The 144,179-nt window shown below is 42.5% G+C and overlaps 3 protein-coding genes and 1 long non-coding RNA gene across 4 annotated transcripts in view; 2 read left to right on the plus strand and 2 right to left on the minus strand.

Annotated features, from left to right (window-relative positions):
• Nucleotides 1-6,163: 6,163 nt before the first annotated feature.
• On the minus strand, nucleotides 6,164-8,329 carry LOC310948952. Its single transcript, XR_014593268.1, has 7 exons — nucleotides 8,217-8,329; nucleotides 7,626-7,717; nucleotides 7,456-7,518; nucleotides 7,263-7,340; nucleotides 7,123-7,157; nucleotides 6,968-7,045; nucleotides 6,164-6,851 (listed from the first exon to the last, which is right to left on the minus strand). It is a non-coding gene; the product is annotated as an uncharacterized lncRNA (long non-coding RNA).
• A 152-nt stretch (nucleotides 8,330-8,481) lies between these two features.
• Nucleotides 8,482-53,404, plus strand: cry2 (cryptochrome circadian regulator 2). The gene is made up of 13 exons (XM_083916500.1): nucleotides 8,482-8,751; nucleotides 25,486-25,594; nucleotides 32,695-32,837; nucleotides 41,013-41,197; nucleotides 41,520-41,608; nucleotides 43,465-43,605; nucleotides 43,765-43,890; nucleotides 45,662-45,847; nucleotides 46,022-46,173; nucleotides 46,266-46,468; nucleotides 46,874-46,954; nucleotides 47,040-47,635; nucleotides 49,227-53,404. The coding sequence occupies exons 1-12, from the start codon at nucleotides 8,594-8,596 to the stop codon at nucleotides 47,627-47,629; spliced, it is 2,163 nt and encodes a 720-aa protein (XP_083772626.1). The 5' UTR covers nucleotides 8,482-8,593; the 3' UTR covers nucleotides 47,630-47,635; nucleotides 49,227-53,404.
• An 8,460-nt stretch (nucleotides 53,405-61,864) lies between these two features.
• Nucleotides 61,865-112,654, plus strand: LOC310949597 (C-Jun-amino-terminal kinase-interacting protein 1-like; the record flags this gene model as incomplete). Its single annotated transcript, XM_083917089.1, has 12 exons — nucleotides 61,865-62,010; nucleotides 79,618-79,693; nucleotides 81,925-82,485; nucleotides 85,032-85,616; nucleotides 87,903-88,160; nucleotides 89,089-89,164; nucleotides 89,249-89,415; nucleotides 89,697-89,800; nucleotides 110,428-110,538; nucleotides 110,790-110,860; nucleotides 111,047-111,145; nucleotides 112,582-112,654. The coding sequence occupies exons 1-12, from the start codon at nucleotides 61,939-61,941 to the stop codon at nucleotides 112,652-112,654; spliced, it is 2,253 nt and encodes a 750-aa protein (XP_083773215.1). The 5' UTR covers nucleotides 61,865-61,938.
• A 9,735-nt stretch (nucleotides 112,655-122,389) lies between these two features.
• The window catches only part of cstpp1 (centriolar satellite-associated tubulin polyglutamylase complex regulator 1), a 30,411-nt gene continuing 8,621 nt past the window's right edge, over nucleotides 122,390-144,179 (minus strand). Inside the window, exons 6-9 of the mRNA XM_083917144.1 lie at nucleotides 137,846-138,050; nucleotides 132,621-132,730; nucleotides 124,196-124,259; nucleotides 122,390-123,946 (exon numbers count right to left, since the gene is read on the minus strand). Of these exons, the coding sequence (XP_083773270.1) occupies nucleotides 123,778-123,946; nucleotides 124,196-124,259; nucleotides 132,621-132,730; nucleotides 137,846-138,050 (548 nt within the window). The 3' untranslated portion in view covers nucleotides 122,390-123,777. The remainder of the gene's footprint in view (nucleotides 123,947-124,195; nucleotides 124,260-132,620; nucleotides 132,731-137,845; nucleotides 138,051-144,179) is intronic.

A 144,179-nucleotide genomic window follows, 5' to 3' on the forward strand; every position in this document is an offset into this window, starting at 1 on the left:
CAGTAAGAAAATAGTAACAGAATAAGTCCGGTGTGAACATAATAACAGAATAAATAAATAAGTGGCGTAGTGCAACAGACCAGTAACATTATAAACCGAGTAAATAAGTGGAGTAGTGCAACAGACCAGTAACATTATAAACCGAGTGAACAGAATAAGTGGAATTGTGCATCAAACCAGTAGTTCACAGCTTTGAGGACTGGAGTGGAGGTAGATAGCCAGTTCACGTGTCCGGTAAGTGTCCAGGGGGGGGGTTGGTGGTGTCCAGGGGGTGAAGGTGTCCAGGGAAGGTGTCAGGGGTGGGAAGGGGGGGTGATGGTGATGGTGTCCAGGGAGGGTGTCTGGAGAGGGGAGGAGGAGGGGTGAAGGGAAGGGTGTCCGGTGGGGAGAGGTGTCCAGGGAGGGTGTCTGGAGTGGGGGGGGGAGTGTCCAGGGGAGGGTGTCAAGAGTGGGGAGGGGGATGGTCAGAAGGGTCAGGAGTTGAGGAGCTGGACAGCCCTGGGGATGAAGGTTGCTCTTCTCCTCTGTGTCCTGCAGCAGGGACAGCGAAGACGGCGTCCTGAGGGGAGCCACTCAAACGCTGAGAAGAGAGCGTGAGAGGGGTCCTGCATGATCCGTCTTTGGCTGTCGGGGTGTATGGGGATGCTGAAGAAAGCGTTGGCCAAATCTATAACTTTCAGGTGGAACTTATTGGCCTGCGGACGGTGTCGTCACAGGGGACGATGATGCCTGCCCTGAGGAGGGCCTCAAATACCAATTTGAGGCCCTCCACAGCCTATATCCGTAATGTATACTGTCGCTGGCAGGGCCTGTAGGAAGATGTTGGGGTGATTACAACAGGTTTGGATTTTTTTTAGCAAACCTACATCGTGCCGATGTTGCGCCCACTCGTTTCAGTTCTGGTATGTCAGTGACATTATTAATCATTATCTTTCCGTGTGGTGCAGTGAAGTATGATGTAGAGGATACCTCTGGGTTTTGAAGTTTAATCTCGACCGTTCTCAGAGCAGTTACTGCCTTTTGGATTGTTACTCGTTGCACCTTTAAACCTTCATGATACTCAGTTGTGGGGTCGGCTGTTTGATTCCATCCAGTCGCCTTGATGCATTTTGTCAACCAAGGTTCAAGATTTTGCGGCTCCTCTGTTTAGATCAAGGAAACATACGGGAACTGCGGCACTTGGAAAGAAACATTAGGCAGGCACACAGCGTGTGTTATCCCAATACAGGCATTGCAGTTCTAAACTGTCACACAGAGTACTTTGTTTAAACCATGTTTGTTCAAATAGCATATCTTTCCTTAAGCAGATTTGTGCAGCACAATGCAAGTAAGTGTGACACAAGATACCAGGGTGTTTGTGTGTGGCTGGGTGAATGTGTGTGTCAGCAGTGAGGCTCGAGTGGGAGAGGTGCCATAGTGTTTATGTCTAACACACACACAAGATTTCTAACACATCTCCCGCTCATTTTGGGTCATTCATTCATTCATTCATTCATCTTCAACCGCTTATCCCGGGGTCGGGTCGCGGGGGTGCTGGAGCCAATCCCAGCTGACATCGGGCGTGAGGTGGGGTACACCCTGGACAGGACGCCAGTCTATCACAGGGCACATAGAGACGTACAGAGACAGACAACCATTCACACCTACGGGCAATTTTAGACTCAACAATTAACCTAGCACGTGCATGTCTTTGGACTGTGGGAGGAAACCGGAGTACCCGGAGGAAACCCACGCCGACACGGGGAGAACACGCAAACTCCGCACAGAAAGGCCGAGGCCGGGATGCGAACCTGTGACCTTCTTGCTGTGAGGCGACAGTGCGTGTTGTTTTGAAATCTGTGTGTTGTATAACAGATTCTGTCGCTTCGGAATTTACTGGGAATGTGAGGGGTACGTCTGCAACAGCGAGTGTTAGTGTGGGTAGATTCTTATAGGCAGCAGAGTTTAGTGAAGCATACATTCCTGCAAGTTTTTGTGATGTGTGTGTTTTCTAAGCATTCAATAGCCTGCAGTACGGAATTTATACTGTGTCGTGGAGAGAGTATGGATGTGTTGGTGTGCTCACGTGTTCCGTTCGGATGGCCTTTGATCAGTCCAGATGCGCCCGTCACTCTCCCCAGCCCTCCGCCCAGTCGATTGCCCCCGTGTCGGAATCCCTGGCGGTTGGTCTGCCATTGTTCACACTCTGGTCGTTTCACCAGTGGCCAATGCATCGCAGATGAAACAGCTGTCGTCTCGCCCTCTTTGGCCTTGTCACGCCCTCTGCCTTTTTCGCGACCTCCGTGTCAATTGTCTCTTCGTGGTAGGTCGGAAATATTGGCAAAAAGCCAGGAGCTCCGCTGCAAATTTTTGTCCTCATCCTTGACCTTGGGGAACAGGGCGGCAGCCTCTTTCATGTCTGTCACGCAGTTCGGGTTTCTGCTCCTGGTGTAGTGGGAACCAGCTCGTGCACGTAGGCGGGGGGTTGTGTAGATGATCGCGATCGCCGGGGGTCGAGTCCTCTGCCTTTTCACCTGGATCTGCCTGTCGTGGTAGTCGGCTGGCCATTTTTTTTCTCAATGCTAATTAGCTTAGCATTAGCTATGCTAGTTATGCTTAGCTAGGCTATGATAATAGCCAAAATGTAATTTGATATGCTAGTTTTTAGCTCAATGCTAATTAGCTTAGCATTAGCTATGCTAGTTATGCTAAACTAGTCTATGGTAATATCCAAAGTCTAATTTGATATGCTAGTATTTTAGCTCAATTCTAATTAGCTTAGCCTTAAATGTGCTAATTATGCTAAACTAGTTTATGGTTATATCCAAAGTCTAATTTCCTATGCTAGTTTTGTTAGCTCAATGCTAATTAGCATAGCCTTTCTGGTAGCTATGCTACTTGGGCCTATAGCTAACCGCTAGGTCCTCTCAGCTGGTGCTATCTGTTGCACTCCCCTCCTGTCTGGCGGTCTGCCAAATCACTCCTGGCAAAAATGACGTCTACCAAGAATTTAAACTGCAAAACGTTTGATTCAAAATGGCGATTGATAGAACAACCACACCTGTTTCCGATTTACCCAACTTTTGAATTTCAATCATCAGAATGACAACGCCCGCAAAACTTAATTTGTTTGATTCGCAGCATGTATTTACACAATTGTGTTGAACTGTTTTTTCTCTCAATTTGGCAGTTTGCCAAGGCACATACAGTATCTCAATTGGTCCCCCAGTCAGTCAAAACATGTCTCACACACACGCATACACACACACAGGCCTGCAACATTCAACCTCTACAAACATCCTTGTTAAAGGTTTGTCAGTCAGTGGTTCAACCCGTTCAGTCAAAGATTTTCTAGAATCCAGTTTATGGATCTACATATATGTTTATAGGTTATAGATAGATTTTTACAGATCTATATATTTACTTATTTTTCGACGGTAACTTTACCTTATTAATTGGTGCTTTACATATCGTACATGCAGTGGTTAAAGTGTGTGAGTTTTTTTTGTGGCAGTTTTCACAAGCGTTTTTTTCACCCTACTGACCGAATTACTTTATTTTGTTTCTAGTTATTTATTGCTGTTAAAAACAATCGCTCCCTATGCTATCTTATGCTCCCTCTTCCCTCAGCGCGAAGGAAAGGGAGGACAGTACTGTTGATGTGACCTTGAGCTAAAACAAAGCCTTTACACACACTCCTCTTTCCGCAGCTGTCGAACATGCACACACACACACACAGATAAAAAAGAGACGCACATGGGAACAAGGCACACATAGACTAGCAACTAGAATAGCAAACTCCCTAGCATACTGTCCGGAATCATCTCTTACTTTGCTCATGAGCTAACCAGAAACGTTGCTGTAATTCACCTCAAACAGACTCGAACTGTGAGACAACGTTTTCACAAACTATTACTACTAATCAGACTCAAAACTGAAAAAGAGCAGCTGATCAAACTGCTGGCCGGCCCTTGCACAGACTCTCACTGTACGTCAAAAAAACAGAAAGACTCGAACTTTCTGCAGAGGAAGGTCCCGCACCCTCGTCTTCTAGGGCCCTAGTGTACGTCAACAAACAAACAAATGGACTGGCACCCTCGTCCTCTAGACGTTACCAACAACCAAAAGAAACTCACCGGAGATTATTGAAGAGATCCTCCACCGAGTTCAGTAGGCACCAGCAGTGAGAGGACACGCCTGCTGTTGGACGTTAGGCCCCCACTTCTCAGCTGAATTTGTGGCGAGGTTGAGGAAGGAGATTCACTCCACTGTGCACAGGTTTCACCGTCAGTCCTGTCCAGCCCGTGCCTCTCCCTCCGGGTGCCCACCCAAGGATGCCAAACTGTTGTGGAAATGGATTCTTCAATAAAGATCAACAAACAGGATCAGCTTTTTCTCCATGGTTTATTTTGCCAAAACATTTTCTTCTGCAGATAAAAATACGTTAATCCCTGCCTCCTCACAAAGCCTAGAGTCTAGCAGAAATGACACAGATCCAAATTGTGCCCAGTCTTTTAGATGAAGGGACAGGATGCGCTAAGCCTTGGTTGGGTGACGTCTTTAGACCAAACAAAAACATGCCTCAGACATTACAATTCTGGACATTCTGAACCTCTCTCATCACAAGGTCTCTAACACAGAGTGCCGATGCACAAATATGCCATTATACCATCAAGAGTTAGTTATTTGCGTTATCCATTAAGAAGGTTAAACAGAGGAGACACTGAACTGTGTCTGACCTGACAAAACTATGATTATGAATTACAAATATCCCAAATTCCCGCAACACTACCTAATCTATATGATCGCGTTCTCTATCCGTGTTGCACTGTTCTTTGTTAATCGTTTCTTTGTTTCTTTTGTTATAGTTTCCCGAGTTCCTGTTTTTCACCACCCGTTCATGTTTTGTCTCCTGATCCCCGCGTTGGTTTCCCCTCGTCTTCACCTGGATCCTGTACCTGTTTTCCCTGTTCCCTGGTTTATGTTTGTTCTCGATTTTCATTAAATATTTGTTTAAATCTTTCTCGTGTTCGTGTCTGCATTTGGGTCCCGCTCCTCGGAGTTATTCCCCGCACTGTTCATGACAGAATCCAGACACACAGATCTGTTAATTAAAATAAGATCTGTAGTTCCTCTCAACACAAAATGATGAAATGCAGACACTTGATTAGGTCAGGATACCCTGTTAATCTGCCACTGCAAATGAAATAGTTAGTCTCTAGTCTTTCTTTTGTCATCTGCTTTCCAACATTATGTGTACTGAATTTTAAATAATTAATACTGTCAATCCTCTCCGGGAACCATCACCTTATCGTGGTGGAGAGGTTTGTGTGTCTCTGTGAACCTGAGGGCTGTGTTGTCTGGAGGGTCTCCCATGGCAGAGTGGTCTCAGGGGAGGGGCCGGACTAAGAATGGTTCACAAAGACAACATGAAAACCGAGGAAGAGGAAGAGAGATCCTGCCTGGAGGAAGCCTGGGACCACGTCTGGAGCCAGGCCCAGATGGAAGGCTCGCAGGCGAGCGCCTGGTGGCAGGGTTTGCCACGGAGCCCAGCCAGGCACAACCCGAAAAAGTGACATGGCACCTCCCTCCTCTCCATCCTGTGGTCCCACCACTCACAGGAGGAACCGCTGAGGTCGGGTGCGCTGCTGCACGGGTGGCAGTGAATGTGAGGGGCCTCAACGGACCAGACACGGGCAGAAGAGGCTGGCTCTGGGGACGTGGAATGTCACCTCTCTGTGGCTCATTGTGGTGCAAGAATTGTGCTAAAAACCATTTTCAATCATTTAGAAGCTTTAAGGCTTAAATGCAGACCATGACCGTGCAGACTACTGTGCTGAAATATGCAGCACCTTGTCCACAGTGAAATATTACCACTCTGGCCTGACTCAGATGCGACATGATGCTCTCAGTCCCAATAGTATCTCCAATAGTATTCAGTTGCAGACCCGGAGCACAAGCCCCTCACTCGACAAAGCCCCTTGCTTGACGAAGTGAAAATGTAGTGTTTTTTACTTTATGCAAAGTCACACAATAGTTTTTTTTGATAGGTTATTTCAACTTTTTTGAAAAAGTACAAAACATAGCAAGTTAAAGGAAATCGTTTCGTTTTTTTTTAACTTTATTGAAAAATAAGTTTCCGTTTTTTTGAAAAAGAACATACAATTCCCCTCAGTCAGGTCTCAGTCCTTTATACACAGTCAGTGTATCTTACAGTTAATTTAGTCCTGAATATTGTGACATTATCAAATATTGGATGTTTTAGTGAAGATAATCATCTGCAAAGTTTTAATGGAAACTAAAATTAAATGCAACTTTAATAAACAAAAATTTAAAAGCCCTTTATAACAGGGTGACATGAAATTTCAAAATAAAAGTAGTGGGCTGTAGGAAAGGACAATACTTAGTCAGTCCACGAGCACAACAGTCCTGTGACTGCCAATAAATATAAATAAAATTGAAAAATATGTAAATTTATATTAATAAATGACTATATGCGGGGGGGTTTTTAGTTCTTGAATTCAAAGAAGAGAGCTGCTCCTTCTGGTAACTTCTCCACATGCCACAGGGGTGTCCTGCACTGGGTTCACATCTACACCGTTCAAATCTTTAACACCAATAGTCATGTATGGTAAGGCAATATACCAGTTTCTACCAATCTGGATCTGAAGGATGAACACTGACACTTTACCTCAGGCAAAAGCACGTTAAAGACAAAGGCAACTAAATCTATGGGTTGTCTCGCTCCTGGTGTGTCTTTAAGGATTCCAAAAAGAAAAGAGAACTTCATCAAGCTGCGTGTCATCAAAGCAGATGGTGGCCGTTTGCCTTTTTCCTTCCCACAGCGAATGCAGATAGCCGGTGGTGATGGCCTGTAAATAAACATCACTTTAAAATGACATGGCATTGATCATCTTCTGATAAATGCTTTAAGATGGACATCCAGTGAATGCCATAACTGCTAATGAATTTAGTGCCATATAGAAACCTCAAGGTGTTGTCTTAGGTCTTCCCTGTTATGAAGTCAATCAGTACTCAACACTGCCGTTTCCGCTTCTACCATTTCCTGTAGTTTCACAGAGCAAATATTAAAATTATACTAAGCGCAGTTAATTCCACATACTTGGATGGCTTTTTACTGACCTCTAGTCTTTTCATGCTCCCTTAGATCCATTGTCCTAAAAGTAAACATTTTAAAATGGAATTATGTTTAGTAAATGCTTGATATAAATTAGGGAGACAAGATAGCATGCTTGATACTAATAACTAAATCACATACTAACCAACTCAGCCAGGTTGATTGTGCATGGTCTCTTTAAGTCACTGTGCTCCCTGATGACGTGATCATCCTGTGTTGGCTCCTGTTGGCCACATTTATAATATAATGAACTTTTAGCAATGTCAAGAAAATTTACATTACTACCACTATTTAAAATAGTAAAAAACACAGTTTCTTAAACAAATAATGTCTCAAACCTTTCCATTTTTGTCCTCCGCTTGGCTTGTCATCTCCTCCTGGACATTAAAATCAGCTGTGTCCTTTTGAGGAAAGTATTTATTTTTTTAACCATGTCAAACTGTTAGAAATCAATCAGTTATGGTGATTAACATACATAGACTTTTATAATATTAGACACTTAATTCACCTCTCTTTCGCTTTATTCTAAAGACTAGTGGAAGAAGACCATTCAGCATGCTTTCTGCCTCCTTGGAAAAATGGGCAAACCTTCTGCCATGTCTGTAGAACAAACAAATAGTCAAAATATGACAAAAACAGACACAGACCCCTCCAGGTGCAGGTTTTCCACTAGCACTGCACACCACCATCTCCGCAGAGCTGCCATGTCATCCTAAAGGAAGAACATTGCCACAAATATACAAAGTGCATCCATATACGGGTTAAAGAGAAACATGCCGAGGCTGGCTTGTCTTTTCATCATTGTGGTGCTCATGGTTTTCATTAGCACTGGCAATTTAATGAGCCTTTAGCGGCCGACACAACAATCTCAGCGCAGGCAATTCCCTTACACATCTCACAGGTTACAAAAAAACTTTATCAGAAATGTATTTGCCACAGAGTGACAGCACTATCCTCAAATTCGCATAAAATATTGCTAGTTAGCTCTAATTAGCTACATTATCAACATAGCAAAGCTTACGTTGTTTTTAAACGTCTCCATTTTTCTTCATCATGTTCAGCCTTGATAGTGAGTTCGCTAAAATTCCTGCTTACTTACTGATTCACTTCCGTCAAGCAAGGGGCTTTGTAAAAGTGAGGGGCTTGTGCTCCGGGTCTGCAGCTGGATGCTACTCCTCAGTCGTGGTGTTTGAAACGTGACACAGCTCATTCCCACATCTCTCTGCCGTCAACCAATCAAAGCTCTCCAGTTTTATAATTCACGATGACGTTTTACCGCCTGGCCAATCAGCGCACAGATACAGGGATAATAACAGCAGCATTCGCGCGGTGCCTTGTCCACGCCCCTCAGTGTTGGCTCTCCACTGACAGCGACACAAGTTTCTACAAATCTGGGACGCTTTGAAACCGGGCCGTTTGGCATCATTTCGACCGACCCCTCTGGATTCTTCTGTAATGATGGAATAAGAAGGAACCATGACAGTGAATTCAGTGCACTGGTTTCGTAAAGGTCTGCGGTTGCACGATAATCCCGTGTTGCAGGAAGCCCTCAATGGAGCGGACACGGTTCGCTGTGTTTATATCCTGGACCCGTGGTTCGCTGGCGCTGCCAACGTGGGAATCAACCGCTGGAGGTTTGTTATTTAATCGTATCTGTGGCACCTTAAGGGTCCATTAGACGTTAGTTGTGCTTAAAGTATCATGGGAACGCAGTGTGTCAGGTCGCCATTTGTGTGAATCCTTAAATAAATGTGCAGCGGTTCAGTTGAGGCTCAGGCCTTTGCTACACGTCACTTAGCCCCACTAGCTCACGGTGGAGAGAATACCCTGGGAAACACCACAGAAGAACAACAACTGAATTGACTCCCCAGCTACAAGACGTTTTTTCCACCGACTCACTTAGTGCCCACTGATATGTTCGGCACAACGTCCGTGTGAACTGCTAACAAGCATGGTCAGAAATCCGCTTCTAGCTTGATGGCGTAGCAGCAGCAGCGTTGTGTTGTGTTGTGTTGAGTTGTGTTGACTGTGCCCAGTGTCTCCCACTGATGTTTGGTGGAGGAAACTGAAAGCAAGCACGTAGACTAATAACAACATTTAATTTTCAGAGAATCACTGTTTTTGAATTATGTAAGGATACAGTTGGATTTTTATAAAGTAGCCTATATGTCAGGTGTTTGTGTGCTACGCTTTGTTTACTTGTGCCACTGACAAGCAAAGTAACCCAGATAAAATATGAAGAGTTCCATGTGATGTGAAAGCTGGTGTATAATCTATACATTATAAACTAAGCTATATGTATTAGAGGTTGACTGATAGTAGATTTTAAGTAATAATAACGATAGTTTGGAGCAGGAAAAAGCCGATAGCGGCCGATATGGATGTGAATTAATGTAAATTAATTCAATATAGCTAATGGATAAAAAATAGATTAACAGATTTTTAAAAGCTATATATTATCATATGTGATTGATATACATTAATATTATATAAAACCCTCACCTATGGTCATGAAAGCTGGGTCAGGACCGAAAGAACGAGGTCGCGGGTACAAGTGTCTGAAATGTATTTTCTCAGGAGGGGGGCTGGAGTCTCCCTTAGAGATAGGGTGAGAAGTTCAGCCATCCGTGAGGAACTCTGAGTAGAGCCGCTGCTCCTTTGCGTTGAAAGGAGCCAGTTGAGGTGTTTCAGGATCATCCGGTAAGGATGCCCTCGGAGAAGACCCAGGACTAGGTGGAGAGATTATGGGCGCACTCACACTGTCCGCCCGTACCGTGCCCCAGGCTTTAGGGTACTTGTTCCCCCTCCCTCTCCCCCCACTGGCCAGCCCGTTTGTACTCACACTGCCTGGGCCTCGCGCAAATGCTTCTTGCCTGTCCATACGTCATCACGCCGTAACACATCACGCATTGATTGACGTCATCGTGATGCGTCGCTTTGTTTCCAAATCTTTCCATAGAACTCAACGTTTTTGTGCGTCTTGTCTGACTGTTTTTGAATATTTTCATTGACCAAATCTGCAGTAAACACTCCGTCTCCGCATCACAACAACGTGAACCTTCGTCGCCATTGTTTTAAATGTCCGCACATGGTCCGTCTTTTGTTTTCTTTTTTTATATATATATGTCTGAACAGGCGCACATAAAATGACGTCATTGCGATGCGTCGCTTTGTTTACAAATCTTTCCAGAGTTTTTGTGCGTCTTGTCCGACTGTTTTTAAATACTTTCATCCGACCAAATCTGCAGTAAACACTCCACCTCTGCATCACACCAACGGGAACCTTTCGCCATCATTGTTGTTGTTGTTAAATGTCCGCGCATGGTCCGTCTTTTTTTTTTTCTTTCATATGTCCGAACAGGCGCACATAAAATGACGTCAGAGCCGCCATAGGCCTCGTGCTCGTGCTCGTACATGTGCAAAACCCCATTGAGCTGTTGTGGGAGCAGCTTGACCGTATGGTAAGCAAGAAGTGCCCATCCAGCCAATCCAACTTGTGGGAGGGGCTTCTAGAAGCATGGGGTGAAATTTCTCCTGATTACCTCAACAAATTAACAGCTAGAATGCCAAGGTCTGCAATGCTGGAATTGCTGCAAATGGAGGATTCTTTGACGAAAGCAAAGTTTGAAGGAAAAAAATATTATTTCAAATAAAAATCATGCATGTATAGATGATGTGTCTATAACACTGCGGCACTTGCATGCATGTATATATGCAGTGTTATAGATACAAAAAATAACAGTATTTCAGAATACATTTGTTGAAAGATACATCTTGCTGATGCGATTGGATCGATCATCAGTGATGTAACCTGGGGTCACTGGGTGTTTCGGGTCTTTCAACATCAGACACCCTCGCCCAGGCGACCCGACCGGAGTTTATTAGACTCCGGCCTGTATCCCAGCAGCGTTCTTCCACGGATCAGCCCTCTTGATCCAAAGCCATCTTGTTGCTCTTTCTGCAGCTTCAGTTGCAGATCTGATGGCCTTCCTTTTTGCCTCACCGGTGTGGGCCAGCTTGATGAGGACTTTGCAGAGGGACCACCCTGCAAATCCTCAGCATCCCACCTCCAGGGGTGCACAGTAAGTCCTCCAGCCTTGGCTCCTACACTCCTCCACCAGCTCCTGGTACTTGTCACGCTTCTGCTCATTAGCCTCCTCCATGCGTTCTTCCAAGAGCACTGTCAGTTCCAGAATGATCAATTGTTTGGTGGAATCAGAAACAATGATCATATCTGGTCGGAGCCGTGTTGTTGTTATTCTTGCTGGGATCTTCAGCTGTTTGCCCAGGCCCACTTCTAGCTGCCAGTCTCTGGCGGTAGTTAGGAGACCTGACCCGGCCCTCGCTTGGATAGTGGGCTTCTCTCCAGCTCTGTGGAATCTGATTGGCTGAGGCTTGCTGTGGCCCTTGGTGGTGTTAATGGCCTTGGCTATACTCTCAGCAACCGCCTTCAGCACCTGGTCGTCGCGCCAGCGATAGCGCCCCTCTCCAAGGGCTTCTACAGCTAATGAGGAGGTGTTCCAGGGATCCCCTTCCTGGACACTGGGGGCAGGATGGTGTCTCTGATTTGCCCCAGACATGGAGGTTGGATGGACTGGGTAGGACATCATAAACAGCTTGGACTGGGAACCTGATGTTAAGGGAGTCTGCTCTCCAGATGTTGGGCCAGGTGATCTTCCGTTGCAGAACATTCTCCCATTTAGTCCAAGCTCCCTGTTGTCCCATACCCACCATCCTGCTGGCTCGTTCTTCCTCCACGCCTGCCCGCACTTCCTGCTGGATGAGGTGTTGCCGCTGTTTTCCCTGGGCTTTGTCCACCCTGGGTGATGGGAAATAGCAATACCTGCGCATCCTGAGGCTATGGACCCAACCAGTACCTTCTGCCTCAGTTGCGACTCTGCCACTTCCAGAGCCTCATCTGCCCCTCCATTTCCGGCCTGTTCGCACCTGGATGCCAGCCGATGCCACCTTTCATCCCTGAATTCCCTGTACTGCCGGGCTTCTCGAGTTCTAGTCACCATGAACTCTTCAGTGAGTCCACTGAATGGAAGCTTCAAGGTGTTGCTACTGCCGTACAGGGCAGCACTGCTCAGACTTCGGGATAGGCCGAGCCATCTTCGCAAGTAGCTGCTGATCTTTCTCTCCATGGCCTCTGCTAGTATACGCAGTACCCATTACAACTGTAGAGGCCACCGGATGCGGGGCAGGATGGAATGCTGGTAAATCCAGGCCTTGAATTCCCCTGGCAAGCCAGATCTGTCGACGCATCTCAACCAGCCCTCAAGCTCCTTGCTGGTTCTCTGGATGGATGACGAGTCTTTGAGGCTGCAATCAAAGAGCTTTCCAAGACTCTTGACTGGCTGTTTGGTAATGGACGGGATGGTGGCTCCAGCCAGAGAGAAGCGGTACCTATCTGTCACCTTTCCCTTCTTGAGCACCAGAGATCTTGATTTTACTGGCTTAAAGCTCATCCTTGCCCATGTGATGAGCTTCTCTACCCCTTGCAGAATCGATCTGCAGCCCGGGACAGATGTGGTGGTGACAGTCGTCCATGAACGCTCTTATAGGGGGCTGGCGTACTTCAGATTTTGTCAGGGTCCCCTGCACTCCACCTCTGCTGACTTGACGATCACGTTCATGGCGAGTGCGAACAGGATGACTGAGATTGTGCAGCCTGTTATTATGCCCTTCTCAAGTCGATGCCAGTCCGATGTGCCCGATCCGGCGGTGACTCTTAGCCTGAAGTTGCTGTAATAATCCAGCATAAGGTCTATGACTTTTTTGGAACGTGATGTTGCAGCAGGGCAACTTCAACCAGCTTGTGAGGTACGGAGCCATATGCATTGGCTAGGTCCAGCCACAGTACGGTCAAGTCTGGTCAAGTCTCCTTTCCCTTCACGAGCCTCTCTGATGAGTTGCGTTACCACTCCTGTATGTTCCAGGCATCCAGGCACTACAGGAATCCCACCCATCTGAACAGCGGTGTCAATATAACTGCTCTTAAGGAGGAACTCAGTTAGTCGTCGTGACAAGACGCTGAAGAAAATCTTGCCTTCGACGCTTGGCAGCGAGATCGTCCTAAACTGACTGATGTCCTTTGAGTCCTCTTCTTTCGGGATCCACACACCTTCTGCACATCTCCACTGGCCTGCCACTGTCCCCTGCGGCCAAATCACCCTCAACAGCTTCCACAGATGTCGCAGTAGTAAGTATAAGTATGAATACTTTATTCTCATCTCCCGTGTATGTGGGCAGAGCTTCATCTTCATCTTTGCATCAAGTGTAGCTTTGTCACTTCTCCTAATCAAGAATAGTTGTATTAGAGTTATAGAGAGGGATGTAAATTGCACCTCTCTCTCTCTCTCTTCTTTCTCTCTCTCTCTCTCTCTCTCTCTCTCTCTCTCTCTCTCTCTCTCCTCTCTCTCTCTCTCTCTCTCTCTCTCTCTCTCTCTCTCTCTCTCTCTCTCTCCTCTCTCTCTCTCCTCTCTCTCTCCTCTCTCTCTCTCTCTCTCTCTCTCTCTTCTCTCTCTCTCTCTCTCTCTCTCTCTCTCCTCTCTCTCTCTCTCTCTCTCTCTCTCTCTCTCTCTCTGTGTGTGTGTGTGGCCCCTCAGTTATCAGAGAGCAGGGGGAAGAAGCTGTTTATGGTGCTGTGGAAAAAAAACTGCAGCCATCTGCACTATCGGAGCAAGATCCGCCAATTCCGATGTTTTTTATTAATTAATTATTGATTCATTATTGATTAGTTAATCGGTCGATAAATATTTATGTCAATCACCCTTAAAGTGCTCATATCCAACAGTAGTATGTTAAAGCACAAAGGCAATCAATGTCTGGGTCCAAAATCACTTTCATTCACTATATAGGGAGTTATATTGAAATGACTAACGCTATAACTCACTCTCACTCACTACTCAACTATTCTTGATTAGGAGAAGTGACAAAGCCACACTTGATGCAAAGATGAAGATGATGCTCTGTTCATATACACTGGAGATTAGAATATGGTATTAATACTTGATTTATTCTGAAATACTGTAATTTTTTTGAATATCCACTGTGTTATACACCAGTGTATAACCACAGTGGACCATGACTTAAGCACATCTGCGCCCACAGGACATCACTAGTTTCTAACACTGCTCTGGATTGATCTTGGTCCATTCTGACTCAGTCTCTTCCGTAGTTTAGTAACTGTAGTGGTTTCTTAGACTTTACTTTGTTGATAAGAATTTTCCAGAGATTCTCTATCGGTTTAGATCTGGACTCTGGGCTGGCCATTTCATTGTTTCAGTATTTTTAGCTTCAAGGAACTGCTTCACCTTTTTTGCAGTGGGACAGGGGGCATTGTGTTGCATGAAAATTGCAGCTGATTGGGAGACAGTTGCAGTGGAGGTATTTCATGTTGCTGAAGGAGGTTCACATAAACATTTGCATTCACCCTGCCATGTAGCTTTACAAGAGGCCTAACTCCTGCTGCAGAAAACATCCCAAACCATGACACACCCTCCTCCAAATGGAACTGAATTCTTCACACACTTTGGGGTTCAGTCTCTCCCCAGTCCTACGCCCAACATAATGTTTCCATCAGACCCAAATAAAGTGAACGTCTTCTCATCACTGAAGTCACTCTGGACCATTTCTCCTCTGTCCACACAACATGCTCCTCAGCAAAGGCAAGTCTAGCCTTTTTATTCTTTCTGATGATGAGAGGTTTGGTCACTGCAGAGTGGGCTTTCAAAACTCTTACATTTTCAGCACTGAACTGGAGACCAACTCCAGCTGCAGTGTTGAACTGATTCACCATTGAGAGTCTTCTCATAATCCTTTCCTCTCGTGGACTTGTTTTACGTGTACAACCGGCCTTTTTGTCGCAAATGAAAGTGACAACAGGTGCAATGGAGAGGAAAAAACAAGACAACCCCCCCCCCCCCCAAAAAAAAACTGATGCCTTTGGTTTCCATTGACTGTTGTCTTTATAATTTTGTTCTAACCACATTAAACAATGAACATCAGTAAAGTTTATCAACTTGAATCATTCGTTCATCAAGAGCTGTGATTAAGTGTTCCCTCAGTAGCACTGCCGTATAAGTAAAAGTAGCAATACCACAATGTAGAAATACTACCTTTCTGTTATAAGTCAAAGTATATTCAAATATTTACTTCGGTACAATTATTGGCATCAAAATATGCAAAATATACTTAGTGTACCAAAAGTAGAAGTACTCATTATGCAGCAATGGCCCATTTCAGAATAATGTATTACTACAGTATATTGTTGTTATAATTATTGAAAACTTTTTCTTCGGTCACTTATTGGGTCATGGGTGTTGGTGGCAGTAGCAATGCGGACAATCTCGGTGAACAGCTGGTGGAGGGGAGAGGGGGTGATTAAGTCCTACTGCCGAATTGTTTTGAAAACCCTTCAGTAGTTGTTTGAATCATAGTTTCATAGTTAGAATGTCTTGGATGCCACAACTTGCCACGTCTTTTTTCTTGGAAAAATAAACTATAAGACTAATTCAGGTATGTGTGAGTTACTGGCAGCCAGTGCATCGGGCAAAAATCCCCCATTCAGCCTTTTTTATCTATTTTTTCTTTTTTCAACATTTTGGATAGTTGCCTACCATTACTAATGCAATAATGCAAAGTTTAACTATTTTCTGAACTCTAGCTTGTGAATTTCCCCTGGGGGTCAATACAAATCTCATTTTATCTTAATCTATTATAATACATCAAAATTAATTAGGGATGCACCAATTTTGGCTGATACCGATAACAGATATTGCTGCTGGCCTTTAACAGATATTAACAGATGTTGATATGATTCAATACCGTTTTATTTACAAATGTATGATGGTTTATATACAAATCATAACAAAAATGATCTCAAGACACTTTACATACAGAGTAGGTCTAGACAACACTGACTTACTCATGATTTATATAATAAATAATTGTAAAGAATAGTAATAATAATATTACTATTTACAGTATTTATCCAGCATCTTGTGCACACAGTGCCAACGTAAACCTTCCTTTTTAACAGACCGGAACGTCGAACAGAGCTAGCTCTATTACAGACGGCCATCTGTCTCGACCAGTTGAGTGAGTGAGTGAGTGAATGAGAGGCACAAATACAGACAGACCCAGGGATGCAAGCAACCACAGAATTAACATTATCTGTAATACAATCTATAGTAATTGTATGAATAAGTCTAATAAGTAATGGCAGTTCATTTATTAGACTGACATTGTTTAAAAAGTAATGGCAGTTAAGGTGATAGAGATATGAATAATAATTATGGCGGTGAATAAGAAAAATTATATGAAAAGTAGCAATATATAGCTGTAATACTACTTAAAATATGATAAGTAGTATTATGTCAGTTTATGTTAGACCTAAGGGTAAAGATAATATATAGTAGTATTAGGGGGTGTCCCCGACTCGACCTATAGTCGACTGATCGTAGGATCCCTTCTTTTTTTTTTGCTCATGAAAAACCCTCTGATCCGGAGTGGCGAGCCATGGGCATGAAGCAGACAGGGGCAGGTGCACGTGAGTCCAGCGCCGCTCAGTCACACTTGTCAGAAAGAGGGTTGCTGAGAGATGTGATTTCTGAAAGGAGCATCTTATTAAAAGTGTTTGTTCTAACATCAATGTGTTTTGTTTAGGGCTGCAACTAACGACTATTTTAATAGTCGACTAGTCACCGACTATTGAAACGATTAGTCGACTAATCGGATAATTATTAATTTTTTCTTAAATTTAGCATGAGTTTGCTATTATGTGGCAAATGATAATAAACCCAAGAAAGGTGGGTACTTCAATGAAAAATGCATATTTTATTCAACTTTGCTGCTGATAGGCCATAAATCCATAAATAAATAAACCTCTGTCCAAGGACAGGCAAATGTGTTTTATAAAAAATAAATAATAAATTAAAATCAAGTAAACATTTCTTTCCTGTAAACCAAGGGCACATTAGCAGCAGTAAAACAATAAATAAAAAAAATATGAAGTGCATTTTGTGAAGTGCATTCAGTTGTAAAATAAATTTACAATTCTCAACAGTCTGAAATCTAATGGTTTTAACAACTGACATTTGTAGATACACAGCTGAAAAAGCATTCAGAGTTGTCCAAATTCAAGTTGAAAACATGGACTGTGTGATACAATCTGGACACAAACCTGTCATGGTGGACAGACCAGGTTTAAAATCAACATGAGGCTCAGGCTATGTCGTTCAGTTTATTCATACTTAAGAAAAGTCAGCATATCCACATGGTCTCGTGTGAGGCTTGCTCTCTTCTGGGAGCAGATATTTCCTGCTGCTGAGAAGATTCGCTCTGCCGGGGTGGATGTTGCAGGAATGCACAGAAGAGATCTTGCTAGGTTTGACAGTGTGGGAAAACGCCCCTCATTTTCTCTCCACCAGCTGAGAGGGTCATTGTTTTTGGCTAGATTACTTGCAAGGTCTGCTTTGCAAACCTTGCAAGTAATCTTTTTATCCGCCGTATCCAGGCTAAAATGCTCCCAAACTTTGGAAGTTTTCGTGCGCGCAGCTGCTGTGCTGGACACCGCCATTTCTGTGTGCGTTACCGCTCGTCAGAGATGCTATTGCGCATGTGCGACTCGGCAGAGATTGTAATGAAGTGAGATGCCTCACTCCGTTGGAAAAACACGTCTAGCGACGAATGTCGACAATGGAATTCATTGTCGACAATTTCTATTATCGATTTTTGTCGACAACGCCGACGAATCGTTGCAGCCCTAGTTTTGTTTGTATCTTTCCTTGACAATAGCTGACGGTATATTTAGAACTATAGTTTCACTTTCATGGCACTGAATTAGTAACATGCATTAATGAGACATGAATGATACAGGAGAGAAGTTCAGAGTATCAGGAATGTATTATCCCCCGGCAGACTAGGCCTATAACAGCATAGCTAAGTGCTAGTAAGCCCTAACTATGAGCTTTATCAAAGAGGAAAGTTTTAAGTTTTGAATATGGGGATGGTGTCTGCCTCCCAAATAACACTTGGGAGTTGGTTCCACAGGAGAGGAGCTTGGTAGCTGAAGGCTCTGCCTCCCATTCTACTTTTGGAGACTCTAGGAACGACAAGTAGCCCTGCATTCTTAGAGCGCAGCCATCTAGTCGGATAATACGGTACTATGAGCTCTTTAAGATACGACGGAGCCTGACCAATAAGAGCTTTGTATGTAAGGAGAAGGATTTTAAATTCTATTCTAGATTTTACAGGTAGCCAGTGCAAAGAAGCAAATACAGGAGAGGTATCTTTCTGAGACACAATGTTCACAATATTACACAGGTGAAAATATGCAGTCCTTGTTCGTTTTATGTGAGAACCGAAGGACATCTCATGATCAAAGATAACGTAGAGAGATGATCTGTAAAATAGTTTCTGTAATAATCACATTCTGTCCTTTAGAATGTGTACACACTGTGAATTTGAAAAAGAAATGTCTTATATTTTCAAAATATTTGGATAAGCCCATTAATCATAGTTCTGCAGCACTGTATCCTCAAAAAGTTCCAGGGCTACAATGAAAAAACACAAGTAACTTAGTTTTCTACCACTTTTACAACCTGTAGCAAGAGTCTAATTTAATGAAAGTCCAGTTTACATCATTGTTGCTCCTAAATTTATAATAAAGGATCATGAAACTAAATATATTGACATGGTTTTGTGACTAATTAAAGCCGCAAGCGGCGATGAACGGGCCCTCGCTCTCCTACGCAACTGTGGGGCCTGAGGCATGTCAGGGATGCCTCAGCTTGTATCTTAATTTTCATGATGATACGAGTTTATTAAAGACATTTAAAAGTCAAATGTATTTTCTTGGTGAGGAATTGTGTTGCCACACGGACGCCATCACTCGTAGCTTTACAGCATTAAAAATGTAGCTACACCAACTTGTTCTGCATGTCTTCGAAGTGGAATGAAATTTTTTTCCACTGGGGGGGCGGTATGAGTAAAGTGGGATATTAATAAATCGGGCAAATCAGGGCGGAGCCTTCACCATGTCCAGCAAATTTGAAGTTGATTGGACCAAGTATGTGGGCGTGAGGCACATTCGGATGTAGATGGCGAGCAACAAAAGTTTGTTGAGCCCTAGCAGCCACGCCCTTTGACCTACTGACTTACAGAGCACAACTTAAGCTCAGCTCAGTCTGTAGATAACCCTGTAGCAAGTTTGAAGTTGAGCGGGGGGAAATCTGTGTGAGGAGTTTGTTTTGATCTGAATAAATTAAAAACTAAATGGCTGACTTCCTGCGTTGAGGTCATGATGGCAAGAGACTTCTTTCCCATACTGGGTATGATACATATGTGTACTGATTTTCATGTGTGTGGGGCAGAGATTTTGCGTCGACCATGTGCAACCACCCAAAAAATAGAATTTTGGATCCGACCGAAGGGACATGCAAAGTTAGAAAACTTTTCCAATTTGGGAAAGGGGTAAAATTGGGGAATGAAACATTGAAAATCACTGTAAATGGCTCGATGACATGTGATTCAGGCGGAGGCAGTGCGAGTGGAGCCAATAAGACAAGACTATTTAAGACTATTCTGCCGGAAATCCAGAAGAAGAAGAAAGCCGTCAGTGAAGAGTGAAGCTGAGGAGGAGACTGGGCAGCACCTGTACGGCTTCAGAGATTGAATCACTGACGGCCTGATCTCACTACAACGGCTCTTTTAAGAGCCACACACTTCATCTGAGAGCTCATTTCAATTCAATTCAATTTTATTTATAGTGCCAAATCATAACCAAAGTTATCTCAGGACACTTTACAGAGTAGGCATAGACCCAGCAATTCCCCCATAGAGTACGGTGGCAACGAAAACCTTCCCTATAACAGGCAGGAACGTTGGACAGACCCAGCTCTGTGGAGGACGGCCATCTGTCTTGACCGGTTGGGGAGGAAGAAAAGGAGAGAGAAAGAGAGAAACTCAAAGATAAACAAAAGACAGAGCGACTGACACACTTCCAAAGATGCAAGCAGCCAGCGAGTAACAGTAACTATAACAATATCTATAGTAATGTGAACATGACCCACATGTTATGGCAGTCTGCATAGCAGAACAGCAGGAACACGCACATCCAAGGTGACAGAACATGAAAATGAAAATAATTATGACAAAATGATGAGTAGGGGCAATAGCAGCTACGATACAGCAAGACATACCACTGATGGTGTTTTTATGGATACAAATTTTATAATTTATAAGTTATAATTTATAAAACTAGTGACAGAATAAATGACTAATAGTTATTGAAGTAGCAGGAAGCGTCATGCAGGGCCACGGCAGCAGGCACCACCACGATCAGCAGAGACCTGCACACAGGACCAGGGCAGCAGGCACCACCACCATCAACAGGGACCAGCACACAGGACCACGGCAGCAAGCACCACCACGATCAGCAGAGACATACACTCAGGTCCACAGCAGCAGGCATCAACACCATCAGCCGAGACGTGCGCGCAGGACCAGGGCAGCAGGCACCACCACCATCAGCAGGGACCTGATACACAGGACCAAGGCAGCAGACACTACCACCGTCAGCAGAGACCTACACACAGGACCAGGGCAGCAGGCACCACCAGCACCAGCAGAGACTAGCACACAGGACTACGGCAGCGGGCACCACCACCATCAGCAGGGACCTGATACACAGGACCAAGGCAGCAGGCACTACCACCATCAGCAGTGATCCACAGGACTATGGCAGTAGGCACCACCACGATCAGCAGAGACCTGCGAGATGAGAAAGCACTAACAACTCCGGGGAAGAAGTTGAATTAATAACATGCATTGATGAGACATGAATGACATAGAGAGGAGAGAATCTCAGAGTATTAGGAAAGGTAATATTTCCACTTGCAGACTAGGCTTATAGCAGCATCATTAAACTGAACGGACGCAGCTTTAAGAATAACAACAGCAACATAGCTGAGAGCTCGTAAACCCTAGCTGTAAGCTTTATCAAAAAGGAAAGTTTTAAGTTTACTCTTAAATATGGGGACAGTGTCTGCCTCCCGAATAACACTTGGGAGTTGGTTCCACAAGAGAGAAGCTTGGTAGCTGAAGGCTCTGCCTCCCCTTCTATTTTTGGAGACTCTAGGAACGACAAGTAGCCCTGCATTTTCTGAGCGCAGTGATCTAGTTGGGTGATACGGTACTATGAGCTCTTTAAGATACGACGGGGCCAGACCAATAAGAGCTTTATAGGTAAGGAGAAGGATTTTAAATTCTATTCTAGATTTTACAGGTAGCCAGTGCAAAGAAGCTTATACAGGAGAAATATGTTCTCTTCGATTTGTTTTAGTTTGTACACGAGCTGCAGCATTTTGGACCAACTGGAGACTTATTGGAGCAGCCTGATAATAAGGAGTTGCAGTCGTCCAGCCTAGAAGTAACAAATGCATGGACTAATTTTTCTGCATCTTTCTGAGACATAATGTTCCTAGTTTTCACAATATTACGCAGGTGAAAATATGCATTCCTTGTTGTTAATTTTATGTGAGAATCGAAGGACATATCCTGATCAAAAATAACACCCAGATTTCGTACTGTGGTGCTTGAGGACAACACAACATCACCCAGAGTAACAATATTTTTAGTTATTGAGTTTCAGAGGCCTTCGGGGCAAAGCACAATGACTTCAGTTTTATCTGAGTTTAACATCAGAAAGTTTCAGGTCATCCAGCTTTTTATTTCCTTAATGCACATTTGAAGTTTATCTAACTGATGGGTTTCATCTGGTTTGATCGATAAATAGAATTGTGTATCATCAGCATAACAATGAAAATTTATGGAGTGCTTCCTTATAATATTTCCTAAGGGAAGCATATATAAGGAGAATAGAATCGGTCCAAGGACAGAGCCCTGTGGGACTCCGTGACTGACTTTAGTGTGCATGGAGGATTTGTCGTTAACATATACAAACTGAGATCTATCTGATAAATATGACTTAAACCAGCTCAGTGCGGTTCCTTTAATGCCGATCAGATGCTCTAGTCTCTGTAGCAGGATGTGATGGTCAATAGTGTCGAAGGCAGCACTAAGATCTAGTAAGACAAGCAAAGAGACAAGTCCTTTGTCTGAAGCTACTAGAAGGTCGTTAGTAATTTTTACCAGTGCTGTCTCAGTGCTATGATTCGCTCTAAATCCTGACTGGAAGTCCTCAAGTAACTCATTATTATGTAAAAAGTCGCACAGCTGATTGGCAACTAATTTCTCGAGGATCTTAGAGAGAAAGGGAAGGTTAGATATAGGTCTATAGTTGGCTAGTACCTCTGGATCAAGACTGGGCTTTTTAAGGAGAGGTTTAATTACAGCTACTTTAAAAGACTGTGGTACATAACCTGCTAATAAAGACATGTTAATCATATCTAATACAGGAGTGTCAACTAAAGGTAGCACTTCTTTGAGTAACCTAGTTGGAATAGAGTCTAGGAGACAAGTAGAAGGCTTTGATGCTGAAATAGTAGAGTTTAATTTGTTATGGTCAACTGTAGAAAAGCTGTCCAAGAAAATATCAGGTCATACAGTTTCTAAGGTTCCTGGGTTTGATGAAAAATTGGTGCCAAGCGACTTGATTTTGTCTCGAATAGTTATAATTTTGTCATTAAAGAAGGTCATGAAGTCGTTACTACTGAGGGTTATAGGAATACATGGCTCAATAGAGCTGTGGCTCTAGGATTGTTCTTATTCTCCTCTACTAAAGATGAGTAATAGGCAGCTCTGGCATTACGGAGGGCCTTCCTATATGTCTTTAGACTTTCATGCCAAGCTAAGCGAGATTCCTCCAATTTAGTAGAGCGCCATTTACTTTCTAATTTTTGCGATATTTGTTTTAGTTCACGGGTTTGTGAGTTATACCATGGAGCTAACTTCCTCTGTTTTATTTTCTTCTTTTTTAACGGAGCAACAGAGTCGAGTGTTTTTCTTAGTGAGCAAGCAACACTGTCAACAAAATGATCAATTTCAGAGAAACTAACGTTAGTGCAGGAATCTTGAATATTAGGATAAGGCAATAAAGTAAATGTAGATGGATTTGCTTCCTTAAATTTAGTTACAGCACAATCAGATAAACATCTAGTGCAGAAACTTTTGCCCAGAGGTGAGTGGTCCGGTAATATGAAATCAAAAGTTATTAAATAATGGTCTGATAAAATAGGATTCTGTGAAAAGACTATTAAGTCATTGATTTCCACACCATAATCCAAAACAAGGTTGAAACAGTGAGTAGGTTTATGTACACACTGACTAAAACCAATCGAATCTAATAGAGAGATAAACGCGGTACTAAGGCTATTATTAACAACATCCACATGAATATTAAAATCTCCTACAATGATTACTTTATTATTAGTTTTAAGGACTAAATTTGACAGAAACTCTGAGAATTCAGATAGAAATTCAGAGTTGGGTACACTATAACAAGTATAATCGGCTGCACAGTTTTCCAGGTTAAATAGCTGCAACGCCTCCTCCTCGACCACTGCCTCGAGGAATATGAGTATTAATATGACTGGGAGGAATGGATTCATTTAGGCCAACATATTCTCCGGGATGCAGCCAGGTTTCAGTCAGACAGAGAACATCAATATGGTTATCTGATATCAGATCATTTATTAATACAGCTTTAGATGACAGAGATCTGATGTTTAAAAGTCCACATTTTATTCTCTGATTTTGTTGCATTATTGCAGATTTGGTGTTGATTTGTATCAAGTTTTTCTGTATAGCTCTTCTTCTGTTCATTTTTGATTTAATTAATGTAGATGATCGTGGGGCACACAGCGTTTGTATAGGATACTGAGCTGTAAAGTGATCCACAGAGCGCGCGGAGAGTTGTGTAAGACTGCAGCTATGCTTGCTGTGTGCTTGCGGTAAGGGCAGCGCAGAGAGGTGAATTAAACTCTGACTCTGCATCCTGATCCCAACACTGGGTTTTTGTCAGGAGGTGGTGGAGGTGCAGGACTCGATAGTCAGGTCAATGTTTGCAGACAAAAGTCTTGACCCTTCCAGGTTAGGGTGCAGGCCATCACGTTCTGTTCTTTTAGAAGCATTCAGATCCCTGTTACACTAGCATAACTTCACATTTAGCACAACAGCAGAGTAGGCTGAGCCGAGGGTTAACTTCAGTTAGTTAGCCGCTTCGGCTGCTACCTGTGATAGACGCAAATGAAGCAATGATAAAAATTGTGACAAAACTGAGCAAGCGACGCTATACAAGCGTCTGATGTGATTGTATTCACGCCATTCGCGTTTGGTGTGCACACAACATTACGGTAAGGGAGGGAGCAACTCGCTCTTCCTGATAATATCTATCGTTAATTAATTTTCTAAATTAATCTATTTGTCTTTGAAACCTGTGAAACACGTGTGTCGGGTAGAATTTTATGCACTACTTTGAATTGTTTAAATAGTAAACTTATTATTGCCTTCAACACACACACACATTTTAAAAAGCATGCAGTGATATAGCCTCATTGGATATTCTGTCAAATTCTGAACAATATAAGATTAACAGTATTTTTTATTTGTTTTTCTAATTTTGATCTTTTGTGTATATCGTTATCGGGATATGAAATGACCTATATCTTGATATGAGATGTTGGTCATATAGCTCAGCCCTAGTGCAACCCTATAATTAAGGTTTTGGAAATATATTGTATTACTATGCAAAGAAACCAGTAAATAAAGTTATGAAATAAATGTAGTTGAGTAAAAAGTACAATATTTGGCTCTGAAGTGTAATGTACAAGAATAAAGTAACAGAAAAAGTAAAGTATCCCAAAATTAAACTTAAGTGCAGTACTAAATGTAGCTTACTTATCCCCAAAGCAATTTCAGTCAAAAGCAACTGGACTTGGTTATTTGTCTAGGAAGACGTTTCACCTCTCATCCAAGAGGCTTCATCAGTTCATGTATGCAATTGACCAGCCTGGGACTGGTCCAAATAACTGGTGTGGAGATCCAGGTATTTAACCTCTCACAAGGCCGATTATTTCACTGGAACCCTTTGTGCTCCAAGTGCCAACGACCGTCGTTGGAGTGACAGTCGTTTGGTGGGATGTTGGTTTCGACTTCGTTAGTGCTCTATTGAGTCTTTACGACAGTCGTTGGAGTCACAGGAGGCCATTTGTGAACAGTTGTTCTTTGAGGTTAGATTGTTGAATCTCCTGAAGGGATGAAAGGGCAGCATTGTAAATTGGAGATAGCTTACTTAATTACTTTGCACCACTGCTGAAATGGTGTGCTATCCAGTTTTTCCTTTCAGATTTTTTTCGAATGACTTTTAATGAATTATATTCTCCTTGTGTGTCTTTGTGCAGGTTCCTGCTGGAGGCTCTGGGGGACCTGGACATCAGTCTGAAGAAGCTCAATTCCAGATTGTTTGTAGTCAGAGGGCAGCCTACTGATGTTTTTCCAAGGCTTTTTAAGGTCTGTATTCCTGCCCCCCCACCCGTCCACTCTGTGTCTTTCAGAGACCAAAACTAAGACCATGCAAACACCAAAGGGTCCTGAATCACACAATATATTTATTTTTCCTGGTCTGCAGAAACACTGTCTTTTAAAAAATATATATTTTTAGTAATATTTTTATTCATTAGTAAGGCAAAAGTACATACAATGAAAAACAAGGACTGCTTTTTAAATACCCTTTTCCAAAAACAACCACAACTTATTCCCTCCCAATCCTACATAATTTCCTATAGATCCGCAATAACACACATCCCTCCTCTCACCGCAAACAGACAAGCAAATAAAAAAGTACATAGAGAAATTAAAAGAGAGAGAAAAAAACAAATATATACATACCCTTGGGTTTGAGGCAGAGCTCCCCAGTCCAGAGAGTCATTGGAACATGTCTAAAAGAAGAGGGATTTATCAGCAATTTTTTGGATAAACTCTATAGGGTAGCCGTCTGGGCCAGGGGCCTTGCCACTTTGCATTACTTTGATTAAGTCTGCTATTTCACTAAATTCTAAGGGTCGATCCATTCCGCTCTACTGAGTAGAGGATATGGGCGGAAAATTTAGGTTATCCAGGAAACTCATCATGTTTGTTTTGTCGGTTGGGAATTGTGAAGTATATAGTTCAGAGTAAAATGTTTTAAAGGGTTAATTTATGACAGATTACCTTAGGCATTATCGTTAATTTGTTGGGATATTGATCAGCTTTTAATTTGGCGCGACAGATGGCCTCCTGCCTTCTTACCGTGCTCGTAAAGAAATCCACGTGATCGTAAGAGTCATTTTTCAGTTTCTATTGTCGACAGCAAGTTATAGTCCATTTGAAGTTTTGTCTCTCCTTGTCCAATTCAGAAGATGGACAAGTTGACAGTTTTCTGTCCAATTCTGCTATGCTTTCCATGAGTTGTTCCTGTTTTTGTTTTTTAAGTTTATTTAGTTTTGCAGAGTAAGATATAATCTCTCCTTGGACTACCACCTCAAATGTCTCCCACAGAAGAGATGGGGATATGAGATTAGACTTGTTGGTAATAAAAAAGTCGTCATCGTTAAGCAATGTGCAATTCAGCCTCCACGGAGGAAGTGTCTTTTGTAAAAGTGTAAACGAAAGATCGAGTAGTATTGGAGCATGGTCGGATACCACTATGGTTGAATATTCAATGCTATTGACAGCAGGGAGAAAATAATTGTCAATGTAAAAGTAATTGATTCTCGAGAATGTTTTATGGATATGAGAGTTAAAAGAAAATTGTCTTTTATCAGGATAAAGAAAGTGCCATGGACCCACACCTCCTATTTGATCCATAAACATTGAAATTGCTTTAGCCATTTTAGAAGGAGAATCCTGTCGTGGGCAGGATTTGTCTAACAATTGAGGTTGCCCCCTAAAATTAAGTGGTGAGAAGTTAAGTCTGGTAGAAGTGAGATAACTTTCCTAATAAATGCCTCACCGTCCCAATTAGGTGCATAGAGATTAACAAGAACAAAAGGTACATTACCAAGGGAGCCTGGTACTATAACAAACCGGTCTTGGTGGTCAGCTATAACATTGGTTGGGCAAAACTGTATTTTCTTATGGATCAGAGCGCTGTGCCCCTTGCTTTGCTGCTAAAGCTGGAGTGGAAGCTTTGTCCCTGAAAACAGGGAACAAATAAACACACCGAAACCTCCCTAAGCTTGTTCTAAGAACAAGAACTAGCAGCGGGACTGACATTAATCTTTGACCTAAACACTTGCCGAGCAGATAGGGCTCCTGTATCTGCATATGTGTCTTCAATGTTCAATAGGCGTAAAATAAAAGGATATAGCTGGGGGGCGGCAGTACACCAATATTAGCAATCACACGTTCCAGGAGTACCGTGGCTTGGGACTGCAAGGTCTTGACAAAGGCTTCCATACCTGTGAGTAATGTGCGAGTCAGTCCTAGGAGAAGCACTGTTAAATTGGTAGACTAGAAAAATAAATGAAAAGTTTAGCTGGAGCTCCCCGCTCGCACGTCCGCTCTCTACCTCATTAAACAGGAAGTCAACACTGGGTCATTTTACAAACAAATGAAATGCTCCGTCTAAAGGCTGCTTGAAAGCAGTAGGAATAAAGACTTTGGTGATACTCTACACAATAATGTTGGTTATAAAGTGTTTTTGTATCTGATTGTGGGCTGGCAGGAGACATTCACCTATGAACTAAAAGTATGATAATTTTTTCAGCTAGCACCTCAGACCTGTTGTGGACTTGGTCACTACTGCTAGCTATCAAACCTAGATCCACCAGTGTGTTAGAATAAACTAAAATCATTCATCATCATTCATCATTTTTAATTGGTTAATCAGGGCTCCAGACTAACTTTCTTCACTAGGAGCACTGTGGCCCCCAACTGAAATTTACGACACACTGTAAATAAATATGCTAACCAAATATTCCCATTTCTACTCATTTTCACTGTATTACTAATAAATACTTTGAGAATAGATGCAGGAATTACAACGTGCTGTTTCAAATTCACAATTAATTTTTATTGTGTACTTTTGAAGATGCAACATAGAAGGTAAACAAACAGCACCATCGCTGTCATGACAGTACAATATAAAAACATATACCATACACTCAGAATTAGTGATTGGAGAGTGATTTAATTTTAATTAACTTTTAACATAATGTTAAGTAATTACTGTACAGTAAATATCCGTGGGCATTTTGGTCTAATATTCCACGGTGAAAAGTTCTGTAAGTTTTTGAAAAGATACCTGAGGTCATCTAGAATGCACCTGAAGTGAATTTAGTTGTTGGAAACATTGGCGTGTTCATGTAAAGCCAATACTTCATCTCCTCTCTGCAAGTTAGAGTTTTATACTGCAGAGTCAGACAGAATGGCAGTAAAGTGTTTACCTTCATGTCAGAGTTTTATACTGCAGTGAGACAGAATGACAGTAAAGTGTTTACCTTCATGTCAGAGTTTTATACTGCAGAGTGAGACAGAATGACAGTAAAGTGTTTACCTTCATGTCAGAGTTTTATACTGCAGAGTGAGACAGAATGACAGTAAAGTGTTTACCTTCATGTCAGTTTTATACTGCAGAGTGAGACAGAATGACAGTAAAGTGTTTACCTTCATGTCAGAGTTTTATACTGCAGAGTGAGACAGAATGACAGTAAAGTGTTTACCTTCATGTCAGAGTTTTATACTGCAGATTTATACTCTCAAATTTTAGTCGCAGTCTGGAGCCCTGTTGATCCATCAATTTTCTGCTGCTTATCTATATTGCATTTATTCTGTTTTTATTTATTTAATTAAATATTTACAAATATTGTTACTGATGAGAAGTAATGAAAAAATGTGATGTGCCAATAAATAATTTCTAGGTCATATTGTCCCTAACGGTTTACTATTATACTTTAGTACTTTGGCTTCTATGACAGCAAAACTAAATAAATTGTATTCTATGTGAAAAGGTCAGGAAAATTCTTATATTTAACTTAATTTAACTGGCTGCACAAACACTCTTTAAGTAGAGTGAATTTAGTAAAGATGGAGTAAAACAGATGCAGGTTTATTAAACCTAAAATAACAGATTATTTTGACACTTGGGGGCATCAGCAACAAGTTGTGAACACATCATTGACATATCACCTTTGGAAGTTTGTGGGTGAACTTGTCAGCAAACAGTTGCTTATATACACCTGCAGCAACATAATCCTTCCTTTGGAGAGTTTCTATCTGCCTTGTGGATGTAGTTCCAACGTTCACTCCCCTTTAAGCTCTGTGTTTGGACTCTATTAACGCCTTGGGGAAGTATCTGGTCCTTTTAGCTGCTAAATGCTCCACTGTCTGACAGCATCACAATGAGCATTGGTAAATAATTTTACATTGTCATTTAATACATTATTATGATAAAATAAATCCATTGTAGCTGCTTTAAGGGGGCCTATTACACTCTTTTTTTAGGTTCTTACATGTATTTTGTGTTTCTACTAGAATATGTTTACATGCTTTAAAGTAAAAAAACAACAACATTATTTTGTCATACTGCTCATGGCTGCTGCACCTGTATTCACCAAGGCCCCACCACAGAATCCTGATGATCCAATCAGGAAGTGCACAAAACTGCAGTTCTTTGAGTGTCCACTAGCAGGTTTTATAATAGAGCTGTTTCTCATTGACCCCCATGTTAAACAGGCTGTTTTCGCAGCATTATTAAACCTGTTTAAGGCCTGGGACAAAAGAACATTCTAGTCTGTATGTTTCGGTCATATCTCCATGACACTGGGTGGTGGGTCCGTGTATCTTTTGGTCATTGGATTTTCAATTCACAAACGGATATTAAAAAACGTACGTACATTTTTACGTAATTATGTAAATTTAATTACAAGGCGTTTTATTTGATTTTCGTTTTCTAGTTATGATAATAAAATCTAAAATCACTAGAAGAGAAAAACAAAAAAAACATTTCATATTCTCAGAACGTATGTTTCCATTTCCCCAGTAAAGCAGCTGTGAGGATGCTGCTGTGTCAGAGAGGGATTTCTGCTTCTTCTTTGATATTTGAACTTGTGACAACACCTGGTTAAGGTCCTGAGGGTTTGACTGTTGGGAGTTGGGACTAGTTTTGTTCAAAAGTCCCGTATCTATCTTTATGGCCTATTGTTGTTGAAACACTAGCTTGTTGTTGTTGCCATAGCTATGGTAAACATTCAGGAACCCCAAGTGACAGAGTACCATTATTATTATTATTATTATTGTTATTATTATTATTATTATTATTATATGGAAAAATACAGAACAACCACCTATAATAGTTTGATATACTAAGAGCTATAATTAACGTTAGATATAAGGCCACAGAAGCTGTATCGTTGTGTTAGCTAATATTAGCTTAGCTTTAATCTTCGAAACAACAATAAGCCATGAAATCCGGTATTTCTGAACAAAACCTACTACAATAGCGATAGTCAGACCTGCTAGAACTGTAACCGATGTGTTATGATAAGTTGATAAGAAATGTAAATTAGCCACCACGTCCTGATATTATTTTACCAGTGTGGGTAAATGTCACCTAAACATTACATTTGCTATTATAGTAGTGTGTCTTTATGGTTGTGGTCAGTTTATTTATTAACGTTAGATTGCTTGAGTATCTTAGAACAGCACTACGTAATGGATTTATGTCACCAGTCAGACAGTTTTTAAATTCTATCAAATCTTCTGTTTAACCTAGAAATATGAATGCTCGTGTAATGTTTTACATTTATGTAATTGCTTTAAACTAAAGTCTAACTTCTTACTTTTGTAACCATATATTGTTTTAACGGCCCGATTTAGCTTTGTGTTTACAGTAGACGTCAAAAAGACGCTAACATCGGTGAATTACCGTTAGCAGTGTGCTACCCTTGGCCCTACTGGGACGCTCCGATCTCCTCGCCGTAAACACTGGAGCAATTGTCAACACATTCAGGAACATACTTCAGTCCTTCATAATAAAATGATTATGAGAGCCGGTGTAATCTTAGCTAGAGACACAGGAAATTAAAAAATGACTCCCATTACCTGCCAGTCCCAGTAAAAAACCTCAACAATGACTTTCACTCCTGTTTATCTAGTAAGGTGTTCTGTAAGCCTAACTCCTGGGCGGTGGTGCTAATGTTGCTAATTCAGTATGCGTCACCCAGATGGACGTATCTCCCTTTCCCAACGTTGCATCATTGCCCTTTTTTGGTAAGAGGAAATAAGGCGGAGTCAAAGTCCGACATGATGGCAACTCCTATTGGCGAGTACAATTGGATCAAGTTGAGAAAACGGACCTCGACGGAGACACTCCGTCCATTTTTTATACATTCTATGGTATTCACCCTCTGTCAGTCTGAGACACTCTGTTGCAGCTCCTGTGTCTTTAAAAGCCCAATCTGTTTTGATTGGTCAGCACTTCCTGTTTTTTTACAGTCTACTAACTCAAAATTTGAATTTGGTGTATTCACACTTTCTTTGCCACCAACACACAAGAATTCACCTTTATAGATTTCACAACACAACAAAATAAAAGTATGACTTGTCCGTGCATAGGTGCGGTCTGTCTCAATTCCAGACTCCAATAGATCATCAATCCCTGTGTACTGTTCCAAATATTCTACTCTTCATTCAAGCTCTTCAATCTTCTTGTCTTTGACACAGATTGATCACAGCCTTTAGTTGACGCACCTCATCAAGTAAACACAGGAAATCTGTTGTTCTGCCACCTTACTTAGTTCCTGTGACATTAAGTTTAGATGACTTTTCCATCTCGTCCATATCTTCTTCCATCTTTAGTAGCCATTTTTTGGGTTAGGTAATGGGGATAAAAGTGTATTAGGACTCGTAAGAGTCCAATAGGACAGGGTCCAGAGATGTTAGGTTTAGGCACCTGGTCCAGTGATGGTTAGGGTTAGAGTTGTTATCAAGGCAAGGTTATATTTAACACCTATGGCTATGTTTTAGTGTTAGGGTTTGAGTTAGAAAATGACATTGATCCACTTCTACCAAAACATCAACATCAATTGGGAATATTGGTAAATGGTAAATGGACTTGTACTTATATAGCGCCTTTCTAGTCTTCTGACTACTAAAGGTGCTTTCACACTTGTCATATTCACCCATTCACACTGATGGCAGTGGACATCTACATACCATCTAAGCTAACCATTCACACCATATTTACACACCCATGCACAGCACGAGGAGCTATTCAGGGTTCAGTGTCTTGCCCAAGGACACTTCGACATGTGGACAGGGGGAGCTGGGGTTTGAACCGCCGATCTTTCGAATGGAGGTCGACCCACTCTACCTCCCATTATTGTGAAGGTCGGTTAAATTCCAACATGAAAATGGAGGGATTTTCAGTGTTCTACAGTAACTTCTCCAAATTATATGACAACTGTCATTGACATTTAATGGGATGTTTAACCATTGAAATTATGGTTGAAAGAATGTTGAAACCGTTTATCTTGTCTCTCTGCCTTGCTAATAATTATTTCTGTCTTTCCCTCATTCTTTCATTCTTTCTCTCGCTTTGATTCTGTTTTTCTTTCTCTGCCTCACTGCAGGAATGGAAAGTGACGAGGTTGACATTTGAATATGACTCAGAGCCATATGGGAAAGAGAGGGATGGGGCTATCATCAAGATGGCCCAAGAGTTTGGAGTGGAGACCATTGTCAGAAACTCACACACCCTCTACAACCTGGATAGGTCTGTAACGCACTCATTATTCACTTTATAATCTGTTCAATATCATGATGTTGGTCAACACTGACATTAGCCTCACTTGCTACAGAAAGTTGTTACCTTAAGCTGTTTTCACATATGAACTCAGAACAAGGTCTGGAGAATCTGGAGATTCTTTGTGTCAGATGTGTTTTCACTGACTGGAAATACTCTGAGGAAGGACATGAAATTTGAATTTGTCTGATGATTTGGCTGTCATTCCTTACCAACACAAGTTCCTCAATCTTGTCGTCTCTTCTGTTAGACATTACAGTTGTGTTTGTTTAAATCAAGCTGCTTCTTCTCTCTGTCCAAGGTTTGTTTTCTTCTGATGAGAAACAGCATCTAAATGCCTGCCTCTTGCTCTGACTACACCAGAGAATGAGCAGCTCTATTCACTCATGGGCTCACTCAGAGATTAAACAGACTTTGTACAGGAAAAGTCTGTTGGATGCCCGCTCTGACTGATTCAGACATTTGCATTCTCACATACATTCCAACCGGGGAATGTCTAGATAATTTCAGGTTTGAGATGCATGTGTGAAAAAGTCTTTAGAGACATTATTTACCTCTGTGTGAAATTCTGAGATTAGTTTTTAATGATTAATTTCACAACTCAAGCAAAATCGAACAGTTTGCTGATGATTGCTGGTATGAAAACCTGTAGTTTTAGTCACATTCCTGCATCATCATCATCATCGACTCACTTAAGTTCAGGGTTTAATAAGGTTCTAGAGCTTCAGCCCTGACATGCTGAAATAAATGACCCCAACAGCCCCTAAGTAGTTGTTCAAAATAAACTAAACTACTAACTAGTTACTAAGTAGTACATTTTCACCAGTTGTAGTTTTCAATATACAAAGAGAACTATGTCAGCTGTTTCCGAGGCTTTGGTTATTTGATGAAATCATCAATAGTTCATAACATCCAAGAAGATACTGAACAAAATGTGAACATGGTTTCTTGCCTTCTACATGGAGAGCACTAGGACTGCATTACAGCACTGTATTACATAATGCATGGAAATAGTACTGGCTTGTGTGCGTGCGTACGTGCGTGCGTACGTGTGTGTGTAAGAATAATGAGTGGCTGAGGCACGAGGAAGCTTAGCTGTGTGTGGGCGCTCAGTTGCAGGGTTTATATTGGTAGTTGCAGACATGTGCCCAGCTTACTGCTCTCATTCATGGTAGTCACACTGACCAATAGGAAGCAATCCCTGCTGCAAATCCACCAACCAAGGATCCAAAATGATCAGATTTTAACAGGTTGTATAAGGTAGAGACTATAAGTTTAAGGATGCTCCGGGAGTTATTGCTCTCCGGACATTGAACTTCTGGCTATAAAATGTAGACCGTTTTATATGCCCAGGGAGTTCACCACCATCATCATCACTGCTGTTTACATCCCCCCAAGTGCTAACACCAAGGAGGCTCTGAGTGTGCTCTACCGCTCCATCAGTGACTTGCAAACTACACATCCAGAGGGTGTCTTCATTGTTGCCGGGGACTTTTATCAGGCCAACATGAAGACAGTTCTCCCCCATTTCCATCAGCATGTGGACTTTGCAACCAGAGGCTCAAACACACTAGACAAAGCCTACACCAACATCAAGGCAGCATACAAGGCAGCCCCCCCCCCCCCCCCCCCCCACCTTGGCTCATCAGACCATCTCTCTGTTATTCTAATTCCTGCATACAGGCCCCTGCTCACCAGAGGACAACCCACTGTGAAGCAGGTGAGGGTCTGGCCTGAGGGATCTGTGTCAGCACTACAGGACTGTTTTGAGTGCACAGACTGGGAAATCTTTAAGACAGCTGCAACTGTAGACAACACCATCGATGTGGAGGAGTATGCTGAATCTGTGTCGGCTTACATCCAGAAATGCATGGAGGATGTCTCTGCCACTAAGACTGTCACCACACGGGCTAATCAGAAACCCTGGATGACCAATGATGTACGTGCTAAGCTGAGGGCACGGAATGTAGCGTTCAAGTCCGGGGACGGTGAGGCGCTCAGATCAGCCAGAGCCAACCTGAACCGTGCCATCAGAACAGCTAAACGTGCCTATGGTCAGAGAATCCAGGGATTCTTCCACGACCCGACAAACACCAGGCGCATGTGGAAAGGCATCCAGACCATCACCGACTACAAAGCTGCTCCTCTACCCTGCGACGACAACACAGACTTCCTCAACGAGCTCAACTTCTACTTTGGTCGGTTTGAAGCTTGTAACCACACTCCTGCGAGGAAATCCCCACCTCACCCCGATGAACAGGCACTCAGACTTGAGACAGCTGAGGTCCGGAGGACACTGAGTAGAGTCAACGCGCGGAAGGCAGCGGGCCCTGATAACATACCGGGTCGGGTGTTCAAAGACTGTGCTGACCAGCTGGCTCACGTCCTTACGGATCTATTCAACACCTCGCTGTCACTTGCTGTCGTCCCTTCCTGTTTTAAGACTGCCACCATCATACCTGTGCCCAAAAAACCCACAATCTCATCCCTCAATGATTACCGCCCTGTTGCACTGACTCCAATCATGATGAAGTGCTTCGAGAGGCTGGTGAAGGACCACATCATCTCCAAACTCCCCTCCTCTTTTGACCCGCTCCAGTTTGCTTACCGCTCCAATCGCTCCACAGAGGACGCCATCTCCTCTACACTCCACCTGAGCCTGGATCATCTGGAGAGGAATAACACCCATGTGCGTATGCTGTTTCTGGACTTCAGCTCAGCATTTAACACGATCATCCCCCAGCATCTGGTGAGCAAACTGGCCCCCCTTGGACTCAACACCCCCCTTTGTAACTGGCTGCTAGATTTCCTCACAGACAGGCCCCAGTCTATGCGGGTCGGCAGAAACACCTCCAGCATCATCTCCCTCAGCACAGGCTCCCCCCAGGGCTGTGTCCTGAGCCCACTGCTCTTCACCCTGATGACCCATGACTGCCGTGCCAGGTTCAGCACGAACCACATCATTAAGTATGCGGACGACACGACAGTGGTGGGCCTCATCAGGGACGACGACGAACTGGCCTACAGAGAGGAGGTGAAACATCTGGTGGACTGGTGTGACATGAACAATTTGATCCTGAATGTCAACAAAACAAAAGAGATCGTCGTTGACTTCAGGAAAAAACAGCCCAGTCACACCCCCCTCCTCATCAACAACGCCGCAGTGGAGCGGGTCAGTAGCACCAGATTCCTGGGGGTGCAGATCACCGACACTTTGACCTGGTCCCTTCACACCTCTGCTCTCGTGAAGAGAGCACAGCAGCGTCTGCACTTTCTGCGTCGGATGAGAAGAGCATTCCTTCCCCCTCCCATTGTCACCACCTTCTACAAAGGGACAATAGAGAGCATTTTAACCAGCTGCATCTCTGTCTGGTCTGGGGCCTGCAACGCCTCGGACTGGAAACGTGTAGAAAGAGTGGTGAGAACAGCGGAGGGTCTCATCTGTACAGCTCTTCCTGCTATCCACGAGACTGCACGCAGACGCTGCCTGACCCCTCTCACCCCCATCATGTTCTGTTCTCCCTGCTGCCCTCTGGTAAGAGGTTCAGCAGCTTCAAGAGCAGAACATCCAGACTCCACAACAGCTTCATCCCCCACGCAATAAGACTTTTAAACTCCAAATAACCCCCCCCCCCCCACACACACACACACACACACACTCGTCACTTTACTGGACACTGCGTCACTTTACTTGGACACTATGCACTACCTCATTCCATTCTGTTACTCTCTGTTTATATTCACTGTTCACTACACCGTTCACTGTTTATTTATTATTTATACTTAATATTCTGCTGCTAATACTCACTTCAAACAGCTGTCAACTCTGTCAACTTAGATGCTATATTATATTTTATTTTATTTTATATTTTATTTTATTTTATATTTTATTTTACATTTTATTTGTTGTAGATATGTCTATATCTTGCCTCCTTTTATATGTTATATTTACCTTTTATATTGTATATTTTTTGGTGGTTTCTGGAGCCTTGCAACGGAATTTCGTTTGTATACATGAAAATGTGTGTGAATGACAATAAAGTTTGTCTAAGTCTAAGTCTAAGTTTCTGGGGCTGATCGCCTATCCCTGGAAGCAGTATTAGCAGATCACAGGGTCTGTTTTAAGCCTTCTATTTATCATGTAGCATAGTTTATTTATTCAACTTTTCTTAACAAAATTGTATTAAAGTATTAAAATTAAGAGATGAGAAAGTATCATGAATTGACAACTGTTTATTTATTGACAGGCAACATGAAGTAAAACATATTCCACACACAGGCTGTGACACCAGTGTCCACACGCCACTGAAGGGACTGTCTATATACCGCTTCCTTGTGGGCCGAGTATTTAAGCGCTGAGCAGCAAAACTTTCTGTGCAATGCACAGTTTCCTAATTCTTTTGACAGTTAGATGAGAACCTCTCACTAAACAATGTTCCCCCCTCATTACGCTGAAGGCTGTTCAACCGGAAATCCAGACGCACCGCCAACAAAGTTCACTTTGCTCTGCGGCTGTCTCCCGGCACACACCGTTGGAGCTCATTAACAATCAGAAAATCCCAACTCACCAATCAAATCGTACTGTCTGTTATGGGTGGGCGTAACCGATGACGACGGTGCTGCGCCATCAAAGTTGTCAAGATACGTCACCTTTTTCATTTCTCTGATTGGTCCTAGTTGGTCATAGTGCTGTCTAGGGATGGGAATCTTTGGGTGGCTCACAATTTGATTCGATTCCGATTCTTGGTGTCACAATTCGATTCAACATGATTCTCTATTCAAAATCAATTTTTGGATTAGTACATGCTTCAGGAATTACTCCAACCCTAATTATGGCATGAACACATTAGATTATACTTTTTTGATAAAGGTATCAACTGTTTGCAATAATGTAAACACACAAAGGCAAATCTATGACCAAATGTAATTTAGTCATGCTAAACTTCCACAATTTTCATGTCAGAGTTTTAGACTGCAGAGTGAGACAGAATGACAGTAAAGTGTTTACCTTCATGTCAGAGTTTTATACTGCAGAGTGAGACAGAATGACAGTAAAGTGTTTACCTTCATGTCAGAGTTTTATACTGCAGTGAGACAGAATGACAGTAAAGTGTTTACCTTCATGTCAGAGTTTTATACTGCAGTGAGACAGAATGACAGTAAAGTTTTTACCTTCATGTCAGAGTTTTATACTGCAGAGTGAGACAGAATGACAGTAAAGTGTTTACCTTCATGTCAGTTTTATACTGCAGAGTGAGACAGAATGACAGTAAAGTGTTTACCCTCATGTCAGAGTTTTATACTGCAGAGTGAGACAGAATGACAGTAAAGTGTTTACCTTCATGTCAGAGTTTTATACTGCAGAGTGTGACATGAAGGTAAACACTTTACTGTCATTCTGTCTGAGTTTTATACTGCAGTGAGACAGAATGACAGTAAAGTGTTTACCTTCATGTTAGAGTTTTATACTGCAGAGTGAGACAGAATGACAGTAAAGTGTTTACCTTCATGTCAGTTTTATACTGCAGAGTGAGACAGAATGACAGTAAAGTGTTTACCTTCATGTCAGTTTTATACTGCAGAGTGAGACAGAATGACAGTAAAGTGTTTACCTTCATGTCAGCGTTTTATACTGCAGAGTGAGACAGAAAGACAGTAAACTGTTTACCTTCATGTCAGCTCCTCTAAACAGTTTAAATGAATTCACCATAACTGTCAGAATACAGATGCACTACAAATGTAGGGCTAGTAGGTTTGACTACACAGAAGTGAATGACAGCTCTCTTGACCACACTGGGCATTAATGTGTTGCCGAAGTACTTGACTTTCCTTTTGAAAACCTTGCATATTGAATGAGTCATATTCAGCTTCTCCTTCCCTGGAGGTTGTCAAATCCAAAGTGCTCCCAAACCCTAGCCAGTAGCTTCCTGCAACAGTGTACTACGGAAGCCGAGAAGTGCCCATCGTGAAACGGAAAAGAGTTTTTAAAAATTGATCTTTGGAAGTTATGAATCGATTAGGAATCTTAGAAGATAGGAATCGCGATTTTACATGAATCGTTTTTATGCCCACCCCTAGTGCTATCCAGTCACATGCAGTAGTGTTTTGAAATGCATGTGTTGGTGCCACCCTTTGAGTTGGGAAGGTCCATCCCTCATAGACCCTATGTCTTTCCAGATGTGAGTCTTGATTCCCAGGCTAATAGGCTCTGATAAAGTAGGGAGGAAAAAACTTTATTTGTATACCGCTTTCCAAAACACTTTACACATTAAGATTAGAATGACACAATACAGAATCAATAAAGAAACAACTCTGAAGGAGAAAATATGCCATACCTGTTGTGCCACCCTAATGACAAAATGTCATGTTGTAGAAGTTGCAGGAAAAATGGAGGTGGACAACTTCTGTCATCTAATCAAATCAAAATCTATCAAATCAAACTTTATTTATAGAGCACATTTTAGCGACCAATGGTCGACCAAAGTGCTGTACAGTTCAATAAACAATACAATACAAAACAATTAGAATAAAAAATACACATGGTGTCATGCTCAGCCTAAATTAAAAGCAATGGAGAACAGGTGGGTCTTCAATAAGGACTTAAAAACCTCTAGGGTATGGGCTGATCTAATATACCAGGGAAGGCTGTTCCAGAGCCGAGGGGCAGCCGCTGCAGAGGCTCGGTCCCCTCTGGTTTTCAGTCTGGTCCTGGTGACTTCCAGCAGCATTTGATCTGCCAACCTCACACTCTGGCTGGAGTGCGACAGTGTAAAAGTTCAGTTAAGTAGAGCGGTGCCAGTCCATTTAGAGCTTTAAAAAAAAAAAAAAAAAGAAGTTTAAAATCAATCCTGTAGCGCACAGGGAGCCAGTGGAGCAAGGCCAAGACTGTTGTAATGTGGCGGCTCTTTCTTTTACCAGTCAGGAGACGAGCGGCTGCGTTTTGCACTAGCTGCAGGCGACGAAGCAACGACTGATCGACACCAACATACAGAGAAGACTTGAACCAATAGTATCAAAAACTTATTTGAGAAAGCGAGAGGGAATGCTACAGAGGGGCAGTTCGTAGGCCGCAGACCCTTTACTATATCTGAAAGTGATGACAGCGATACAGGCTCAAACTGGTCGAAAACAGCAGGGCACACCGGTTTAACAACAAAATCGGGGGCAGCCAGGGTGTGTATCTCAGACCTGAGAGCAGAGATTTTTCCAATAAGAAATTTAACAAGGTCTTCACAAAGGGAAGCTGATGGCAGAATTGAAGGAACCTCACAGGGATTTACAAGAGAGTTAATAATGTTACAGAGAGTGAGGCTTGTGACTGTTTGTGAGGACGAGATTAGATAGATCCTTTGTTTTAGCCTCTTTAACAGCTGTCTAATAGTCGAATGAAGAGACCTTTAAGGCCTCTAAGGAGACATGGAGTTTGTCCTTCTTCCACTTTCTCTCATCACGCCGACATGAGCACGTGAGAGAGCGGCTGGAGTCATTCAACCAAGGCACAAAGTCCCTTAGTGCTTCTGGATCTAAGAGGAGCAACAGAATCCAAGATATTTTTACACATGCAGTTAAAACTCCCCAACACACAACCAGTGTGTCATTTATTTAAAACAGTAAAAACGGACAACAAAACGACGAAGAAACTTCCTACCTCAACCTCCTCCATTGCTAAGAGACACACTCAATTAAAATGCACATACCATTCTGCTTGTTGTTTAAACATTATGGTACTGTATGAGCTTAAATCCCGCCACAATGTCACATTTTACACCAGATATCTCCTTACATCTTAGGCAGAAAACCATGAAATCCACTGCACACTTTCATGTTCACGAGAAGTTAAGCCCTTTTTGTTTTAGTAATCATATTTCACTACCCTCAGGACTACCACACTGTTGTTTTGTCCATGCTATGAACACTTAAGATTCAAGGTTCTGTTTTGATGTAGTCTTTTTGGCTGAAAGCTGCTGATAATCGTTCAAATTGTATTGTATATTAAATATAGTAGTTAATGAAATTGCTCCACAACAATCATGTTGAGGGTTTAGTTTTGACCTTCTTATATAATAAAATGTGAAACCTTTTTATATGTTTGTATGTTCTGTTGGTTGTTGCTCTACTTTTCTGTCTTTTCTGTATGCGTCACAGGATAATAGAGGTGAACAACAACAGTCCTCCTCTGACCTTTAAGCGCTTTCAGACCATTGTGAGCAGACTGGAGTTGCCCAGGAGACCTCTGCCTCCCATCACCCAGCAGCAGATGGACAAATGTCGCACTAAAATAGCCGACAACCATGACCAGCTATACAGTATACCTTCACTGGAAGAGCTAGGTATACGTGATTGTTTTAATTACATTTCTACAATAGAGTCTGACAGCTGTAGGACTTGTAATGCTGATGAGTACTACCACATGGTCTCTGGGTATACTGAGGGACAACAGGATGGGCTTAGACTTCTCATTCACTGTTAGTCATACCTTGTTAGACGTACAGTTTTTAATTACATTAACATAAAAAAAACACATTATTAAACTGAGTTTAGCATGATATTTCCTCCATGCACTAGAGAACAGTTTGCACTAGGACAAGGTGTGCTTCATTCGATAGTAGCTGCTTTATATTCGACCTGGTCTCCATGTAAATCTGTGTGCAGGTTTCAGGACAGAAGGTTTACCTCCAGCTGTGTGGCGAGGAGGAGAGTCGGAGGCCTTGGACAGACTCAACAAACATCTAGACAAAAAGGTAAACCATTTCAAGTAGAGACACTAGACATGGGTTAATCTGAAAGTGTCATGTCGTGATTATGCTGGCCATAATAATTGTGATTCATGATAGTATCCAAATAATAAGTAAAATATGCTTAAAACTCTAACAGACACTTCAAATGATCGCAATCGAAATGAAATCAAATGAAATCAAATCTACTTGATTTGAACTGTAACTTGTGGGCTGTGGTCAAATGAATGTTACGGTTTGGGGCAAAACTGAAGAAACTTGAGTCAGTAGTGAAGTCACTCGTGAGGATCATCCCAAATATCCCAATAATGGAAATCCACCATGATTCACTTTATTGTAAATTTATCACAATCAGTGGAAAAATTAATCAATGTCTCATTCCTACAAACTTCCTTCTGCATACCAGCATACACAATGTTCATTTAAAAATGATCAGACATACGTTGTTCTTGAAATAAAGGTTGAATATGTAGAAACTTTATTAAAAGCTACATTTAAAAAAAATACACCATCTGGGCGTTTTGAGGGGTACAGAATGAAAATATATTTAGTCTGAATTAATATTAGATTTTCTTTTGACGGGTTTGACAATGACTTTCTGTTCCGTTTCCATGTTAGCAGCCAATAGCAGTGGGCGTTGCTGGTTGCCAGGGTTGTCTGTTGTTCGGCGCAGCTAAGTGGTTAATTGGTAATAAGTGGTGTATCTATATATATGTTTACCCATCTCTAAATACTTTCTCACCACACCACTGGTTGACAGCTGTCTTTGTGCAAACCTCAGTGTCTCTGCTGTGGAAGCTGCTGCTCTGCTCACGCCCATCAGGCTACAGAAGCAAGAATCATTTTGAGTTGAGAGCTAGCTAATCAGTTACACAGAACTCAAAGAAAGACTTCAGTTGAAGACTGGCTAACGTTAAATACTGTTGTAAATTTATTGATTGGTCCAAATTAGTGGTTCCCCTGAATGATTCATCACTGACATGGAGCAGGCTGATCACTGACACACTCGGCAACAAACCTGGCAACCCGACTGCTGGAATTATTTTGTTGTTGTTGCGACTACGATCTTGAGACACTAGATGGAGGTGTTCTGCTCATTCTCCATATTCAACCTTTGATATGCCACACAATCAGTTGGCCTCATGCAAGAACATTTTCATATTCTTATCTTAAGATGTCCTGTCAGATACAGCAAACACTCTTAACTTCAGATAACTGTAACTGACCTGCGTAAACATGATGAATGCCACCTGTGCATAAACCAGCGCAAGTTCATGAGAATTGTAAATCAGCTCATTTAACGCTCCAATATTATCATATAAGGCTCCACATTCTGCCTCATATGTCCTATTGAAGTCCTGCTTTCAGAGATCCATAAAGGAAAGTGTCAGCAGCAGAGTTAAGGGACCTGCTGAAGAGGGCTCCATATGAAAAATGGCTCCTTTTTTTGGTTACAACAAGATGACTGCCGCTACGTAGACAAAATGGTGGCGAATGAGAGTGTTGAGTGTTCATCGATCCACACTCGGTTTGGCCGTTTTTTGAGTGTGCGATACTGCATTTATCCGACTTGATGGAGGCTCTGAAAGAACTGGCTCACCTGCAGTTACATCTTACTGCCAAAGAAGAACGAGAAACAACGTACAAAGTACAACTTTAAGTCTGTAGAATATGATGTTGACACACATTTGGCCTTTTGAAAAATATTGTGCCTTGAAAATTATAGTAGGCCCTTTTGCAATTTTGATTCATTGTCCAGCCCTATGTCTGAGACAGAACATTAGACAAAATAGGTCTTTGTCCATGACAGTTTCTCAGATGATCACTTGTTTGCCCTTGTTGTGTCTGTGTGCATGCTGTAGGTGTGGGTGGCCAACTTTGAGCACCCTCGTGTCAACACATGCTCTCTCTATGCCAGTCCCACTGGTCTCAGCCCCTACTTGCGCTTTGGCTGCCTGTCCTGTAGGGTTTTGTACTACAACCTCAGAGAGCTCTACATGAAGGTACTGTGGACACCTGTCACTCAACTACAGAGGCATACACACTAGTGCCTGTGTACTCTGTCAATTCTGATAAGGATTTCTTCTCTCTGAACATCACATTTAGAAATGTTTTAATAGCAATTGTCTCTTTCTCCTGATGTTCATTCTGCTATCCCTCAGCTCCGGAAGCGTTGCAGTCCTCCTCTCTCCCTGTTCGGCCAGCTGTTATGGAGGGAGTTCTTCTACACGGCTGCCACCAACAACCCAAACTTTGACCGCATGGAGGGAAACCCCATCTGTGTCCAGGTGGGCCTTTGAATCAAGAAGAGGTTCACACTCAACTTGTAAACAACTCTTATTTCTGTTCTTGGCAACACTGGCCTGTGGAAATGATACCACCAACTCTTTTAGAAGAGTTTTCTAAAGGGCTGGGTAGAGTCAAGAACCTCACAATTCAATTAGATTTCAATTCAATATCAATCTAAATGCTTCAATATTGATTCAGTAATTATGTGTAGATGACAGAAATACACAAATAATTCATTATTGTACCTTATGATAATTGTTAAATAAGAATGTGCGCATTATTTGTAATGGTTTAGAACAAACTGAGCCCAACAGAGATTAAGGGCGCACTCACACTGTACATCCATACCTTGCCCCGTGCTTTAGGGTACTTGTCCCCCCCCCCTCCCCCCGGGCCAGGCCCGTTTGTACTCGCACTACCTGGGCTTCGGCGGAATACTCATTGCTGCCTATACGCCATCACGCCGTAACACGTCACACGCATTGATTGACGTCATCTCGATGCGTCGCTTGTTTACAAATCTTTCCGTAGACCTCAGAGTTTTTGTGTGTCTTGTGCGACTGTTTTTGAATATTTTCATCGACCAAATCTGCAGTAAACACTCCACCTCCGCATCACACCAACGCGAACCTTTCGCCGCCATGGTTTTAAATGTCTGCGCATGGTCATTTTTTCTATGTCGGAACAGGCGCACATAAAATGACGTCAGAACCGCCGCAGGCCTCGTGCTCATGCTCGTGCTCGTACATGTGCAAATGTGCTTTACAAAAGCCTGCCTCCCCCAAGCGGGCCATGGACGGCAAGCGTACCACGCCTAGGAGTGGTACGCACTCACACTGGTCAAGTAAAATACAATAAAGATGGTCTCATGAGGCTTAGCTTTAATGGTCAAGAATGTGTGAACACTTTCAACAAACCTGACTCCGGCTTTGAGTTGCTCTCAATATACATGCACAGAAATGTACCTACAGCTGAAACAAAGCTGAACTATTGTATAGTATCGACCTGTATTTATAATGGTTGTGCCCCCCCCCCACCCCCCCTTTCTAAAAAAGGAAATAAAAGCCTTAAAAAAATACAAAAATATCAGAGCAGATAAATCTGCCATGCTCATGTTTTAATTGCTCTGGTGGATGCGCCTGGCCCCATGTACCATTCAGACAGATTTCCAGCAGACTACAACCTCGGTGGGCCATCACAGAGGAGCATCCGGATTTGAAAAGTCACACGTTTAGCTATAACCTGTTCGTTGTAGGTCTATGCACTTGTGTCAGGTCTATAGGTCCATCCAACTCAATCCACCAGGCTAACGAAACTCTGATCAAATGGTGAAACTAGACAGTGCTGAACAAAGATGACTCAATATTCTGTTACTGTATTGTCTATTTTTCTCCTCAGATGTTTTCAGAAACATGTTTTGGTTTCTTTTTAGCTCTAATTTCAGAAAGTTTCTGACCTGGCCATCATTTTTTTCCTGCCCGAAACTGACAAAGCTTCGCCTCAAATTGCATGTGTCGCTCAGTCCTACCTTGTTTGGTTGTTGTAATTGGTTGGAGGTCACATTTCATTGCGCAGAATGCTTTGCAGGTCTATCACATCACATCCAGAGGAATTTTGGTCTTCCCCCTGGAAACAGAAAATGACCTGAGAATGATCGGCTGATTGTTTTCAAGTTACTAATTAGAGATAAAAATGATTGTTCTCCTCCTGTAGAGAGACAAACGAGTATGTAACTAATATCTCTCTCCTCTGTCATACATTTGTTTCAAGATCCCATGGGACCAGAACCCAGAGGCACTGGCCAAATGGGCTGAGGGTCAGACTGGCTTTCCCTGGATTGACGCCATAATGACCCAGCTTAGACAGGAAGGCTGGATCCATCACCTGGCCCGACATGCTGTGGCCTGTTTCCTAACCAGAGGAGACCTGTGGATCAGCTGGGAGAGTGGCATGAAGGTAGGACCCCAACGCTCTGATACTCTCAAACACAGTCCTGGTGTCTGACAGTGTAAAAGCAAACTAGGTTAACATGCTCTCCACCTGTCTAGTGTGGCAGCATCACTGTCTTCTTATGCCAGGTTCACTGTAGGACAGTATAAAGTGTGCGTGTGCGTGTGTGTGCGCGTGTAGGTATTTGAGGAGCTGCTGCTCGATGCAGACTGGAGTGTAAATGCTGGGAGCTGGATGTGGCTGTCCTGCAGTGCCTTCTTCCAGCAGTTCTTCCACTGCTACTGTCCTGTTGGCTTTGGAAGGAGAACCGACCCATCGGGAGACTACATCAGGTAGACTTCACACTGGTGCTCCTAGAGTATTTCCTACCATACCACATCATTTAACATATGATTAAGTAGGGTTTCTTTTTAAATTTCCTCAGGCATTACATCCCCATCTTGAAGGACTACCCGAACCGTTACATCTATGAGCCGTGGAACGCCCCTGAGTCTATCCAGAAGGCAGCCAACTGTGTGGTTGGAGTGGATTATCCCAAACCTATGATCAACCACGCAGAGGGCAGCAGGCTCAACATTGAGAGAATGAAACAAGTTTACCAGCAACTGTCTCATTACAGAGGACTCAGTAAGTCAACTATCAAGGCTGACCTGCAGTTAGGTTTTTTGTTCTATGCACGTGAAATCCATTTAGCACCGCTGTATAGATATGCTTGTCACTTAAGTGTGTGTGTGTGTGTGTGTGTGTGTGTGTGTGTGTGTGTGTGTGTGTGTGTGTGTGTGTGTGTGTGTGTGTGTGTGTGTGTGTGTGTGTGTGTGTGTGTGTGTGTGTGTGTGTGTGTGTGTGTGTGTGTGTGTGTGTGTGTGTGTGTGTGTGTGTGTGTGTGTGTGTGTGTGTGTGTGTGTGTGTGTGTGTGTGTGTGTGTGTGTGTGTGTGTGTGTGTGTGTGTGTGTGTGTGTGTGTGTGTGTGTGTGTGTGTGTGTGTGTGTGTGTGTGTGTGTGTGTGTGTGTGTGTGTGTGTGTGTGTGTCAGGTCTGCTAGCATCAGTACCAACAATCCAAGAAGAGGCAGAGCCACCAATGACTGATGAGTCCCAGAACAGCAGTGGTCCTGGTACGAGGAAACACAAAAGTGTGTCACAGTCAAACCGTACTCAATAATATGTGCTCATCATTATTATTTTCTCATGTTTTCCAAGACTCCCCTCCCAGAGCTCCTGCTGACAGTGAGGCAGCTGGTTGCTCTACAGCTCCTGATTCATCCACAGTCTGTGCGTCCTCCACCTATGCATCATATCCAGACCTGGAGGGGGCAGCAAACAGTCACCCATCCCAGAAACAGTGCAACTCCTCAGGCTCACACACACAGCTCTCTGCAGCCATAACATCTACATCTGCTAGCCATCCCCTGTCCACAGCAGCTCCTCCCTCCCCAGCCTTAACACCAACCCAGATTAGTCTGTCCAAGTCCAAACCCTCCTCTCCTTCCTCTTCATGTGTCACCATGTCCCCATCCCCCAGTTCCACCATGACCACGACCAAGGCCTCCTCTCTGGGGCAGAGGAGGAAAGGCCTTGCCCGCAAGGTGCGGCGCAGCCAGAGGCAGCGTGGGCGACAGAGCTGCATTCCAGCAGCCAGAGAGGGAGAGAACAGAGAAGAGGAGGAGGAGGAGGAGGAGGAGGAGGAGGAAGCAGCAGGAGAGGAGGAGAGGATGGAGGATGACGTTGAGCAGGATGCGGAGAGAATGGAGGAAGAGACTTCTGAAGACACAGCAGGACTTCAGCAGTGAAACAAGGTGAAATATACATTATCTTTATAAGGGATACTTTATGGATTTGAATCCAGCTCTGTGTCATGGCAGTGTGTGCAGGTGAATGTGGCTTGGCTTCCATCTGTGGTGGAGCCAAACATAGTTTATCTGCACACACTACCCACACTGCCATGAGACAGAGCTGGATACACAAAATATCTCTATTTTTAAACATGAGCATCTAGAACAAAAACATGTAAAAAGAGATTAAATGTAATTCATAATACATTTTCTAAAGGCCATGGTTGTTATACATGGCAATATCACCGTGGCGTTTGGATATAACTGCTAATGTCTATGTTACAGACAGTGGTGGAATCATGACATTGTTAGCTCCCTGAGAGCAGGTTCACACCTAAAGGTCCGTTTCCTCAAATGTTTCAGTTTTCCAACTGCTCTGGTTTGCGTTCACAAAGAAAACTCAAACGGTCCAGAAACTGTAAACAAAATGTGGTTGGAAATGATTATTGGTCAAAGATAAAAAGACAACAATCCTCTTGGAATTTCTGCCTGAGTGGTTCATCATGGAGCGCAGTCAGGTTCTGTTCATGTTGGTCATAATCTGGAGTGTCTGAATTGTTACTTATTATAAAAATAATTAATAATGATAAAGAATTGAATAGAACCGACACCGAAACAGTTCAAAAAGCTTGCTAACTTTGCTGCCTACTGTGATGGCCAGATCTAGAATAACCGGATAGCTCATCATCTACATGTATATGGCTCGGCAACTAGCCCCACTTCCAGAAGCACCCAAGGCTCTGTTCTCACTGCAGTTCCCATTGACATGCATCAGTTTTGTCCTCTCATATGTGCCCCATATGTGATTTTCTTTTGACAGTGTGAACAGCACTGAGTCCCATTGAATCATTTTCCAATCAGAATCAGGCCACTTTTAGACGAGCTACTGAATCAGATACATGTCGGATTTTTTTTTTTTTATGTGATTGCATTCTGAACAGCCAGGTGGCATTTAATGAGACTTTGATGTCATTCTGACCCCCGCTGCACTGTTTTGTAAATGAAAAAAAAAAAGTTTGCCACAGGCGGGAGCCAGGAACAGAATCCAAACAAACATGGAGGACTGCAGTGAAGCAGGCGGCCAGTGGAGGGAGAGGGCAGTTTAGACCTCATTAGTATTTGGGGGGAAACTTTGGTGCATGCTAGACTTACAATACCGGTTGCCGTTGCCATGTTAGCTCGTCTTCACTTCCGTAAACACTGTTGTGGCGTGATGTCATCAATGATCAACTGCTCATGTGGGTCACCTCAGGAGTGTGAGCTGTTCACACAGCAATCTGTAGACAGGCCACATTTAAAGATCAAAAAATTAGATTTGAGCAAAAAATCTGAATCGTGCATTAAGACCTGCAGTGGGAACGGAGCCTATGTAGAACAAATGTGCAAAATATTTTAGCTGTGCCTACAGCTCCTTACCTCAGTATTTCAATGAAGGAAGTCACATACTATAACAGACACATACATGTGAGCTCAGTGTGAGTCCTGGTGCACTGCCTGCAACATTAAATGCCACGTTCATCAAAATGACAGTACTTTCTCCTGGTTTCTCTTTCAGGTGGAGATCAAAAGAACAATCTTCAAACATCCATCCCAGACAACTGGACACCCAAAGACATACAAGGAAAAGTGCTGTGGATACAGGGACAACATAAATGTATATAAAAGCACGTATACAGTGTGGAAACAGTGCAAAATCATTTTATTCCCATTTCCTCCAGCCATAAAAATGGAAATACAGTAAATCATTCAAAAATATTGTCTTTTAGGGCTGTACGGTATAGACGGTATTACCATATAGACGGTAGGACGGTGGGATTATGGCTACAGTATGGATTTTGACTCTTAACGTGTAACTGGCAGAGCAGCTCTGGCATAACCAGTTAGGATCCGGCCCGCAAGGGAAAATTTCCTGTCCCTTTGAGTAGAAGCCTGTGTGAAAAAGTAATTTGTGGCCGATGTTTACTGCTGTCCTCTCTCGCATCTCAATGAAACTGTCTCAGTTCAACTGTCTCCCAGGGCTGGGAGACTTTCCCTTATATGGACTTTGTGTGCGTCTTCATTGCTCCTCTCCGCGCCTGTTGTTCTTGCAATCGCTTCAGTCTGGTTAAATCCGTGGTTAAATCACCACCAGTGTTTCTTTCTACTTTGAAAAAACCAAAGGTTGACACAGAAAACCGTCAATTCAACAGTGAATGGACAGAGAAGCATTTGTTAAAACTGTCACTGTGAAGCCTGTGTGTTTACTCTGCAACAAGTGTAAAGTAACTAGTAAATGAAGTTATCAGTTCAATGGAGTGGAGTAAAAAGTAGAAAAGTTCCACTGAGTTGTAGTGGAGTAGAAGAATGAAGTAGCATGAAAAGAAAACACTCGAGTAAAAAACCAGAGCCTCAAACTCGTAATTTAAGATAAATATACCATGATATAATACTGCTACCGTCTATGCTTGAAATTATACCGTGATAAAAGTTTTAGACCATACCGTACAGCCCTATTGTCTTTATTTGAGGAAATTCATAAAAAAAAAAGTCATAATCCATCAGAATTCAGATCTCTTTTTTCTAGCGGCCTCTGTGAGCCTGTTCTTTCAGAGCCTCCATCTTGTCACGTTCATGGTCACTATCTTTGTTGACTTTCTTTGTTTTTGCTCTTTTGTAAACTTTATTGAAACACATTCACCTCTCTACTTAAAGTCAGTCCCCCTATATGTTCCCCTCTTAAATACACACACACACACACACACACACACACACACACACACACACACACCTATTACGCTACAAGTGAACGCAGCATAACTCAGCAGAATCACTAACATGGCGACTTATTTACATCTAGAGAGGGAATGTCTTCACAGACACAAATAAGTGTTTTGATTAGTGGGTCATATAAGTGGTCACCATTGTTTTAACTCACTCTGTGATAGATAGGAACCTAAAAGACAATATAACTAGATGAAAATCTTACAAATTATAACTTTCAAGTGTGTAAAGAGTAATCCTTTGTACAGTTCAATTTCTGAGACATACGGTTAATAAGGAGCAATATGACTCTTACACCCCATTTCCACATTAAACCAATTGAACATAGTGTGGCCGTCAGCACAGCACCTCTCTGCTTGTTCTCTTGCTTCAATGAATGTCTTCACTTTAAAACAGGGGTGGAGAACCCATGCTCCTGGAGGGCCACTGACCTGCAGGTTTTAGGTTTCTCTCTGCTCTAACACACCTGAGTCTAATGCTCTTTATCAAGCAGCTGAAGCTTGTCAGGGGTTTAATAATCATTAGACTCGGGTGTGTTAGAGCCGAGAGAAACTTAAAACCTGCAGGACAGTGGCCCTCCAGGAGCAGGGTTCCCCACCCCTGCTTTAGAAACAATATAATATTTTGCAGTAACTGATTTACATAACTGTGGTGAGAGTTCTGAGATTTAGTAAGTTGTGAGTGACAACAGTCCCAGAGTGATGGTGGGAACCATTTAAGTCTGGGTCCTGGCTGCGCCAATTACACACTTCTTATTTAGAGGCATGCAGAAACACTGCTCAAGTGTCACACATTTACTAACCTTCAGTGAAATGTATTCAACTTTACTTTATGTTGTAGCTCAGCGTACAGTTGTGGCCATTTGGGGCCTGCTTTAGGAGGCACGCCTTTATATTCAGGTGGGGGAACTGTCTTTTTTAAGCCAATGGCCCCAGGGAAAATGAAGGTTTTTCTGTTCATGTGGTCTTTAATGATTTTCTTCAGAATGTTCTCCTGATTTTACAACGTAAAAACCAAAAGAAGCACTAATGAACATGATCGAAACTCTATGTTCATATGTAAATGCCCAATGTGAATGTTTTGGAAAATATCTGATAATTTTGCTAGCAGCAGTTACATTAATTAGTGAGAGGGAGCATAACATTTTTATAGTCCACCTCTCTAAATCATTAATTCCCCATCTATTTTGGAGGGTCCCACATCTATGATGGTGTAGCACATTGCTAATTGAAACAATATGAATTAGAGTCGAGCCCTTCTGTATGATCAGCTTTGGCAATTACAAATGCTGCTTGTGTGGAATGAATGTAGAGAAAAAAACGGTGTGTTCTCATATATTTATCAGAGTTTGTATATAAAATATATAAAACCATTACCTGTCTGCTTTAACAAAGGTCTGATTTAAGGGGGTTTCACAAAGGCTTGTACCTTGTTTCTGCCTGCACATTTCTTACCAAAAGTATCCACTAGAGCAGCCATCTCCAACCTGCTCCTGGATGGCCACTGTCCTGCAGGATTTAGGTTTCTCCCTGAGCCTACACACCTGACTCTAATGCTCGTTATCAAGAAGCTGAAGCTTGTCAGGGGTTTATTAATGGATAGACTCAGATGTTTTAGAGCAGGGAGAAAGAAACATGCAGGGCAGTGGTCCTCTAGGACCTTTAACTGGGCACCTCTGCACAAGAGGATAGTAGGTGCAGCACTCTGCACATGACCAGTCAACTGTTGAGATGAATTAGTTGTTGTTGTCTTTAAATGCCCTGTTTTGTCGATCCAACAGTTCAAAAACAAAGATACTCAGTTTACTGTCCTAGAGAAAGAGAGAAGCTGTTACTTGTCATCGTTGAAGAGCTAAAACCAACAGCATTCTTGGCATTTTTGTATTGAATCAATAAGATAAGATAGAACTTTATCTTTTTTTTTGTCAATCAACTAGTTGATTCATTGATAAATCAACACACAATTTACAAAGCCTACAATAATTTAGCTTTTTTTTGTAACATAGGCAAATGAGAGTTCTGTCAGAAAGGTGACAGTAGAATATATTGAATTTGTATTGTATAAAAAAAAGCTTTCCCTAGGTTGAATCAAACTAACCAGGTCACATTCTTTCTGGAGGAGCCACACAGGTGACAGTCAGTGTGGCCATGGTGGCAGTTTGACTTTGTGAAACCCCCTGAGTGTGGCCTGGATGGGTCGAAATCTCCCCAAAGAGGGATCAGAGATTGTTAATGACAGCAGTCACGGCCCTTTCAAATACTTGTTCTGTTGGTGTAACAGACAAGTGGGAACTGTGAAGTTTGATTCCTAGATCGTAAAAAGACCGATCAGCCAGTGGAGTTAAATGGGCCTAACCACAGGTCAGAATAACTCACAGTTCACACTTTCTTTGAACACAACACAAGCCCTGATCCAGTTCATTACAACTAACAACGGTATGATGCTCTGCAGGCCTGGGGCTCTGTCTGAAAACTGTGGACTGTGTGGATATTAATTTGTTTTGTATTGTACAAAAAGAGTTTATTTTCATTAAAATCGCTGAAGGAATTGTGATTGAAATGGGAGATTATGGTCTGTTCTGATTATGCTATGTTAGAAGTTCCCTCAGTAGCCAGGGAACCAATACTCAGTGTGCCCCGTTTCCTATGAGGTGGGGATTATGCTCCTCTGACCTTCCTCTGGTCTTGACCGTTTCACACTTAACCTTTTAACTGAGTGCAGCGTCCAGGTACTCTTAGTACACTGCACTGAGACGAGACCAGAGTTCTGTGTCGGGGGTTTCCTCTGAATTTTTTGGGGCATTTTCTTCTCTAAAGGGGCGGTGTTCTAGGGCCTGCAGTCCTCCCTCTTCATCATCTCATGTTTCAATAATTTGATTCCAATCATTTCCTATCAAATTACTAAAGTTTGCTACAAATGTGATACTCCCAGGTTTTTAAATACAGCACTTTCAACTTATGATCAATACCAAACTCCAGCAATTTCTTTCTCCTCTCTTCATCATAAATCTAAATTACACATAATGAATGGGATGGTATTTCCCCCAGAATTTGATTACACTTTCTGGGATTTGTTACTCATTTTTACTAGATATTATTAACTATTCTGTTAAGGGTTGCTTTCTAAAAGGTTTAAATGTATTAACTAAACCCGGCAAGGACAGCCCTCTGTGCAGTAGTTAGAGACCAATCTCCCTCCTCACTGCACAGATTAAAGCCCATGCTTGCGTATTCATAAGCTGCCTTTAGCCCTATATGACCAAAGGGAAGGTTTCCTTTGCCACTGTACTCAACTGGGAATTGTTGGGTCTCTGTAAATCATAACTAAGTCATAGTGTGGTCTTTACCTACTCTGTAAAGTTTCCTGAGATAACTTTTGTTATGATTTGGCACTATAAATAAAATTTAATTTAATTTAAATCTCAAGGTGGTCTTTCGGTCCTAAACTTTAAATGTTACTTTTGGTCTTTTGTTTAGAGGCCTCTCTCTATCAGGCTTAACCCAAATGCATTAGGATCTTGGAAATCAATTAAGGAAAATATTGCCCCTCCATGTAGATTAGATGGACATGAGGCAGACTTCAGACATCCGGGATGAATGAAAAAGCCTTGAACTAGTCTGCTCTGATCATCCTGCTTTAATTGGTTGCATGTATGCCAAACCAGGATGACAAGCGGCGTCTATATGAAGCCAGGTTTAAGTCATTCTTAAATGAGTGCGCCTTCAATGATTCCAAAGGAAGACCATGAGGTCCAGCACAGATTCACTGATGCAGACACGGAAAAGACGCGTACAGCATTCTTTGAATATATGGCATGAAAGTCTGAATATATGGAATTAATTTTGACTGACGTCATCAAGGCACTCTCACCATCTTGTATTTTGAACCATGCAGATGCGGTCAGCACGCGCTTTGGTCGCAGCTATTTTAAATAATGACGGGCTCATAAACACACTTTAGTGTGTGCTTATGCAGGCCAAAATCCCAGACCTGAAACCCGTGCACACTTCAATTCTCCAGGCGAAGAAATCTGGACACTTTTTAATGGGGGCAGAGCTGCTGAAACAGGGCAGGCAGCTGTTCATAATGCAAACTTTAGCATGGCTTCAAACACGGCCTGGTGTACAATCTCTGCATATAAGACACATAAGACAGGGCTCAAGACCGAGGAGGGAAGAACGGTCAGCTTAGATGATTTAATAAAGGTCTCCTGGGGGCAGCGCAAGTAGCTTTACACATCAGCTGCCGAGGAAAGTACAACAGTTGCATACTGCGTCAGAGCCTCTGCTTTAAAGTGAAAAAGAAAAAAACCCAACATGAATTCCACTATCCCTCCCAAAAACCCCATGTATGAAGTAGTCACAACAAAGAATTAGGTAATTAAATAACATAACTGTGCTGGCTCCCACATTGTGGAACAATCTGTCTCTGCACGTTAAACAGGCCTCTTCACTCTCTGTTATATCACCTCTTAAGACCCTTCTATTCTCCGTGGCCTTTGATACCCAGTAAGATGTCAACTTTATTTAATTTTCTTATCTTGACTGCTTTTATTGCATGGCTAGTCTTTTTACTTATATATTATGTATTTTTACTTGTTATTTTTATTTATGTTTTATGCCTTTTCATTTATTGTTGTATTTTATATGTAGCTTTTGTAATTTTTTATTCATGGTGTATTTATTCTTTTGTACAGCACTTTGATCAACATTGGTTGCTTTTAAAGTGCTTAACAAATAAAGCTGGATTGGATTGGCCTCTCCGGGAACCATCACCTTATTGTGGTGGAGAGGTTTGTGTGTCCCAGGCGAGGGGCCGGACTAAGAATGGTTCACAAAGACCGAGGATGAGGAAGAGAGACCCTGCCCAGAGGAAGCCCAGGGCCCCCGTCTGGAGCAAGGCCCAGATGGAGGGCTCGCCGGCGAGCACCTGGTGGCCGGGTTTGCTACGGAGCCCAGCCGGGCACAGCCCCGAAAAAGTGACATGGCACCTCCCCCCTCTCCATCCGGTGGGCCCACCACTCACAGGAGGAACAGCTGGGGTCCGGTGCGCTGCTGCACCAGACATGGGCAGCAGAGGCTGATTCTGGGGACATGGAATGTCACCTCTCTGTTGGGGGAAAGAACCGGAGCTTGTGCGGGAGGTGGAGCGCTACCAGTTAGATCTGTTTGGCCTCACCTCCACGCACAGTCTCGGTTCTGGAACCATACTCCTGGAAAGGGGTTGGACCCTATTCTTCTCTGGAGTAGCCTAGGGTGAGGCGCTGGGCGGGTGTGGGGATATTCTGCTTGGAGACATCAACGCCCACGTTAGCAATGATGGAGACATCTGGAGAAGCGTGATTGGGAGGAACGGCCTCCCAGATCAAAATCCGAGCGGCCGTGTGATATTAGACTTCTGTGCTAGTCACCCAATACAATACAGGCTAGGTTACAAAAGCTTAATATTTCTTACATTTAAAAAAGTCACATGATATTCTGACATAAACTAATCCAGTTTTTAAATACACTACATTTTTATCATTCATTGCAATGAATGTATAATTGCCTAAAGATAACAGTGTTACACAGAAAAGCACAGTTAAAATACAAGACAAAAACATAAATCTACACGTGGTAATGAACTTGACCCCTTAATCCCCAGAAAAATCTTTTTTTGGGGGGGGGTGGCAGTTTTTCAAGGCTTTTATTATATAGGACAGACAGGATATGGGGTGAGAGGGGGAGGCATGCAGCAAAGGGCCACAGGTCAGAGTTGAATCTGCGGCCGCTGCCTCAAGGACCTTCAGCCTCTTTACAAGGGACTCGAACCACTCTGCTCCGGCCGCCCCAGAAGACTCATTCAACTATGAAGTGGAAATCCAGCCTGACCCAGTACCAGTGCAATGTAGCACACCAGAACATCCTGTTTCAGCACAAATCCAGGAACTTCAACCACCAACATCACGACCAGCAAGTCCATGTAGAGCAGAGATAAAGAAGCTTAAGACTCAGTTAAGAAGGCAGAAAAACAGAAATAAGGTGCTAATAGAAAAGTTAATGAAGAACAACGGAAGGCTACAAAATATAGAAAACTGAGTCATTGGCGAAAGAAAATAATACGAACAGTAAGTGAGAAACACCACCTGCCCCCATGAAAAAAGTCTGGGAGGGCGCAGAGAAATCAAGTGGAGTTGTTTCTGCTGTCGGACGAGAACTGCATTTTTCTGCCATTCTTGGACTGCATTTTCTATCATTACAATGAAATTGTCTGTGGAATATCCAAACCCAAGCCATGCAGTTGGCTTGCCAAGCTCTTGACTTTCGACTGGTTAATGTTTAATGAGGTGTGAACATATGAGAATAAACGTATTCTAAAAGTATACAGTATAAATTAATGTTTTAAATTAATGTTTATGGAATCAAAATCTGCCTTGTCAGAGGCAAAGCAGTGCGTGTGGGAGAAGTTCGGAGAAGTCATGGAGAAGGACTTTCGAGCGGCACCAAGGTGCTTCTGGAAAACCATTCGACACCTCAGGAGGGGGAAACAGGGAACCGTCCAAACTGTTTACAGTAAGGACGGGACGCTAATGACCTCAGCTGAGGAGGTAATCGGGCAGTGGAAGGAGCACTTTGAGGAACTCCTTAATCCGACTAACATGCCCTCTGTTGTAGAGGCAGAGCTGGAGGCTGATGGGGAATCATTGTCTTGAAATGCTGAAAGTATTGGGTTGTGAGGGGCTGTCTTGGTTGACGCGTCTCTTCAACATTGCATTGAATTCTGGGAGAGTGGCAGACCGGGTTGGCGATTCCCCTGTTTAAAATGGGGGACCAGAGGGTGTGTGCCAATTACAGGGGTATCACACTACTCAGCCTCCCTGGTAAAGTCTACTCCAAGGTGCTGGAAAAGAGGGTTCGTCCTATAGTCGAACCTCGGATTGAAGAGCAACAATGCAGATTCCATTCTGGAAGTGGAACAAGGGACCAGATCTTCACTCTCGCAAGGATCCTGGAGGGGGCCTGGGAGTATGCCCATCCAGTCTCCATGTGCTTTGTTGATCTGGAGAAGGCATATGACCAGGTCCCCCGGGAGATACTGTGGGAGATGCTGCGGGAGTATGGGGTGAGGGAGTCACTTCTGTGGGCTATCCAATCTCTGTACACCCAAAGCAAGAGCTGTGTCTGCATCCTCGGCAGTAAGTCAGATTTGTACCTGGGGGGAGTTGGCCTCCGCCAGGGGTGCACTTTGTCACTAATCCCGTTGCCAGGATATTGAGGAGTAGTCGTGGTGGGGAGGGGTTGCAGTTCGGTGGGCTGAGGATCTTGTCTCTGTTTTTTGCAGATGATGTGGTCCTGATGGCATCATCGGTCAGTGACCTTCAGCACTCACTTGATCGGTTCGCAGCTGAGTGTGAAACGGCTGGGATTACGATCAGCACCTCTAAATCTGAGGCCATTGCTCTCAGTAGGAAACCGGTGGATTGTTACTCCAGGTAGGGAATGAATCCTTACCCCAAGTGAAGGAGTTCAAGAACCTTGGAATGGAGAGTGAGTTTGGCCGGAGAATCAGAGCAGCGGGGATGGTATTGCAGTCGCTCTACCGCACCGTTGTGACAAAAAGAGAGCTGAGCCGGAAGGCAGCTCTGGGTGATTATTCTGGTTTGGGTGATCATCCAAAGCAGAATAAAATAAAGCTGTGAAGAAAGTATATAATGACAAACTGAAATCCACATGTGGACGAGCTTCCACTACCTGGCACGAAGGCCGATTAAAGATAATCTGAATTCACATAATAGTGTAAGCAGGTACACAAAGAAAGATGAAAAAACGGGAATTAAAAAAAATATAACATGAAAATCAGAAAACACTGGATCTCAAGTGCGCATGTCCACAGTGTGTTAAAATGTCCATTTAGCGATTTCTGTTCAAAACTCTTTAACAGACAGAATATCAGCAGCCTGTCAGGACTTTAACTATTAACGCTGTGGTCTAAAAATAAACTCTGGCCAGTCTGGGGCTGGCTGGAGCACAGCTATACAGTTAGTACCACATCACCCAATGATAGTGACTGGCCATGCTCTCTACCCTGGCTTTGGCTTCTCGACTAGCGTGCAGTGAGTCGATTGGATCCTGGGTTGGACCCCAAGAGGGGTCCATGTGCCCGCCCACTTCCATCAGCAACCTGACGGATCTAAGCCTCTGCTGCTGCTTACAACATTAGCTTGGATAATTGGAGGTAAGCTGTACAGCTAACTCAATCTTCATTACTGAAGTACTAATAGGTTCGGTAATCATGAAAAACGTTAACCTTGTATTGTTATTGTAGCTGAAGTTACACTGTGTAAGCTGTAACAGTCGTTACTTGACGGTAGATAACGTGAATAATGGAACGATTATGGCATTATATTACATTGATAATGACATGCTGTTTGTTCAAGACTCAGGATATCAGCATATGTAAATGAGCTAATTTAACTAGTTTACTCCACAGAATACTGTCTGAGTACAGCTCAGCATTATGTCAGTGTGTTAAGAATTAATGTTTGTACACTATTTTTTTGTCCTCCCAACTGCTCTTCTAATATTGTTAATGAAATTAAAAATATTTAACTAAGAAGCCTTTGATATTAATCTTTTGTTTCAGGAATAAGAACAGCATGTGACAGTCACCATGGCATGTGCAACTACACTATGTAAGTATTTAGTTACTTTTCTGTTGCTATTTAATGTAAAACAGTACAGCCAGACATTTTATTTTATTGTATATAACTAAGGCTTTTCCTCTATAGTCTACATTATAATCCATTTCTCACCGTTACAATGTTTTCTGTCCATCCAGCCAGTGTGTGGATTATAGGAGACTACGTCCGGTGATGGGCTGACAGAGCTACAGAGAACAGGGGAACAGCCTTGGCATTGAGGGAGCTGACATACTGCTTATTTTATTATTACTGTATGTATTTTTACATAGATACACTTGCATGTAAATTTTGCACTGAATTAATTATTATTTATTACATTCTTCTGTACACATGTAAGTATTGTCTTTACAGTGTTTACATGCATAATATAATTGTTGAAATTAATTCAGATTTTAAATGTGCAATAAAAGTTCTTGTTGTCTTGTAAAGGTCTTGCCAAAAGTTTGTTGATGTTTTTTATGTTGCAGATCTGGTATGATTTTTAACATTAGCAACATGTACAGTATTGTAATCAGACAAAAACACATTGATAAAAGTTGTTGCCACAACTTGTAATCAGTTACAATGCTCTTTTAGAGTATGTTAGCTGTCATCAACATTATGGAAATGTGTGTTTTTATTACCCATGCAAGAGTATTCTGTAGTTCATGTTAATACACTCAGTACTGTAAAATCACAGGAGGAAAACAGAAAACTAAAATCATCATTTATTACATTTTTCAATTACAATAACTGTGGATATGAATAAAGGTATTGTGCACATTAAGGACAGAGAATAATAAATAAATTGCAAAAACTGCAGTGGGTGATTTAAAAAGCTCACAACATTAACAGAGCCTGGTGAGCATCAGTGATTGGGTGATGATCCTCCTTTACAATAAAAATGTTTTCTTGTGTAGCATAAATGAATACAACTTGCATTTCATTGTGCAACCCTGTGTCGTAGAATCACATATAAATCCATCCATTCATCATCACCACACATTTGAGAACTAAGAATGTTGTCCATGCAGTCGCCCTTCTTTACAACCAGATGAATGACACCGAAACCTGCCCCTCCACAGATGAGCTCTTCCTTCTGTTGGCACCGGTCACTCACTTTTCTCTGTGTGGAGACCCTTTACAGATGTAGCAAAAAGACAAATAACATCCAATCAATATATTATACCATATAAAATAAAAAGAAAACCTCAAACGTTACCAGACGTTAGTTTTTACATTCCCCACTAAGTATTGATCCATTTACTGTGTGATCAGTGCATCATAATGCATCTTTACCTTCTTGTCTAAGAAGAACTGATCCTCCTCAGAGTGTGTACTGCACAGACCTGACGTGTCTGATGGGTCCAGTTGTCTCCTCATGTTCACCAACCCCTGCATCAGCCTGCCACCATCACCTGAAGGAAATCTGTTTGTTTACAGACTAAATTATAGTATGCCGTGCATATTCACATTAACTTCACCTGAAACGTGAAATTGTCAAAACCGGAAGTCCCTCTCTGCATATTGTCTTAATAACTCAAGAACAAAAAACGTGTTTACTTTCCAAACTGTATTCTCTGTTTTCTTCTTCTCACAGACCCCTACACATTGAAAGGACATGGACCAATGACCTTGAACACCTGAGGGGGAATGACCCTTTGGACTGAGACAATATTTTGTGGATGGTCTTAAATGGCACTTCAACAAAAACTTTATTTTGTGAAAAAATAAACAGTGAGCTAAATTAGAGAACACTTTCAGATCCCTCCCAGTTATTGGCGTTTATCTGACAGGTTGTCCAGATGAAGGCCAAGGGATGAACCTCTCAGCCATCAGAGAGAGGTTGGGCGTCCCTAGTCCCAGAGATGCAAGCCTGGAGTAGGCACTGCCCTGGTGTATCAGAAAATTCGGAAGTCGGTGGCAGCAGTCAACAGCCCCGTGGAGCTGTCCAGCACGTTTGATGGATGGAGTGGAGCTGTTAGCGCTCAGACTGTGGTTCTTAACCGCTATTTGGACACCTTGGAAAGCTGTGAAACCTTGGGAACCATCTTGGAGCGAGCTGTCAGTGCATAGACAGAGGTTATTGAACACCAAATGGGAAAGATCCTGGAGAAGTTAACAGCTTTGCAGAGGCGTATGATCATATTGGTGACCAAGACAGACATTCAGAGTAGTAGTGTCTATTGAAATACGACTGCTCGCCCTAACCATAATAATCTTATCTGCTCCGGACCCTATCTCGGTAGCTGCCTTGGCCAAGGATGCCGCTGGAACAAACACACACAACACAAAACACCACAGGCAGAGGAGCTAATGATGTCATGCCTTGCTCTGATTGGTCGGCCCTGACTTCCTCCTCCCCCTCTCTCCCTCTCTGCATCTCTTTTTCTCCCTCCACCCTGCCTTATTTTCTCTTTCAAGCCTTACTGATCCCATCTCTATACACCACCACCACCCCCCCTCTCTTTCTCTCTCTCTCTCTATCTATCTATTTATCTATCTATCTACCTCTCCTTTCCGTTCCACTCTGCTCCGTCCAGGAAGATGATTGTGATGATGATGATGATGATGATGATGATGATGAAGATGTGACACTGTGGCCAGCCAATGATCTGCAAGGAGGGAGTGGAAGGGGTGTGTTCAGAGACTGAGCCTGAATCTGATCGATGCTGAGGGGACCGGGGAGGAAGAAGGGGAAGAGAGGAAAGTAGAAGAGGGTGGGGGAGGCCTTGTCCAAGCTGAGGAGCGCCAACACTGGCTTAATAAAAGAGGAGAAGAGGAGGAGGAAGAGGAGGAGGGAGGGAGGAAGCTGTCGCCTGTCAGAGAAGGATCAACCTGTTCTGTCATGGACAAATATCGACCAAAGAGACCAACCACCCTGGCTCTGTTTCCACAGCTGCCACAAGCTGGCACCCAGGTAGGAATGCTGGGAGGAACCTCTGTTTTAAAAATGAGCTAGGCAGATTGGTTACATTGTGTATGTGTGAGTGTGTTTAATCATGGATTGTCTTGTGTATAGAATGAGGCAGTGCAGGCATCAGGCTGAATAAATGGGTTACTGTGCGTGTGTGTTTGTTTCCTGGGAGGATCCTGTCTTCAGGATGAGACAGCATTGGCTATCTGTGTATCAGTGTGTGTGTGTGTGTGTGTGTGTGTGTGTGTGTGTGTGTGTGTGTGTGTGTGTGTGTGTGTGTGCGTGTGTGTGTGTGTGTGTGTGTGTGTGTGTGTGTGTGTGTGTGTGTGTGTGTGTGTGTGTGTGTGTGTGTGTGTGTGTGTGTGTGTGTGTGTGTGTGTGTAAGTGTGTTTTGGCAGTGGGTCAGTTCCGAAAATGGTTCAGCTGTATAATGCTGTACTTCGGGTTCCTGTTTTTGTGTCAGTGGAATATAGAATATGATTATTCATATGTAAAAATCATGTAACTGATTCGTTTTTTGGGCCACAGTAGGTGAGCAGCTAGGGGTTCAGTGCCTTGCTCAAGAACACTTTGACAGGGCATATTAGCTGTTGTGGGGATTGACCCTGACCCTGTAGAGCTATTCTGCCATCTTGTATCTTCTCGTCAGAGAACAGGAGGAAAGGATGATACAAAGCCAAGTCCAAAATAAAAACAAGTCTACATGATAGTGAAGTAGCCAGCCCTGGCTCCTCAGGCAGTGTTCAGAGTGGTCTCTAGAGGGACCAGCAGTAGTGAGTAGCACTTACTCAGCACTTACTAGTAGGCTTGTGTATTACTTTAAATGAGTTGCATCCTGTGTACTCTGTCAGTACAGATCAGAGCAGAGTCATTTCACCCTAACCTGGGTTTTTAGCTTTTTTGGCAAATACATTCATCGAGGGTGTAGGAGGACAAGAAACAGAGAGCGTCACTGGATGCAAAAGTCAGCAATTTATTGCTACACACACACACAGAAAATTAATTACAGTCAATGAAAAGGTTATTTACTAATCACTGGCTGCAAGGTGAACCAAAGGCCAAACTAATGAACAAAACCAACTACTATAAATTTTGTCTAATAATTAAACAAATAAGAGAAACATTTATATATAAAGCTATCAACAGATTAACACAATACCAAGGTTATCTAAGCTCATGTATCTTATTACACACTTATCAATAGAACCAAAACCATTTACACAGCGTTTGGAGGACGAAGAGAAATGAGACTGCTGCCAATATCGATCCTCTGCGTCAACTCCAGGCCTCCAGGAAGTGGACCGGGCCTTGGAGCCCATTGACTTACATGGTGAAAGAGTCTGTAGCCAGTTAATTTTTTCGACCACTCTGTTCTGCTGGGGACAGTTCGTGAGGAAACCCATGACCCATGCACAAAGGGAGGAGCTGAGACCAAAGGTGTACAGTTTGGAGACCAGCTTGTGGGGGATGACTGCAATAAATGCATAATAATCCACAAATAACATCCTTACATTGCTGTTCGGTGTCACCAGGTGTGTCCAGGTGTGTCAGAGCGGTGGAGGGCTGTTATGATGCCACCCTCTGTGGAGCGGATAGTCCTGTATGTAAATTGGTGCTGGTCCAGGTCAGGTGGGATAGCAGCCTTCAGGTGTGACGGCACAAAGCTTCATAATAACTGGTGTTAATGCTACAGGGCGGTAGTCGTTTAGGCACAGGAGATTTTTGGGGCACTGGGACCATCGTGGAGGTTTTGAGTTATGTGGAGACAGCAGCATGTTGTAGTGACAGGATGAATATGATTGTTAACACACCTGTAAGCTGGTTGGCACATGCTTTCATAACCCCGCCCGGGCACTCCATCTGGGCCAGCCGCCTTGCTCACATTGACTCCCCTCAGGACGCTCCTGACCTGATGTTGCTCAAGGGCCAGTGCTGGTTCCTCATCAGCCACGGTGAAGATTGGAGCCGCTTCCTTCCTCTGGGTGTCAAAGCGGGCAAATTATTCATATAGTAATACATATTCATGTATACTTCATATATCAAAATGTTATTTGAATCAGTTCATAAATAGCAAGTAGTACTGATCATGTCCTTGGTTCAGGTGTCATCAGACACATTGCATCTAATAATAAAACCGACTTGTATTTCCATTTACATTTGGCTGATGTGATCATGGATCATTGGCAAATGTGGGCTTGAGCTTCTCTATACACTGACACCTACCTTTTTACTCCTTTTTTTTTTATATGTGAAGCGATTTTTTTTTTTCCTATTGGACTCAAACCTGAATTGAATTAGATGCATATTTGGGATGCGTACTTTTCGTTTTTCAAGGGACGGTTGACAACCCTACCTGTATGAAACGAGTACTAGAAATTTATTTCTTTTCGATGCTGTTGTTGTTAGTTATAGTAAAAACAAAAATGTATTCCTGTACAAGAAGAGAGTGTAGTACACTTAACACCAGTGTCTCAACATGCTCTTGAGGGCAGTCCCCAGAGCCAAGTCATTTAAACATGCAGTTTTCAATGGTTGTCATGGTGATATGTTTAGAAAACATAGTAAGCTATCCTGGCTTTTCCCATAGCAATCGCAGACCCTCCTGCTGACTCCGCAACACACTGTGAGAAAAGGTCCCTGTTCTCACAGTGAAATACAAAACAATTAACACAGCCAGAGTTCTCACATATAACTTATAATAACATGTCAACTTTTTTTCCATTAGTTGTATAGCGGCATTTCTGAGGATTACCATCCTGTTTTCTGTACAAACGTGTGGATCTGTACTGTAAATCTCTTTGAGATGACAGACTATGATTTGGGGCTCTACAGAAACATGAACTTGAATTAGTTCATCAACCGTGAGCCTTTGGCTACAGTTTGCCAAACTTTCTCTCAGAATCTGACAATAAAAATGTTATTTACTGTCAATATCGACAAAGTGTTTCAGAGCTTAAGAGAAAATGTTGCTAATAGTTTAGCCTGCTAACCAGAAGCAGCAACTCCAGGTCTTCCACACAATGTTGAAGATGCACAGTTGGGGTATTATTTCTGTCTGCTGGACTAACGTTCCCTCTTACATGCGTTTCCTCATTTGGATGGCATCAGCAGGCGGTGCTGTAGCTTTGTCATTTGGTGCTCGTAGCAGGGTAATGCTGCCATCCAAACAGAGAGACTGAGGCGATTTTCAGTAATGTTACGCACCGGCCTAGGGGTCGCCTGAGCAGAACACAAAGTGACCTCCCTTTTTCCCTCCAACTCCCAGAGATGAAGATGACTAGAGTTACAGTCCAGCACAAATTTATTTTGAACACAAAGTAGTTTACTTCAGGTTGAGCAAGGCCAAAATAACAAACACAATATCTTTAAATTGAAACTAACATACCTATCAACCAAAAAATAATATAAAAGAAAATACAGGAATGTTACCTGCCGTAACACAAAACAGGAGATAAAATGTATTAACATAAAAACAAAATGGCTACTCACGCCTACCTTCCAGGATTGCACTAAATAAAAAGAAAACCACCTGCAGTACTCAAAGGGAGACACAACACAACAGGACAGCACCTCCCTCTGGCAGGGAGGATTAACTACATAAACACACTCAAAATACACATGCCAAAACCATATGACCCCTGGTCATAACAGTAAACACATCAGACGAGCCAGGCTGCAATGCTAAATGTTAACTCCAGCAGCAGACCAGCACTCCCCACTGTTTTCACAGCAAATGTCAGCACCCTGGATAATAAACTGGACTATGCATTTAAAGAATTCCGTTCCTCCATGTACTGGACTGTACTGTGTATAGGATATATATGGGATAACAATACAGTCTCTTATCTTGTTTAGCCAGCATTAGCTGCAGCCATGAGTCTTTGCCTATTGTCAGCAGAACTGTCTTTCACTGAAGGGTCGTGCACTCACATCTGTATTTGTAGCACAGCCAATAGGAACACTCTCTCTCTGAAAAGACCTGTGATTGGGCAAAGTCTCCCGTCAAGTACAATATTTTCTAAAGCCTGACAACATAGCCAAAAGTAGGTACAAAAGTCTAGATTTCTCTCAGAACATTTAAATATACAATACAATTACGATATGATGAACATTTATTAAGGATTGTTGGCCCAACGACACCAAAAGTAAACTGTCTAACAAAGTTTTAATGACAGCATCATTGGAATTACCTGGATCAACTGGACCAAACAGGATCGTATAATCCACCTAAAGTCTTCCGTAAAGACAATGATGAAAAACAGCATCTTGACCATAAGGTTTATATATGACCAGGCCCCATTATTATTGTTCAAACAAATGTGACAAAAGATAATTCATGGTTATCATTGTTCTTGTCCAAAGTTGTCTTATCCTTATGTAATGCAGGTGTATATGCAGACTAATTTTAGCAATGGTGCATTCACGTGCTGAAATCTGAGATATGAACACTGTGCTCTGACTTTGCTTTGCTGTGGAAAATTCAAACCCTGTAGACACACAATAAGCAAATGTGGATATAGTGAAAATGAGAATGGGAATTTGACAGATCTATGCATTACCCTTACAGTGTGCTGTGATGCTTATTGACATATGCGCTTTTCGGTTATTCCTCCAGTGTACACAGGGTTTTTGAAGGCCTGTGGTGAGGATGAGGATGGTGCTATAGCTGCTGAAGCACACAGCTGAGGCTCAGGAAGGGAACCAATTTGAAATAAGTAATCTAATAATAAATAAAGCTGCACTCTGTAGCCTCTGGGCGACTGGCTGCCTTCATACTGTTTACTGCTGTTAACAGAGCAATAGAGGAGGTAGCTGATTCAGTATCACAGCAGCCACATTGATCTGTTATGCCCGTCTGAAAATCATTTTAAATTCACTTTGAATAGGAGGAGTCTGGTTTCTTGCGTGTGCATGACTGCCGGTTGGGTCTTGTTTGAGCCAGTGTTTCACCAAAAGCATTCCAAAAGCATATTCCTTTTACTGAATAAGATAAAAATTAGTTTTGCACTGTGCCGTCCTGCAGTTACCATTAGGAGATCTTCTAGTGGCTGTTGTTGTGATATTTGGTTTTATGACATATGGACAAAGTAAAGAAAGACTTTATAAAGCTGCCATAGCTGAGCAACTCTCACTTTTTCAGAATAATTACATATATCTATTCTAGTTAGACCTGTTCAGATGTGTCTCCAACTGTTTAGCTAATCAGAATTCCTTTCCTTTGTTTTTTTTGGTTGCATGGGGATGCAGTTGTTTCTGCATTGTACACTATACTGCAGTGTTTTTTGGCAGACACAGCCCTGTCATATTAACTCAATCCTTCATCAACACCATTATGTTTCAAATTATGTTCATTCACTATTGATGATATGATCAAATCAAATCAAACTTTATTTATAGAGCACATTTTAAACGACCAACGGCCGACCAAAGTGCTGTACAGTTCAACAAGACAATACAACACAACTAGAATAAACAAAATACACGTAAAACACAGTAGACGGGTGTCAAGCTCAGCCTGAAATAAGCTGCCACAGAGGCTCGGTCCCCTCTGGTGTTCAGTCTGGTCCTGGTGACTTCCAGCAGCATTTGATCTGCTGACCTCAGCGCTTTGGCTGGAGTGTGACAATGTAAAAGTTCAGTTAAGTACAGAGGTGCCAGTCCATTTAGAGCTTTAAAAACAAATAACAGTAAGATATTTTTACATATGGAGTTATGAACTGCTAATAAACTACTCAGCGCTAAGAGCACAGTTTCTATCTGAGATCATACATTCATTAAACATGAGAACTGAGAACTGCAATGCAGTTGAAGGGTTAAATTTACGCATAGAGGAGCACACACCTTAGGCCTCGGATGAGGCATTAAAACAGTAAATAAAACAGGAAAATGGTCTGAAATACACGATACACAAACCTCCTTTACACAAACTGATAGACCAAATGATAAAACCAGATCCAAAGTGTGGCCCTTTACGTGTGTTGGTTCAGTCACAGACTAAACAAGATTAAAAGAATCAATGAGATTTAAGAAATCCTTGACCAGAGGGGTTTGATTCAAAGCACATATGGACATTAAAATGACCAGAAATTAAGAGATATTCATTTCACCATAACCTTTGACAACAGGACAGCAAATTCATGTATAACGTCCTTATTGAATTTTGGAGGATGATACACAACCGCAAACAACACGGGAGTGGACAGATTTAATTAAATTAATTCAAGTCAAGTTGGATCTGTCGACACTGAAAGCTGGATTTGTAAACGGAGGTCAAACCTCCAGCTTTACAGGAGGTACGAAGGGAGCTGAAGAAAGTGCAGTCAGGAGGAAGGAGTACGAAGAATGGGATGTACTCACCAGCATGAATCCAGGTCTCCATCACAAACTTGTAGGAGAGTAAGCCTACTTTTGTTATGGCTAGAATATAGTAGTCGCTGAATTAATTATGCATTAACACGACTCGTTAAAATTTAGGATTTATTTTACCTTGAAGTAAGGGCACCACACCAAAATAAGACAAGATGTTTATTAAACTTTGGTGAAGGTTTAATACCTGTTAGTAAATTAAAGTAATTGATTGTTTAAATTTTATTAGTCTCGTCTTGAACGCGTTAGTTCGTACCACAGCCTTATCAGTGACCAACACTTTCTGTACAGAATGGAAGATTCTCACAACGACGTAAGGTTATAAACATTTATTTGACTACCTAGCAAGGAGAATACAGGACAGTGCAACACCGAATAGATAAGTGAAAAAGGGTTAAATGTGGATATGAAAAAGTTTAAGACCAGAGTGATTCTGACGGACCGAAACTGGTTCTAATTAAACTGTCAACAGAACTCGGATCAGAATTTAACTGTCACCAACGTTTAACCAAGAGTTGCATTAAGGGCGTGATCACACTGTCCTTTTGGCCGCGGCCAAAACCGTTTTTTCAGCTAAAGTCTAGTACCTTTAAGCCATGTGAGTGCACCTGCTCCGCGCTCAACTGTACCCTAAAGTCCGGGTCTCGGTCCGGTAGGACAGTGTGATCACGCTCTAAAAGGCCAACCTTACTTTGCCGTTGATACCACAGTCGCCCTGGCGTCTTACAGTACCGATGCAGGTTCCGTGGGTCCGCGTCCCGGTGTTTGGCGGACCTTAGTTCTGGTTCTGTAGACTGGGTCAGCTGCGTGGTCGGATCTGCGGGCTCTTCTGCTCCCGTCCTGGCTTGAATTCAGCTCTTCAGGTGGCTGGCCTCTGGAAGTTGTTTGTGGGTTGACAAAAATTTTGACCGGTTCTGAACTAGAGTTTGATGCAATTTGTCGGCCAGACAAAGAGGAAAAGACGGCACGAGGGGTTTAACTATACTTAGGGAAATTAAAAACGTGTCGTTGAAACTTGTAAAGTTCCGTGTTAAAAATTAGATTAATAAACGAAAATACTTCAGTAAGAAAACAACGTCTCTTGCTAACTTTGGGTTAACAAAGTTAGACAAAAGAACAAAGGGAACGAAGAGGGGAGAAGAGATAAGTGCAGGAGGTGAATTAACAGAGAGGGGTCAGAGGTGCAGAGGGAAGTTGCAGAGTGAGAGAGAGGTCAAGAGAGTGCAGTCTCTTCATTTTCTACTCAGGAAAGGAGGGGGTCTGGGTTTACCCAACCCTTTGGCTCTGAGCGAATCAACTGCTTTTTACGCCGGAATTCTAATTCTGAGATTAAGCTATCTTTGGTTGATTTTCCATTATTAAGCTTTCTGATATCCAATCTAACCAAAATCTTTAGGCAGACAGTTTTAACAGATACAGATACTACACATCATCACATTCTCCTAGATATATTGACGGGCCTATTATTAAAACACAAATTATTTCAGGAATTAGACAGAGACTTTACACTTCTGAAACCACTTAAACATAATCACAACAAGATACAAATAATGCATATACTGTTACACACTTGCAAGAATGTCTTTGAACAGCCAGCTGCAATGAAACATCGAACTTTAACTGTGTTCAAAACATCTACCCAAAGTTCTGTTGCTTAGATTTTATTAATGAAAGTCCATCTGTCTCACAGAGACAGCTCCTCCAGTTCGAAGTGCGGTCAGATTTGACGTTGATTTAGGTTAAAAGGAGGTCCTGAGAACTGGAGTTCTAGGTTTTATTACCCCAGGAGGGTCCGAGGTTGTAAACCACACTTTATCTCTTATCGAAACAAGCATACAAATGTCTTATCTACCGTTGTCTTCCTACGATGCTGAGCAGACAACCAGACACAAAAACTCCTTAAACAGCTCTTCCTCATGAGGTCCTACAAACATAAAGTCCAGTTCACGAGAGGTGAGGAAGACATTAAGCAGAAAAGTCTTGTTTGCTATTGAGCAGAGCCATGCTAACCTTCCACACTAGTTGATGGTGCAGCATGTTTCAACGGGCGAAGAAATACCGCCTTTGCAGGCCTGCGACTGCCAGCCTCGAAGACGGTGCCCGGTTATCAGACCGGGAGCAGGACACAGATGAGACAGCGCAGGTGGAGCAGACCACACCAGTGGAGCAGCGGGTGGCTCAGGTGCTGCAATCGGGCCGAGAGGAGCAGGTGGAGCAGGCCACGTCTGTGGAGCAGCGGATGGGTCAGGTGCTGCCATCGGGCCGAGAGGAGCAGGTGGAGCGGGCCTCGACGATGGAGCAGCAAGCGGGTCGGGCGCTGTCATCCCGCTGAGAGGAGCAGGTGGAGCGGCATCAACATGGTGGAATCAACATGCCCTGTAGTGCGGTTGGCTTCGGACAGCCGGAAGGCGAGAACCTGTCACAGTGGAGCAAGCAAGCAGGTAGGCCTTAAGTCTCACTCGCACACAACCACATGTTCCCTGTCTTCTGAAGCTCTTTCTCCAGGAAAGGGTGCATGGAAGGCGGCGCAGGTATGCGGTACGTCCGAAAGCACGGAAGGAGGGCTCACTGACTGTCCACCCAAAAAGCCAGACGCTCAGATGTTGAGTAGGGCTTGGGCATCCTAAGCAACTATAGCTGCGACATCCCAGCAACAAAAGCAGCGAAAAAAAGTAGTAGCATATCAGGCGCCATCTTGCTTCGCATGATGATTAGATCTAGTTAGGTTAAGTTTCTATTTGTATGCTAGATATAGATGTTTTATCTATTTATCCATTCTTTTAGGTACATATTTCAACTGTTATTATATAAGCTATTTCAATAATTTATTATATATTACGTTTAGCTCTTTATTTCAATGGTTTAACCATTCCTGTTAGCCATTGTTTTCAACCAAATATCCTTCACTTTTAGTGATATATTATTATATTATAATATTATAACAGTTTATCCATCACTTTCAGTTATCTATTTCAACCAGGTATCCATTAGTTTTGCCATCTGTTGCAATTATTTATCCTCTATTTTTAAAGGGCCTGTACTCGACATTCAGAGCATTAAAGATTCTTTTCTTTTCTTTCAGAAAACCCTTGTTAGTGAACTGCAGTCAGCATCCTGTTGCTCACGCTGCGTATGTGCGCACGCCCCATAGCCACAAGCGAGTACTGGGCAAAACAGTGCGACTGAACATAATTGAACGACATGTCATCATGTTACAATTTACAATTACGCTTGCTCCCTGTTTGCAAATCACTCCATCAGCCAACGCCACGGAGCAACCGACAGCAGATTCATGCCACACAGCCAAGACACAGCCATGTGAGTCGGACTTCCATGCCAGAGCAGCATACAAGCCCCCAACCCTAAGTCAATCTCTGAGGTGCCGCTGCAGAATGTATAATAGAAGAACAGCATATGTGGACTTGTTTTTTTTTGTTAACATTAGCGGACTCCATGTAGCTATCATTGTTGGATGTAGGCAAACTGAAGAGAGGCCTTTGGAGTTTCCAGGAAAATCTGTCCCGTAACCTTTACAGAAGAAATGTTTAGAAACCTAACAGCTAAACTGACCATTTCAAAGCATTTTAAAACAAAATCCTAGATGCTTTCAGCAGTATTATATTAAATGTTTGGATGTTATGTTGAACTTTACAGGGCATAATCAACGCGTACATTACAAGGCATACTTACTGTGCATATATTACTGAAAAATTTCATATTTAAAATTCTATTGAAAAAAGAGAGAGTAAAGATACCTTACTTTGGTACTACTGAAAAAACTTTATAACTCAATAAAAAGCATCCCATTATTCCAGTCTCTCTCTCTCTCTCTCTCTCTCTCTCTCTCTCTCTCTCTCTCTCTCTCTCTCTCTCACTCTCTCAGTCCATCGATTTTGATGATGACGTTGCTCCAAATGAAACAAATGGACATTTATTTGGGTGTCTTGCGGCGGTGCATAGCCATATGGCTGTGCAAACCGATGAGGGATCGACAGATTTTGCCACAAGAGGGACAGGAGTATGTGACACTGGATTGTGTGGGCCCTGCAGCACACTGATGCCTCAGTGCACGTCGGTGAATCCTCCTCTCTGTGGCTTGCTCCTGAAGGTAAGTAGTTCCCTAGTGGCAGGAGGATCTCCAGGTATGGTGATCAGCAGCCGGGGACTCAAGTGTTGTAGGTGGAATGTTGCACTGCTTCAGGGTTTTTTTGAGGTGATCCTTATAGTGCTTTTTGAACCCCCAGCAGATCTCTGGCCAGCCAGGAGTTGGCCATAGATGATTTTTCTGTCCTTTGTGGGCAACAGATGTGGAAGGCCTCAAGGGTATGTATGTGCCTCTGGTAGGGTGTCTAGGTTTTTTAACCATACAGCAGTGTAGAGAGACAGACTGCCTTGTACACATCTGCTTTGGTGGAGACTGATCCAGACTTGGATGTCGTCAGCTACCTAGGAAGGTGAAATATGGGACGATTGCAAGGGGATGAGCATCAGGGGTGAAGATGAGCACACGTGTTTGGGGGGTGGACTCCAACACCATCTGTGTTGTCTTGGTATTGACTTGGAGACCAATGGTACTGTAAATGGAGGCAACCAAATTTAGAGCAAGCTGTAAGGATTCTGGTGAGTGGGCGAGGAGAGCACAGTCATCTGCATACTGTAACTCTAAGATGACGGTGGTTTTGGGTTAAGGCTTGAACGTGCTGAATATTGAATAGGTTGCCATATAGTCTGTACTGTATCTGACTTCAGATGACCAGATGCTAGTGATCAGTTGGTGTAATCTACGGGTGAGAGGTATCCACCATGCTTCAGTAAGTCTGCCAGGATTCCATCTAGGCCCAGGCTCTTGTTACTCTTAATGCCAGCTTTCCGTGCCTTAGTAAAGCAGGGGGAGGAGTCCAGATCAGAGACGGTTGGCAGGCACGGGAGGTCGGCAAGGGTGTCCATCTGGGTTGGATATGAGTTTTAGCAGGGTGTTGAAGTGTTCAGTCCATCTGTCCAGGATCTGTTGTTTGTCCTTGTACAGGATGGTACCATCAGCTGATCTGACTGGGTGTGTTCTTCCTCTGTGGGCCATAGATAGACTTCATAGAAAGTCTATATCTAGTCTATGTCTACATCATAGAAATCTGTCTTTGTCCACCAATCATTCTCCATTGGTCTGAGGATGTGCTAGGTTTCAGCCTTAATGATGTTGAAGCGGGCCTTCAGCGAGGTGGATTGGGAGTTCGAAAGATGAGCTGCAAGGGCCTTGTGTTTTTCCTGAGTATGTTGTGGATATCTGGTGCACTGTTGTAGAAACAGTCTTGGTGTCTCAGACTGATATGCCCTGCAGGTGGAGCTGACGTCTGGATCAGCTGGTGTTTCAGGGAACTTGGACAGCTGTAGGATGATCTGTTCCCTGAGGAGTGTTCCAGGGTGAGTTTGGCTATGATCAGGTGGTGATCAGTCGGACAGTCAGCCCCATGCATGTCTGTCTGTCTGTCTGTCAACCTACACGAATAGCTCTGGTGACTCGCACCTCCTTCCAACTTTGCAGACAATGATGTAATCAAGGAGGTGCCAGTGATAATAGTGGGGTTGTTGGTAGGAGGTCTTGAATTTGTTCTTCAGTTGGAATAAGGTGTTGGTGATGACCAGCCGATATTCAGAGCAGAGAGTGAGGAGGCAAACACCATTTTCGTAGAGCTTACCAACACCATGCTGCCCGAGCACACTCTTCCATAACACCCTTTTGAAGCCCACTCTCTCATTGACATCCCCAAGGAGAATGAGCTTGTCGGTGGAGGGTGTTTACCTATGGCGCTGTGCATAAAAATGTTCCTTGCACTCAGGGTCAGCATCCAATGGTGGGGCATATGCACTGATGAGGGTGGCATGGTGGTTGTTTATGAGGGTAATCGGCCAGGTCATCAGTGTTTCACTGATGTCAACTGGTGATTCTGGGATCCTCTGAAGCAGGCTTGATGGCATGGCAAAATCTACATGGAGGTGGCCGGAGCCTTCTGCGAAAACTCTCCAGAAGAAGGTGTAGCCTTATGCTACCTCTGTTAAGGAATCCTCTTCATAGAAATGGGTTATGCTAAGAGCTGCAACATCGACGTTATATATTTGTAGCTCATGTGTAACAAATGCTGTCCTTCTTCAGGGACGACAGGAGTCATCACACGCTGACGTGTGTAGAAGTTCCATGTTGCAATGATAAATGTGTGTTTTCTTGCTCATGTGTTTTCGACCGCTTCAAGGGATATCCCTGGCGTGCAGTCTCTGCCCTCACTGTCTTGGCTCCCCCCTATGTTCTACTACGGCCAGAGCACCGGTGTGTTGGTGACTGCCTAATGCTCCATAGGGTTTTGTTCGGAGTATCCTACTCCTAGATGGGTTGCCTACCATGGCTATGAGCCCCATCTGCTAATGCTATTTTCCCATAGGTTGGGGCAGTGTTTGAGAGGCACCAGAGCGTGTCCACACATCATTGGGCCTGAATACCTTCTCTCTCGGCCCAATGCTGCACCAAGACCCACAGTTTAGCCGGGGACAGAGGGGTAACCAATTACCGTATGTGGAGTCTTTGTGGTGGAGAGGCAATGTACCAGTAGGCAGGGGCGGAGTGGGACACAAAAATCCACTGGGACAATTCTGACTGCACCGGCCCAAAACGGGCCCAACCCAACCCCCCCACCAGGACAGGGGTGTGTGTGTGTGTGTGTGTGTGTGTGTGTGTGTGTGTGTGTGTGTGTGTGTGTGTGTGTGTGTGTGTGTGTGTGTGTGTGTGTGTGTGTGTGTGTGTGTGTGTGTGTGTGTGTGTGTGTTTGTGTGTGTAAAACTTGCGGTGCAGACCGGGATATGGAGGAACTATGAAGAACTCAGCTCAAATGTATTGCTAATTCGGAACAATTTCAAAGCTTGAGCTAACCGTTTTCTTGTCAACTCACCTGCATCACTAGTTGACGCCTGGTTGTTTCGGAATAAATCTGTGATTTTTGACCATTTTGATGCACTCTCCTCCAGCATCTGCTTCTTCTTCATTCTGGCCTTTACAGACCCTCCTTTCTCCTTTCTCTTCTTGCCCTCCATCAGGTGTAACTAAGCAAATCAAACACACAATACCGATTCCTTTTCCACTGTAAGAAAAATCCACTACTCCAACCGTGCCCCTTTCTCTCTGTCTGACAACAGCTCATTCATCCCCATTCTTTCATTGGATAAACGCGGAGCGATCATTGGAGCATGAGGCTTTGCTCCTTACTATTCCACATTAATTTATGAACAAAAAAACGAATTCAATCGTTGGCCATTTTATATTTGTGGTCATAAACGTTATGTAATGTCTGAATCAAAATAATTAGATCAAGATAGGAGGCTAAACAAAAATCAGTAGGCTGGATTAATGAGAGTGAGTGTGACACTGTAGCAACCATGAGTGACATGTAGAGGCACAACAAGTGTTATATAAAGTGGTTGGATACTCTGTATCTGCGGTTTATAGAGATTTCTGAGATTTTCACAGGAACGTGCTTGATTCTGAAGAGATTTAACTCAATGGGCCGGTCATGAACATCACACTGCTGTGCAGGGCAGTCCGCCGGCTGGTTCACTTGAGCTTATTGGCCACCGGCCAACCAGGAAATCTCCCAGTTTTCCTGATGGCCACTCTGCCCCTGCTGGCAGGAGGAGACTTACGCACTCTACCCCTCTTTTCAGACACAAAGATAGACACGCAGACAGACAAACACAAAGACAGACAGACAGACAGACAGACACACAGACACACACACACACACACACACACACACACACACACACACACACAGACCCATGCAAAGAAACCATAGAATTAACATTAAATGTAATACATGTAATATCTATAGTAATAATAGGATTATGACTAATGTTATGGCAGTTAATATATTAGAATGATATGATTAGTAGTAATAATGGGAGTTAAGGTGATATAAATATGAATGTAATGATATTATATTAATAATAATTACAGTAGTGAAATGATGGATGATGTGAATAGCTGCAATAATACTAGAAATACAACTAATAGTGTTATTATGGCAGGGAATATATTAGAACTAATAAAAGTAATGATAATATATATGAATAATAGTAATAATAGCAGCAGGAAGTGTCATGCAGGACCACAGTAGGACACCACCACGATCAGCAAAGACCTGTGCGAAGAGAAAGCACAAACAACTCCGGGGAACAAGTGAGGCTCTTATGGCTTTGACATTTTTAGTAGAGTTTACTGTATATTTCCCCCTCTTTGTGGCTCTATTCCTCCATTATCTCTTCAGCTTAGAGCTCTCTTTAATTTCTTTCTCTTTATCTGTTATCATGTCTCATCATAGCCCGTCCTCAGTCAAAAAAACAGCTGTATAGATCCATTGTGCAAGAAGCTTTGTTGCTGTAACATCAGTCTGAAGGAAGATGTCATCAGAAGAAGGGGTTTGCTTAGCAAAGACAGATAGTTTGACTTGCTCTCTCTCTCTCTCTCACACACACACACACACACACACACACACACACACACACACACACACACACACACACACACACATACACACACACACACACACACACACACACACACACACACACACACACACACACACACACACACACAGAGTAACCATAGTAACAGAATCGGGCATTAACAGGGAAAGCAGATGCATGATGGGATGTCAGTAAGTGAGTCAGCGTTCTGAGTGGTTCCTATGATGTCATGTCTGAAGCGTTGCATACTTACTGGTCTATGCTCCTTCCTCTCTTCCTGGCAGAGACAGAGAGAGAGAGAGAGAGAGAGAGAGAGAGAGAGAGAGAGGACAAATCCAATAAATACAGAGACCTAAGAAAACCATAGTGTATTTGTAGGTGCTGAATTATAGCCGCAGTTGGTAACTTATAAAGATAAGCTTTTCTCATATTTGCTCAAACCGTCATTAGATTCTGACAGAAGTACATGAGAGTGAAAAATGGATGCTGCTGATGTTCAGAGCAGTCATGAGCTGTGTTCAAAACCCTTCCCTATCACATAAATAGTGCACTATGTAGTGTGTTCGCCATTTTGTAGTGGTGTTTTAATTCTCAGTGGCTAATTTAATTCACTTCACTATATAGTCCACTATAAAATACCCACAATGCACAGCTTATTTTAGTGTACATGATGTACCCTTCATTTCACTTGGTCAATGCGGTTTTACCGGAGTTGAAGAAGTGTAGTGTCCAAAACCTTGTTTGGTCATTACCTATATAGTTCACTTAAGCAATAGTTCACGACAGCCCATGGCTAACAACCAATCAAATTGCTTGATTCAAGCCATCTGTTCATCTTGGAAGCCTATTTCAGACCAAAGATTTGTGACAAGTTGAAACTTGCAAATACTTGAAGTGTTCAGGTCTGCAACGTTCTGAACCCTGCCAGCTCACACTAGTGAGATGAGGCAAGACGCTGTATCTCCATAGCTACTACTCTCTGTACTTCCGCTTTTTTTGTAGCTGGATATAATTTGTAGTATTATAAAATATAAATTAGGACAGAGAGAGTGAGATACTTGGCATCAGCATTTCTAGTGATTAAACGGCCTCTATATTGTTTTGTATCTCTGATTCACTGCTTTGTTCTGGATTACGGAGATCCCTCTCATTTATTGTATTGCTCGCTCAACCCTCTCTCTCCGTCTATTTCTCACTCTGTCGCTTGTTGAGCGTCCGTTCATAACGGCCTTTTCAACCAGCTTACAGTTTGTCAGTGACTTGTCCAGCAGACTTTGCCAAGACTTGATTGGCTGTTGAAACAGGTGACGTGTGTTCCATTCTATTTAAGTCCAGACGAGACAGGGGCCGGCACATCATATCCAAGAAGGACACCTCCAGACTGGATAAAGTGATCAGGCGGCCGGCTCTGTGGTCAGCATGAAACTGGACTCACTGGTGACTGTGGCAGAGAGGACGACACTGGACAAACTGCTGGATATTTTGGACAATGCCAGCCACCCCTGCACACTATCATCAGCAACCAGAGGAACCTGTTCAGTGGAAGGCTGCTCCTGCCCAAGTGTAGGACCAACATGCTCAAGAACTCCTTTGTCCCTCAGGCCATCACACTCTTCAACTCCTCACTCGGTGGGGAATAAAGAGGACAAAAAGGAGTGGGAGCCACTCACTGTGCAATTAATAATCTACTCTTACACAACTGGATACTTCTCTTCTTTTCTTTGTGCAATAACTTTATCCACCACTTAAGTGCAATAATTTAATCTTACTGCTCATTTCTGTCATATACAGTCATACATATTTTATCTTATACATTCATTTCTGGGTATTGTTTAAAAAATGCTCAATACCAGTACCCATAACACGATACTGATACCAATTGAGTTCTTTATTAGATACTTTTTTCAACTTTATTGGATGATATTCATGTGAAAAGAAACCAATCGGTTGAGTAAATGTCACCACTCCACATTCAAACAAATACATTTTGAAAGTGCTAAAATATTTATTGAATAACTTTACAAACCTGTACAACAAAGTTTTATTATTACAGAAATATGAGCACCCTGCCTCTCCACTCTCTGCAAACAATTTCCCAGTCAGATGCAGGTGGCATTCATCAAGCAATCAGTCAGCTCCAGTGACACACACACACCCTTGACTCCGCCCACACATAGACATACCTCCAGACACACATATTACCTCCTAGTGACAAGCAACACATCCATGCCGCTACACTCCCTGTTTGATGAGGTGCATCGTGTTACTCGTATTCCCAGTTTTCCCCCAAATAATCTAACCACATTTTATGCATTTATCAGTACCGGCACCACAGGCGTGTAGTACAGCAAGATGCAGAATGCACACCTTCAACCTGCTTCACCGCAATACAAACTGTTGTTGATGAGGAAACAAACCAATCACACAGCGCATTGAATCGAAGAACGCTTGTGTGTGATTGACTAGGAGCAATATCAGAGAAAAAGTCAATTTTTTCTTGATCTGGGTACAAAAAGAACCAATTACAGGTATCACTTGATAGTTTCAATACTTGGTTCTAGGTTGTTTGTTTGTGTGTGTGTGTGTGTGTGTGTGTGTGTGTGTGTGTGTGTGTGTGTGTGTGTGTGTGTGTGTGTGTGTGTGTGTGTGTGTGTGTGTGTGTGTGTGTGTGAGTGATAACCCAATACTGTGTATATTATTGCTCTTACACTGCTGCACTGTTTCATTAAATCTATCCAGGACTCGATCAACAACAACTCTTTAGGCAAGAAGGACAGCTGGAAGGACTCTCGCTCCTCCTCCCCACATATTACAGGTATGGATTAGGGATGAGTGAGTACAGCATCATCTGGGGGGCGAGATTTAACCCGGAAGTGGGTCGAGTTGTCTTGAAATGGCCAGGGCTTAAACCAGTATGTTATTACAGCATCAGAGTTTTCATACTCAACATAACTTTCTTTTTTTAACTTAAAATTTTTTTATGATCAGTGTGATTTTAAATCTTTTTTGGTTCTTTTTTATGTGTGTGTGTGAGTGAGTAAGAGAGAGAGAGAGAGAGTGTGTGTGTGTGTGTGTGTGTGTGTGTGTGTGTGTGTGTGTGTGTGTGTGTGTGTGTGTGTGTGTGTGTGTGTGTGTGTGTGTGTGTGTGTGTGTGTGTGTGTGTGTGTGTGTGTGTGTGTGTGTGTGTGTGGCAGAGGGGACACAGGAGCGGCGCGGCGCTGTGACAGACATATCACAGAACCTAGACACAGTCCACTAATGAGGATTTTCATTCAATCTGAGCACGGATATTGGCGCGTATTACTCGGATATTACCCGTACTTGGCAAAAGTGCTTTATCCGTATTTCATCTAATCATTCAGACCACATTCACACATCAATGCACAGCATGGGGAGTAATTTGGGGTTCATTGTCTTGCCCAAAGACACTTCGACATGTAAATATACATGGGGATCGAACCGTTGATCTTCAGAAGAGAGGAACACCGGCTCAACCTCTGAACCACAGCCGTCCAAACAACTAATCATACAGTCTATGATGCAGACCAGAGGAGCCAGTTGAAGCGCAGCTCGAACGTTGCTCTTTTGAATTGGAGACGACCCGCTCTACCTCGGAGCCACAGCCTTAAGCACATCCATCACTCAGCACTACATTCAATCAGCCCACTTAAACATTAACATGGCATTATGCACACACTACAGCAGTCTTTACTCTAGACCCATTCTAACTTTCACTACAAGCCAGGGAAGCACTTTTGTTATATTTGTTGAAATTCTCTTTGCATTCCAAAGCAATCAATAAATCAAATGCTCTGACAAAAAAAAGGAAGAAAAGAATGTGGTAACTGTAGCTGTCGCAGGCCTGTAGTAAGCCCGTCCAATCATTTCATTTGGCCCACCTGAAATGATTGGACTACCTGCATGAGGTAGTTGGATGCTGTCAGTGATATAAACGATTTGCTGCGCTCCCCTCTGTGTACACGTCCTTCAGCAGTAGTCAGGCAGTGCACATTCATGTGTGCTGGGGGAGTAGCCTTGGAGGGAGGCCTGAAGGGAGGGGCTGGGAGTTTTTTGTATGGATACTTTCAAAATCTAGCTTACTCTTGCCTGTTTGACTTAAGTTGCATACCCCAGCATTACAGCCAAAGAATAGAACAACTGTTTGAAGTTTTTTGACAGTCATGCGGGCACATTTTAGTTTGGCAGCACTAAAATATATGAAGTCCACTATACTTTGGAGGCCAATATTGCACTTTTTACTGCAATGTATTTCCGATAGCTTTAGCTTCTTTGCAGATCAATACAAAAACTAAAAATCAACTAATAAATTATGATATATTTCTGGGGTTAAGTGGTGATCAGAGGCAGCTGAGTGCAACAGGTGAGGAGAGTTGAACTGATGAGGGGGGAGTGGCAGGCAGGTGAGTAGAGGGAGGGTCCGGTGGAAAGGTACTGGGAGGTGAATGAGATGAGGAGAGGGCAGACTGTGACAATTATTATGGATTAAACTACCCAGCAGTACTAAACCACCAACTTCAATGAGATTCGTTTTGATATGTGATATCAAAATGTCAATGATATGTTTTGGTGTGGAAACATGGTTGTCTGTCTCTGTTCGTCTCTATGTGCCCTGGGAAAGACTGGCGCCCTGTCCAGGGTGTACCTCGCCTCACGCCCGATGTCAGCTGGGATCGGCTCCAGCCCCCCGCGACCCCGACAGGGACAAGCGGTTGAAGATGAATGCATGAATGAATGAACATTTACATTATCAGCTTACTGACACAGATCCTTCTTGCTCTGGAAAGAACTCCATTTAATGTCCATTACAACACAGCAATATTGAAATGATGTCGAGGCATGACAACAGAGAGAGTGACAAAAGATGAACAAGAATGAAGTGAAATATTTGAAATTAATTGTGTTGATTTTTCCTCAGTTCCTGTAAATCCTATTAACTGCTTACTGGCTACTTTGATAATCCCTGTATAGATCCGGTTGCCTAATACATAATCTAATACTTTTGTTTTTGTTTCCATGTGTGTTAAGGGGATCTAACACCACCAGATATCCAACCAAAAGTGGAGGACAAAGTTCATGTTAGCACGCGCCGCCCGGCCCCAAAACCACCCACATCCAATGGAGCGAACAGCAGAGCCAACACTCAGGCTGTCGCCATCACCGCAGACACACGCGCTCGGCTGCGGGAGAGACAGGTGTCAGGGTCCAAGCACACACAGCCCTCCAGCACACCAAGGAGTCAAAGGAGAGGAGGAAGAGGAGCGACAGCAATGAGAGAGCGGAGCTTGGGGGACATCAGAGGAAAGGATGGAGTGACAGCAGGGAAGGAAGAGAGAAGAGGAGGAAGGCTGTGTGAGGAGTCCAAGGGGAAGGAGAAAGAGAGAAATTCACATCAGAGGCCAAGAGAAGCAAATGGACTGAAAAGCTCAGGGTCTAATGGGAAAGGAAAAGTAGGTGCTAAAGTGGTTAACAGAGGAGGGGGATTCAAGCCAAATCCTGTACTGTCTAACCAGGAAGTTTATCTGACAGCCATGGTGGTCCCACGCACGCCTGTAGCACCAAGAAACCAAGACAAGACCCAAGACCAAGGTAATGACCACACCTTTAGAGCACAGAGTGGTGGGGAATGCAGCTTTTATTTTTGCCTTTTTGTAGTTATTTTCTTCCACTGAGATTTATTGTTTAATTTTAGGAGATCAGACGTGTTATATTAACACTGGAGATCAAAATTAGAGTGCAAGTGTATGGCCGAGTGATAATTAGTCCCCAAAACAATTTCAGTCAAAAGCAACTGGAATTGGTTATTTGTCTAGAAGGACGTTTCAGCTCTCGTCCAAGAGGCTTCATCAGTACATGTACATATCTGACCAGGCTGGGACTGGTCCAACTAACTGGTGTGGAGATCCAGGTATTTAACCTCTCACAAGCCCGATGATGTCACTGGAACCCTTTGTGCTCCAAGTGCCAACGACTGTCACTCTAACGACGGGAGGGAAGTAGGTTTGGACTTCGTTAGTGCTCTATTGAGTCTTAACGACAGTCATTGGAGTCACAGGAGGCCATTTGTTAACAGTTATTCTTTGAGGTTAGATTGTTGAATCTCCTGGGAAGGGATGAAAGGGCAGCATTGTAAATTGGAGATAAGTGGTGTCTCAGACCTCCTCCTCTGTTTAGCGATGGATTCCTCGTTGCATTGGAGTTTCTCTGATACCCCAACCACATACGGGATGACTATGTTGTTTCTCTTGTTTTCTTTTTCTTTCTCATTCACTTTGGTTTTCTTTCTGGAAGGTCCAGCTGGGGTAACCACAAGTTGTGAGGGCGCCTCTCAGGTGCTTGCGTTCTTCCCCTTGGGCCTGTGAGCTGATGGGTACATTATCAGCTCTGTGTTGCAGTGTTCTGATAACTCCAAGCTTGTGTTCCAGGGGTTGGTGGTAGTCAAACAGTAGATATTGATCTGTGAGAGTGGGTTTTTTGTTTACCCCAATGTGGAGGCTCCTGTCGTTCTCCATATGGACGTCACAGTGTAAGAAAGGAAAACTATTTTCCTTGACTTCTTCTCTGATGAACTTGATGTTTCTGTCCACAGAGTTTATATGTTCAGTAAAAGTTTGCACCTCTTTGGATTTGATTTTAACCCATGTGCCGTCCACAAATCTGGACCAATGGCTCGGGGTTACTCCTTTGAAGGAAAGGAGCCTTGTCCTCTACCTCCTCCATGTATAGATTTGCCACAATAGGGGATGCTGGTGAACCCATGGCACAGCCGTGTTTCTGTCTGTAATAAGTGCCATTAAACTGGAAATATGTGGTGTTCAGGCACAAATCTAGAAGTTGGCAAATGTGGTCTGGTTTGAGATTTGTTTGCTTGTGTAAGGAGTTGTTCTGTGTGAGCCGCTCTCTTACTGTGGCCAAGGCCTCCATGGTTGGAATACAGGTGAAGAAGGAAGTCACGTCGTATGATACCATGGTTTCATCTGGATCAATTTTTAAGTCTCAGATTTTGTTCACAAAGTCTATGGAGTTTGGATGTGGTGTGGGGTGTTCCCCACCAGTGGTGCCAGGATATTGGCAATGTGCGATGTTGTAAGTGACCGAGTTTATGTTGCTGACAATGGGCCTGAGCAGGGTCCCTTTTTTATGGATTTTTGGGAGTCCATATAAGCAGGGGGGTGAGTCCTTGGGATAGAGCCTGTAAAATTGTGATTTGTTAATGACCCCTTCTTTTTGTAGTTGTTGTAGACACTCTTACCTTCTTTTTGTAGCTGCTGGTAGGGTCTCGTTTCAGAGCTTTGTAAGTGTTAGAGTAACTGAGTACTGCAGAGATCTTTGCCTGATAATCAGTTGTATTGAGAACAACTGTGCATCTACCCTTGTCTGCTGGAAGGATTGTGATGTTGTGGTCTTTGCTCAGTGCTGTTACTGCTGTTCTCTCCCCAATGCTGAGGTTGGATGGGGGGACCTTAGCTTAGGACACCTATCTATCAATCTATTCATCCATCCATCAATCCATCTATCCATCTACCCATCTACCCACCTATCCATCTATCCATCTATCCCTCCATCCATCCAGTAAATTGAACTACACATGCACATTCCTTAGTTGGAACAACCAAGTCAGTCATCATACTACATCGGCCTGTGATTGGCTCTCAAAGAGCTGGCCTCTGATGGCTCTCACATCAATCAATCCATCAATCAATATTTATTTATATGGCACTTTTCATACTTTTTACAGTAAGTGCCTTACAGAAAATAAAAGCAAACCAAAAAACGAAACAAAACTTGAACAACAAAGAAACACCATGAAAACCCAAACCTCCCACCCCCACAAATATACACACAGAGATACACAAAGACATACACACTCACACACCCACATAGCCATACACATACTTTTGCTGAGTAGACATGGCTGGGCACCGAGATCTGAGGTGAGGAAGAACATAGCTTTCCTCTCATCGGCTCTCCCAGAGCTGGCCTCTGATTGGCTTGGAGCTGGCCTCTGATTGGCTCTCACAGAGCTGGCCTCTCATTGGCTCTGAGCTGGCCTCTGATTGGCTCTCACAGAGCTGGCCTCTCATTGGCTCTCACAGAGCTTTTATCTAACCACTGTCCATATTTTGTGTTCCTAGGCCAAAACCATGACAGGACCCAAGACAACCCCCCTGTCCTCTCCAGGTCCAGCAGCGAGGGGGGTTCAAACAGAATGTCCCTCAGCTCAGACACAGAGGGCCCCCCACCAGGACCCCTGCATCCCTCTCTATCCCACCGAACCAACCCTGACATCAGCGAAGAAGAGGGGGAGGGAGATCCGACTCCCTGTGTGAGCGTCCAGAATGGTCCAGCCCACTGCCTTGTAGGAAATGAAAAAACAGGGATGGAGTCTACCAAGTCAGAGGTGGGGGCAGGGGGAAGAAAAGGTGACGATAAAACTGAGGTGGATGGCACCAACTCTGTCACTCAGGGAGATCATGCAGCTGCTCAGGCTGTACCAAAGAGTGGAGCTACAGCAGGGTTAAACTATGACTCTGTTAAATACACTCTTGTGGTCGATGAACATGCTCAATTAGAGCTTGTCAGCCTCAAGGACTGCTTGCACGGTTACAACGAGCACAATGATGACAGTGATGCAGAAACGGTCTATCAGTCAGCCAATGAGGAGGAAGACCCAGAGTACGAGGAGGAGAGGAAGAGGAGAGAGGAAGCAAGGAAGAAAGGTAATGATTCAGATTAATTTTTAACTTCTGTTAGTCACAACAAGAGGCGAATTGAAATATTAAAATATGTTGTCAGGGCCGTCAGGAACTACATTACCTGCTTTTATTCTTACAATCAGTGGTGCACTATGGGAGTGTACCTGTAAAACTTAATGTAAAACTTAATGTAGAACAACATAGTACCTGGAAGGGCCTGTATAACGAATATGAAATACAGCTAACATCACCATGGTGCCAACAAGTCATTTTTAGCAACAAAAAAGAAACATGCCCTCTTTCTTACAGTAATAAATAGTCACTCTTTTACCAGTATCAAGTGAACCAGTTTTTGGCACTTCCCTATCAAGTGCTCCAGTGTTATACTGCTCACTCACACTGTCCGTCCTTACCGTGCACTGGGCTTTAGGGTACTTGTCCCCACCTCCATCTCCCCCCGCGGGCCAGGCCTGTTTGTACTCACACTGCCTTGGCCTCGCGCGAATACTTCTTGCCTGTCCATACGTAATCACGCCGTAACACGTTACACGCATTGATTGACGTCATTGCGATGTGTCGCTTTGTTTACAAATCTTTCCATAGACCTCGGAGTTTTTGTGCGTCTTGTCCGACTGTTTTTGAATATTTTCATCCGACCAAATCTACAGTTAACACTACACCTCCGCATCACATCAACATGAACCTTTCGCCGCCATTGTTTTAAATGTCCGCGCATGGTTCGTCTTTTTTTTTCCTATGTCCGAACAGGCGCACATAAAATGACGTCGGAGCCGCCGTAGGCCTCATTCTCGTGCTCGTACACATGCCGAGCTCGTGCTCGTACATGTGTAAACGCGCTAGGCGCGGTGCGATTGTACCCACACTGGTCAAACAAACTAGGCTTTACCCGTAAAACCTGTTTGGGCACGGTATAGACAATATACGGGCAATAGAGCACTAACAAAGTCGAAACCAAACTCCCACCAACGACTGCCACTCTAATGACGGGCGTTGGCACTTGGAGCACAAAAAGGTTTCAGTGACATCATCAGCCTTGTGAGAGGTTAAATACCTGGATCTCACACCAGCTAGTTGGACCAGTCCCAGCCTGGTCAGATGCGTACATGAACTGATGAAGCCTCTTGGATGAGAGGTGAAACGTCTTCCTAGACAAATAACCAATCCAGTTGCTTTTGACTGAAATTGCTTTGAGGATAACGATGACCTGGACGAATGAGAACATTCACAGGCTCATTCTATCTTCTTATCTTTAAAAAGAATGGACCGCATTAGCGTTGTGTCTTTGCTGCTTTTTCTTGTAATTCTGATTCAGCTTTTTCAAAAGTGAACACAAAGTTAGCAGGTAATAAACTTTGCTTTCTCTCTGACAGTACCCAAGTCATTTCCCTGACCTGATGCGTACTGAGTCCGTATGTTTAACCAAGCGTAACATCATGTCGAAGCAGGAAATATTCGACTACTTTATAGGTTTTAACCTTTTCTAAACTACATATGGAATGTATTGGGGACTATTTGCAACAGCCCCACCTAGAAGGCCTTACCTGGAACAACTCCATATTCAATGGCAATTAAAAAAATTGAAATTTTTCTAAATTTTTTATTTGAGAATATTTTTTAGCAATTTTAACAAAGTAATCTGCTGGATTTAAAGGACTTTTTTTTTTTTTTTGAAAAAATTGCAAGTGACAAGTTTTTTTTGGGTGCTTTTTCCAGAGTCCCAACATTTTGCTGAGACCCCCTGACAGCCTAATTTTCTCTTAACTTAATTGATTAATACTACAGGAGATTTCAGGATTTAAGGGTCTCAGTTGTCAGTTACCTGTATTTCAAACCCTGGTCATTCGTCTGTATCATATTATTAAGTTGGAACATAAGAAGAAGGAGAAGCGAGTAAAGGTCCTGTGTGTAACACCACTAAACAGATGGAGAACTACTCTTTGTACTAGATGATTGTGCAGGTGTAGCTGAAGTTGAAATCAAACCTTCATTATCTGTTCAGACTGTCCTCATTCACTGATCGTAAAGCAGGTATACCGATGTATATGGTATACCCTGTCATTTTTATCTAATCCACATATTTGTTACTGTAGAAATTATTTCTGGAGCGAAGAAGGAAATCAGGTGAGGTAGTATAAGGTTGCATTGGAAATCTTAACCAAGTTATTTGATGCCTAACCTTAAATAGAATGTAATATTCCGTAAGATATCATACAAACCCTATTTGCACACTTCCTTAGTTATTGTTTCTTGTTGCTTGTAGTTTAGCTTTTTCTTGTTTTCTGTTCTAAGAGTGGAAGAAAGAGGAGGAAAAGAGAAGAAAGGAGGAGTATGAGACGAAGAAAAGAAGGGAAGAGGATGTGCAGAGAAGGAGGGAGGAGGAGGTGAAGAGGAGGAGGGAAGTTGTGGCAAGGATCTGCAAGCAGCCCAAGGTAACGTCAACCACAACTTCAGAGGAAGAGGAGTGTAACGGAGGAAGGGCTGGAGCTTCCAGAAGTAAGAAGTTCCTCAACCTGTTTCCCAACAACAGCAGTCATTACAGCGCAACTGGTTTGTATATTCTCCAAATATTTAGTTTAAATCAGTGATTTAGAAATGAATATTCAGGCTCAGACACAGTAAAGATAACTAATTAAAGCTACTTCCTACCCTAACTGTCTGCATCACAGAACTCCTCTGTCATTTCATATTGTACAGACGGTAGAGAGGTATTATGATAAGGATATGGTTACGTACGTACAAGGTTACATATGCAATGATATACTGAAACTGTCAGGCAGAGATGTACATAATAAAGTCTTGACTAAAGGGGGGGGGGGGCTTCTTTCACTGATTGGTCTCATAATCAGACGGAATCAGCATAATGTTTCACTTCTGTCATTCAGCCTGACATTGGTGTAAATTTTGCCCAATTTATTGTTTTTCCTTTTCCCCAACCAGTCCTTAGCCAGTGATTAATATATCCATCCAAACTGTGTCATTTCCAGTTGGAAGCTGCTTTGCTGGGTGCTCTCTGGATAAGTTTCTTCAAATTTGGCCCAGATTTCCATTTAGACTCAAGGATGAAAAGATCGAAAACATGTTTTGTCCATAACTCAAGAATTCCTAATTCTGACATTTCACACAAATGTCATAAACAGGATAAAATGATGAAGTTATGACATTTTCTATCCAAAAGGCCAAAGGTCAACTTCACTGTGACATCAGAATGTTTCATAACTCAGGAACAGAAGGGGAGACATTTGGTCAGATATTGAACTGGTGACACTAATGATGAACAAAATGTAGAGAGATGAAGAAAAATACACTTAATACGTTTTATAAATTCCTAGTCTGGACAGTTTGGATGAAAACTACACTTTGACTGTTTGGCTGAGGCATGCGACTGCAAGGCAGTATTTTTAGTTATTTAAGATATGACACTAAATACAAACCGTAAGCTGTTGATTGTATATAATATCAATGCTGTGTCATTCAGGTGCTGGGTCCTTTGGTGTGTTCTCCTGTGTTTTGGATGGAGTGGAGAGACAACAGAGCCACAGAGCTGTCTACAGGTTCAAACATATGAACATACACAAATGAACTGTGACAAAATAAACACACAGACTGAAATCTGTACATTTTTATGGTCGTTATAGGTTTGTCCCTCGTCATGCAGATGAGCTGTACCTCCAGACAGATGATCCAGTGTTAATGCTGAAGCAGTCTGAGGACCTGTGGTGTCAGGGTTACAACATGAGGACTGGAGCTACTGGCATCTTCCCTGCCTTCTATGTTGTCAGGGTGGCCAAAGATACTAACCAAGGTACACTGCAAAATAATGAAATTTAAAAATACAAGTAGCAAAGTAGCAGTCGCTCCATGTAAAGAGGTTGAGGTCCTTGAGGCAGGGGCCGCAGGTTCGACTCCAGCCTGTGGCCCTTTGCTGAACGTCTCCCCTGCTCTCTTTCTCTTTCCAGTCTGTCCTATCTAATAAAGGCTTGAAAACTGCCAAAAAAAACTAATCTTAAAAAAAAATAGAATACCACCATCATCAACAACATTTCCTAATGGAAGATGTTTCTTTGTTCTCATTTCTTCTCGCAGTCCAGAAAGATGGCTGGATAGAGCAGTTCATGGTGCGGTTCCTGGGTTCAGTTCAGGTCCCAATCCACAAAGGCAATGACATGCTTTGTGCTGCCATGCAGAAGGTACATGCACACACTATACAACAAAACCACACCATATAAGCTGATTATCAATGATAGTGGTACACACAACCTCCAGCTGGTGATCATCACATGGCATAATATAGCTAATTGTAAGAAAGTATTAATGCTTTTGAGCCTGTCCTTCTCTAGTGCGCATGCGCAAAAGTTGCATGCTGCGGTCTTGAAGTTCACTTTTTTAAAACTTTCTTAACTTCTATTCTCTTTTTGTTTGTTCTGTTTCTTCACCCTAACTTCTGTGAAGTTCTGCCCTCTACAATGAGGTTACTTTCGATTGTTTCCGTGTTTTTTTTCGTGCTGTTTTTAACAATGCCGGTTCCACCGGGACACGCTGCCTTTGTTTATCCCGGAGAACAGCTGATCACGCTAATTCCGGCTGGCATAGCGGCCAGACCAGCTAATATTCTACCCGAACTCTGGAGAAAAACACACTGGGGATGCAGAGGTGGGAAGCAACGTCGGGGCAATAAAGGAGGGTCAAGACGGGACGGGCTTATGGAGAGGAGAAGATTTAAGCCGTGTCTCCCCTCTGTTGTTATGGGAAATGTACAGCCTCTGTACAACAAAATGGATGAACTAAAGGCGCTAACGCGCAACCACCCAGAGTACCGTGAGTGGAGTCTCATTAGTTGATGTTTCACAGAGACATGGCTGCCCAGGGACATTACAGACCTGAACGTCTCCGTGGATGGCTTCCACACTATGACATCTGGTCATACAGTATCACGATTAAACAACAGCTCTGTATCCTGGATGTTGAACTGCTTGCCACTGGACTCCGTCTATACTATACAGTCTGCCTAGAGATATCCCACATGTCATCAGTGTTGTTCTGTACATCCCTCCCTCTGCAAACCTGACATCTGCCTGCAGCGTCATACACACCATCATCTCCAGACTCCAGACTCAACACCCCAGTGCCCTCATCATCATTTCAGGAGACTTTAACCACGTCACCCTGGATAGAGTTCTGCTGACCTTCCAAAAGTACGTGAGCTGTCCTACCAGAGAGGAGAGGTCTCTGGAACTGATGTATGCTACCATCAAGGATGCATACATCTCCTCTTCTCTCCCCCCTCTGGGCAGGTCAGATCATAACCTGGTTCACCTCAAACCCTGCTATGTGCCTCTGGTGAAGAGGAAGCCTACGACCACAAGGACTGTGAGGAGGTGGTCTGAGGAGGCTTATGAGACACTGCAGGGCTGCTTTGAGGTGACTGACTGACCTGCACTTTGTGAGCCGCACAGGGAGGAAGTCGATGGCCTCACATAGTGCATCGCGGACTACATCATTTTTTGTGTGGACTGCAATGTCCCAGCTCGGACTGTAACCTGCTATGCCAACAACAAACCTTGGATCACCAAGGACATTAAGGCCATCCTGAATAAAAAGAAGAAAGCATTCAGAGATGGCAACCGTGATGAGGTGAGGAGAGTGCAGGGGGAACTTAAACTTCAAATCAGTGAGGCTAAGACAATTACAGGAGAAAGCTGGAGAACAAACTCCAGCGAAACAACATGAGGGATGTGTGGAGTTGCATGAGAACCATCACCGGGTTCCAGAAGACTGGTAGCACGAGGTTGGAGGACCGCGTGGACCAGGCCAATGAACTGAACCTATTTTTCAATATCCTCAAAGCAATTTCAGTCAAAAGCAACTGGACTGGTTATTTGTCTAGGAAGACATTTCACCTCTCATCCAAGAGGCTTCATCAGTTCATGTACGCATCTGACCAGGCTGGGACTGGTCCAACTAACTGGTGTGAGATCCAGGTATTTAAGCTCTCACAAGGCCGATGATGTCACTGAAACCCTTTGTGCTCCAAGTGCCAATGCCCGTTGTTAGAGTGGCAGTCGTTGGTGGGCAGTTGGTTTCGACTTCGTTAGTGCTCTATTGAGTCTGAACGACAGTCATTGGGGTCACAGGAGGCCATTTGTGAACAGTTGTTCTTTGAGGTTCTGTGGACAGAAAACATCAAGTTCACCAGAGAAGAAATCAAGGACAACAGTTTGCAGAATGACAGGAGCCACAGACCATGGAGAGACTCGTCTTGGAGCAGCTAAGGCCTATGGTCAGGCCCTTCACTGATCCCAGTCCGCCTGGAAGTTGAGGACTGCATCACCTACCTGCTGAACAGAGTCATCTTGACAAGCCTGCAAGCACTGTCGTGTTCTTTGACTTCTCCAGTGCATTCAACACCATCCGTCCGGCTCTACTGGTCGAGAAGATGGCTGCGATGCAGGTGGAGGCCCCCATCGTGTCCTGGATTGTGGATTACCTGATGGGCAGACCACAGTATGTACGCCTACAGAACTGTGTGTCTGACAGAATGGTCAGCAACATTGGGGCCCCACGGGGGACTGTCCTCTCTTCCTTTCTCTTCACCCTCTTCTTCTCAGACTTCAACTATTCCACTGAGTCCTGCCACCTTCAGAAGTTTTCTGATGACTCAGCAATATTTGGCTGCACTGGAAAGGGTGATGAAAGTGAATACTGGACTGTTGTGGGCAACTTTGTCACTTGGAGTGAGCTGAATCATCTGCAGCTCAACGTGACTAAAACAAAGGAGCTTGTAGTGGATCGGAGGAAGGTAAAAACACCTATGGACAGAGTATAAGTACCTGGGTTTGTACTTTGATAAAAGTTGAACTGGACTAGAAACACAGAGGCTGTCTACAAAAAGGGCCAAAGTCGACTCTTTTTCCTGAGGAGGCTGAGATCCTTTAACATCTACCGGACGATGCTGAGGATGTGTGATGAGTCTGTTGTAGCCAGTGCGATCTTCTTCGCTGTCACATGCTGGGGCAGTGGGCTTAATGGGCTTCCAATTTGAACATTTAGTAAGCAGGTATCTGAAACATGGCTCCTAACTGCACTCTTTTTCAGTTCAACCCTTTTTCAAGAAAATGGCACTTAAAAAACTACAGAACTGACATGACAATACTGTGAGTCCAGAAGCGCTAGCATGTTCACCTATTGCTTGTGTAGCAATGGGTGAACATGGAACAATGAACAAAATGAACAATTCCATTCATCTCCACCTCCACCTATTGCATTGGGGTGGATATAGAAATCTCTAAGCCAAGACAGTGTAAGAGGGTAAGCCTACATTTATTATGGCTAGAATACATTAGTAGCTGAATTAAATATGAATAACTCGACCCATTCAAATTTAGGATTTAATTTACCTCGTAGTAGGGCACCACACCAAAATAAGACAGGATGTTTATTAAACTTTGGTGAAGGTTTAATACCCCTAGCATTTAAAGTAATTGATTGTTTAAATTTTTATCAGTCTCGTCTTGAACGCGTTAGTTCGTACCACAGCCTTATCAGTGACCAAAACTTTCTGTACAGAACGGAAGTCTCTCACAACGATGTAAAGTTCTAAACATTTATTTGACTACCTAGCAAGGAGAATACAGGATAGTGCAACACTGAATAGAGAAGTGAAAAAGGGTTAAATGTGGATATAAAAAAGGTTTACGACCAGAGTGATTCAGACCTACGGGCCTGGTTTATAATATTACTGGCGGACTTAAAGTGGCTCTAATTAGCCAGCCAACAGAACTCAGATCAGACTTTAATTAACACCACGTTTCAACCAGGAGTTGTATTAAAAGGCCAACCTTACTTTGCCTTTGATATTACAGTTGCTCTGGCGTCTTACAGTACCGATGCAGGTTTCGTAGGTCCGAGTCCCGGTGTTTGGCAGACCTGAGTTCTGGTCTGTAGACTGGGTCAGCTGCGCAGTTGGATCGGCGGGGCTTGTCTGCACCCGTCCCGGCTTGGATTCGGCTCTGCCTGTGGCTTGCCTCTGGAGGTTGTTTGTGGGTTGACAAAAATTCTGACAGGTTCTGAAGTAGAGTTTGATGTAATTTGTCGGCCGGACAAAAAGGCAAAGATAGCACGAGGGGTTTTACTATACTTATAACAGATGAAAACGTGACGTAGAAAACTTATAAAGTCGCACGATAAAATAGAAAAACGAAAATACTTTAGTAAGAAAACAAAATATAAAGTAACGTCTCTTGCTAACTTTGGGTTAACAAAGTTGAACAAAAGAAACAAAACGCAGGAAGCAGAAGAGGGAAAGAAGGGGGCAGAGAGGAGAGAGATGCAGTAAAGAGAGTGCAGTAAAAGAGAAAAGTGAAGTGAGAGGCAGAACTGTCCCTTCCTTATCTACGGGAGGAGTGAGAAGGGGGGCTCTTTCTGACCCAACCCTCTGGCTCTGAGCGAATTAACTGCTTTATATGCCGAAATTCTAACTGGGAAGATTAAACTATCTCTGGTTGATTTTCCGTTATTAATCTTTCTGATATCCAATTTAACTAAAATCTTTAGGCAGACAGTTTTAACAGATACACATACTGAGTGAAGGTAAGTATTATTAAAACACAGAATATTTCAGGAATTAGACAGACTTTTGCACTGAAACCACATAAACATAATCACAACAAGATACAAATAATGCATATACTATTACACATTTGCAAAAATGTCTTTGAACAGCCAGTCGCGATGAAACATCAAACTTTAACTGTTTTTTAAACTTTCAAAAAAACGTCCTTATCACTAAAAGTCCCTCTGTCTCCAAAACAGAGACCGATCCTCCAGTTCGAATTGCAGTCAGATATGTATCTCATGTGGGGCGGGTTTAGGATGATGACTGACGGCGTCACCGTTCACTCAGCGCGTCTGTTCAGAGCAGTTTATCCATTACACAGTCAGACGAGACACTCTGATCACGTATGACTCAAAATGGTGTGTTGACTGTTTCTCATGTAAAATATTTTCAGAAAGACATTTTAGTTACTGTTTAGCTGTAATTTAGGTTCTTCGGTCGCAATTGTTTTCGACTGAACAAGCACCACCGTTTTGTTGCTCTGATAGGTTGTAGGTCATGCTTCATGGCTCTGATTGGTTGTAGGTCTATCCAGTTGTGTCTAGAAGCATATTGTTCTGCACATAATACTGTGATAATTTACTAAGAGGGTCCAGACTAATAAGCGTTTGTGATTAGCGAGGTGATGCCAGGCCAATATTTGTGTGATCTTTTAAAATGACTCAAATCCAGTGTGTTATATAAGTGGAGAGTTGTACCTGTTGCAGCTTTGATGGAGGTGTGTGTTTTCTCTAAATCCTTATTAAGAACATTACACCACACTTTAGCTCCAGGCTTAGCTTATAAAGACACACATTCTTTATTCTTACCGCATGATTTACATTTTGCTTTTGCTTTGCAGCAAGTTATTTCACTTTGTGAGAAAAGATGGCATATTATTGATTTCTGTGGTGAAATTAGCTCATTGTTGGAACACAGTCTCAATCTCTTGCTAAGGTAGCAAGCCTGCAAAACACAATGACTGCCAACTTCAAGTGCATGGCATCAATATGAGGGGTGTAAACATGCAAAATTAGTTGTTTACTTGTTGTTTGTTTCAGAGGTAAAGAGGGTCTCCCTCCATTCTGAAGATCGGCAGATCAATCCCCAGTTCCTCTGGTCTACTTGTCAAAGGGTCTTCGGGCAAGACACTGAACAGCGATTGGCTCCCTGCAGTGCATGGGTGTGTGAATGAGGCGTGGATGGTTAGATTAGATGAAATGATGGGCAGGTAGCCCTTAAGTCTGCCATCAGTGTGAATGTCTGTGTGAATTTGAAAAATGAGTGTGAAAGAGCCTTGAATGGTCAGAAGACTAGAAAGGCGCTATATACTGTAAGTGCAAGTCAATTGACCAGTATAGTTTATCAGTATGGAGTTACTACAAAATAAATCAGTACATAACAAACAGGTGTAACGGGTGTGGCCACACTGCTACAGTTAATCTCTGACTGGCGCACATCCGTAACTTATAGTGGACCTGGGTTTTGTTCTGGTGCTGTGCTGGACGAAGGAAACACACCGACCACAATGGATACTGGATGCTCAATTTATTGGAGGCTCTTCTCTCAGTAAGTTCAGCGCGGACTCTACAAGAAAACAGAAAATCCCTGAAGCACATAGTTCACCATAGACACATGTCAGCATTCCCCTGTTAACAAATACACACACAAGGACACCCTGTAGCACCCTGATGCACATGTCTACAAATAAACTCTTAAATGTGCTTTTACAAAGTGTTCGTTTAAATTACAGCGCTACTACATGTTCACAGGTTTACTACTAACATCTCAAGTTGCACATAATACGTCTATATTGTCTACAAAACAATGTACATGCTCAAATATGACGAGATACGGTATATCACTACATACCTTCTCTCAGTAAGTTCAGCGCAGACTGAGAGTGGAGCAGCATAGACATTCACAAGCAGGGACTTTTCTTAAAGCGACAGTACAGGTATAATGGAGACATTGGCCCTCATTTATCAAACGAACGTACGGCAGAAAAACGTGCGTACGACCATTTCCTGGCAAACTTCGGCATTTATCAATTTGGACGTGAGTGGGAGCTACGATCAAATCTCACGTCTGGTCTGAGGTTGTGTACGCACATTTAAGCCTGTGTATTTGCGGTGCAGCACAGCAAAATCTGGCTGAAAATAATTAACAAACCTCAGCTGTCATTGAGCATAAGCAGTCACATATTAAGAACAGATCAAAACGGATTCTTAAAACAAATTAAAAAAAAAATAGTTCAGCAGTGCGCACACACGCACAGGCGCACACGTGTCACAGTGGATCGCTGCTTCGGGTTGACTGCCTCCGTTATTCTTTTCCATACAGCGTTTTTATGGGGCGTCTTTTTTTCCACTCTTAAGACTGCCAAAAAGCACATCTTTATTTTGCTCCATCTCGAATGCCAGGATGCCGATCTCTGTGTCAGAAAAGTTTCTTTTCTAACCAGCGTTTCTCCTCTACATGTTTGTAGGGGAGGCCTCCGAAACAGGAATATTTAAGGGCGTGACATGTAAATGACGATCGAATTCAGCCGCCGCATTCATCAAAGCCCGCTCATTCTAACGCTGAGATTGGTCAGATACGAATGTTTCATAAATCACAAGTGAGTCCTTTCCTACGACCAATTCTGCCAGTTGCACGTACTGTAGACCAATTCTGCGCTCAGATCTGCGCCTGTTTTCACGCAAGATTGATAAATGAGGCCCATTAGGTGTACTTCCACTAGTCCTATAGAGTGGGATAGGAAAGTTTCAGTCCACACCCTCTCAAATGGCCTTTCACTCGTCGTGTTTCCATTACAAAAACAGGCCCGACAAGAATTTAGGAGACTCTGGAGGTGACGTATCACTCTTCCCATCACTCACTGAATGGGTTTAGATCAGCTGATCAGTGATACAGGTGCGCCCCACTTCCTCAATGTGAGAAATACAGAATAGTTGGATTTAAGGTGACCCGTATGATTCACAATGTCGACTTATGTAGAAGTAGCTTGAAAGAAAACACTTCACCTTAAAGATTCGAGGCCCTGTGAAAGTGTGTGTTGACAGACAGGCTGTCACCCCACTGCAGTACTAACGTTATGGTGTGTGTGTGTGTGTGTGTGTGTGTGTGTGTGTGTGTGTGTGTGTGTGTGTGTGTGTGTGTGTGTGTGTGTGTGTGTGTGTGTGTGTGTGTGTGTGTGTGTGTGTGTGTGTGTGTGTGTGTGTGTGTGTGTGTGTGTGTGTGTGTGTGTGTAGGTAAATGAGAGAGGGAGAGGGAGCACGCAGCAAAGTGCCGTGCCAGTGCATGCACGGATCATTTTCTTCTACACCACTGGATGAAAGTGTCTAGACTACTTCACAGTGTTGTTGTGGCGTCTGTACTACCACACGTCACACCCTGCTTAGTTTTATCTAATCAGCAACCGGGTAAATCTCAGGGGACAAAAGAGGTCCTGCTCTCCGACAAGGCCATTTTCTACTCGGTCAAACAGCCTCCTGAGCGACTCACATGCAAATTAGGGGCGCTTTTGACGAGATAGACCCGCCTCATTCAGGGTAGTCAACCATAGTGGAAACACACCTATTAACATTAGACTCCAAACAGGTTACAAAAGATACCTTGAACATATTTTAAACATACTGTATATTAGCTCCAAACCAAACCATAACAATATGGTGGCCGGTGTGAGTAGTAGCAGAAGCGTTAAGGCAGCGCCTTCAAACCGGAAAGCAAACGTGTGGATTCATTTTGTGTTCCCATGTTAACGTGGAATACAGGAAAGATATAAAAGTAAGGTGTTGTGCAAACTTTGCCAGGCGGTTCTTAAATACTGTAGCAACACGACAAACCTGCGAAACCACCTGAGCCGACACCGTGCAGACGTTCTGCAGCAACCCGTGGCTAAATCCGCGGATTCAAAACAAACGCAACTCGACAGATCCCTTATGTGCAAACTGGCGCCAGTTTCTGTCCGGGCATTACATTACATGTAATACAGCACTCATGTTTTATTTCTTTCCTTTTGTACACCTTAAACTGGTATTGTTCTGCTAATGTTATATTTTCAGTTTTTTTTTGTTTTTTTTTACAAAAATGCTTAGTTATTTATTTAGTTTCCAAGCGGAAAGAAATGCATAATTTAAGTTATATGCACTTTAGTTCAGTGTTAATACAGCACTGTCATTTTTTAAATACTTTTGTATGTATGTGTATCAAATACATGCATGTACTAGTATTATTGAGCTGATGTTTTATTACTTAAAATGTTATGAGATGGTTAACAATTTCCAACAGAAAAGAAACGCACAATTTAAATTTACATGCACTGTAGTTGAGTGTTCTGTTTGATCATGCTATGAGTTCATAAGGCATGAAACTAAATAAATTATTTGAAAAAATGACCTGGTACTCTTACGTGCGTATTTCTACGTGTTACTGAATCGATATCGAGGCATTTAAATCAATATCAAATCGAATCGATATGGAATCGAATCGTGGCCCAACGGATCAAAATCGAATCGTGAGATTCTTAACAATACCCAGCCCTAGGACAGACCCAGCTCTGTGGAGGACGGACATTTGTCTGCACCGGTTGGGGAGGAAGAAAAGGAGAGAGAAAGAGAGAAAAGATGGATGTACAGAAAGTCCCAGAGATGCAAGCAACCACAAAAGTAAGAGTAACTATAATAATATGTATAGTAATTTGAATATGACTTATATGTTATGGCAGTTAATATAGTAGAATAGAAGAAACAAGTCCAGCTAAGGTGATAGAAAATGACAATGATGATAATTATGGTGGCAAATATGATCAATGATGAGTAGTGGTAATAACTGATGGTGTTTTTATGGCTACAAATTTTATAGTTTATAAGACAAGTGATAGTATATATGACTAATAGTTATAATAGTAGCAGGAAGTGTCATGCAGAACCAAGGCAGCAGGCACCACCACGATCAGCAGAGACCTGCGAGACAACATAGCACAAACAACTCCGGGGAAGAAGTTGAAATAGTAAGACAGTAATACAGACAGAGAGGATAAAAGCTACGAGGATCAGGAACAGTATTATCCCCGGCAGACCAGGCCTATAGCAGCATCATTAAGGGCTGCAGCATTTTGGACCACCTGGAGACTCTTAACAAACTCATTGGAGCAGCCTGATAATAAGGAGTTGCAAAAGTCCAGCCTAGAAGTGACAAATGCATGGACTAGTTTTCTGCATCTTTCTGAGACACAATGTTCCTAATTTTTCACAATATTACGCAGGTGAAAATATTCAGTCCTTGTCGTTCGTTTTATATGAGAATCGAAGGACATATCCTGATCAAAAATAACACCCAGATTCCTTACTGTGGTGCTGGAGGACAACACAACATCATCCAGAGTAACAATATCTTTAGATGTTAAGTTTTGTTTTATCTGAGTTTAACATCAGAAAATTGCAGGTCATCCAGCTTTTTATTTCCTTAATGCACATTTGAAGTTTAGCTAACTGATCGGTTTCTTCTGGTTTGATTGACAAATATAATTGTGTATCGTCAGTCTAACAATGAAAATGTATGGAGTGCTTCCTTATAATATTTCCTAAGGGAAGCATATATAAGGTGAGTAGAATCGGTCTAAGGACAGAACCCTGTGGAACTCTGTGACTAACTTTAGTGTGCATGGCAGATAGAGGTTAATTTGTTAAGGTCAACTGTAGAAAAGCAGTCCAAGAATATATCAGGTCGTACAGTTGCTTCTAAGGTTCCTGGGTGTGAAGAAAAATGGGTGCCAAACGAGTTGATTTTGTCTCTAATAGTTATAATTTTATCATTTAAGGTTGTTACTACTAAGGGTTATAGGAATACATGGCTCAATAGAGCTGTGGCTCTCTGTCTGCCTGGCTACAGTGCTGAAAATAAATCAAGGATTGTTCTTATTCTCCTCTATTAAAGATGAGTAATAGGCTGCTCTGGCATTACGGACGGCCTTCCTATATGTTTTAAGCAATATTTTCCAGTTTAGTGAAACGCCATCTATTTCCAATTTTCACGATACTTGTTTTAATTCACAGGTTTGTGAGTTATACCAGGGATCTAACTTCCTCTGTTTCATTATCTTTTTTTTTAAAGGAGCAACAGAGTCGAGTGTTGAGAGTGAAGAGACTGAAAGACATTTCCTAAACCAAAATAGTTTACATGTCAACTCAACATGGGAAGAAATCAACAGTGTTTAACTGATTGATTGACTTTATTTCCCCGCCCAGCTCTGCAAGTGAAGCCTGTGACATAGACACCCACAGACTGAGCTGATCAGTTAATGTAGATACGGTTCGGATGTGGGGCGATAACAACCTGGAAATGTATCTGTTCTGTGAGATGAGCGAGTGGCGGTCATCACAACGTTTCTGAACACGCTCTGTGTGGAGCAGTAACTTTGTTTCTATCTACTTGTCAATCGAATTACCTGAAGTTTGAAAAAACAAAACAGTGTGAAGGTACACATACACAGATGCGGCCTTTCTAAGCATCTGAGGGTCCTTTTGCAAAAGCTAAAGTGGGGTCCAATTCCAGTGACCAAATATTAAGTTAAGGTTTAATATGCAGAATATATATTATTTATGAAGTCATTTAACATTGATGAAGATGACTAACTTGAATAAGGGTAAAATAATTAAATCATGTGGCTCTTCAAAACTTCCCAATCAAATTGAATTCTGAGAATTCTAAAAGGAGTCATTTCACCAAAGGTTTTGACGCTCCAAACTATTTATCCACTGTTTTACATCAACAGTAGTGTCTATAGACTGCATGGTTTTATATCAACAGTAGTGTCTATAGACTGTATGGTTTTATATAAACAGTGGTGTCTATAGACTGTATGGTTTTATATCAACAGTAGTGTCTATAGACTGTATGGTTTTACGTCAACAGTAGTGTCTATAAACTATGGTTTTATATCAACAGTGGTGTCTATAGACTGTATGGTTTTATATCAACAGTAGTGTCTATAGACTGAATGGTTTTACATCAAAAGTAGTGTCTGTAGATTGTATGGTTTTACATCAACAGTAGTGTCTATAGACTGTATGGTTTATATCAACAGTAGTGTCTATAGACTGTATGGTTTTACATCAACAGTAGTGTCTATAGACTGTATGGTTTTATATCAACAGTAGTGTCTATAGACTGTATGGTTTTATATCAACAGTAGTGTCTGTAGACTATATGGTTTACAACAACAGTAGTGTTAATAGACTGTATGGTTTTATATTAACAGTAGTGTCTATAAACTTTATGGTTTACAACAACAGTAGTGTCTATAGACTGTATGGTTTCATATCAACAGTAGTGTCTATAGACTGTATGGATGTATATCTACAGTAGTGTATATAGACTGTATGGTTTGTATCTACATTAGTGTCTATAGATTGTATGGTTTTATATCTACAGTAGTGTCTATAGACTGTATGGTTTATATCAAGATTAGTGTCTATAGACTGTATGGTTTTATATCTAAAGTAGTGTCTATAGACTGTATGGTTTTATATCTACAGTAGTGTCTATAGACTATATGGTTTATATCTACAGTAGGGTCCATAGACTGTATGGTTTTATATATACAGTAGTCTATAGACTGTATGGTTTATATCTACAATAGGGTCTATAGACTGTAGGGTTTATATCTACAGTAGTGTCTATATGGAATGTCTGTATGGAATCAACTGAATAGCTATGGCAGAGCCAAGCCCTTCCAGCCCTGCACACTGCACTTTTACTTTTCCATCCAGCATCTTTGCTGGTTCCTCCTCCTCTTCATCATCTTCCTCCTCCTCATCACCACTATGACTGCAGTCACCCTGTGTCCCAGCATCACCTCCACTATAGTCTCAGGGCTTGACTCACAACAATAGTAATGACAGTAAACTTTAATACGTTGCTGTTTTTTCTTTTGAATCTAAACTTCTCTGTGCTGCCCATTTCTTTTTCATCTCTTTTTTTTGTTCGTTTCAAAATTTTCTGTTTTCTCTGTGTAACTTAAGGGGGAAGTAAGTGACCTGGCCGAGGGTCAGGCTGAGCCAATCAGATTTAACAAAAAGCTGAGCATTCCAAGTTTGGAGGGGCCAGACAGATTAATGAGGATTAATGAGTATAAATGAGTATGAGTCAATTAAGTTTACTGGGCACTACTTTAGCTGGTGGCGAGGAGACACGCCTAGCTACTAACTGCCTACGTTGAGGCATCTACCCTGCTTTCTCTGATAAAGCAAGTCACTGAATAGCCCTGAGTCAGCTACTAATATCAGCCGTGCCTGTTAATGGCACCTCTCCTCTCAATGGTCAGTGCACTTGTTATGGGGCTAGGATAAGATTTTAGTGGCTCGGAAGCAAGCCTCAATGGTCTGTTAATTCTATTTGGCTAGAATAATCTTTAAAAACCTTTGGGATATCAGACACACAATTACAGTCAATACATCATTCTAAAATATAAACTTGTTAAGATTACACTAATGCGTATGCACGAAGGTTGTATGTTGCCTGTAACTGCTAAATCCCCCGCCCCCCCCCCCCCCGGGATTATTAAAGTATTTCTGACTCTGAATCTGATTTAAAATCAAACCTATAAGAGCTGAGGCAATTGGGGGTGTCCCCGACTAAAAATGTTCATAGTCGAATCTGATTGGTCACTGCTTTCCTATAGTTGACGATTCAGTTTTGTTTGTTTTTTTTGCTCATCAAAAACCCTCTGATCCGTTGGAGAGCCATGGACATGAAGCAGACAGCGGCGGGTGCACGTGAGTCCAGTGCTGCTCGGTCACACGTGTCAGGCAGAGGGTTACTGATAGATCTGATTTCTGATAGGAGCATCTTATTAAAAGTGTTTGTTGTTAGAACATAAGTGTGTTTTGTTTGTATCTTTCTTTGACAATAGCTGACGGTAAATTTAGAACTGTAGTTTCACATTTCACGGCGCTGTGTAAGACTATGTCGGATTGAACGTCTATTATGAAAAACAACAAATGGGCAAATATTTAAAGTAAATGATGCTGATGATTAAACATGAACAGATTGTCGTATTTCTGATGCCCAGATAGATTTAAAGTCCAGCCAAGATGTTAGTCTTAGAGGGAGAGGGGGTTAATCCTGCACACTAAGGAGATAGATTTAAAGAACATGAGTTATTTTCACATTTTTAGCAACAGTATATATTAATAGGCTTATACTTATATGCAAATAGGCTATTTATCATGGTTTATTGGGAGAAACCAAGCATCTATATGTGAAATCAGACATTCAGCACCCCCTGAGCCAGAATGGAATAATCTATTGTTTCATAACCGAATATTGCATTGTCGAATAGTCAACTATTCTGGGTCAACCCTAGAGGCAATAATATTTTTCTTATCTGAAATTGGGAGAAGTGAGGAGTCTATTGAGGAAACCACCGTTTACAGCATAAGCAAAAAAGTGCTCCAAAACAAATTGTAATTCTCTGTTATTGGTAAGAGGGTTAATCCTTATTGTGCTTGAGTTTTCCAAATACGATCAAAATACTTTTGAAATCTTTTCTGTGATGTCTGGTCACGAAACTCCTGCTCATGATATGCTCTGATGTTGATGCATTAGAAGTTAGCTAAGAGGAACCATGAGAGCTGTCACATCTCTTTTTAAATCCTTTTGACATCGACAGTCTGCTTTACACACCATCTCAACTCATCTGATTGATTCATCAGTTAATTTGAATATATTATCACTTCTGCAGATAACAATCACAACATAACTCTTGTGTCACATAATCACAGTAGAAGTACATGTAATTATCCAATATTTCACAGTTCAGGCTTTGGAGGGATTCAGTGGTCTCAACCTTTTGACACTATTTGACAGGGGGAAAGACAGATGGGGAAACTGAACACAACATTATACTTTAGGTGTGGCTGTTACGACAGTAAAAACTTGTTTGATTTTCAAATCAAGGAAATGAAGACAGAAGTAAATGAGATATTAGAAGACAAAATGGAAAAGAAATCTAGACTTCAGAAGCAGACTTACTACAAATCAGGCCCCAAAGCTACAAAATACGCAACCGGGCTCAGCAGATGAGGAACTATAATAAGAAACTTTTTAAGTTCATTAGCTCTACCAACGATAGGAGAGAATCAAAACAGATGTATGAATTCATATATCACAGCAAAGGAATTGGAAGAAGCCATTAATAACTTAAAAAAAAAAAAAAGCCCCAGGGAGTGACGGAGTGACGGAGTGATGGTTTCCCGGCTGAATGGTCCAAAATGTTTCAAAAGGAATTGGGTCCAATGTTATTAGCAGCATTAAATGAAACCTTAAAAAAAGGTAAGGTTCCCCCCTCTTGGAAAGAAGTCATAATCACGGTGCTTCCCAAGGAGGTGAAAGATAAGGAATTATGTGAAAAATATAGGCCAATATCAATATTAAACTGTGACTATAAGATATATACAACCATCCTAGCTAAGAGACTCAAAGCTTTTATGATAGAACTAATTAACAAAGATAGATGTGGCTTTATTAAGGGAAGCCAAACACAGGACAATATAAGGAGGACTTTACATATAATTGAGGAAGTACAAAAAAATGGAGAAAGTGCACTGATACTCAGCTTGGACGCACAAAAAGCTTTTAACAGCGTTAGTTTGAAATTTTTATGCCTTACTTTAGAAAAATTTTGTTTTAATACAGACTCTGTGAACATTATTAAAACACTATATCAAGACCCGAAGGCTAGAATCAAAATAAATGGCAGTCTCACCAACTGGTTCAAACTGGAAAGATCTACCAGACAGGGCTGTTGCTTATCACCAACTCTTTTTGCGATTTTAATCGAGCCTTTGGCCCAAGCAATAAGAGTAGATGAAGGTATAGCAGGGATAGAGGTGAAGGGTGCAGAACATAAAATCTGGCTTTTTGCTGATGATGTCATGATCAGTATAAAACAACCGGATGTTTGTCTTCCAAGACTTATTGAAAGACTGGATTCATTTTATTACTTGTTTAAACGCTATGTGATAAAAACACAGGTACTACCCATAAACTATTTACCCGCCCACGAGTCATACAACAAACATATAAATTCAAATGGGAAGCGATAAACAATAAAATACCTAGGATTAAATTTGGATTTGGTGAAAATTTTAGGTTGTGGTTGCACCTCCTTTATACGCTCCCTTGTGCCAGTATCGCTACTAATAATACCGATTCTAGTTTTTTTTTTTTTTTGAATAGAGGCTTCAGACAGGTTGCCCCCTGTCTCTCCCCTTGTTCGCTTTTGCAATGGAGCCCTTGTCTATGTACTTGTGGAACTCTCCCACTTTCAATGGCATCACCAGGACTCATACGGAGTTGAAACTGTCATTATATGCCGATGACCTGTTGCCGTATGTTGCAAAATCCAGTAGATGCCTGTCCCGCCATTGTTTCACTCTTTCATAGATTCAGCCGGTTCTTGGGATATAAAGTTAACGTCTCCAAGAGAGAATGTTATCCTGTCAATAAACTAGCTATGCAGCTCTCCCAGTCGGACATTCCTTTCAAAATGAGCCCTTCAGGATTTAGGTATCTTGGGGTTAACATAGCCAGATCTTTCAAATCTCTCTATTCTGAAAATTTCTCCCCCCTTCTAGCCGAGATTAAGGCAGACTTTTAAAAGTGGAGTCCCCTCCCTCTCTCTTTGATTGGAAGTATAAACATTGTCAAGATGAATGTCTTCAATCTCAAAACTATACAGTTATATTCAGTCATAAGATGATCATTTGACCCTCAATACTAGAGAGACTTGGGAACGTGAACTTGGATTGTTTTTTGATGAACATTGGTGGGACTCCGCACTGCATGTCATTCACAAAACCTCTATCTGTGCCCGTCTGACCTCGATGCAGTTTAAAGTTGTATTAGATGATGTAGATGTCATTATTCCAAGACAAGGTTGGCGCAGATTTTCCCGAATATGGCAGATCCAGCTCTAACAAACTTTTGGAGAAACCTACTTCAGTATAATGTCTAAGGTATTTTTCAAGGACTATTCATACTTCGCCACACATTGGCATTTTTGGTCTTCCGGAAGAGCGTACCCATTATTCTACTAAAAAATTGGAAGTAATAGCCTTTACCTCCCTGATTGCCAAGTGCCCCCTCCTTCTCAACTGGAAATCCACAAAAAGCTCCTTCAGGCACGCAATGAGCCTTCTGGCTCAGCTCTCTTTTTGTCACAATGGTGCAGTAGAGCGACTGCAACACCGCCCCCGCTGCTCCGATTCTCTGGCCTTCTTCCCCTCACTCGTGAACATGATCCCGAGGTACTTTAACTCCTTCACTTGGGGTAAGGACTCATTCCCTAGCTGGAGAAAGCTATCCACCGGTTTTCTGCTGAGAGTCATGGCCTCAGATTTAGAGGTGTTGATCCTCATCCCAGCCGTTTCACACTTGGCCGCGAACCGATCCAGTGAGTGCTGAAGGTCACTGACTGACGATGCCTTCAGGACTACATCATCTGCAAAAAGCAGAGAAGAGATCCTCAACCCACCAAACTGCAACCCCTCCCCACCACGACTACGCCTCGATAGCCTGTCCATGAAAATCACAAACAGGATTGGTGACAAAGCGCACCCCTGGCGGAGGCCAACCCCTGGCGGAGGCCAACCCTCACCGGGAACTTACTGCCGAGGATCCGGACACAGCTCTTGCTTTGGATGTACAGAGATTGGATGGCCAACAGAAATGACCCCCTCACCCCATACTCCCGTAGCACCTCCCACAGTATCTCCCGAGGGACCCGGTCATATGCCTTCTCCAGATCCACAAAGCACATGTAGACTGGAAGGGCATACTCCCAGGCCCTCTCCAGGATCCTTGCGAGAGTGAAGAAATGGTCCGTTGTTCCACGTCCAGGACGGAATCCGCATTGTTCCTCTTCAATCTGAGGTTCGACTATAGGACGAACCCTCCTTTCCAGCACCTTGGAGTAGACTTTACTAGGGAGGCTGAGTAGTGTGATACCCCTGTAATTGGCACACACCCTCTGGTCCCCCTTTTTAAAAAGGGGAACCACCACCCCGGTCTGCCACTCCCTTGTCACTGTCCCAGACTTCCACGCAATGTTGAAGAGACGTGTTAACCAAGACAGCCCCTCCCAACCCAAAGCTTTCCGCATTTCTGGACGAATCTCATCAATCCCTCGGGCTTTGCCACTGTGGAGTTTTTTGACTACCTCAGTGACTTTCGCCAGAGATATTGACAATGATTCCCCATCAGCCTCCAGCCCTGCCTCTACAAAAGAGGGCGTGTTGGTCAGATTAAGGAGTTCCTCAAAGTGCTCCTTCCACCGCCCGATTACCCCATCAGCTGAGGTCACCAGCGTCCCGTCCTTACTGTAAACAGCTTGGACAGTTCCCCGTTTCCCCCTCCTGAGATGTCGAATGGTTTTCCAGAAGCACCTTGGTGCCGCCCGAAAGTCCTTCTCCATGACTTCTCGGAACTCCTCCCACACCTGCTGCTTTGCCTCTGACACACTGCAGCCCTTCTGGTCCATCGGTACCTTGCGACTGCTTCCGGAGTCTTCTGGGATAACATATCCTGGAAGGCCTCCTTCTTCAGTCGGACAGCTTCCCTGACCACCGGTGTCCACCACGATGTTCGAGGGTTACAAACCCTTGAGGCACCTAAGACCTTAGACCAGCAATGGAAGCTTTGAACATTGCCCACTCTGGTTCAATGCCCCCAACCTCCACAGGGATGCCAGAAAAGCTCAGCCGGAGGTATGAGTTGAAAATCTCTCGGACAGGGGCCTCCTCCAGACGTTCCCAGTTCACTCACACTACTCGTTTGGGCTTACCAGTCTTTCCAGAATCCTCCCCCATCCTCTGACCCAACTCATCACCAGATGGTGATCAGTTGACAGCTCCGCCCCTCTCTTCACTCGAGTGTCCAAAACATACAGCCTCAGATCAGATGATACAATCACAAAATCGATCATCGACCTTTGGCCTAGGGTGCTCTGGTACCACGTACACTTATGAGCATCCTTATGTTCGAACATGGTGTTAGTTATAGACAATCCGTGACTAGCACAGAAGTCTAATAACTGCGGACCACACGGATTTAGATCACGCCTCTCCAGGTGTCTCCATCATTGCCCACGTGGGCGTTGAAGTCTCCCAGCAGAACTATGGAGTCCCCTACTGGAGCCCCATGCAGGACTCCATTCTGGGTCTCCAAGAAGGCCAAATACTCTGAACTGCTGTTCTGTGCATATGCACAAACAACAGTCAGAGTTTTCCCCCCTACCACCCGCAGGCGTAAGGAGGCAACCCTCTCGTCCACCGGGGTGAACTCCAATACACCGGTGAGTATCCCCACAACCGCCCGGCGCCTCACACCCTGGGAAGCTGCAGAGAAGAATAGGGTCCAACCCCTAGTACGGCTCCAGAACCCAGACTGTGTGTGGAGGTAAGCCCCACCAGATCTAACTGGTAGCGTTCCACCTCCGAGACAAGCTCCGGCTCACTCCCAGACAGAGAGGTGACATTCTATGTCCCCAGAGCCAGCCTCTGCTGCCCGTGTCTGGTCCGTCAAGGCCCCTCACCTTCAGTGCTACCCATGCAGCAGCGCACCAGACCCCAGGGGTTCCTCCTGCGAGTGGTGGGCCCACAGGATGGAGAGGAGGGAAGTGCCACGTCACTTTTTCGGGCTGTGCCCGGGCACTGGCCTGAGACCAGTCTGCCATGGGAGACCCTACCAGGAGCACTAGGCACCAGACAACACAGCCCCCGTCACACAAACCTTGCATCGATAAAGTACGCAACTCTTCAGATTTCTAGGGGCGGATTAGCCTTACCAAACCTCTTAAAATACTATTATGCCACACAGATTCGACCTTTGGTGTATTGGTGTGATCCTATGTATACTGCGAGATGGAAAGATATTGAATTTAAAAAGGGAGGGTTACCATATCAAAAATATGATTGCAAGCAGGGACATGTTTAACAAATACAAGAATATGCTTGATCCAATTACTTGATTCACTCTGGAAATCTGGTTTACAGTGGTTAATCAAAATTCTAAGCTGGTTGACTTGTGATTCTAAATCTAAACCAGGGGCAATGGATAGTATTTATGGACAATCGATAACAAGGGAATTACAGCAATATGGACAAAAATTGATCCGGGCAAAATTAAAAGCTTTCAAAAACTAGAAAGGGAATATAGATTGGTCTACCTCAGGAGCTGAACAAAGTAACTATAACACTATTTAATGCACTGGAAAAGTGGTTTCAGCAATGTACCAGGGTATGGAGAAAAACCGAGGAACTTCTACACTGTATATAAGAAACAGATCGGTAAAGGAAAGTAAAATACCATTAACTGAGGAGGACTGGTTCAACATATGTGATGTGCAGCGAACCCCCACCAGCTTCCGGATGTGGAAAGAATTTTGCTGGAAAAATATGATGAGGTTTTTTATTACTCCAAAAACAAAGAGCAGATTTTCAACTACACTACAATCATGCTGGAGACGGTGTGTGGAGCAGAGTGTAGGTCACACACATGTTTTTTGGGAATGTACTGAAATCAGAAATTACTGGAATGGTGTGTGGGTAGAATTGAAAACAATACTGGGATAGGAACTACCGAAGACATGTGAGATATTGTATCTGTATAACTTGACATGGAAGAAGGTACAACATGAAGACGGATTCCTGATTAAAATCCTGCCAAGAAGGCAATCACCAGAAAATGGTCTAGAGAGGACCCTCCCACTCTGAGGAACTGGCTGGATATAGTTGAGGAGATACTCAACATGGAAAGACTCACATATATATTGAGACTCCAGCGAGGTCAATTCAACAAGTAATGCGAGAAATGGACAGAATACCACTCATAATGCAGAGTCACCACTGAAAACTTCGATGTCAGAGACATTTGAGCACTATTACTGAGAACACTTCCCCACTGACGCTGTTCTGTGTTCTTTATTGTTTATTGTATACTTAAAAACTCAATAGAAATCTGAGTAAAAAACAAAACAAACTTGTTTGATTTTCAACATGGTCAGACAACACATTGTTCAAACTACTTGTAGTTCTGACCAAGCATACACCGACCATAACTCTGGCCTAACACCACAGACCAGTCTAAAATATCTCTGTGAAAACCAGCCCCTGGTGCTCATATGTTTATTGACTGACTGACTGATTCTTGTGTGAACAGGTGGCATGTAACAGGCGGTTAGCAGGTCAGCCTCCTTCAGCATGTGTGCTTGAGGTCAGTGTGAAGGGCGTGAAGATCAGCGTCCAGGACCAGTGCCACTCTGCTCATAGGGTACGTGCAGCACTCTATCTACATATCTATTACCTACCTCCCTTCTTGAACATTTTCAAATCCAGCAGCTGGGGGGACTGCAGCAGGTCATTTAGATGCTGGAAACAGGATACTTTGCTACAGTTAGATGTATAGTGACAACTACAAGCTCCTCAAAAAAAGTGATGGTGATTTTTACTCCAATTTGGATACATATTCCAGGTGGAAGTTTTGGACTTGCTCAAACTTTCTCTTTGCATGTCTGTCTCTAGGGGGACCAGTGTTTCAATTTCTTCCAGTTAAAGAACATCTCATTCTGTGGTTGTCATCCAAAACACAACAAGTGAGTCAGATTGGTCTTCCAACAGCTTCATGAGAAATGATTTAAACTATAAGAAAGTGAACTATCTGTTAAGTGCCATTACATTTATCTGAAAATGGTGTAAATATCACTAGTGTAAGCCTAGTGTCGGTCTACTATAGCAGGTGAAGCTATAAACTGTTAGTAATGCTGATTATTGCACTGCAGGTATTTTGGGATTATTACCAAACATCCTGACCAACAGCGCTTTGCCTGTCATGTGATGATGTCAGCTACAACGTTACATCCTCTGGCTGAGTGTGTAGGGTAAGTGTATTCTTTTTGACATTCACTAGTGGATATTCATCTGCTCAGGGATACTAACTAACTGCAGATATACAAGTACTCTGACCTTTATTTGAGTGTTTATTTTTTGTTACCTTAGGGAAATACTGCACTATCCCCACAATACTACACTAGAGTATATTGTTATTATATATATTATAGTATTATACTAGAGACCTTGCTTATTAATATTTTACATACAAAACATGACTTTACAACTTAAAGTGAAATTCCTGCGTAAAATCATTCCAAGTTCTTTTTCGGCAGATACACTCATCAAATAAGCCATCGAGGCCATTATTTTTTTCGTGTATGACCTACTAACGGAGAAATTCGGTACAGACGCTAACGGTCGCTAACTAGCCAAAATGCTGCTTACACAAATTAGCTTGGGGCGGTGAGTTGATCGCATTAAAACATCTTTTTCTAACAACTAACACTGCTCCAAATAACACCAGACCTCTGCAGTAGCATGAGAAGAGTCCTGACACATTAACTGAAGCACCAACATCGTAGTTAGTGACATCTGAGTTAATTAAAAGAGTGTTTTGAAATACTTACCCACTGGCCCCTGTACAAGCTCCTCTATTCAGGACGATTACCAAAGTTAATCCAAAAGAAAGGAGCCCATTGATGATTTATTCCAGCAAAACACATAAAAGTTGTGTTTTTTTGGCAGTTTGGTGAAATATAAGTTAATAATGGATGTAAAAGGTTTGGAAAAGTCCCACACAGTCCCTGCAACACTGAAATGTTACGCAAGATCTCAGGGAGTGGGGGCGTGTGGTGCCGGAAAGGCTACATGCTACAGGGAGCTTTAGCTTACAGTGGCTCACATTAGTATCCAAGCGAGATGGCAAAAGTGAACACTCACACATAGGAAGTGCTGAGTCAACAGACTTCAATCCTACAGGTGACTTCTATGATTTTGATTGGCGCCCATACCTCTTTGAGTCAGAACACAAAGAGGAGGAGCTGCAGGAACAGCCAGCAGAGGAGGTCTAGCAGTCTCGGTGTGCAGGCATTTTTTGGTGTGCCTGTGGGTACAGTGAGCCGATCAGCACCGAAGAAGAATTTTTAGGAGGAGCTGCTGAACGCATTTGGCTGTTAGCGACTGTTAGTGTCTGTTCGGATTTCTACGTTAGTAGTTCATACAAGAAAATACTTGTCTCCAAGGCTTCTTTGATTAGTGTTTATGCCTAAAAAGAGCCTGGAAAGATTTAACACCAGAATTTCCCTTTAAGTGGCCGAAACTCTAAAAAATCAGTTATTATCCTTTAAATTATCCTTAAATGTAAATATGAGTCACTGCTGTCTGGTAACCGTAGACATTTTTTAATCATATTATTCTATAATCTATAATCAATGTGCTGCTTCATATCATCCGTGTATTAATCCTCTTCTCCGGCGTCCAACAGGAGGGCATTCCAACAGTATTACAAGGAACACATTGGCTACTCCTATCCCACTGAAGACATCTTCATTGAATAACAGCCCCCCCCCCCCCTACCACCACACACACACACACTATGGACTGAATACTCACTATGTGCATGTAAGCCTGGTCTTACACAGCAAACTGGACCACTGATTAATCTTCCTCAGAGTGCTTGCATGGTGGATTTTTTTTCTTACCTGCATCCAGTGACACAGCAAGCTTGTCCTTCCTTTAGCCATGTCACAATATGAATACCTCTGGATGGATAGGATCACAAGATATCTTCCATACACTGAAGACAAACCCACCAAAATTCAAACACAAATAACTGTTATTGATATATTTTATGGGTTAAAATGGTGTATGTACCCACACAAAGTTGTTGGATGTAAAACCATAGAGACAGCCTTCAGAACTATGGGGTTAATTTCATGACAGAATGTTAATATCATCAATTTGTTAACATGCAATTTATCAGTGATAGTTTTGGTCATTTATTATCCATTTGAGGGATGTGTCAAAAACGAGTTATTAGCCGCTGTGTGATTTGAAATGTATGGATGTGGCTGCATACTGGATTGAAACCCAGGTCAACGGGCTGAAAGGCAACTTTGCTAATCACACACTCACACACTTCAAATATGAGAATCTAAGAAGAAGTTATTGAGTATGAGAAGAGGGTAAATGTTCTGTCCTTAAATTAGCTTTATCCAGGACTCTAAGAATGGCTCCGTCTTTCCCCCGACAGTTTAAAAGCAGAGCTTTAAGGAACATACAATAAAAAAAGGACTGGCACGTTTCTTTGCACAGATGAGGACAGACCTGAAAAGATATATAAAAGAAAGTATAATTCTGTATGTTATAACCCCAGACTTGACAATCTACTGTTAAACACTTTGGAGATGCTGTTAGGTGCCTGATTTCTCTATTTGTTGCTTCATGTTCCTTTTCTTCCAAATGTGGTTCCAACTACATACCCTTTCTTCAGGGTGTCTCGGGTTGAGCGATGACATATTTTTTCTTTAGATCTGTGTTATAACAAGGCCCAAATGACAGTGTGCAATTACGTATGTGTGCAAAAGAACCGACTGGTGGGACGTTGGATAACTGAGCAGTCATGTCCGTGTCTGTCCACATTACTTTCAGCTCAGACGTCTATTGTATTGCCTGCTCAAATCTAGGACCAAAGACGGGGTAAAGTCAGCTTGGAAATATTTACGGCTCATTGGACATAGACTTTGATTCCAGTTTAATATATTTTAAAAGAAATACTGAAAATGGCTTTTGAAGTCTTAGCTTCACAAACTGAGCCACAGTGTGACTTGCCTAAAGATAATCCATCTCCATGTATGTCCTCTGTATGTTTTAAAGCTGCAGCAATCAACATGTTTTAAAACATGTGTCAATAATTTGACACAGAATATTCATTTGAAAGTGATTTTATTGATTGTAATGTTTGATATTAAAGTTGTACTCCATAAGAATTGAGGTATCTTGTTTCTAGCGGCCTCTTTGGCAGTAAGATGTAACTGCAGGTGAGCCTCCATCTCGTCATGTTCACGGTCACTAAGGGCGCACTCACACTGTCCTTCCGCACCGGGCCAAAACAGGTTTTACGGGTAAGGCCTAGCTCGTTTGACCAGTGTGAGTGCAACCGCTCCGCGCCTAGCTGTGGCCAGCTGGCCATCCACGGCCCGTTTGAGAGAGGTGGGCTTTTGTAAAGCGTGTTTGCACATGTACGAGCACGAGCGTGCGCACGTGTACGAGCACGACCACGACGCCTACGGCGGCTCTCACGTCATTTTATGTGCGTCTGTTCGGACATAGAAAAAAAAAAAAGACAGACCATGCGCGGACATTTAACAACAACAACAACGGCCGCGAAAGGTTCACGTTTGTGTGATGCGGAGGTTGAGTGTTTACTGCAGACTTGGTCGGATGAAAATATTCAAAAACAGTCGGACAAGACGCACAACAACTCAGAGGTCTATGGAAAGATTTGTAAACAAAGCGGCGCATCGCGATGACGTCAATCAATGCGTGTGACGTGTTACGGTGTGATGACGTATAGACAGGCAAGAAGCATTTGCGCGAGGCCCAGGCAGTGTGAGTACAAACGGGCTGGCCAGCGGGGGGGAGAGGGAGGGGGGGATAAGTACCCTAAAGCCCGGGGCGCGGTGCGGAAGGACAGTGTGAGTGCGCCCTAAGTGTGTTTACTATTACCTTATTTTTTGGATTATAAGTCGCAGTTTGGCCGGGGCTGCGACTTATACTCTGGAGCGACTTATGTGTGAAATTATTAACACATTACCGTAAAATATCAAATAATAGCCCGGGCTATTATTTATGTCAGTCACGTAAGAGACTAGGCGTTTATCAGCAATCGTCACACACACATCAACCAATCAAAATTCGACAAGGGCGGGTCATGGCAGAAGTGCATTGTGAAAAAAAAGATGCTACCTGCTACTTTGATTTGGGGGATTTGTTCAGAAGTGACACCGAGGAAAAAGAGTTCATTGGATTTAGTGATTAGGAGTGACATATTGTTTGGTAAACGTATAGTATGTTCTATATGTTATAGTTATTTGAATAACTCTTACCGTAATATGTTACGTTAACATACCAGGCACGTTCTCAGTTCGTTGTTTATGCGTCATATAACGTACACTTATTCAGCCTGTTGTACTCTATTCTATTTTTATTTTAAATTGCCTTTCAAGATGAAATGTCTTTTCTTGGTGTTGGATTTTAACAAATAAATTTCCCCAAAAAATGCAATTTATACTCTAGTGCGACTTACATATGTTTTTTTCCTTCTTTATTCTGCATTTTCGGCTGGTGAGACTTATACTCCGGAGGGACTTTTAATCCAAAAAATACGGTATATTTTTTTTTTCTCTTTTGTAAACTTTATTGAAACACATTCCCATCTCTACTTCTGGTCCGTCCCCTATATGACCTATATGTACACTTCTGCCCTGACTACAAGCCTGACTCAAGTTGGAAGTTCCCAATTTCAGACAGTAGAGATTCATATTTTCTTGAGGCTCTGCCATTTAAGATTGTATATGACCATTTTACATATCAAGGACTCAAAATACCCCAAATAAAATAACCCCAAATACGCTGATATGGTTACAAAGTTAAAGCTGAACATAGAGAAGTGGAGGATTTTACCCTTGTCTACAGTGGAGGGAATGGGAATCTAGAGAGGGAATGTCTTGACAGACACGGATATTGGAATCTCTGAATAAAAGCCAACAAGTGCTTTTTGTTAGTGGGTCACATGATCAGTCAACATTGTTTTAACCCACTCTTTGATAGATAGAAACTTAAAAGACAATTAAGTAGATGGAAATCTTACGGAGTACAACTTCAATTGTTTAAAAAATAGTCTACTATTCAGAAATAACAGAGGGTAGAATACCATAATCTGACCAATCAGAATTCCAGTACCAAACAGCAGACAGACATAGCTGGCCACTGGCAGGTGTTCATAGTGGAGCATTTAGAAGCTAAAAATGTTGATGTTGTTAGTTATGCATCTATTTATTTTTATTTATTTACATGGATGGGATAGACTGTGAAAATGAATTGCCTAATTGGGATTAATAAAGTATTCTGAATATGAAAAGAGTTGCTGGAGTCCAGGCGCATATGCAAGAAGACAAATATTTGCCAACACACTCACCATGACAGCTTCTAAAGTATGACAAAGTTGTGTTCTCAACTTGGACTAAAAAAAGAGCCAGGGTGGGGACATTTGGACTGGGATTCCTAGCCAATCAGAATGTAACTGAACAAACAGTTGAAGTCTATGGTATGAACAGATTTGAGCATGTAAAGTCAATGGAAATGAAGGCTGAAATGTTTTGTTTGAAAAACAGTGCCTATTTGTTTCTGGTGTAGTGATGATGACTGTCCTCTGTGTTGACTGTTGACTTCTCCAATCACAGAATCTAAATCTAGAAACAGTCTCATTCAGATGAGGAGTCATGTTGCTGAATATGACTTGGTACACCAAAGATGGCTGCCATGGAATGATGAGTGATGTTACTGGGACTCAAGTAAGCTGATATCAGGCCAACCAAGGTTTAGGTGGTATACAGAGCTGGTATTGTCTTTGTAGTACAATGCTGTTTAATTAATCAAATCAAATCAAATCAACCTTTATTTATATGGCGCTTTTCATACAGAAAAGTATCGCAAAGTGCCTTACAGAGATGTACAGAAAAAGAGAAACATCAAATAAAATCAGGAGAAGAAAGTTAAAAGAACCCAACCCTCCCACAGTCATGCACAGAGACATACACAAATGTATATACGTTCATACACACATTCACACAAACACACACAGCCATGCTGACACACAGACACACACACTCACACCTACACAAACATTAGCTGTCACTCCAGAGACATGGCCGGGCAGCGAGACCTGATGTACAGAGGAGGCTAGGTGAAGCTACCTTTGGGGGGGGGGGGGGGGGGGGGGGGCCTGAGGAAACACTGGAGATTAAAAAACTGTTGCCTAAAACCGTAAAGGGTTAAAATATGGAGGCTAAAAACACGAGGGACTAAAATATAAAAGCATAAAAGCATAGAGGCTAAAAACATGAACTAGAAAATAAAAGCATAAGAGCATAAGACATGAGGCCATAAAAATAAATAAAAGCATGAAGGCTAAAACACAGAGATTAAAACATTACATCTTCACTGTAGAGCTGGTTAATATTACACACATTTGTGATGGGAAGACGTTATTCTAGGATGTAATGCAACAATTTAGTGATATTTTGCACAGCTTTGTGTGATTATAAATCCTTATTAGGATTTTAGATAGCATTAGTACATGTATTGTAAATATTCTTAACTAATTCTTACTAATTTTTGTGGAGAAGTTTTTGTCCCATGATCTTGCTGCTTTTGTAGCCTAGGGAGGATAAAATACAGCATGAAAATGATTAAAGTTACCTTAACATCTACACAAGTCTGCCTGAAAATACTGCTATTGGTCTGTGATACCTGTCCCAGCTGAACCAGGACACACATCTTTGAAACTAAAAGTCCCATTACTAACTTCCCAGACAGACATCACTAATTTCAGGACAGCAGACTTCAAGTTTCAAGTCTTGGTAGTTTGATTTTCATACAAGAGCACAGTGACTGAAAATCCATGTTAACCTGAAATAAAGAAAAACACATCTTTAAAAGTCCTCCTGTGGTGAACTATGCACCACATGTTCATTTCCATGCCAGCCATCCGGGGAGCACCACAGGAAGTTGTTCTGATCCACCAGAAAGTGTCCTTTATTGTATTCCACTGTTGTGATTCTAACTCCATGGGGATCTACTGTACATGACTCATCAATATATATATATATATATATATATATATATATATATATATATATATATATATATATATATATATATCCTGTATAGATGCTGTATGTATGTTTGTATAGGAGTTATTATTGTATGCTGTTTGTTTGACCAAAACCTGGTTGTTTCACCGCATGATATTGATGTTGTAAAGTGAAGACACAGAAGATGCACAGACTGGTGATGATGATGTTGGTGGTTATTCTTGTCAATAAATCACATTTACAACTGCACTCCAAATACATGTTCTTGAGTAGGAACCAAAGAACCTTCAGTAAGTTTACAACTTGCCAACTGCACATTTTCATATTTATATATACACACACTCTAAAAAACATATATATACACACATATATATACACACACTCTAAAACAAAACAGGTGTTTGCCTGAATATAAAAGCCAACAGTCCATTGCTGGTTGCTGAGAATCCTCTATAAACACACCAGCTCTGATTCTGCACCCTCTGACTTACAGTAAGTCCACTCTTCACCCAGGAGTTTGCACTTATTAACCCTAATTAGATTTCTCTTCATGATCATTATATGGGAACCATATAACAATACTCCTCGGTCTATCAACCTGAGCACTGTCATGTCCCAGTGATGTCATTAAGGTAATCTGGACACATGAGAACAGAAAGCCTGTGTTCCAAACTGGAGGTGAAGACTTGAAAATGCTGGAGCCCCTTCCAAAAGGTATCAGCAGTCACCCAAACATCAGGGGTATTAAGGTGGTGAGTGTGGAAAGTGTGGTGCCTTTACGCCGATGACACATTATTATATTTCAGCTATCCAGAAGCCCCTGTACCTACCTTTATCAGACAGTATAGATTCAGATTTTCTTGAGGCTCTGCCATTTAAGATAGTAAATGACCATTTTACATATCGAGGACTCAAAATACCCCAAACATAATAACCCCAAACTTATGTTTAAACTCAACTTCGCTGATATGATTACAAAGTTAAAGCTGAACATAGAGAAGTGGAGGATTTTACCCTTGTCTACAGTGGGGCGTCATCTTCCTGGATTTTTTATATTTATTCCAAAATTAATTTTTCTTACTTCATCATTCTTTAAAAAACTGGACTCTGGATTATTCTTCCATTTCTTTTGGGGCTATAAAGCCCACCGTATATGAAAGGCTCATCTTCAAAAGCATAAAAATAGGGTGGCATGGGCCTTCCTATATTTAGGCCCTGCTAAAATGCTTTGTGAATTACACTTATCTTAAATTTAGGAGTCCTAAAATTAGGAGGGAAATGCCCCTTATTTTAGTAACTATTAAAACAGCAAGTTACAACATACTCTTAGCCTTAACATGTTTTGTGAATACCAAATTAACTGGCAATGGGGATTCCCAGATGGACCTTTGAATAATTATAATAATAATGCCCCCTTGTGACCTAACATTGACATCACAGCAGTGAAAAATTCCTCCCATTGTTATTTGCTTTTTTCCAAAGCAGAATACCCATTTGGATGGTGGGAATTTTATTTGAAGAAATTGTATTTGAATTTTAAATCAGATAATAAGTTTCAGCACATTGTCAAATATCTCCAACTACACCCCCATATGTCCCAACCATTCCTTTTTGCCATCACAGCCAGATGGGGTCTAGAGGGACAAGGGCCTTGCGACCTTCGGAGATTTATATATAGACAAAAGTTTGCTTCATTTAATCAGCTGAAATCAAAATGTAACCTTTCCAACTCTTATCTTTCTCTGCTATCTCCAAATTAGGCAGTACGTTCAAATTTTAGAATAATGCACAACTACAAGCTCCTGCAGCCTTTTTCCCCGACTCCTAACATCTAATATCTTGCTTTGTGCATCTATTCACCACCTCTGTATCCACTGACCATCTGAAAGAAGCCTGGTCTACTGAGTTGAATTTTCAAGGTGTCTGACAACATTTGGAAGGAAGGGTTTGACCAGATTCCAAACTTGTTCCATCAATGCAGGTATAATCTGATTCAGTTTAAAGTCATCCACAGACTCCATTACTCAAAGACCAAATTAAATCAAATCTATCCATCTATTTCTACATTATGTGACAACATACATGATCTGGCTCTGTCCTCATATACAAAGCTACTGGTCTGAAATATTTAAGTGGTTCTCTGAGGTCTATGGAAAAGACTTTTTAAAAGCTCAGAGTTCTTATCCACACATCTGAGGAAACAACAAGCACTGATGCTTGGTATGGTGGCAGCCAAGAATGATCCAGACTGGAAATGATCCCTCCCCCCCTCGCTTTTAAAAATGGCTCCATGAAATGATAATAATCATACAGATGGAAAGGATACACTTCCACAACTTTATCAACCATCTCAAATACCAATAATTTAATAATTTCAAATTTTCTGGAGCAATGTAGTCCTGTGCTCTTACGTCTGCTCTTGTAATACCTGACTGTGTAGCACCCTGTAGATTGTGTTATGCCTAGAGGTTTTTCCTGGTATCTTTTTCTTTCTCTGTTTAGTGTTGTTCTATTTGTTTGTCTTGAGTATAAAACTGGAAAACTGACAATAAAAAAATCCCCACAGGGAGGGATGGGGTCTAATGAAAGATGTTCTTGACTGTGTTTTTGGAGATAAACCAGGCTTCACAGTTACGTCCTTATTATTCAGTGAATGTTAGGATAGTGATGAGTATACATGATATGGATGTGTCATAGCGCATTCACATATGAAGCTTCATGTCATTATTTTCACCCCAAAAAAACAATCGGGGCAGTCACCCCATGTAAAGAGGAGAAGTGGGTTCGACTCCGACCTGTGGCCTTTTGTTGCATGCATGCCTCCCTCTCTCTCTCTCTCTCTCTCTCTCTCACACCATTTCACGTCTGTCTTGTATAATTAAACAGCTTAAAAACTGCCAAAAAAAAATCTTAAAAAGAAAAAAGATCAATCGTTTAGCGTTGTAATCAGGGGTCCAAGCCCGAGGGGGCTGGGCGCCACGCGATGCAAGTAGCAGCGTGGCTCCCAGTACCAGTGGTGCTGGGAGCCCTATTGTTTTCACAAGGATTTTTTTTTTTTTTTTAATTTTTCCATTGGTAAAACTCATACTGCAGCCTACACCGTACAAGTTATGGAGGTGAAACTTTGAACTTTGGTTTAGACCCCTGCACGTAAAGACAGACACCAAAAATAACACACATGTACACCAGCAGGTGGCACTATAATCAAGGGAAAGGCTTTTTGGCCTCTAACTTCCACATCATATATCGCATATTTAGATTTCTTACATCCACATGTTCTCTGAAAGGCGCTGAATCTCGGAATTTAGACCACAGCACATTTGTACCTAGTATTTTTGCCCAAATTTCACAATAAATTAAAAACCTTTTTTTTTCAAACTCCTCCTAGTCTAAGAGTCCGATCATCACAAAACTTTGCAGGAATATCCTTCAATCATCTTGATGAAAAGTTATCAAAAGAATTGAAATAGTCCAAAACGTGTCTGTCATGAAGAAACAACTGCCTGTATGTTGTACTGTTAACAGGAAGTATTGTATATCTTCGCAATAATAAGTCTAAATAACATCAAACATTAGACTGATAGTTCTCCATGGAAACTTCAGGCTCTGTGCAAAATTTGAGGTCAATCGGACATTAGTTGGCTCTGTTACTCAAAATTTAAAAATACACTAACATGGGAAAAACATTCAAAACCTACTTTTGCTAACTCGTCCTGGGCCAAGAGTCTCATCAGCACAAAATTTTGCACACATAATCTTTATATCCCTACGATCTAAAGTTATCAAAATAATTTTCATAATTCAAACTATGAAGTAGTTTCTCTGATTATCACACAACTTGGAAAGTTATTTCCCGAGCCGCACTGAGGGTCTGTGCAAAATCTGACATCAATCGGCCACAAGCTGGGGCTTTTATGCAAAATTGAGCAATAAATGCAATATGTGAACGAACACAATATCTAGTAACTAAAATACCTCCACTTTCTTTTTCAAACTACAATCTGTGCTGTGTTCAAGCTGCGACTTGTGTCATGCACATGGACCTGTGGGTCTGAATTGCATCGCCTCTGCGGGTCGCCAGGTCCTAGTTGCACGAGGGGCTTGGACCCCGTTGATACCTGCTTGCAGGTCTAGTTACAGTTGATGCTGGAGCTGAGAATCATTTCTTTATCCCTGTCCTTTAACATGTTCAACACAACAGACATGGATCTACCATTGCAGTCAATGTAGGACTTATTACTTTTGACTTTTCTTCAATTTTTCTTTCTTCAAATTAGAGCATTTAAGTCCAGTGTTTTGGTCAATTCAATTTTTATTAATTTACCGTTCGATATCATAACAAAAGTTATCTCAAGACACTTTACATATGGAGTTGGTAAAGACCACACTTACAGAGACCCAACAATCCCCCCCATGAGCAGCAACAAGTCACAATATCTACAATAATAATATCTATATACAGTATGTATGTATGGAGAGAGAGAGCGAGAGAGAGAGACAGACAGACAGAGACACAAAGACAGCCCCAGGGATGCAAGCAAGCACAGAATTATCATTGACAGTAATCAAATCTATCTATAGTAATAATATGAATATGACTAATAGGTTATGGTAGTTAATATACTAGAATGATATGAATGTACATTTACACAGTGTGGGATGAACCACTAATAAGTATAGTTGGTTTGCTAACATCAAGAGCAGCTTTTTATGAAAAGTCAAGTATTTACAGTCAGTTACTAAGAACAGCCAAAGCTGCTTGCTTTAGTTGAACTCTTAGTGTTTTATGATGGTAAGGTATACATGCTGTTTCAGAGGCTTCTCCAACTTGACAACAAAAGGGAAAACGTGTAAATACTTGCCATTGATATTATCTGAAGTGTTACTGTTGATATTCAACTCGGTTATACGTAATATACAATAATAATAATAACGTTGGGGTCACCAATTTATGGTAGAACAATGTATTATAAACCATAATACTTGGTAAGATTACAGTCAAATTCAAAACACCATGCCGCCCAAAGCAGTAGCATGTCACGTCACATGACCATGTGCACACGAGGACCAAACAGAACATAGAGAACTATATATAGCATCAACAGTATAGCTCGTCTTCGCTAACTGTTTTTCTGTATTTTCAGTTTTTGGCGGAAGTTTTATTAAATTTCTGTTTAAATTATGGTTTTGTATAAATGATGGTGTAAGGTTTTGAGTTAATTTAATGCTATCACCACCTGAGCGGCTCAGGCTGAGCGTCGTCCAAACATTGTTTCTACTTTCTCCCATCAAATGGGATTGCTTTTATCTGAGGGATTTTTTACGGACCATTTTACAGAAGGAAGAAATTGCCGTGATTTTTACTGACATTCTCCGAAATAATTACTGACACGAAAAATGACCTCACCCCACGTAAAACTAATCCCTTCCCAATAGGGCTTTAGATGTGTAAATGCCCATATACAAATATGAAAATCCACTCACAGATTCTTAGAAGTGTGTAAATGAAATTGCAATGGTGGAAAAGGACTGTGAAAAGACCAGAGACTGCATCAGACCGGATATGTCCGATTGGGCCAATAACATTGAAGTGTGTCCGAGTAGTGACACAGAGACGCTACATCAGTACTGGACAAAAATAGACAATGGCATATTCTTTCACAAGGTGTAGAGTTCTCTTGCACTGTTGTGCGTTTATCCACTGGTGTGTGGGTCTTCATAGCCAATAATGGCCAAGAATATTTGACATGTAGCATACAGCCAGCCAGAGGTTGACAAGTCACAGGCTGGTGAGAGGGTATAGGTCAGTTTTCAGAGGAGTCGGTCTCTTCAGTGGAACCATCACTTTCCACCTCCATCTTCCTCCTATGGTGGATGTTCCTCCTGGGGGACGCCTTCTTCTGCACCTCCTTCAGCCCCCCCACCGCACTGCCACTGCTGTTACTGCCAGGACTCACTGAGATTTGGGCAATTCTGGACAGCACAGATATAAAGAGAAGAAAAAGAGTTAGGAGAAGAGAGAAAAAAAGAGTGCAAAGAAGACAGGAAGTAAAGGCCAAACAAGGAAAGGGACAACAACACAATGAGAAAACAGCAAAAGAAAAGAAAAAGAGGTCAAGGTTAAAATGTGCTGGCTGTCATCCTGTGCAGCATACAGTATACTGTATGTGCTTGTTAATACAGATGTGTGTGTGTGTGCGTGCGTGTGTGTGTGTGTCTCACAGTTTGTCCAGTTCCTGGTCCATCTCTGGGTCAATCAGCAACTCTGCTTTGCTGGGTAATGCTCCTGCAGAAAGCGGGATGAAAGAGAAGATTCTACTTTTTAAAGAGGTATTAATGAATATTTACCTCACACTAGATGGTCTCTCACTACCCCTGGACAATTCAAGTCCATGATCTAACTTTTTAATTCTTTAACTACATGTATTTGTATTTTTCTTTGTATGTCGAAATCATTGAAAATGAAATAGCTTTTGGAGGCTTGAATAAAGATTTGTCCTGTACAAATACAGATACTGATGCCGATACAGATACCTCAGATTTAGTAGTAGTAGCCGGGCCCGCCGTGTGTCTTCCCTGTGCCCAGGACAAGATTTTCTTTATAGTGCCCCCAGGTCACTGTGGTCTGACTCAGAACCGGACGCATTGTCTCCCCCCTCCTTCTCTCCAGCGCAGCTCGCCTCTCCTGCTCCACTCTCATCTGCGGACTGACTCTCTCCTCTCTGTCTCTCTCTATCCAGCTGCTCTGACACTTCTACTATCCCTCCAGCGCAGCTCGCCTTAACAGCAGCGCTATCTACATCTGCAGCCTGGCTCCCTCCTCCTCTCTGCCGCTCTCTGACATTGGTACCACAGACATTGCTACAATTGGTCGCTAACAGACCTTATGTTTTTTCTTTTTTTAGTAATGGTAAGCACCCTGGAGGTGATAGGGGCCCAAGGAGACCTTTGCTGATAAAAAAAAAAGTTGTTGTTCTTTTCCGACGGTCTGCTTGGGCCCCTCCCACCTCCAGGGCCCGGGGACAACTTGACGGCGGGCCTGGTAGTAATTTTAGTAGTAGCAGTAGCAGCAGAATTAGCTGCATTAGTAGCAGTATCAGCAGTAGTAGTAGCAGCAGCAATAGTAGCAGTAACATAAGTAGTAGCATTAGTAGTAGCAGTAGCAGCAGTCGCTGCAGTAGCAGCAGTAGCAGTAGCAGCAGTAGTAGCAGTAGCAGCAGTCGCTGCAGTAGCAGCAGTAGCAGTAGTAGTAGTAGTAGTAGTAGCAGTACTAGCATTAGTAGTAGTAGTAGTAGCAGTACTAGCATTAGTAGTAGCAGTAGTAGAAGTAGCAGCAGTAGTAGAAGTAGCAGCAGTAGTAGTAGTAGCAGTAGTAGCAGTTGTAGCATAGTCATAGCAGCAGTAGTAGTAGTAGCAGTAGTAGAATTAGTAGTAGTAGCAGCAGCAGCAGCAGTAGTAGTAGTAGCAGTAGCATTATTAGTAGTAGTAGTAGTAGCAGCAGCAGCAGCAGCAGTAGTAGTAGTAGTAGTAGTAGTAGTAGTAGTAGTAGTAGTAGTAGTAGTAGTAGTAGTAGCATTAGTAGTAGTAGTAGTAGCAGCAGCAGCAGTAGTAGTAGTAGAAGAAGTAGTAGCATTGGTAGTAGCAGTGGTCGTAGTAGCAGTAGTAGCATTAATAGAGGTAGTAGTAGTATCAGTAGTAGTTGTAGTAGTAGCAGCAGTAGTAGCATTAGTAGTAGCAGCAGCAGTAGTAGCATTAGTAGTAGTAGTAGTAGAAGCAGCAGTAGTAGCAGTAGCAGTAAGGCAAGGCAAGGCAACTTTATTTGTATAGCACTTTTCATACACAAGGCAGACTCAAAGTGCTTCACAGCACAACATGTCATGAATTAAAATGCATTACAGAAAGACAAAGAGAGACAATAATAAAAACAGTGCAGACGTTAAAAGTGCAAAGGTTTAGCAGAAAGCTAAGGTGAAAATAAAAGTTTTCAGTCTAGTTTTAAAAGTGGTCAGTATGGGTGAAAGTCTCACATCTTCAGGAAGTTTATTCCAGCTGTTTGTTGCATAATGACTGAAAGACGCTTTCCCTTGATTTGAGTTTACTCTGCGAACCACTAACAGATTGGCCTCAGAGGATCTCAGTGATCTAGAAGGCTTATGTAGTGGGAGCATATCAGTGATATACTTCGGCCCTAGACCATGTAGTGATTTATATGTGAGCAGGATGATTTTGAAATAAATTCTCTGACGTACAGGAAGCCAGTGTAATGATTTAAGAATTGGTGTAATGTGCTCACATTTTTTGGTCTTTGTTAGAACTCTAGCAGCAGTGTTCTGAACAAGCTGTAGCTGCCTGACAGTTTTTTTGGGAAGACCTGCAAGGAGACCGTTACAGTAGTCTAGCCTACTGGTTATAAAGGCATGGACAAGTTTTTCTAAGTCTTGAGCTGACATGAGCCCTCTAAGTCTTGTTACATTTTTAAGGTGATAGTAGGCCGATTTTGTTACTGATTTGATGTGACTGTCGAAATGTAAATCAGAATCCATAATAACCCCAACATTTCTGGCTTTATTTGAGGTTTTCAGGGACAGTGATTGAAGGTGTTGGATGACTTTAAACCTTTCTTTCTTAGCACCAAAAACACTTATCTCAGTTTTATCCTCATTTAGTTGAAGGAAATTTTGACTTGACTTGCTCAATGCACTGGCACAGACGATCTATGGGGCGGTAGTCATTTGGTGATAGCGCTACATAGATTTGGGTGTCATCGGCATAGCAATGGTGGTCAATGTTATTATTTTGCATGATTTGTCCTAGTGGGAGCATGTAGATGTTAAATAAAGTCGGCCCCAAGATTGAACCTAGGGGGACTCCACACGTTACATTGGTTTGTTCTGATACAAAGTCGCCAATGGAAACAAAATAGTTCCTATCTTGTAGATATGACTTGAACCAGTTTAAGACTGTGCCTGAGAGCCCCACCCAGTTTTCCAACCTGTCCAAAAGTATTGAGTGGTCAACAGTGTCAAATTCAGCACTGAGGTCCAATAGCATTAATACTGAAGTTTTGCCAGAGTCTGTGTTAAGACGGATGTCATTTATAACTTTAATAAGGGCCGTCTCGGTGCTATGAAAAGGTCGAAATCCTGACTGGAGGTTGTCTTGGCAGCCAGTAGAAGCCAAGAAGTGATTTAGTTGTTGGAGTACAACTTTCTCAATAATTTTACTTATGAATGGTAGATTTGAAATTGGTCTGTAGTTGTTGATAATAGAGGCATCTAGGCTCCGCTTTTTTAGAAGAGGTTTAATGACTGCAGTTTTGAAGGCCTTTGGGAAATTGCCAGATTGAATAGAGTTATTAACTATTTGCAATACGTCTGTTGATAGGCAGTCAAAAACATTCTTAAAGAAGTTGGTAGGTAAAGCATCAAGACAGCAGGTGGTTGGCTTTAGATCTGTTACTGTCTCCACTAGAGTTTTAGAGTCTATGGCATTAAAGCTTGCCATCATTGATGTGTTATTTTGGCCTAAACGGGGTGATGATCCAACTTTTTTGTTTGAGATATTGATGGCACGTCTGATGCCTTCAATTTTATCAGTATAAAATAATGCAAACTCATTGCATTTCTGTGTGGAATGGAGTTCGGCTGGTATTTGTGTTGGGGGGTTGGTCAGTCTATTGACAGTTGCAAATAGGGTTTTGGCCTTATTAGTGTTGCTGTTTATGATATTGGAGAAGAATGTTTCTCTAGCGCTTTTTAAGACTAAATTGTAGGCCTGGAGCCTCTCTTTATAGATGTCATGGTGAATATGAGGTTTTGTATTTCGCCAGATTCGTTCAGCCTTCCTGCACTCTCTCGTCTGGGCTGTTACAACAGCAGCTTTTCACCAGGGTGCCTTTTGCTTACCAGAAATCGTTTAAACTGTAAAAGGTGCAATGACATCTATGATAATCACAATTTTGGAATTAAAGTTGTTTACAAGATCATCAGCATGGCATGCGAGGAGATCGCATTTTTGAAGAGTACATTAGCATGTTCATTGATGTAGCGCTTTTTGACATTCTTTGATTCTGTTTGTCTCCGGAATTAAAGAAATATTAAAGAAAACACAGAAGTGATCAGACAATGAAAGATCAGCCACAAGAACATCAGAAACATTGAGACCTTTTGTGATAATCAGGTCCAGGGTGTGTCCTTTACAATGAGTAGCCTCTTTCACATGTTGAGACAGTTCAAATGTATCTAATATAGTAAAAAGTTCCTTTGCACCCTTGTCATTCAAATCGTCAATATGAAAATTAAAGTCACCAGTTATAACTAGGCAGTCAAAGTCAGTGGTGATGCTAATAAAAAATAATAATTTGCTGAGTATTTAGGTGGCCTGTAAATAGTTAACAGGAGAATTTTGGGAGAGCATTTCAACACAGCGCACAGGTATTCGAATGATGTAAAATCACCAAGGGACATCTGTTTCCCCTGAAATATGTTTTTAAATATAGCAGCAACCCCTCCCACCCTTTTCCCAGATCTGCATACATCAATAAAGTTATAGTTGGGGGGTGCTGTCTCGATCAGAATGCTTGCACTGTTATTTTGCTCCAGCCATGTTTCAGTTAAAAACATAAAATCAAGTTTGGAAGTGGTAATAAAATCATTGACCTAACATTGAGCAGACTCATCCTGATGCTGTTACTGACAGGCTTCGATGTTGACTTTGATTTGGAGAGAATAGGAATGAGAATGTTTAGGTTAGCAGGGTGTCTACGTTTCCCAATGTTCACTCTCTTGGTAGTCACAACAGGAATGTATAAGGTGCCAAGCTTTGACGTAGGCAGCCTTGGGCCCAGCTGATAATGTGGTCTACTGCTGAACCCTTTTCTGTATCAGTAATATTCAGGACTGCTGTCAGGGCGGGGCGGGGGTGGCCATGAGGGGGAGGAGGAGTGAGCAGCGTCCGAGCTGGAAAAAACTACTGAAGGTTGACGTTGAGGGCGTAGAGGGGGTTGACGTGAGAGGGCCGAAGTAGGGCTGAGGGTTTGTGAAGCACGCCTTCGTGGAGGGGGGGGGGGGGGGGGTGAGAAAGGGTTGCCACTGAGATGACGCTGAGGGGGAGATCGCTGAGGTCGGTCAAGGGGGGTAAAAATAGGAAGTAGGGCGGGGAGTGGGTGGGGGTAGCTTCCGGAACTCCAAGGGGGATAAGGGGGAAGAAAGGCTTACTTGAGGAAGGGAGAAGGATGAAGACCTGGATGGAGGCTTGGGGGGTGTGGGGGAGGGATCTTCATGCGGATTCGAAATTAAGGGGGCGGTAGAGGGGGATGGACACCTCTCCTCTTTGCTCTGGTGTCTCTCATGGTCAGCGCTCTCCTTTTGCAATGGCGGTCCTCCTTCGACGTTCATGATAAGCTGTGTTGTGTCTTCCTTTTCTGTTGGTTCCTCTTGTCTCTTGTCCTTGGAAGTGATGATAGATGGATGACGCAGGAAGTAAGACATGTTGGTCATGAAAAGCTTTACTCCCAGCTTATTTGGACAAAGTCTGTCTGCCTTAAAAAGATGCCTGCGGTCCCAGAAAGAGCTAAAATTGTCAATAAAATTCATTGAACGAGCAAGAAAAGTGCTGGAGAGCCACTCATTCAGCGAGTAAAGTCGACTGAATCTCTCAGCTCCTCCCCCGATCGGGGGTAGAGGACCACTGATAAACACCTCAGCATTCACAGCGCTGACTGTTTCAAAGAGTTTATTGAAGTGATCTCTCAGCTCCCTTGATTTTTGTTTTTAATGTCATTAAAACCAATGTGCAAAATGATATTTTTCACATTTGGGTGTGCAGCCACAATTTCCAGGATTCTTTTGTCCAAGTCAGACACCGTATCCTTCGGAAAGCAGAGTACTTTGGTGTTATTATTGCTTTTCATGTCTTTTACAGAAAAGTCACCCTCAATCAGATTTTCAGGCCCACTTGTTAGCTTTCTCTGTGGTTTAAAGTTAGCAGGTCTTACCCTTCTGCGTGGTGATGGTGAGTTATTCAGGCAATCAGGGGGGGATCCATTGTCCGGCAACAGTGGGGCAAACCTGTTCTTTAGTTGAACACTTGCTTGCTGGGGAGGTTTTTTGGTACTTTTCCTCTTCTCAGCTGTCTGCTGCTGTGTCCTACATGGCAGGGGAGTTGATGAAGCACTGTGCCTGGATGGAGATGGTAGCGCAGGCCAACCGGTCAGATCAGAGATATCGGGGCGCTGGGTCCTCCCAGTTATCCGCTCTCCCTTGTCGCAGGGAGGTGGTCTTCTCTTTGGCTTTGCACCAAGTGTGTTCCAGGGAGGATTATCGCTGGTAGATTTATTACCCTGTACAGGGACCTCCCGTTTCCTCGTAGTTTCATCATTGCTAGTTAGCTGGGTTCTAGCATGCCCCTGTCCACTGTTTTCAGTCAGTGCTAGGGTGGTATTGTTGTCACAATATCCATTCACTTCTATATATACTTCTAACCGATTAATTTTTGTTTCCAGTAGTAAAATCTTCTGTAGTAGTTTGTGGTAATCTTCCGTAGAGAAGGGAGGCATCTTCTGCTGATTACCTTTAGCACTGTAGCACAGGCTCAGGCTTATCTTGAATGGTAGGCCTCCCTGCCTAGCGTTGAGGAAGTCGTAAAAATATTGAAAAATGCCTCTGTTATCTAAAAGAAATATAATCCCGCGGGTTCTGTAAGTATCCAGGAGCTGTTGCTCTTTGCTTCTTGTTGAGGAGAAGCAAATAGTAGCAGATAGTAGCAAAAAATAAGCAAGCAAAGGCGAGAGCAAGCAGAAAAGCGTCCGCACTGTAGCAAAGCAGGAAGTATGAATCAGTAGTAGCATTAGTAGTAGTAGTAGTAGCAGTAGTAGCAGTAGTAGTAGTAGTAGTAGCAGTAGTAGTAGTAGTAGTAGCAGTCGTAGTAGCAGCGGTAGTAGTAGCAGCAGCAGTAATAGCATTAGTAGTAGTAGTAGTAGTAGTAGTAGTAGCAGCAGCAGCAGCAGCAGCAGTAGTAGTAGTAGCAGTAGTAGCATTAGTAGTAGTAGTAGTAGTAGCAGTAGTAGCATTAGTAGTAGCAGTTGTAATAGCATTAGTAGTAGGAGCAGTAGTAGAATTAGTAGTAGGAGCAGTAGTAGCATTAGTAGTAGCATTAATAGTAGCAGCGGTAGCATTAGTAGTAGCATTAATAGTAGCAGCGGTAGCATTAGTAGTAGTAGCAGTTGTAGTAGCAGCAGTAGCGGTAGCAGTAGTAGCAGCAGAATTAGTAGAATTAGTAGGAGTAGCAGTAGCAATAGTAGCAGTAACAGTAGTAGCAGTAGCAGTAGGAGCAGCAGTAGTATTAGTAGTAGTAGCAGTAGCAGTATCAGTAGTAGCAGTAGCAGTAGCAGTAGTAGCAGTAGTAGTAGCATAAGTAGTAGTATTAGCGGTAGCAGTAGTAGCAGCCCCAACCACTTTGGGATGAATAAGTTGGCTTTTCCATCCATCTTACTTGCATTGGATGAGGGGATCTCACTAATTTTCAGCTGCCACATCACCCTCCTATAGAGCGTTAATTGATTCCTACTTCTAACTGTTGCCACCCGTTGGTGAGCTCTCGGAGGGCAGAGCACATCTGTAGGTCATTTAAGTAGGAAAACGTAGTCCATGTTATGGACGTTATGGTTACGTTGAGCTCTGCAAAGCCTGGACAGTCTTTGCCTGGTTGCCTACCAAAAGGCTGTCGGACCCACTTTCTCTGCCAGTGTTGCCTTCTTCCAGTTCTTCCATCGCTGTCGGCGTCTACGTAGTAGATTGTCGATCTTCTTTTCCCTCCTTCCCTTTACTCTATGGGCAGTCTGGTTGGAGGTCACTTCCCCACCCCAACTAAGTTGAGCTTGGATGTTAGCTAGTTGAGGTTCCCAACTTCTGATTACAAGTGAACGCAGCATAACCGTTGACGATCTGGGCCGACAGACCAACCACTGTCAGCAGCTAAATGTGAGGGAATGTCTCCACAGACACTCAGAGGTGAATATTTGGCAAAAAGGCAACAAGTGCTTCCATTAGTGGGTCACATGATCAATCATCATGGTTTTAACTCACTCTGTGATAGATATGAATTGAAAAGGCAGTTAAATAGATGAAAATCTTAAGGAATACAGCTTTAACTAGTAAGGTCAAAAGAGGCTTCAGCATGTCACTAGTAAACATTTTTGCCTTCACTAGTTAACTAGTGCAGAGAACTGTAGCTCACTAGTAAGTTGAAACTATGTTTACAAGTTACATGTGAGAGCTGTTGCAGCTCACTGGTTAACTAGTAGGACTTTTAGTGTAACTAGTTCGGTTCACAGGACCACTAGTGGGTCAAACAGCTGACTAGTTTGGACTTTGCTGCTACTAGTAGGCTGCCCAGCTTCACTAGTAAGGATTCTGCTGAAACTAGGTGGACACATTTTTCACTAGTTGCTGAGAAAAAGTGATAACTGATACTGATATTTGTTTAACTAGTACGACATAATGTCCAACTTGTACAAACAAGTGTCCAACCTGTATTGACAAAGAGCCAACTAGTGGAAGAAACTAAAGTCTAATATCAAGGATATGGAATAAAGACTCAAAGGGCTCGTCATAGTAGTAGCAGTTTTAAAGTAGTGTGTTTAACTCACCAATAGTTTGGTTGATGGTCTCGTGTTTAGCCAGGCTCATTAGGAAGCTGTAGTAAGAGACTTTGTTAGTCTGTTCCAGTACTTCCCTCATACAGGACCTGGGAGGATAACTTCACACGGACACAGAAATGTCAGCTTAGATAGGGCTGAGCCAAAACGAAATATGATTTATTTTAGTCTTGCAATTGAATCATGATGAAATCATATATCAAGATATCATGATAAACAATTATGTCATCTAAATTGACAATAACAAGCACATACTTATTCAGACTTCTCAAAAAAATGTAATCTGAAATACCTGAGGGGATATCATTTGAAAACTGCAGTGTTGGTTTTATATCCCATGATTCCACATACATGAGCAGTGAACGTGTCTGTAACCATGTTATCATTTCATATAGACTATTTATTTATTGAATTACCAGAAAACACACTATATCGTAATCAGGGGCAAAGTGGCCATCAGAAAGCAGCCACGAAGCTCAAGTGGACCAGCGGCAGACTGCCCTGCACAGCCGTGTGATGATCATGACCAGCCCATTGAGTTGAAACTCACACAATCAAGCTCGTTCCTGTGAAAAGCTCCAAGATCTATATAAACTGTCTATGGAGAGTCCAACCACTATATATAACACTTGATGTGTCTCTGCATCTCACTCATGGTTGCTACAGTGTCACACTCACTCTCATTAATCCAGCCTACTGATTTTTGAGCCTCCTATCTTGATCTAATTATTTTTATTCAGACGTTACGTAACTTTCATGACCACAAATATAAAATGGCCAACGATTGAATTTGTTTTTTTGTTCATAAATTAATGTAGAATGGTCGGAGCAAAGCCTCATGGGAAATGGGAACTGCGTATCGCTCCAATGATCGCTCCGCGTTTATCCAATAATAGAATGGGGATGAATGAGCGGTTGTCAGACAGAGAGAAAGGGGCACGGTTGGAGTAGTGAATTTTTCTTACAGTGGAAAAGGAATCGGTATTGTGTGTTTAATTTGCTCAGTTACACCTGATGGAGGGCAAGAAGAGAAAAGAGAAAGGAGGGGCTGAAAAGGCCAGAATGAAGAAGAAGCAGATGCTGGAGTAGAGTGCATCAAAATGGTCAAAAATCACGGGTTTATTCCAAAACAACCAGGAGTCAACTAGTGATGCAGGTGAGTGGACAGGAAAACGCTAAACTCAAGCTTTGACATTGTTGAGAATTAGCAAAACATTTGAGCTGAGTTCTTCATTGTTCCTCCTCAGTGGGGCTGTGTCGTCATATCACGGTCTGCACCGCGAGAAGCAGGAGGAGGATGAGGATGAGTCCCACCATGCCATTTCATACACTCCCACACGCCCTGCCAGCCCTGAGGCTGCTTTAAGAAGAGAACCACAACTATGTGCTGTTGTATTTGTGAGGTAATTTAAAGCACAAACACACCTGGCTGCTACAGATGTGTGTGCCAGGAACAACACGCATGTCTGTGTAAATCACACCACAAACGGGATAAACACAATGGTGGTGACACTTCGACATGTAGACATGAGGGGATCGAACGTTGTGATTAGTAGAAACCAACTCTTTTAATTAAAGCTGTATATGTGCAGTCCAAATCTTTGTTAATAACTTTAACATGCACACATATTCAAAGAGCAGCAATAAAGATGATATCACAGTATTCTGTTTAACCTTAAATTGATTGCAAAATTGATCTTTCCTTGTTGCAGGATACATAAAGGTTATTTAATAGTAACTGGTGCAAACAATTTCTTATGTCTCTCAACAACAGAACACACCAACAGAAAGCAAATATAACATTTTAAAAGATATGTGTGTAAGCTCCAAAAATACAAATCAAAAACATAAAAAATAAACCTAAAAAACTATTGAACAACTTAATTAAATTAAGTTACCATACAAAAAGTGAAAACAAAGAAGTACAAGATTAATAATAAGAGATAACTTCACATATGAAAGGTGCTATTTGCTATTGAACAGTGAGAGAGTTTGTCAAAATCAATGGAAGTGTGTCATTTTCATTTTTATCACTTATTTTCAAGTGTGTGAACAACCTTTCTCTAAAAAATACTCAGCCAACTGGTAAACAAACAGAACAGTAGCATCAGAACTAGGGGTGTTACAAGTGAAAATTGTATAACAGCGAAACATAGAACAACATTCGGACAATCATCCTCCACCAAACTGTGGAAGACATTACCACCGGACATCAAAATATAGAGATAGAGAGTAAAACAATGGTTGAAACCGAAAAACTCCTGTGAACACTAAGGGCATACTCACACTGTCCTCCCGGACCGCGACCCGGAGTTTAGGGTACTTGTCCCCCCTCCCTCTCCCCCCCGCGCCCCAGCCCCGTTTGTACTCACACTGCCAGGGCCGGCAAATGCTTCTTGCTGTCCATACGCCATCACGCCGTAACACGTCACACGCATTGATCGCGTGTGTGTGGCTTTGTTTACAAATCTTTCCATAGACCTCAGAGTTTTTGTGCATCTTGTCGACTGTTTTTGAATATTTTCATCCGACCGATCTGCAGTAAACACTCCACCTCCGCATCACACCAACGTCAACCTTTCACCGCCATTGTTGTTGTTGTTGTTAAATGTCAGTGCATGGTCCGTCCTTCTATTTACATGTCCGAACAGGCGCACATAACGCTACTGCCGTAGGGCTCGTGCTCGTGCTCGTACACGTGCGCACGCTCGTGCTCGTACATGTGCAAACGGCTCCGCTAAAGCCCACCTCTTTCAAGCGGGCCGTGGACGGTCCGCTGGCTGCAGTTGAGCGCGGAGCGGGTGCACTCACATTGCTTAAAGGCACTAGGCTTTAGCTGAAAAAACGGTTTTGGCCGCGGCCAAAAGGACAGTGTGAGTAGGCTCTTAGCCTCAAACACAGGGCAAGTGCATACACATGCACACGTGCAAGCACATGACTTGTTGTCCTTGTGTTTGATGTTCTGTATTCTAACGTGTGTGTGTGTGTGTGTGTGTGTGTGTGTGTGTGTGTGTGTGTGTGTGTGTGTGTGTGTGTGTGTGTGTGTGTGTGTGTGTGTGTGTGTGTGTGTGTGTGTGTGTGTGTGTTGTTTTGAACTTTGCTAGTGTAACTTTTAGTAAAGGCCTAACCAGGGACAGGGGTTGCAAATACGTCTCGAGTGGAAACCTGTATGCATGGCATCCATTTTATATTTTATATGAAACAATGTACAATGTATTTGTCCCTGCTCAGTAGGGGTCGAACAGTTCACAAAATCCACTGTTCGGTTCATATCACAGTTTTCGGGTCACGTTTTTTCGGTTCGGTTCGGTTGTTTTTTTCTTTTTCTTTTAGATTCTAAAAATACCATGTATCAGATCTGTAGTCTAAAAAAATTTCATCAGATATTCTTAAGGACATGCAATCATGCAAAAACTGAAATAATGAGGCAGCTTGTTTAGGGATTACTGTAACAATCTTAAATGAAAGTGAAGTGAGATTTTGAAACAGTAGGAGACACATTGCTGCATTTACGCGTTTATATATTTAGTTGGCAAAAAGGTAAACAATTGTTTGCCTTCTAGGTAAGAATATAAACACTTATACATGATCAAATCTTAGAAAAAATTAAGAAAATAGGTTTTCTTTCACTAAAATACACACAAACATCAAGCACTGAACTGACTGAAATAGTCAGGTCAATTAATTTGGAATTGGGGCCGGTTGACGAAAATTATCCAAAATGAGGGGCTGGAAAAATATGAGCATCACATTAATGGATATTGTAAAACAATGCAGCGACATAGGAGTGCATACAGTATATTGTCTTTATTTTATCAATGTCAATATTAGTCATAGGCCTCAAAGTGCCTTGTTAAATGAACAAACCTGTTAACCAGAGGTTTTCACTCAATTATTGGACTAAAGGAAAGTTTGAGGCTCTTCTCCTTTACTTAAGTATTTTATTTAGATGCTACTTTATTCTTCTGCTCCATTACAAATCAGAGGAAATATTCTACTTTTTACTGCACTACATTCATCTGATTACTTCAGTTACTCGTTACTTTACCAGGCTGACAAGCACATGTGAAACATTAGTTTATTCATCAAAAACTGTAAAGACAAAAATGAACGTAACATAATTGTAGAGTAGCATGATTTTTCTGAAAATGCCTTATTGACTTCTCCTCTTTACACTCAGATATCGCTGCAGAGTAAACTCAGGCTTCACAGTGACAGAAACTAAAACTTTTCTGTCAATTCTCTGGTGAACTGACAGTTTTCTGAGTAGAAAGAGACGATGTGGTGATTTAACCACGGATTTGACCAGACAGAAACAAACGAACAGAGCGGAGCTTAGTGAGCTGTTGCCAAGAGGATTAAAAAAACCCACGAAGAAGAGCGTAGCGAGAGCGTGCATAGCGGAAGCGTGCGTAGCGTTGTGGCTGTTTTTGCGGGACGCGCAAAGTCACGCGTGAATAATGGCTAATTCAGCCTGCCATACATGCTGGGATTTGACACGCTGAGACGTAGCGCTGAGATGGATACGAGAGAGGACAGCGGTCATGAAGGCTTACGCTACATTGCACCTCATAAACCGAACCGTACACACGTGTACCGAACCGTGACAAGCGTACCAAACAGGACGGATTTATTGAATAAACCGTTCCACCCCTACTGCTCAATTAACTTCGAATAATAATTTATGTGCATATAGCAAATATTCACACTGCTCCATGACGTACATGCTGAGCTTTTTTTTTTAGTTGATTATTACTTATTTTTCAAATAATTTCCTTAAATGATATTTATTATTATTGAAATGATTTATTGTTTCAGGTATTTTTCATTTAATTGTATCATTGAATGATAAAACTCCTGAATGTTTTACAACAAACAAACAAACAAACAAGTACCGATCATTGAAAGTAGTAGTAAGTGTTAGGGGACTTCTAGACTTACAGAAATGGCTCAACAGCGAGTGGGAAGAGTGATGATGTCTTAATGTTTTTTTCACATTTTCAAATGTGAACAAGGCGGACAAGATGTTAATGATGCATGCAAAAACGTTCACAACGTGCTACTTCAGATATCACTTTCACATGTTCAGGGCTTCGCCTCTCTTCAATATTTTGGTAGAAATGAATTTGCATGTGAATGCTATACACACAATATTATAAGTTTCCAGAGGGTCTCTTGTCCCAATGAGCGAGGACTGGAACGTGTGTGTGTTTTACCTGTGTTTGAGCCTGTCACAGAGGGCATCTATACACTGAGCCAGAGTGGACGGTTCCACTCCGTGCTGATGCTGCTCCTTGTTGCTCTCCTCTGCAGCCACGGAGGGAAGCTGTTCGATGGAGGTGGACGTGGGGACGATGACAGTGTTAGGACTCTTCCCTGCTAACAGATCCTGGTAGATCACCAGCACGCTGTCCAGGAACTCTGCACAAACATGGGGCAATTCTGTTTTATTAATCTTTGGCTGGAAATGGGATTAGAGTGCTAACATTGCCTTTTATCATAAATTAGATACAACTTTGATATGAATCAGTATGGTCCACTTCTGATAAGCTGATTTCTTCCTCACTATTGGTTTACAGGTTTCTATTATTATTTTCATAATTTATATCTGTTCTTCCAGAGTGGTGTACAAGACTTTTCTCTCTGTCTTAAGGCAAGCATTTACTGATGCAGATACAATGCAGACTTGAAGTAAATAAGTAATAAAAGTAAAAGTGGTAGCGCAACAAGTCCAAATGTAGCCCGTACAGTAAAATTAGACTGCTGCACATATCAGTCTTGCTATCATCCTCACGGTCAGTTAATACAAATTCTTATGAAACAGAAAGTGAAGTCAACTGACGCTGTATAGTATTCATAGTATTCACACCGGCAGCGATGCAAATTTGCAACACAAAACGTTTGAATATTCGCAGCAACTGATGTAAGGTGGTCGGTTCAAGACAGAAGTCCTTCTTGATGCTGCTGAAGAGAGAGTGAAAGCAAAAGAAGAATAAGAAGGAGTACGCCCATCCAGTCTACATGTGTTTTGTGGATCTGGAGAAGGCATATGACCGGGTACCCTGGGAGATACTGCGGCAGTATGGGGTCAGGGGGTCACTTCTGACGGCGATCCAATCTCTGTACACTCAAAGCGAGAGCTGTGTCCGGATCCTCGGCAGGAAGTCAAATTCGTTCGGTGGAGGTTGGCCTCCGCCAGGGGTGCGCTTTGTCACCAATCTTCTTTGTGAATTACATGGACAGGATATCGAGGCGTAGTCGTGGTGGGGGAGGGCTGTGTTGTCTGGAACCTAGTGCTCCTGGTAGGGTCTCCCATGGCAGAGTGGTCTCAGGCGAGGAGCCGGACTAGGAATGGCTCACAAACCCCCGGCTGAGCGCCGCGGTGTTGGAGTTCACCCTGGTGGACGAGAGGGTCGCCTCTTTACGCCTGCGGGTGGTAGGGGGGAAAACTTGTTTGTGCATATGTACCGAACAGCAGTACAGAGTATTCGGCCTTCTTGGAGACCCTGAATGGAGTCCTGCATGGGGCTCCAGTAGGAGACTCCATAGTTCTGCTGGGAGACTTCAACGCCCAAGTGGGCAATGATGACATGAGACACCTGGAAAGGCGTGATTGGGAGGAACGGCCTCCCTGATCTAAATCCGAGTGGTCGTCAGTTATTAGGCTTCTGTGCTAGTCACGGATTGTCTATAACTAACACCATGTTCGAACATAAGGATGCTCATAAGTGTACGTGGTACCAGAGCACCCTAGGCCAAAGGTCGATTATCGATTCTGTGATCATCTGATCTGAGGCCGCATGTTTTGGACACTCGAGTGAAGAGAGGGGCAGAGCTGTCAATTGATCACCATCTGGTGATGAGTTGGGTCAGAGGATGGGGGAAGATTCTGGAGAGACCAGGTAAACCCAAACGAGTAGTGCGGGTGAACTGGGAACGTCTGGAGGAGGCCCCTGTCCGGGAGATTTTCAACTCACACCTCTGGCGGAGCTTTTCTGGCATCCCTGTGGAGGTTGGGGGCATTGAACCGGAGTGGGCAATGTTCAAAGCTTCAATTGCTGGTCTTAGGTCTTAGGTGCCTCAAGGGGCGGTAACCCTCGAACAGGAAGAAGGAGGCTTTCCGGGATATGTTATCCCAGAAGACTCCGGAGGCAGTTGCAAGGTACCAACAGGCCAGAAGGGCTGTTTCAGAGGCAAAGCAGCGGGTGTGGGAGGTGTTCGGAGAAGTCATGGAGAAGGACTTTCGGGCGGCACCAAGGTGCTTCTGAAAAACCATTCGACATCTCAGGAGGGGGAAACCGACCACCACGACAGGCAGATCCAGGGGAAGAGGCAGAGGACTCGATCACCGGCGATCGCGATCATCTACACACCTCCCCGCCTACGTGCACAAGCCTGGCTCCCACTACACCAGGAGCAAGAACCCGAACGTCGAGAGGAACATGAAAGAGGCTGCCGCCCTGTTCCCCAAGGTCAAGGATGGAGGACAAAATTTTGCAGCGGAGCTCCTGACTTTTTGCCAACATTTGTATTTCATTCAATTCTAAATTTGTTAATTTTTTTCTATTTTTATTTTTTTTTTCTCCAAGAAAGAATCGATAACTAGTACCATTAAAGTACTGGATGGATAAAGTACTGGAGCACTAGAAGCAGTAACGGTAAAAGTAGTAGTATCGGTAAGCACACGACAGTCCCTCGATAGGAGGCGCTTCACCGTGGCAACGGATGTTCAGCGTCAAAGGGTCGCTTTCGTTGTGAACCCTAAATTTTTCAGTCTTCCTGGATTCTTCAGCTTCAAGCCTACTTTTATTATTGCAGCAATAAAGGTAAATTGTATTTTATCAAACGAAAATAAAGCATTTCACAAAAACATTCACAGACGGCTGTGCTACATAACTGACGGTGGTCCAGTGGTTAAAGCAGGCTCCGTGTACAGAGGCTGAAACTCCTCCTCAGCAGCACAGGTTCGACTATGACATGCGGCCCCGTGCTGTGTCTTATTCCCGCTCCACTTGAAATATCCAACCGTGAAGTAAAAATTTACGAGTTCCAGGGTTAAACTGAAACGCAACATAAACCAGTGTCATTGAGTCGTGCTGCTGTATTTAACGCTAATTCACTAAAGCGGGAACTTTGATGATTTTCAACCAGCTGACTCGAGTCAGCCAGTATGCTTTAGGGCGCACTCACACTGTCCATCCGTACCGTGCCCCGGGCTCTAGTCACCCCCTCCCTCTCCCCCCTGAATCCCAGGCCCGTTTGTACTCACACTACCTGGGCCTTGCGCGAATGCTTCCTGCTGCCTATATGTCATCACCCCGTAACATGTCATTGATTGATATCATTGCAATGCGTCACTTTGTTTACAAATCTTTCCACAGACCTCAGGGATTTTGTGCGTCTTGTTCGACTGTTTTTGAATATTTTCCTCTGACCAAATCTGCAGTAAACACTCCACCTCCGCATCACACCAACGTGAACCTTTTCGCCATTGTTTTAAATGTCCGCACATGGTCCGTCCTTCTTTTTTGTCCGAACTGCCATAGGCCTCGTGCTCGTACACAGTGTAGACATGCAGACCCTGTGACTCTAGTGCTAACTGCTGTAGCTTGGTTAGCAAAGTGCAACTGAACGCTGAATTTCCAGATGTCAAAATGTTCAAGTGAAGTGATGAAGTGAAAACACAGTGAAAGGGTCAAATTCCTGATACTTTAACACAGACAAGACCCAAAAACAGGTCATGGCTATTTTAATGTCCACAGTGCCGTGCATACACATACAACTATGTTTACACATATCCTGATGGCCGACAGGTGACCCTGCAGCCCTGCCCTAAAGCATCCACTGCTTTATGATCAATTTTACTCTAAATGGGATCATAAGTTACTAAATAACGGCATTCTGTATTGAAGAAGACTTGAACTAGAGATTAAGACCGTAAACTGTATGAATGAAGGTTTAGGCACACACTCAGACCCGGAAGCCTGTTTGTCAGCTTATTTTATTATACGTCTATGGTCATAATACACTACCTAACATGTCCACTAAGACTCTGTAATGTGTAAATATACTGTAAGATAATTTGATAGTACTGTGATTCATTCCAGAAGTGTTTTCATCCCGTTTATGCAATCGCCCGTCTGTACCACTGACTGTATAACTCATCTGAGCTGCTCACATGTGCCACCTGGTGGGCACTGCAGATACTGCAGCTAGTAAAATAAACAAATTGGTCCTGTTTGACCCCCCTTAATTACGCCACGGCATTCATGCAGAGGTCAAAAGAATGATCTGTGAGCATTTGTTCTTAATGACATTTTATTTCCCTTAGATTACTTTTACTTTTTTACTTAAAGTAGTTTTTAAAAGCAGTACTTTTATACTTTTACTTAAAAAGCTCGAGTTGATACTTTTACTTCTACAGAAGTCTTTAAAAACCCTAGTATCTATACTTCTACTTGAGTGATGTATTTGAATAATTTTGACACCTCTGGGTGTCAAACTGATCCAGTAAAGGGTCACTGTGGCTGCAGGTGTGTTCTTGCTTGGTTGGAATGAAAACCTGCAGCCACATCGACCCTTTACTGGATCAGTTTGACGCCCCAGGTAAGAATGGAAGGAGTGAAGCTTTCTGTGCTACCTTTTTTGACGGAGTAAAAGATGGCTGAACAGCAATTTTTTTCTCCTTATGCACAATACATGTTCCAAAACAGAACCTAAACCATAACCCAGGAACCGAGGTATGTATTGAACCACATGCTTTTTTTCATCCATTGCAATCCGGACTGTAAATGCTACAGAGGCAATGTCATGAATTGATTATAATTTAAATGTTAAGATCCGTATTTACAATAAAAAAAGCATTTAATCTGGTTGTGATTAAAAGCATTGTATTTACATAGGATTGAACCATTTTGTATCTTGTATTTTGTTACAAATTTCACTAACCCTGTCTACGAGATGATGTAAAAGAACCACAGCAAACGGCCTGATAAGCTTACTACGACTTGAATTGCAATTTTAAGAAAGAGTGTGGCTAGTTGGATAGCTGCAGTTGCTACACTTTAGTGAAGACAACAAAGTGAAATGCCAAAGAAAGGCATGTGTTGTACAGTACATTGTGGTAAGATGGAAGGAAAAAAATGTGACAACAATTCAGTGGCTAGTAAAAGAATTTCATGGTCATCAGTTTCATCAGCTAGCTCATTAACACTGTTAAAGCAGAAGCAGCTAAAGCACGCGCTACATTCTCAGACCAAGAAGCTGAAGGCTAATTTAGAAAGAGGTGTTAAGGAGGCTAAGCTACAGAAAGACACAGCAGAAAGAGAAGCAGAATATCAAGAAAAAGCAGCTATTGACATTAAATTTCAGCTGGAAGCCCTTGCTAGCAGCCGCACCGGAGCTGCTGTGTAGGAAGATGAGATTGACTTTGTTGGATTGAATGAGGCAGGCCTATCAGAGAAAGACAAGCTGGAGAGAACAAGTGAATATTGTGAGAAATAACCAAAGATTGACCTAACTTTTTTTGTAACTCTTTATTTATCTATGATGTAAATCCCTGTATGTTGATTAACATAACAGTCAAGCTGTGAATGAGTGCTGGGGGGGATTGTGGATAGGAGTCACATGGGTTGCAAATGGTGACATTTGGGGGTCGTAAAACACTGATAACATCCAATGGGGTCATAAAGATTGGGTAGTGTGTTTTGGTTACTTTGATGTCCTTGTGTCTGTAAGGAGCTTTGATGTAACTGTATAAATGTTGAAGTGACTTGAAGACAGGCAGAGATGGTTGGAGACCCGACGGTTGTGGTAGCGTCTCTCCTGTATGCATACAGTATTTAGTAAAGACATGATTTGAGAAACACTGAGGACTCCAGAGAATTTCTTTCACAATTTGGCGACGAGGATGGAATTGGACGATCCGCTGATCAGGCCTGAGTCCTGACTGAAGGTAGACAAGGTAAGGAAAAATTACGCTCCGCCAAGGAGGACAGGATTCCGCCTGATGTCAGGAACGGGTGATGGACAGCGGACGCTCCATCCATTTTAAACGTGAGTACAGTGTTTTTCGATCATATCTCGTGTGTAATTTTGAAGACGAGCTTCATTTACTTGTGGGGTTTTTGAAGCTCAGAAGAAGGTGTGTAAAACCTAGGCGACAGTTCGAGAACCTGTGTTTGGTCTGCTGTCAAGATATTCTGTAATTCCTGTGAGAGGTATGAATATAAGGTCCGACGAGTCCTTTTTGTGGAGGTCGGACCGTCTTCATATGTCCTTTGTGGTTTTGAAGACTAGTTTCATTTTCTGTGTCACTTTGAGGCTCTGAGAAGGCGTGGTAACCTAGGTGACAGTTCGAGACAATGTGGTCTGCTGTCTGATATTCTATAAATCCTGTAGGGTTGAATATCGAGGTCCGATGAGTCCCTTTCGGAGGTCGTGACCGTCTTCATATTTTCTGTGTAATTTTATTTTGTAGACTAGTTTAATAAAAATATATATATGCACTTAAAGGTATAAAAGTGATGTCTTAAAATAGACATAAATGAG

Source organism: Echiichthys vipera (assembly GCF_963691815.1).
Source record: "Echiichthys vipera genome assembly, chromosome: 7".
Lineage (NCBI taxonomy): Eukaryota > Metazoa > Chordata > Actinopteri > Perciformes > Trachinidae > Echiichthys > Echiichthys vipera.

Excerpts from the sequence above, each read along its gene's own strand:
- cry2 (XM_083916500.1), top strand. The coding sequence starts at position 8,594 with ATGACAGTGAATTCAGTGCACTGGTTTCGTAAAGGTCTGCGGTTGCAC. Across the intron at positions 41,198-41,519 it reads ACCTTCACTGGAAGAGCTAG|GTTTCAGGACAGAAGGTTTA; the intron begins GTATACGTGATT and ends ATCTGTGTGCAG. Across the intron at positions 46,955-47,039 it reads CCAGAACAGCAGTGGTCCTG|ACTCCCCTCCCAGAGCTCCT; the intron begins GTACGAGGAAAC and ends ATGTTTTCCAAG.